General features: G+C 34.2%; 6 protein-coding genes and 1 pseudogene across 12 annotated transcripts in view; 2 read left to right on the forward strand and 5 right to left on the reverse strand.

Annotated features, from left to right (window-relative positions):
• Nucleotides 1–6,604: 6,604 nt before the first annotated feature.
• LOC132616947 (uncharacterized) lies at nucleotides 6,605–15,022 on the reverse strand. Its single transcript, XM_060331736.1, has 5 exons — nucleotides 14,688–15,022; nucleotides 10,489–11,791; nucleotides 9,315–9,584; nucleotides 8,059–8,214; nucleotides 6,605–7,253 (listed from the first exon to the last, which is right to left on the reverse strand). The coding sequence occupies exons 1-5, from the start codon at nucleotides 14,759–14,761 to the stop codon at nucleotides 7,134–7,136; spliced, it is 1,923 nt and encodes a 640-aa protein (XP_060187719.1). The 5' UTR covers nucleotides 14,762–15,022; the 3' UTR covers nucleotides 6,605–7,133.
• A 16,306-nt stretch (nucleotides 15,023–31,328) lies between these two features.
• Nucleotides 31,329–36,688, reverse strand: LOC132618809 (sugar carrier protein C-like). The gene is made up of 4 exons (XM_060333816.1): nucleotides 36,448–36,688; nucleotides 35,399–35,721; nucleotides 32,831–33,454; nucleotides 31,329–32,083 (listed from the first exon to the last, which is right to left on the reverse strand). The coding sequence occupies exons 1-4, from the start codon at nucleotides 36,587–36,589 to the stop codon at nucleotides 31,595–31,597; spliced, it is 1,578 nt and encodes a 525-aa protein (XP_060189799.1). The 5' UTR covers nucleotides 36,590–36,688; the 3' UTR covers nucleotides 31,329–31,594.
• Nucleotides 36,689–60,021: 23,333 nt separating this feature from the next.
• On the reverse strand, nucleotides 60,022–63,681 carry LOC132617988 (F-box protein SKIP27-like). Its single transcript, XM_060333056.1, has 4 exons — nucleotides 63,525–63,681; nucleotides 62,038–62,267; nucleotides 61,657–61,731; nucleotides 60,022–61,553 (listed from the first exon to the last, which is right to left on the reverse strand). The coding sequence occupies exons 2-4, from the start codon at nucleotides 62,233–62,235 to the stop codon at nucleotides 61,344–61,346; spliced, it is 483 nt and encodes a 160-aa protein (XP_060189039.1). The 5' UTR covers nucleotides 62,236–62,267; nucleotides 63,525–63,681; the 3' UTR covers nucleotides 60,022–61,343.
• Nucleotides 63,682–79,413: 15,732 nt separating this feature from the next.
• Nucleotides 79,414–80,010, reverse strand: LOC132620198 (nascent polypeptide-associated complex subunit alpha-like protein 3). Its single transcript, XM_060334891.1, has 3 exons — nucleotides 79,896–80,010; nucleotides 79,708–79,818; nucleotides 79,414–79,556 (listed from the first exon to the last, which is right to left on the reverse strand). Exons 1-3 carry the CDS (start codon nucleotides 80,008–80,010, stop codon nucleotides 79,414–79,416), a joined length of 369 nt encoding a protein of 122 aa, XP_060190874.1.
• Nucleotides 80,011–98,355: 18,345 nt separating this feature from the next.
• On the forward strand, nucleotides 98,356–106,277 carry LOC132620370 (ADP-ribosylation factor GTPase-activating protein AGD5-like; annotated as a pseudogene).
• Nucleotides 106,278–131,596: 25,319 nt separating this feature from the next.
• Nucleotides 131,597–135,858, forward strand: LOC132618720 (uncharacterized). Of its 2 annotated transcripts, none has more exons than XM_060333719.1 (3): nucleotides 131,597–131,968; nucleotides 132,598–132,805; nucleotides 135,287–135,858. In XM_060333719.1, exons 1-3 carry the CDS (start codon nucleotides 131,693–131,695, stop codon nucleotides 135,592–135,594), a joined length of 792 nt encoding a protein of 263 aa, XP_060189702.1. In that variant the 5' UTR covers nucleotides 131,597–131,692; the 3' UTR covers nucleotides 135,595–135,858. The 2 variants fall into 2 exon arrangements, with proteins under 2 accessions (XP_060189702.1, XP_060189703.1); XM_060333720.1 differs by having other exon boundaries at nucleotides 132,601–132,805.
• Nucleotides 135,859–138,826: 2,968 nt separating this feature from the next.
• Nucleotides 138,827–144,179, reverse strand: part of LOC132618506 (sphingosine kinase 2-like) — an 8,949-nt gene continuing 3,596 nt past the window's right edge. For 2 of the 6 annotated variants that reach the window (XM_060333542.1, XM_060333540.1), the window contains 8 exons: nucleotides 143,869–143,969; nucleotides 143,010–143,082; nucleotides 141,448–141,534; nucleotides 141,256–141,333; nucleotides 141,024–141,094; nucleotides 140,610–140,879; nucleotides 139,990–140,112; nucleotides 138,827–139,184 (listed from right to left, as the gene is read on the reverse strand). In XM_060333542.1, coding sequence (XP_060189525.1) covers nucleotides 138,987–139,184; nucleotides 139,990–140,112; nucleotides 140,610–140,879; nucleotides 141,024–141,094; nucleotides 141,256–141,333; nucleotides 141,448–141,534; nucleotides 143,010–143,082; nucleotides 143,869–143,969 — 1,001 coding nt within the window. In that variant the 3' untranslated portion in view covers nucleotides 138,827–138,986. Of the gene's footprint in view, nucleotides 139,185–139,989; nucleotides 140,113–140,609; nucleotides 140,880–141,023; nucleotides 141,095–141,255; nucleotides 141,334–141,447; nucleotides 141,535–143,009; nucleotides 143,086–143,176; nucleotides 143,240–143,868; nucleotides 144,006–144,104 lie in introns of all 6 variants that reach the window. The other 4 variants (XM_060333545.1, XM_060333541.1, XM_060333543.1 and 1 more) reach the window with 4 other exon arrangements.

Raw genomic sequence — 144,179 nt, forward strand, 5'->3', positions numbered from 1 at the left:
GCGTATTTCGGGGGATGATCTTTAATTTTAATCCCTCAAATTGCTGGTCTTTATTTTTTTCCTTCCGCACTTTAATTAATAAAAAAGTGATTGAAAATATCTTTAACGTTTTGGGTTCAAACTTCAGTAGAGTAAAATAATAATAATTTTACAAGATAAGATTTTCATAGAAACTATGTTTATTCGGATAAAGTTATGTCATAAGGCATAGTTCTGTAGTATGCATTTTTCGGCATAGTTTTATAGTGTAATTTAATTTCTACAAAACTATGTCTTGTCCGGCATAGTTCTGCAAAAATTAAGTTACATAAAAACTATACCTTGTCCGGCATAATTCTGTAGGATACTACAGAATTATGCCTTAAGGCATAACTTTGCCCCCAATAGGTATAGAGCCAGTTTGGATTGGCTTATAAGTTGCTTATAAGCTGTTTTCAGTTTTTTTGAGTGTTTGGCTGGCCAGCTTAAAGTCATTTTGTGCTTAAAATAAGCTCAAAAAAATAATTGGGTCCATTTGACTTAGCTTATCTAAAGCAGCTTATAAGCTGAAAACAACTTATAAGCCAAAAAAAAATAAGTTAGACTACCCCAACTTATTTTTTTTTAGCTTATAAGTTGTCTGTAGCTTATAGGCATAAGCCCATCCAAACAGGCTCATAGTTTCTATAAAAATGTTGCCTAGCGAAATTGTTGTTTTTTTTATTCTACTGGGTTAGACCCAGAATCTCTAGTTTCATAGACCACGAATAGGGTACTTTGGCCCACAAATTTTCATTAAATGAGAAGTAGGGACAAAAATTAAAGACCAATGACTTGAGGGAAAAAAATAAAGATCAGTCCATGTGAAGTACAATCCGTACAATTTTTTGAAGGGCATTTGAAGAAAAAGTATAAATGTTTGGGAAAACATCACTAATTGCCCCTAAAATACAAAATATTTACCCGCCCCATGCACCCTCCCATACTATTATCGCTTCTACCCCCACCGGCTGAAAGTATTTACCCGGCATACCTCTCGGCCAAACCCCTTCCTCTCCGTGATACCATCGCAGTATATTTATATATCACGATGATATCATGGAAGACTAAGAGAAGGACTGAAAACAGTCCTCCATAATACCATCTCAGTATATATATATATACCATGATGGTATCATGATCCTAAGGAGTGTCTCATTGAAAGATTGAAGTAGTCCTTCATGATACCATCACAGTATATGTATATAAGACGATGGTATCATATAGGTTTTTTTTCCGAAAAAAGTGTGTCATTTTTAATAATTGAACATGATCATTAAAAATGTCGTCTCGGTATATTTATATATCATGATGGTACCATGGAGGACTAAGAGAAGGACTGAAGCATCTTTCATGATACCAACTCAGTATATTTATATACTATACTAGCATCATAACTGGGGGGCATCTCGGGTAAATATTTTAAATTTTTTCTAGAGGCATGAAAATAATGGGGGTATGGGCGGGTAATTTTTTTTATGGGACAATGACCTAATAATACCTATTTAAGACTCTATATTACAAAACATAAGGATATTTTTTCTTATTTACAAAACATACCAACAAAATTACCAAGTATATCAAATTTGGGCTTAATGGGATACCCACGATTTTAGGCTTTTTTTAAGGAAGAAAATCTGATTTTAAATGTGGACTTAATTCTAGGATAGTTACCATTTAACTTCTTCTTCTTTTTAAAAATCTCTCTCTCTCTCTCTCTCTCTCTCTCTCTCTCTCTCTCTCTCTCTCTCTCCCTCCCTCCCTCTATGATAGACACCATTTTCATACCTAAAATCCATCTTCTCTCCTAGTAATAAATTTTCAAACTAATATTACAAAGTATTTTTGATTACTAACTAGTGTATTAATTGTATATAAAAATTGATTTGTATCGTTTTGAGATATATATGATCATTGTGTGTTTTGAAAATCTGTATAAATTATATAAACTGTAGTTTTAAAAAATGTTGAAAGCTAATATATGTATGAAATGTGTGTGGAGTCTGCTATATGTCATTTTTTTAGATATATGCAGCACAATGTGTATGAAATGCGAACAAATTCGATATCAATTAGTCTTTAAAATGTTGAAAACTGATATGAGTATGAAATGTGGATGAAATTTGGTTTGTATCAATCAGAAAACTTATTATACATATATGCTTTCTCATAATCTATACATACTTTGATCAGATTTTATACAATTTATATGTACTTTATCATAATCATAATATACATACAACTTTTATTACATATTTCATACGTAGAAATTATAACGAATTTATAGATTTATACATATTGCATACAAAAATTAATATATATTTATTTTCTGGTGTATGGAATCTTGTTTGTATTAATTACAAGTTTATTATACATATTCTCAAAATTTATACATACTTTGATTAGATTTTATATGTACTTTATAATAATCAAAATACACATACAATTTTTATACATATTTCATATATAAAAATTATAAGAATCTATACAGTTATACATATTGCATATGAAAATTATACATATATGTTTTTTGGTGTATGAACTTTGTACATAAAAATTACAGATTATAATGGACTTTTTTGAGTAAAAGTTGGAGAAAATTAGGTAACAATATCTCTTAATTTTGAATGGGGAGAGAAAAGTGGATGAAATAAGGAAGCAAAATTTGGAGAAAATCAGGGAACGATATATCTAAATTTTGAATGGAGAGAGAAAAGTGGATAAAATAAGTAAAACGATTTACTTACCTTATTTAATATGTTTTATTTACTTCTTTTTAATTTACCTAATTCGTATAGATTTTGTAACAAGTCTATTGATATATTTTGTAAACTGAAAAATATCGTCATGTTCTGTAAATATAACCTCTTACCATTTACATATTTATTTTTTGCCCTTTTTTTATTTGAAGGGCATCCCTGATCTTTCCCCTAAATGTTTTTGTGCTCTTTTGTGAAATATGATAGGCCACATAATCGAGCACAGGGCCTTGCGTTATCCAAAGGCCTAGAAAGTAACCAATTATATAGTGGGCTATGCAATGATCTATAAAGCCCAATCCTGTACAAGTTTGTCATAAGGCACTTTTGCTCCGATTTTGTGCTGGTCTTTAATTTTTGTCCCTCAAAACAAACAACTTTTGCGAGCCTGCTACTGGGGACCCACCATGCCAAAAGCGAAGGAATCTTCTTCTCTCTGTTCTTTTTTCGCCTACGTGCTTGTTGAAGAATGTGGCTTGTTAAGGGAACCAACCACCGGAAGCGTAGTAAAACGAGTCTTCATAAGGTAATTTATCAGTGCTTATGAACCCAAACCTAGGTGATCTATCTATGACTTTGCTCCTAAACTAGAATCTTCTATTTTGTTAAGGAAATTCAACAATCTATATATAACAAAAAAAATATTTTTATCTTATTTACAAATACAATATTTTAGTGAAAGATATTTAACTGAATCCTCTTGCTAGAAGCTAGCTCCACCAATGATGACGATGCCCCCTTAAACGTAAATTCCGAAATAAATCTAGGCTTTTCAAAATATCATCCTTGAAACTATTACTAATAGTTAAATGGATAATGTGTAAAATCTCCTAGTTTTAAGGGTTAATGTAGGTGATAGATATGTAGCCACCATAAACACAAAAAATGAATATTCTTGATGCCTTTTTAAGAATCATCAACTGTTTTTGACAGTTAGAAGTAAATGGTAACTAGTACGTTTGAAACAAGTCCACTCAATGATGACTGATCTTCAAATAATCAAATTGCATATTATGGCCTTTATAGCATATTCATGCAAACTCATTCAAGAAAAGCTCATTCTTTGCCTTGCCTTCGTGAATGAAAAATGCATAATCTACCTTCGTTTGCACTCAAAATCCTCAATGCATAAAATACATATTTATATCTTCATTATTGTTTAAGATGTTCTCATTTCTCATCCTTAAAATGTCTTGATATGTTGCATTCTCAAGTACTTTGTTTCAATAGCTTTGATAAACCAACTCTCATACTCGAGTTTCTGACGGTTCATTCATCTGACCGTAAGCTAAGGCTACGATTCTGCAATATTTTCTTCATTAGTCATATAGGGGTCCTTATGACATGAGCTTTTGCTCGTGAAACTATATCTTTCATTAGAAATTAATAACTTCGATTTTTTACATTTTCATTTCTTCCCAAAGATCTTTACTCAAAAAGGTATGCAATATTAGAAAAGCTTTTGATTCATTATGACTGAACCTTAATTTTGCACATGGAGCTATTTTTTTCATCCGATATTTTTTTTTTCAGTTTCATTTTTTACATTTTCAGTTCTTCCTAATGATTACTTATACAAGTAGACAGTAATTAAAACAAAAAAAAATCTTAGAAGGAAAGATGTATATTTCAAGAATATTAGGATATCAAAGGGTGATGCAAAAGCCATTTCAACTACTTCTAAGGAATTGGCACAAGGAAAGTTTAAATTTAATTCCAGTAGCATGGGAAAAACCAAGAATAGGATGGACAAAATTAAATTTTGATGGATCATGCAAATGCAAAACAGGAAAATCAAGCGTTGGAGGTATTTTCAGGAACCACGAGGCCGAATTTTTACTAGGGTACGCTGAATCCATCGGTAAAACCAATAGCACTATTGCTGAATTGGCAGCTTTAACTAGAGGTCTCGAGTTAATACTTGAAAATGGTTGGAACGAAGTGTGGCTCGAAGGAGATTCTAAGTCTTTGGTTGAAGTTATTGCACAAAAAAGAGTTGTTAGATGTGTAGAAGTGCAAAAAGAAATTAATCGCATAAATTTGCTTATTCCTAAAATTAAAAGTTGTATCGTAACGCATGTTTTTAGGGAAGGAAATCGAGCTGCAGATAAATTTGCACAAATGGGACATCATTTGAAAAAGCCTCAAATTTGGAGAAATGCTCCTCCTAAACAAGTTCTTCGTATTGTAAATGATGATGCTGAGGGTAAGACATATTTTCGCAGAAGATAGGTATTTTGTAAATAAAGAAAAGACAGTTCAGTGCACAAAGCATTCAGTGTTCATGCAGAGGCCCTGAAGGATAGCACCCAGGGAGTGTGATGTTGCCATTTCTGTCCTAACACAAGTATCCATGAGTGATTTCATGGCTCGAACCCGTAACCTATAAGTCAGTCACACAGAGATAACTACAGCGTACGCTACTCCAAGATTCCCTTCAAGATATATAGGTAGTTTGTACAAAAAGTAATTGGTTTTAGTTTGGGTAAGAATTTCACCTAGCTAATTGCATAAGATGCCGTACTGATGAATAAATCAGATTGCTAACAAGGATATAGAAAGGAAAATCTTTTTAATTTTGTTGTCAGATTTCCACATATATTTTGAGTAGGATTAAATAGGCACCAGCCAATTAATTGTTTATATTGTATCATTATTCATAATTGTTGTAATCATAAGTGTCTTTTATGAATGATTCTGATGGGAAAATAGGGGAAAAAGAATGTGATAGTACAATTACAAATCCAAGTTCTTTTTCCAACGATCAATTATTTGTCTATTTATTCTCATATGATAAATTTGTATACAGTCCAAGAGTCGGCATTTAAAAAAAAAAAAAAAAAAAAAAAAAAGTCGAATGCAGAACTTAGCCACACGCAATTTTACATCAAATTATATTAATTAACAATGATTAAGTTATAAATTAAAGTGAGAATATATACTAACTAGTTGTAACTTAGTGATAAGAATATATGTTAAAACATGTGTCATATATATATTTATTGGGTCGATATAAACACCAAATGCTGATAAGCTCATACCATTAGACCACTTTCTGGTGTTTATATACAAAGTTTAACATTGCGTATTTAGCTGCTTATTAGAAACTTTGATAAATTGACCCCAAAAAAATAAATAAAGAAAGAGATAAAGGCATTCAAAATCATAATGTCATTGGGAAAAGAAAACTATAATCTGAACAGAAAATGTTGAGGTATGTTTAGTCACAACAGAAAATGAGAGCAAACTAAGCAGAGGATTAGTAGAGTGCAGTCAACCCACATCTTTGCTAATTAACAAGTGCATCCACTAACACTTGCCAATGAGGACATGGGAGTTCCCCAGTTCAAAGACAAAATACAACTGAATGATGATTCTATTCAAATACCTTCTTTATTTATGACCAAGAAATCAGTCTAGCCTTGTGTCAAGACCTAGAGTTGAGGGACAATCTTAAGTAGATAGTTCTTTTGGGGCGTAGGCCTTCCAAAAGATAACGAAGGCATACGAAGATCAGGTAGATAATTTCTTTGGGCATAGGCCTTCCAAAAGGTAACCAAGGGCATGCCAAGATTTTTCCAAGGGGCACAGAGATTTGCCCACCCATTGAGAAAGGACAGAAGTCGGCCTTAGTGATCCGACAGTACCGAGTGGAAGGGTCGTCAATGCATAAAAGTTACTCTAAGGATAACCAAGTTAATGAAGTATAACAAACAACCCCAAGTGTCATAGCGAATGCAAAATGTTTTAGATCAAATCAAAACCCAATAAAGCATTGTAACAGTTTTGCAGTAAGATTTTGTAATAAAGGATAACAAACATGCTGCTTGTATAAACAAAAAAGACACAACTCATATATACGTTTTGTTCTTTCAATACCTTAACAATAGCAACCAACATTAACAGCTTCACACAAAATTGGCTTTTTCTGTCTAGTATGGAAAAATAAGCACAACAGAAACTAGAAGAATTACATACATTTAGGGGAAAACTGCAGCGATCCGAACAAAATCTAACATCTTCTCTTTTCTCCCTAAAGAAAAAACTATATAAGAAAGAAAAAAAAAATGGAAACGAAAAAAGTAATGAATTAACTTAGGAAGATAGCACTTCCTTTCGCCATTGTTGCCGCAAGTGTTAAGCTCCAGAGGTCAGTATTATGCCTGATCAATATATATAGAGAAGTTTTTCCCTAACAAAATCTTGTGAGACAGATGTGTGGCTAGCTAAATGGTTAAAAAGTAAACTAGACATGATTTTGGTCTCTTGGGGCTAAAATATACATTTGTGTGTTGTATATCACGAGTCGTGAGGCGTTTCTTTTGCAGTAACATAAGTGATCGCTGAGGGGAACTTTCAAGGAGCCATGACCTGTTCAATTGTGTAGGTAAGATCCTTTGCCCAGTCAGCTTTGAGAAGCAGCGCCTGTAGCGTGTGCATTATATTATAATCAGGGTCAAGTTTCCGTTGCCAACCCTACAACAGCATAAACAGAGTTATACAAAATATGGAAGCAATAGATTCATTAGGTTTATATGCCCTTTGTCGTCCACATGCAGAGGTGACGGGGGCGTAGGGGCAATGTCAGTTGTATCTGTTGTCAAGTAATCACTGGTATTGCAAAACAATAAGTTACAAGAAAATGACAAAAATGGCCTCTTATGCTTGATGATAGGTTCAAAATAGTCCCTAAAGTATGTAATGAACAGTTTTGTTCCTTTATGTTTGCCAAAAATTAACACTTTGTCTCTGTCAAATAATTGCCGAACTTTATTTGTTAGATTTGACAGGAACTATTAAAAAAGAATTTAGAGGGAACTCACATTTAGAGGTAAAACAATTTGTAGTTTCTGCTATTTTTGATTTATTTCTAGAGTCTAGTCCAGCTTTTTGACGTGTAATTTCTGCTATTTTTTATATCTTTCTAGCATCAAATGTAGTTTTTTGTGTTGTATATTTTAGGATTTGAGGCGACTTTCTTGGTGTTCATGGTTAAATCTTTTTTTTCCATTGTTTTCATCAAATCTAACGAACATAAATTGTTAAATATTTAACGGATACTAAAAGTGCTAACTTTTAGCAAACTTTAATGACCAAAATAGTTCAATACATACTTAAGGGACTATTTTGAACCTACTGTCAAACATAAGGGACCATTTTTATCATTTTCTCTAGCTTTTATCTTTACCAGTTCATGCTGAACTACGGAAAAGCAGAAATCTTATGTTCAATTAATAATTTATAATCTATAAAAGTTCAACTGATAGAAGGACGAAACTACCTCGAGGACTAATGTTGTAACCATCGCGGTGCAGACGTTGCCATCGATGTTCACTCTGTGATGCCTAACTTGTTCGAGTAGTTGTGTCATGCAGTCGGCAGGATGGACTAAATCTCCTTCCGGAGTCCCCCAAAAATCAAAGGACTCTTTCACTTCCTGTTTAATAAGAAGATAAAGACAAAATATTGTAAGGAACAAAAGAGAAAGAAAGGAATTGTTCATATACAAATGTCTTGAGATAAAAAAAAAAAAAAAAAAAAAATCAGATGCTAAGTTTCACCATGACAACCTATTTCATTTATGTATCAACTTCTCTTTCTACAATTTCTTGACAACATAGAAAGTTTTCGAAAAAATAATAATTTTTTAAGTAGCCTGTCGGCAGTCCAAGGATCAAAAACCATGTTTTCACCATTCATTATAACCAGACCGTTCCAAGAGATGAACAGCATGCAAATTGATTTCACAATTATCTACACCGGTAGGAGAACGGATAAAGTCGGACACTATCTGTCTATCTCTGTGCATATGATTTTCCAGACACCATGAACTCAAAGAGTATAATTGGATTATGGAGGAAAGGACTAAATAATTGCAAGTCGTAATCCTGAGTAGATGAGGCTACCATGATGGCGAGATAATACTCCATTCGTCCCAATTTATGTGAATGTGTTTGACTAGGCACGGAGTTTAAGAAAGAAACGGAAGACTTCTAAAACTTGTGGTCCAAAATAAGCCATAGATATTAGTGTGGCTGTAAATCATCTTATTAAGGGAAAAATGGAAAATATTGAAGTTAAATTGTTACTAAATATAGAAAGGTGTCATTCTTTTGGATTGACTAAAAAGGAAAGAGTGTCACATAAACTGGGACAAGAGGAGTATCAAAGTGGTGGCACATAGCCTCTTGGTTTCCTTATCCCTTTAGTTTCATCTTTTAATTATTTTAGCATGCTCTTACTTTATCAAAAAAACAAAAAAGTGTTTAGCTTGCTCTTCTATCAAAGGGTAAACATTCAGGCCAATTCCCCCTAATGCCGACACCCAAAAGGCACATTGATGAACTTCCTAAAAGAGAAGAAGCCATATAGAAAACAACGAATTTTTAGGATAGCTAACTAGTCAAAGTACTCTGGTTAAACCAGTCCTAAAACAAAAGTCACTCTGTAAATAGAAACAAGCATATCCAAGTTTAAATCGAGTCTTGGAGAATCGCCTTGAAATAGAAAGAATTTTTGGTTGAATAAATAATTTACCTTAATGAAGGCATCTGGATTAGGGCAATTCTGCTTCTTTGATAGATTTAAAGTGCACTTAGCTGCAGTGGTACCATCTCGACGAGCAACAGCCTTAAAGAATTCAAGCAAATTCAACTTATCGTTCTGAGGAAGTTCAGCAGTCATGCCTACATCAAGGAAAATCACGTGGGGCTTTGACTTGAAGATACGTTTCCGAGAGGATTTGTGCTGTTGTACACGGACAAGAATATTTCCTGGATGCATGTCTGCATGCATAAAGTTGTCAACCTGAAAGAAAGAAGTGTACTTTAGGTCCAGTAGAATATCCCTCGCGCGCACACACACACATCTCCAGATTTCCATCAATTATGTCGGGTTAACATCTAAGTTTTCACATGATATAGCAAAATAGCATGAAAAAAACATGCTATTTGGTGCTCTGCCCACTCTCAACAATAAGTAGGTTGCCACTTGCGCCAGTACCCAAGCTACAGCAAGGGGTGGAAAAATCAGCCCAAAAACACATGATCCGCAACCCACTCAAGTTTTGGCTTAGCACATTTTAGCCCAACCCATTCTAAAAATTGGGCTGATAGGTAGCCCAAATTGACCTATGAGAAACTAATTACTCTATGATGAACCCGTATCTTTGGTAGTGGGTTCAAAATAGACTCTTAACCCTTATTTTTTGCCAAAAGTAAGCACTTTTGGTCTCCGCCAGATAATTGCCGAACTCTGATTGCTAAATTTAACCGGCACTGTGAAAAAAAAAATTAACTAGAAGCACCAGAAATTCCCGTCAAAATTCTAGAAACCGAACATAAAAAACTACACCAAACACAAAAAGTAGACCCAAAATAACAGAAGTTGCACCTCAAAAATTGCACTAGACTCTTGACATAGACTAGAAATAATATAAACTACAAAATCTGTACTTATACATGTGAGTTCCCGTAAACTAATTTCTACTTTACAGTCCAATAAAATTTTAATATTAGAGTTTTGTAAATATCTGGCGGAGACCAAAGTGCTCACTTTTGGCAAACTTAAAGGACCAAAACTGCTCAAGTAATACTTAAGGGACTATTTTGAACCTACTACCAAAGATAAGGGACCATTTTTGTCATTTTCTCCAAACAAATCCATGATATTCAAGCAATTCGAACAAAAGTCCGTCAAAATAAAACCTTACCAGAAGCATCTTGAGAAGCGCATGAGTTCCGATATGAGCAAGAGCACTCTTAAGTCGCTCGTGGCCCTGAAGTTCATCAACATAGTGGGCCACACTTTCCCCTTCCTCGAAAGTTTCCACCAGCACGGCCGGATGTACTAATGGATAAACAGGTTTAGGGAAAGAGACATCTTTCCACCTCCGAAAATTATAAATAAAACGACTTAGATGAGCAGCTTCTCTGGCTAGGTCAACTTGTGACATCATAAAGACAGCAAATTGCTGGACACTTTCGTCCAATCTAAGCCACTTAAGCGATGGAATAAACCCCGATAATTTTGCAACTATATTGATAATCTCGAAATCTCTTCTAATTGATTCACCAACTCCAGGGTGTCTAACTTTTACCGCCACTTTCACGGGCTTCTTAAGCTCTCGATCACGGTATCTAGATTTCAAGGAAGCACTATGTACTTGAGCTATACTTCCGGAAGCTACCGGGGTCTGCTCGAACGACTCAAAAATCTCGGAAAGCGTGCGACCGAAAGCTTTCTCGACCACTTTTTTCGTGTAGGCAAAGCTATGTTCGGGGGCTTTCATGTGAAGCTTTGACAGCTCAGCACACAGGTCTCTCGGGAATAGATCAGGACGCGTAGCCGCCCATTGGCCCCATTTTATAAATGCGGGACCCGCTCTTTCGAGAGTCCGGTGAACAACCTGAAGCCATATTTTCCTGTATGTGGGTCCCAGAACATCTGCGAACGGAGCCATCGCAATGCTCGGGGAAAACAGGATCGCCAAATAAAAAGCTCTCACCAAAAGAACAACACCTTCAAATGCTGAAAGGATTAGTCGAGTAAATAAAGCATGACTATCTTGTGCACGTAGATAAAAATCATTCCTTGAAAGGTCCATATCTGGCAGGGCCTCTGCTGCTGCTAAATTTTTTCCATACCCTAAAGCAAATATACCAGGAACAATAACCGCAGAGCGGCACAAAGCCAAACTAACTGCTTGAGCAATTCTACTTAGTGGCATAAAAGTTCTTCCTTTGTACAAAGAAATCGTTAAGAACCTCCTCCAAGCAAGTCGGGCATGATGTGCTGACTGTATCTTGTGAAAGTTGTACATACTGTTTTGTACTTTGTACCCCGTAAATGAAGCGTATCCTCTAGCAGAAGATGTGTATTGCCCATAAAATCTGTACTTTGAAGAACATATCCCAACCCTAAGAAGCGATCCGTGCTTTTCTCCTGAATAGGAACTTCTCTGACTTTTTTCAAGGGATTGTGCAATTCTTTTAATACTACCAATTCTAAAGAATCTGCATTAACAGTCAAAAGTAGAATCACAAGTTACAAAATGCATTCTGAGACAACAAAAGACCAAGGCATTCAAAAGCTACCTAAGTACTATCAAAGTATAAAATCCTAAAATGAAGAAGATTCTGCTGATTCATTTCTAGATCTAATTGATACCTTATTGATTTAGTATCGTCTACTTGAATTAGATATCCCCTAGAGTAGTAAATTATATCTTTATTTTTTTTATTTTTTTTTTGATAAAGAAGTAAATTATATCTTTAGTTCATTTCATATATAACTGCACTAATCAATATCTAAATGTTTCGGCTTATATTCCTGATAATGTAGTTTCCACTACTGATGGACAAATCTTCTTATCCACCGACCTAATCAATTCTGGAATCAGACCTGCTGTTAATATGGGTATCTTCGTTTGCAGAGTGGGGTCCGCAACTCAACCCAATAAACGAAAACAACATCCATTAGGAATTCATGAGTGGAATCACAAATAACTCAAGAACAGCTATGCTCCCTCCACATTCTAACTTCTCTCAAATATGCTCTCTCCGAAAGGAAAAGGTCCAAATTTACACTATGTTCTACAAAATATCTTAATTTTTTACCCTATGTTGCCGAGCTACAACACGAACTAAGTGGAATTGTCGTAACACTTCAGGGAAAAGGATCTAACTTTATGCACCCAAGAGTGCGGCCTAGTGGTCAATGAAGTGGGTTCAGAATTATGAGGCCTCACGTTCAAATCTCAGCGGAGGTAAAAAAACACTAGGTGATTTCATTCATCTGTCTAAGCCTTGGTGGTTAGAGTTACTCGCAAGCTGGCCCAGACATCATGATTATTTTAAAAAAGCCTCCTATCCAGGTCAAACACACATTTGTGGTCTATTAGGCTCTACTCTCATAACATGTTAATGCTACGCATGCAAAATGTGGATTGTTGAGCAAACAATGACCAATAAGTTTTACCTAAGGATTCAATTTTATTGCTGTTGATAAGTACTATCAAGGGTCAACTAATCAATTGCTAAAAGCTTTCTGCAACATGCCGAGTACTAGTTTGACAAAGTTTGACAAACTTATCTTGTTTATGCTTCTGTTATTTAAGGGTCTGGACTGTTATCTAGGTTACAAAAAAAGAAAGGAGATGTTCCAGAACAAGAGATCAATATGCTGAATTTTATTTTGCCCTTACATTTCCTACCTTTTCGTTTCTACGCTACTATATTTTCATGCAGTGTGGTGGAGATTTAGTATTAAAGTAAATTCTCGTCTTTCACTTATTTGTACGCAGTTACCTTCATTTTTGATACCTACTTCTGTTCAGTAAAAGCTAAAAAGGATTACAAAGCCTAGATCTAAAGAAGGAAGCTTCTTCTGAAGCCAAAGCCCACAGGAATCTGGAAAGAAAAATTAACTTTCCAAATCACTACCTCAGCTAGTAACTAGTCGAGTCTCCATAGAGCATAGCTACAAAAACATCCAAATAACCAAATGATTAATGTTCTAATCTGATAAATATCCTTTTCTTCACCTCACTCACTCATTGCAATAGATTGACGAACAACGTAAAACAAGTCAAATTATGATCAATTCTGCAGAAGGGAAAGAACCAAATTTACTCCCCTGTTATACAAAATACCTTAATTTTCCACCCTATGTTATCGAGCTCTAGCATGGACTTCGTGGAATAGTCAAAATACTTGGGGTAAAGGGTCCAAGTTTACCTATCTAAACTAGTTGGGTCACCAATACCAGCATAGACACGAACACATCTAAATAACCGAACGACTAATGTTCTTATCTGAAGAAAATCCTTTCTTTACCTCACTCACTGCAATACATTGACGAACAACATAAAAACAGCACAATTATGATCAACCCACCGAAGGGAAAAGATCCAACTTAACCACAATCCCCCGCCCCCCTTCCCAGGTTATACAAAATATCTTAATTTTACCGTATGTTACGAAGCTCCAGCACGGTGTACGTGGAATTATCTAAATACATAGGGTAAAAGGCTCTAACTTTACGCACGGGCCTAGTTGTCAATGAAGTGGGTTTCTATTGGAGGCAAAAACACTTAGAGATCGTTTGGTAGAAGCTATTAGAGAAAATAATACTACTATTAGCTTTGGTATTATGTAGTCTCTTGTTTGGTAGTGTCTATGTATAACTAATATCATTGTAAACCATGGCATAACAATACCAGTACTATTCCTATTCTAATACACTCTATTCAGTACTGTTTAGAAATTATGCAATGTGTTCAATATAACAAACCAAACTGCCGATAAAAAATGATCCCAGCATAACTAATCTCATCATTACTAATCACAGCATTACTGATACGCACTATTCTTATACACCCTACCATACGACCCCTAAGTGATTTCTTCCCATCTGTCCAAGCCTTGCTGGACAAAGTTACCCGGTATCTGTGCTCAGGGGCTGATCCAAGTGTATAGAAGGGGGTTCGGCAAAAAATTACACTATATATATGAGGTCAAAAAATTTTTTATGTAAATATAGTACATATTGAATCCCCTCGACTTCTTCGTGTGCTTACTTTTTTATATTCCGAACCCTCTTAGTGAAAATTCTGACTTCGCCGCTGTGTGTGCTGGCAGGAGGTAGTAGGTACACGTACAATTAGTCAAGGTGCACGTAAGCGGACCCAAACTCCATAGTTATGGAATAAAAGGTTCCAACTTGACCCATCTACTTTTGACTATGGTTTAATATTATCCCAACTAATTTAGAATCCAAGTCTAATACTCATTAGCCCAAAACTAAGACAAATAACAATATTGAAACAAACAGCACAACAATATCAAGAATCAACAAAACAAAAAAATCAAGAAAATAAAACCCCATTAAATAGAAATCACTCAAACTGACCTTGACATGGTGATGCAAAAAAAAGGGAATATTGAAGATTTATTTCTTCTTTCTGTTGAAGCTAACGTGCACATGAGGTTGAGAATAACAAATATTTAAGGTAAATAATTATTATTAATGATGATGATGAAGAGCAAGAAAAAGAAACCATTGTCACATAGGATTTTTGGTTCTTTCTTGCTACGTATAATGTTTTTTGTTTTTGTTTGTTAAAACCTAGACGGCGTAGGAGAAGAAGAATGAAGAAGAAGAAGAAAATATCTTAGGAATTAGAAAAGAAAAAAAGAAAAAGAAAAATATGGTTTAGATCTTGGGGTGGAGGGCAATTCCCACTTGGGGATCAAGATTCAATTTTGAATATATTTATTTGGGGCTTAATGCATATGCAGCTCCTAAAATTATACCTTTTTTTAATTTTGGCATCTGGACTAAATGTTATTTTTATTGAACCTTTGAACTCATCTTTAAATGTGTCTATTAAACACAATTTAGCTTACATAGTATTCTATCTTCAATGTAGCAACATGTTAATATATATTGTAATTTAATTATGTCATTTTTTAGCTAAGATTAGCAGCAATTGAGAGGGAAAAAAATAGTAAGCTCTTAATTAAGCTGGCAGTGGAAGAATAGAAACCAACACATCCATGACCTAAAGAATAGCTTACCACACGACTAAAATATTACTTCACCTTCATTACTACAATTTAATTTTTGCTTCTAATAAAAATCAAATTTAGAGGGTTTGATAGATACACTTGAGGACGAGTTCAGGAGTTCAATAGGAACAACACTTAGTTGAGGTGCCAAAATGAAAAGAAAAGAAAAAAAGGACAAGTTTAAGGGAATGCATATGCATTAAGCCTTTATTTGGCATTATACAATACAAGTCAAATCTCTCTGCAACAATATCGTTGGGTTCGAAATTTTTTTATTGTTATAGAGAATGATTGTTATAGATATATAACAGCAGCATTGACATTTAAGTAATATTTCGTTGTTATAAGCAAAAAAAATGCATAAAATCTATATTTTTTATTTTTAATTGTCAAATTCGAAGCTTAATCACTCTTTGTATAACAAAAGAAAATATTTTAAAGATGAAAATATATATATATTCATATGATATTCTTTGTCATAAATAGTGTATTAAAAGATTAAATATTTTATCACAATCTCTACACTTATTATTGGTAATCATAGATATTCTATTTCTGTAAAGATGATTAATTATTATATTATCAAAAAAAATAGATGGTATATGGGGGTAATTTTACAAAGACCGTACTGTTATAAAGTTGTTTGTTGCTGTTATAGAGAAGTAAAATATAATGTAAAAATCGGTTCCGAAAGAACTTGGTTGTTATAGAAACGTGTTGTTATATGCGGATGTTGTTATAGAGAGGTCTGACTGTAGTACTTTTCAGTTTTTATTTTTTTATAATTGTAGTGTTTGATCAATTTTATCCTATGTTTCTGCATTGGTTACATTTCTTTAAGCCGAGGGTCTATCGAAATTGTCTCTCTATCTCATAAAAGTAGAGGTAAGTCTGCGTGCATCTTACCCTCCCTAGACCCCACCTGTGAATTACACTAGTATGTTGTTGTTTTTGTTGTTTAGTGTTTGATCAATTTTATGTGGGATATATTCGTTTTGCAACGCATTATAATTTTACTTCTAGTTTTACGTCCTTTTTATAAGACTCGAAAAAAATTAAAATTAATACACAAAAACTCTGGGGGGAAATTACGTTTTATGGTTGAAAATTACGTTTTATGTTTACTGAGAGAAAAATATTTACATCACATAACCCATATTTTGAGTTTGTTACCCAATTTAGTCCATATTTGTGTTTAAATACCTTTTATACATTATTATACACTTTTATACAAGGTTGATATATTATGTATAATATATAATATTGGAGTATGTGGCGTAATATTTTATAGGCTAAAGTCATTAACAGCCCCCTAAACTTTTCCACATATTCCTCATGGCCACCTAAACTGACTGTTGTTCCGATTAACACCTAAACCCCTCCGAATTTGTACCATTTAGATACCTTTTTTACAATCAGCAAAAAATATAAAATGTGTGTATTACACTCGCGGTGAAGTGGCAAAATGACCAATTAAAAAATGACACGTGGCACAGGGATTAAAAAAATATTAAAAAAAGAACTTAAGTTAAAAACAATTTTGTAAACTTGAACATTAGCTAGCCGCCACCACCTCTGTCCGGTCACCTCCATCTGACTGCCGGCCAACCACCGAAAAATAACACCCATTACTTTACTCCAACCGTCATTGCCCATTCTTTCTCCATCACCGGTCTTCTTCCTCATCTCTATCTTTATCTTCTTCCTCTTTTCACAAAAATAAAATCATCATTTTTTCCGGTGAGCAAGATGATGATGGTGCTTTTCAGATTTAGAAAAGATAAAGAAAATAGTGATCAAAAGAAACATCTAATTAACAAATTATTTTTAGTTAAAGAATCAAAGAAAACAAAAACAAAAGAAAAAAAAACTGAAGAAGACAGAAGTGGAGAAGACGAAGAGGTTGGGGGGGTCGGGGGAGGGGCAGGTGACTGACGCAAGTTAAATGTAGGGGCCAATGTTTTTTTTAAAAAAAAAAATTTAATTAAAGTCATAATTTTTAAAAGAGGTAAGTTTTAACAAACAAAAAAAAATTAATATTTAAGAGTGTCATCCCTCAAGGAAAGTGTGCTTCATTTTTTTTGTCACATCAGCAAAAAATATTTATGTGATACAAATTCGGAAGAATTTAGGTATTCAATCGGAATAAAAGTCAGTTTAGGTGGCCACAAAAAATATGTGAAAAAGCTTAGGGGCTGTCTATGACTTTGGCCTATTTTATATGTTGGGCTGAATATTCTTAAAACTTCCTAGAATAAGGTAACTCTGTCCAGAAAGAAATTATCTAAGTTTCTTTATATTTAATTTAATGATATTTGAATTTGAACTCCTACTTATTCTTATGCACTTTATTGACACTAATTCACGACCGTGCAAATTCATTTAACAATATTTGTTTCTAACTTAAAAAGATTTCGTCATCTTCACCATTTTCTTGGTCTAAAAGCCACAATGAAAAACAAAAGGAGATGTATGTGATGCATGACCATTTATAATATAGTAGGAGCTGTCAATTTTTCATGGTCGAGGTTATTATGAAGTAAAATTTTCACAAATAACTACCTTTTAGCTGCTTCTAATAAACTATAACTATAAATTCATTATTTACCATTCATAGCTGGTTTCTCCTATATTTAGGTCCTGGACGCGTCGCATAAATATAGCCAAAATACATACTAAATACACGGAACTGTTGAGCAAATAATGCCTCTATTTAAGGGGAAAAAAATCTTTTTCAAACTAAACAGAAATCTGTTTTTAATGTTCCATAAATCACGCAAATTTCATTCTCTTCCATATCTAATCACATATCTCATTCAACATCTAATCATTCACATAAAATTTGAATTCAAAAACTCTCTTCATATTTTTTCCCACAATATAACTAAAAAAAAATCTCTTTTTAATGTTCCATAAATCACGCAAAGCTTGATTTGTTCATCAACTGAATTGCATATTGACAAGTTGAGATTGTCTCCTGATGCTATGGCCATCGGTTTTGTGTTCGTTATTAAAAATATTCGATGAAATTACATTATTAAAAATGAAAATGTTCGTTACAAAAAATATTAGTTATTGAGTGCAATAAGATGATATTGAATATTATTTAGTAACTTTAATAAGATGGGAAAACTTGACTCCATAAAAAAACTTTAATCCCTAAGGGTGGCTTTTGATTCACTGTATTTTATCTGTATTAGTATTTTTGAGTGTATTCTAATTGATCCGTAAGATTTGAATTGTAATGAATATATTTACAATATATTTCACTTGTATTTTGTATGTATTTTAGAAGTATTAAAATTGTTCTTTAATTTTTGAAGTATATTGTACAGAAAAATGGATTTTATGGTTCAATAATGGATTCAAGTGTACCATGAATATATAGAGAAAATGCATAGAACTCTTCCTGGTTCATCAATAAAAGATAGTGAAAACATGTAGGAAATACAAACTTGATATTGAAATGCACTTTGTAATTTTTTAGCAGTGACTATACAAGAAAAATATAAATGTAATAAAAACAGAATTCAAATCTACGATTAGACTATACAACAAACGGGATCATTACCAAAATACATAAAACTTCTTCTAAAATCTTCATAAAAATAATGTCGCAACAGTGATGTTATACATCAAAAAAAAGTTGGAGAAAAAAATAACAACTTAATACATAAACTGTTCTGTCTACAAATCTACTCCTGAACATCTACTAAAATCACTGCATCATAATCAACGGTAGCCTTGACAGATATTGGTGGTTGCTCATTATCAATAAATGCATTCAGGGTTGCCTTGTCGATTTGCGTCGTATCTCATACAGATTGCATCAATTTCAGCTGGAATGCGTTAAGATATACTAAAACTTTACATTAACAAAACATGAAAAAATAACAAAATAACAAATTAACCACAATAAATAACAACACATTCAAGATATACTAAAAATATACTATAAATATAATGCAAATATATCAATGTCAAATGCACTGTGGTTGTCACTACAACAGTGTGTGACTGTGCTGTAAAAATACACTTCAAATACACTGAATATATACTACAAATATACTTTGATAAAAATTAAACAAAAATTCAAAATCGCATAAATTTACAAGTAACAAATTAGGTAGAAAAAATATATACCACACAATTAAAAACACAAACTAATTGAAATAATAAAAAATACGATAAAAATATACTTAAAATGTACGCAAAATACAGATCTGGTGAATTGAAAAAACACGAATTAACTGAAGTTCAAAACACAAACTAATTGAAATAATAAAAAAATATACTTAAAATGTATGCAAAATATAGATCTGGTGAATTGAAAAAACGGGAATTAACTGAAGTTCATCGAAAAATACGATAAAAATATACTTAAAATGCAAGTAAAATACATATCTGGTGAAGTGAAAATAGGGTCATTAATAAGAAAAAATACCTCTTGGAGAACATGAACATTTTTACTCTTGTCCAATAACAAAAACTTCACATCTGTATTCAAAAATTCCGGTGGCCGGCGGCGGAGGGCATCTAGGAACAGTCATGGCGGTTAAATGATTTGGTCTTTAATATTTTCTGTTCAAATAGGCTGATCTTTTTAATTGCTACAGATCTGACCGTGTCAAATAGGCTGGTCTTTGTAATTGCTATAGATCTGACCATGCAATTGCTACAGATCTGACCGGAAAAGAGAAGATGACTGACGCCGGAGAAGACGCCGAAGAAGACGGTGGTGTAAAACGACATGAGGATGAATGATACATGGGTCCCTCAAAACAAAAACAAAAAAAAAAAAAAAAAAAAAAAACTTCACTGAATACAGGGAAGATGAAATTTGTGGCTTAGTAAGCCCAAAAAGAAACAAAGATGATGAGGGAGAACACAAAAATAACAGAGAATCTTACATATTTTAGGAAATAGAGTTGAATTGTGGCAGTAAAAGGTTGAAATTAATGAGCAGTTAATACAGAGTAAAAAAAGGAAGTGAAGGAAATCAGAAACTGATTTGAAAAGCACGAAATTAGGGGAGATGAGAGTTAGAAATGTATATTTAGGAAAAGGGGAGAGAGAGAAAATGTGCAGCTAAAAAATAGGGGTGTGGGGAGTAGTAAGTTAATTGGTAGAAAAGTGGGTAGCTATATGTTGTGAAAATATAATATTATAGCTATTAAACTTAATTATTAAAAAGTATAGTTATGTTCCATAAATATGTAATGCCAAGTAAAATTTACTATTATGAATTATCAACATTTATCTTAATCTTTGGTGTAATTTTTTTTTCTATAGATGAAAAAAAGAAAGAGATAAAAATGAATAAAGATTAATAAATACACGTTTAGTGTTCATTTACCCTTTGTGAATTTTAATATTTTTTCAACTTATGGGATGGTATATAAACGAACGTCCCTAAATCTTCATTCATATATATGTTGTAGACTTAATTGTATGTTATCAACAAAACTTAATCTTTCTTCTATTTTGTATAAACAAAACTTAATTTTTCATTTGTATGTTATAGACAAGATTGGGGTCAACCCTACCTTCTTCTCCAAGCAAATCAAGAAAATATCTTCCTTCAAGCAAAAAATATCTTCAAAAAACAATAAATAAGGGCCCAGCCTTTGTGTAAAGAGAAAAGGAAATGGAAAATTAAACACCCCTTCCTCCTCTTAAATTATTTTCTTTTTCTTCAAAACCGTCACCTGTCATGAAGAGGCAAGTCAAATGACAAGTCGACAACTACTATTGACAGAATCGGATATAGTGTATGTAAGTTACAGATTCATCGGAATTCAATATTCTGTCTTGTACGAATTCTATGTATACGTATTAAAATTTATTAAATAACATAACTAACATATTTCAAACATAATAAATCTAATGAGTTACGGTGGAATTTCAACCTCTAGCCAATAAAATTAAAATTCAGAATTCGTTTTTGAGTGGTCAACTATCATTGACCACCCCATGGTCCCCATCGGATATCATGGCTCATGATTTTTTTTTTTTTTTTTTTTTTAGCAATGGCTCATGATTCATGGTGTAGGAGAAGAGATTTTTTTTTTTTTTTTCCCTTTGAAATATTCAACTTTAATTTAAAGGGTAAAAACAATTTTATAAATGGACATGTTGTGCTGCCACAAAAGCAGCATGTATCACAATGGACAACAAGCTGGAATGTCAAAACCCTGGAGAGTACTCAACAAACGGCTATTCTAACTACGCATCGTAATTTCAATAGGCAACAATTACAATCTTCTGAACTAAATAATTTTTTTTCATAAAACCACCTCAAATCACTTGAAGCGTATTAAATTAAAGAGTTTAGTTTTACGTATTCACGATATAAAAAAAAAGTTATACAATCAGATCACTTATAAAGTACGTAATATGCAAGTAAATCAAAGTCTCATTAAAATATGAGATTCATAATCTTGCAAGATAGCACAGTTACCTACTAGTACTTTGATATATCACGTTTTCAATTATATATATAGTCTAGTCCTGTACTCTTAGAGATTGATCCCAAATGATTTTGTCCCTTGGTATATAGTAGTAGACTATGGTATATCATGCAACAACATAGGAAAAGGCTATGTGACATTCACCCCAAATTGGCCTCGTTGTTGCGAGGCCAATTTGTATTTCTCAATAATCGAGATTGGGAAATGGTTATGCCAGGAAGATATAGCTATGGCATAATGAGGATATATATGATTTCTTTATAGAAAATACTGTATGCGAGTTACAAGACCGAAGAAATATGTCTTTTACTTCTTCAGATGCATAAAAAGGAGATACGGATTTGCATAACGTAGGTTAGTCCCTGAATATTTTTCTAGACTTACAAGAACATTATTGTAGCTGTTGAGTAGAAGATGCTGACCAAGCAATATTCTTTCAAAATGATCTGTACAACAACAACAACATACCCAGTGAAATACACAAACACGGGAGGTAGAGTGTACGCAGACCATATCCCTATACTTTGGGAGGTAGAGAAGTTGTTTCCGGTAGAAAGGGAGGGATGCAACACGGGGACTTCCTATGGGGTCACTCATCCTAGTACTACCCACCCAAACGCGCTTAACTTCGTGTTGGGTTTTTGGGTTTTCCCTTCCCATGTTGAATTGGATTAATAAAACTCAATCCAATTTGGATCAGACCACTTTTGCCCTAAAATCTTCTATATATAGGGTGAACTTAGGTCTTATTTTTATAACACAAGAGTGAATTCATAGCAGCCATATAGAGAGAAAAATTGAGAGAAAAGAGGTGATTTTCGGACCAGTGAAAATCAGCCACAATAGTCCACTTAAAATTGCGTTTCCCGATTCGTTAACCGTTGGATCGTGCTGAAATTTGAACTGGGGGTTCTCAACATCTGGTTCTTAGATTTCAACGGTGAAGATCGGATTTTGTGGTATGTATCTCCAGTTTTCGAGTACAAACAATAGCCCAAAGGTGGCATGTTATTCAAAACAAAAGAATCTATACAAAATCAAAAAGAAAGGAAAAAATAAAAATATCAAAACATGCAGAAATAACAACCACCAAACCAAGCTAATCAACTAGAAAAATATAATGTTGTTGACGGGAATTGAACTTAGGACGCTAGAGACAATTTTGAACACCCTGGACTACTTGAGCTAACCTTTTACAAAAACTATGTTGTCCCTGGGGATCGAACCTAGGGCGCTAGAGACAATTTTGAACACCCTAAACCGCTTGAGCTAACCTTTTGATGTCCCGTGAATGTTTCCTCTTCACCTTGAAGGGGTTTTACCACATAAATTTGGTGTCTCTTGCATTGATTTATTTTTGTTTGCTTTGTTATTTTGTTGTTGATATAGTTGTTGTCCAGATTTCCATTTGTGCTAGTGTTTATTGTCTTCTCTTGGTTCAAATAGTGTGGGAAGTTTTGACTTAGGTATTTCTTCCGCTGTTACTTCATCATGCAATTTGGTTGTTGCTTGTTTCTTCCCAACAAAGTGGTATTAGAGCTTGTGGTTGTATTTGATTGTGTTGATCGTCTATTTGAATGATGGAGGCAAATATGTGCAAGATGGTTTGCTTAAATGGCAGTAATTACCATATTTGGAAAAGCAAGATGAAAGATCTTCTATTTGTCAAGAAATATCATTTACTTGTGTTTACTTCTAAGAAACTCGAGTCTATTGAAGATGAGGATTAAGAATTTGAGCACGTACAGGTTTGTGGGTATATTAGGCAATGGGTTGAAGATAATGTTCGAAATCATATTGTGAATGAGACAAATGCTAAAAGCTTGTGGGAAAAGCTCGAGACACTTATACTTCGAAGACTGGCAATAACAAGTTGTTCCTGCTGAAACAATTAATGAATATTAGATGCAAAGAGAGTAGTCCTATTTCTGATCATATCAACGATTTTCAGGTTGTCCTTGATCAGCTGTCTGGAATGGGTGTCAAGTTTGATGAAGAAATATAGGGACTTTGGCTTCTTAATACTCTGCCAGACTCTTGGGAAACTTTTCGAGTTTCTTTGACTAATTCTGCTCCCAGTGATGGTGTAACTATGGAATATACTAAAAGTGGTGTTTTGAATGAAGAGATGAGAATACTCAAGCTTCGTCTTCTTCAACTTCACACTTTGATGTTTTGGTTACTGAAGACAGGGGGAGAAGTAACTTCAGAGGTCAGAATGACAGACGCAAAAGTAGAAGCAAGTCAAGATCCTCCAGGTACAAGAATCTTACATGTGACTATTGTTACTTGAAAGGGCACATCAAGAAACATTGCTACAAGTTTAAGAGAGACCAAAAAAAGCAAAAGAAAGAAGGCGATAATGAAAATCGTGTTGATGTTGTTGCTGAAAATGATCTTCTTGGTGCTTGTGGTAAAAATGATATCAATCTTGTTTGTGATGAGTCTACCTGGTTTGTGGATTCAGGTGTCACTTCTCAAGTCACGCCAAAGAAGGAATTATTTTCTTCTTGTACTTGTTGACACCCAATTTCGTCCCTCCTTTATTCCTATTTTTTAATTTCTGCGGGCTTCTAAATTTATTGACGAGCTAAACACTTTATTTTCACTATTATTTTTATTTCTACTGCTATTAGTATCTTTACTTTCATTTTCATTATTTTTAATATCAACATCACGAGCATTACTATATCACAATTTTTAATGGATCGTCACCATTTTATTAATCACTAATATTGCACTGTTATTAAATTAAAAGCCCACACTTTAACTAATTCAGCCAACAACAGACCAGCCCACTCCATTATCCTCTACCCGATCCAGCCCATTATCTTTTATACCCGACCCGGCCCACTATTTTATTCATCTAAACAAAAACCTAATGGTAGCCGCACTCTCTCCTTCTCACTTCTTCATCTCTCTCTCTTTCCCCTTTCAACCAAGAATCAATTTCCTTTAGCCATGGCAGAACCCGCGCCCCATTTTCGTGCAATACGCACAGCTCACCTCTTTCCCCTTTTGAACTTGCGTTTGGAGCCAAAATCTCAAGTCAAAAAATCGAAACCCTAGACTTTAGTTTTGACACCTATAAATGCATCGCTAAGCCTTAGCCGAAGGGGGGGGGGGGGGAACACACGGATTGGGGGATGCGAGTATTTTTTGTCACAAGAATCTTGAGTTTCTTTTTTTTCAAAATCTGGTCCGAACCCTACTTATATTCGAAATTCTTGAGACAAACAGAATTTCCTTTTTTAAAACGAGAGTGTACTGTTTCTGTCGATATCGAGACTTTCGATTTGAAAGGTTTGTCGAATTTGAGTTCGTCGTGTTCGAATAGATTCGAGACCTCGACGCCTCAGTCCACTGCACCCACAAGAGGTAAAATCTTAGCTTCTTCTTATTTATTTGGTGTCGACTTGTGTTTTGGTGTTTAGAAATCATGTTCTTAACGTCTAAACTTATATTCTGGAAAACATGGCTGTATTGAATGATTTTGTCTAGTCCGAAAAAGGAACGTTGGCCCTTGCGATAAGTGGTTACACTTTGTTAAATACTTGAGGAGTGTATTTGTCTTCGCTGCCTATTAGAGTTGTTTAGATCTCAAGAACATAGGATACATTTTCAATCTGAGTTCAAATACCATATTCGTAGGAGTCATCACCTTAAACGGACTGTCTAAAGATAGCGTGGTTAATTCCGATCAGTTAGCATATTTTGATCTCGGATGAAAGAAAACGTATATCATGAAAATATTCATTTAGAAACTTATATTTAAAGCCTTTCATGTGATGTCTGCGGGCCTGGCTCTATTGGAGTTTTTAAGAAAGAGTTTGAGCAGGATGCTAAGGTATATGTTGCCAATAGAGTACCTTTTAGTGCGAGCTTGTTGTGTTGCAATTTTTGTAGAATAATTTGACTTTGGTTTGAGTACTCGGAAACTGATCCTTAATCTCCTACTTTAGTTCAGCACCTGGTTATGTAGCTCTGCTATGCACAAATCAAAATTTCTTTTTTGGTTATCTGGTGAAATGGGGGAAATATGCAAATCAGTAGGTAAAATTATGTAAACCATGCCTTTGCGATATTTGTAGTTAGTTTCAGGTACATTTGGATTCCTGTGTAAGGGAAAATAATCTTAGATAGACCTTAATAACCTTTGAAAAGCCATTAACAGATTTAAGTATGATATGAACCGGCCATTTTGTATAAACTAGTTTGTAGCCGCGGCTAAATCCTTTCAAACTAACGATAGTTTTAAAGGTCCCAAGAAACTTTCTTTTCTTATTTCTCATCTTTGTTTCAATATAGTTTGTTCAGTTTCTAGTTTTGTGGCTGCTTGATTTATGGTTAAGTCACTCTCGTCCTCTTTAGATTCTACTTTTATTTTCTACTTTCATTAGCTTTCATTTCGTACGATAATGTGAGGTTCATTTTTGCTCCTTGCTTTAATTTAGATTTGTCGTGTGAAGTATAATCCTATTTTCAGTTCTAGGCATTTTCCACTTTGTGTAGATTAGTTAAATTTTGTTAAGTTGGAGAATTGGTCTGTCCTTTTCTATCTAGGAGGAAACGAGTTTTGTTATTAATATGCTGTATCCTTTTCCTCAGTTTATCGCCAAGGCTAGCATTGTTTCAGATTTTTCTGTCACTGTTTTGTTATGCTGTTTAAAATTTAAAAAGAACATGTTCTGCTAACATTAAGGATGGTTGCTTGACTCATCTTTCCTTTTTATTCATTTGAAATCAAGATATTGTTCAAATTCTCTTATTCCCCCTTTTTCTTTTGCATGACCACACCGGAGCCGAAGAGTCCCACTTTGGGACTCGACGTCGCCGCAAGGATTGAAACATACATCTACATCTTCTCGGGTCCCGTCGCTCACCCAAATACATCCGGGCAGAATTTACGAGGGGCTAGAAATGGCGAACGTTCTATCACGATATTCCTTTACTCACCGGCTATGAATATTATGTTCTGCCTCGGTTGCTTTGCAGTTTGTTTTTTTTCTAGTTAACGCCTACTTTGATAACTTGTCGTATGTCTTGACCCCTTTTTTATCATTCTCTGTTTCAGTATTTAGCGAGACATGTAATTAGTATAATCCTAGTTGCCGACATTTCGCTTAATTCAGAAGATAACCTCTCGCCTGAATATTTAAGACAATTAAGATACATGGTCCGGGTACAAAGATAAAAGAATTAGTAGCTTAGTCAAATGTTGTAATATATCTTAATCATTCTGGGACATCTAATTGACTTCAAATTGAAAGTTTCTGGTTAGTTAACTATTGAATTTAACTTTTTCAAAGTCACTTTTTTTTATCAGGATAGGTGATTCATATTACTTCAAACTTCCAAAACTCTTTCATCGACTGTTAAAACTTTAATTACAAGGTTTATTTACTTCACTGAGTGTTTTACTATAAAACTAGAATTGAGCACTTCTCTATGAAAGCTACCCTTTAAACACTTTGGCATAAAGTAGTTTAACCTTAATTTTAACCATAGCCTTAATTAATTGTAAGTTCGGTCGGATTAACCATTATTAATGGAATTTAGAGGATGCCTAATACCTTCCCTCTAGGTTAGTTGAACATGTACCTAGAATCTTTTTGGTTTCGTAGACTTTACAATAATATCAACTTTAGATAACTACTTTAATAAACTTTAGGTGCCCTAATTCACCGTAAATAATTAGGTGGCGACTCTTTAACTTTAATTAACTCCGGAATTACCGGGATGTTGTAAACTATTTTGACCTCGGTTAAAATAGGGTATAACAGTACTCCAGGTAATATTGGAATGTTACGAATGGGCACTGATAGTAAGGTTGGGGTATTTGGCATTGGCACAGTTTACTTGAAAAGTAAGAACTGTTCGAGGTTGGTTCTTAACAATGTCAAGCATGCTCCAGATGTTCGCCTGAATTTGATTTCTGTAGGAAAGCTTAATATTGAGGGTTATGATCAAACCGTTGGTGGTGGCTAGTGGATGCTTCTTAGAGGTTCAATGACTGTGGCTCGAGGTAACAAGATATCTGACTTGTACTTATTTCAGGGCTCCATTTGTGGTGACTCAGTAAATTTGGTAGAGAATGATACTTCATCAGAGTTATGGCATAGAAGGCTGAGTCATATGAGCGAGAAGAGGATTGATAACTTGGCTAAGAAGAATTTGCTTTTTGGAGTGAAACAAGTAAAGTTAAAGATATGTGTTTATTGCTTAGCCGGGAAATAGAAAAGAGTTTCCTTTCAGAGTCATTCGCCTTCAAGAAAGCTTGATTTGCTGGGAGTTGGTACATTCTGATTTGTGTGGTTCTTTTAAAGTAAGCTCTCGTGGTGGCGCACTTTACTTTGTGACTTTTATTAATGATCATTCTCACAAACTCTGGGTATTTCCTTTGAAGTCCAAGGATTAAGTACTTGATGTGTTCAAGACTTTTCAGGCTTTGGTTGAGAGACAGATAGGGAAGAAACTAAAATGCATCCGCTCAAACAATGGTGGTGAATACATTGGTCCTTTTGATAATAATTGTAGACAGCAGGACATTTGGCATCAGAAAACTCCTCCAAAGACTCCTCAGTTAAATGGTTTAGCAGAGAGGATGAACAAAATTCTAGTTGAGAGGGTCAAATGTTTGCTTTCAGATGCTAAGTTGTCGGATTCATTTTGGGCAGAAGCACTTAATACTGCGGCTTATGTTATCAATATATCTCCTACTGTTGCTTTGGATGGTGATGTCCCTGACAAAGATTGGTTTGGTAAGGATGTCTCTTATGCTCATCTGATAGTCTTCGGGTGCAAGGCCTTTGTGCATGTTCCTAAGGATGAGAGGTCAAAGCTGGAAGTTAAGACTAGGCAGTGTATCTTCATTGGTTATGGTCAAGACGAATTTGGCTATCGTTTATATGATCCAGTTGAGAAGAAACTTGTTAGAAGCCGTGATGTTGTGTTCTTTGAAGACCAGACAATTGAAGATTTTGACAAAGCTGAGAAGATTGATTCTCAGAGTAGTGAGAGCTTAATTGATGTTGATCCAGTTCCTGTGCCTATAGCACCTGAAGAAAATCTTCAAAATGATGAAGCTCAAGTTGATAATGAAGATAATGATCATGTTCAGAATGACCAGCATGATGTTGTTGATGCTCCAGTGGAAGATGATGTGGTTGGCCAGCAACCAGTTGCTATTGAAGCTCCAGAGAGTTCTCTCAGAAGTTCTATTGGAGAGAAAGTACCTCCATCTCGTTATTCTCCCAATGAGTTTGTACTTTTGACTGACGGGGGAGAACCTGAAAGTTTTGATGAAGCCATAGATAGTGAAGAAAAAGAAAGGTGGTTTGATGTTATGCAAGATGAGATTAAATCATTGCATGATAATCATACATTTGATCTGGTTAAGCTTCCTAGAGACAGAAAAGGTTTCAAAAACAGGTGGGTTTTCAGGGTGAAACATGAAGATGGTAACCAGTTCCCCGGTACAAGGCTAGATTGGTTGTCAAGGGCTTTAATCGGAAGAAGGGAGTTGATTTTGATGAAATATTTTCTCCAGTTGTGAAGATGTCATCCATTCAGGTTGTTCTGGGCTTGGCTGCAAGTCTAGATTTAGAGTGTTGCTTGATCGCCGGGATGGCGGTTTCCTCCACATAGTCGGGAGGGGGAGAATTGTTGAGTTTTTGGATTTTTCCCTTCTTATGTTGAATTGGATTAATAAAACTCAATTCAATTTGGATCAAACCACTTTTGCCCCAAAATCTTTTATATATAGGATCAACTTAGGTCTTATTTTTATAACACAAGAGTGAATTCATAGCAGCCATATAGAGAGAAAAATTGAGAGAAAAGAGTTGATTTTCGGACCAGTGAAAATCAGCCACAACAGTCCACTTAAAATTGCGTTTCCCGATTCGTTAACTGTTGGATCGTGCTGAAATTTGAACTTGGGGTTCTCAACATCTGGTTCTTCTAGTTCAACCGTGGAGATCGTATTTTGTGGTATGTAGCTCCATTTTTCGAGTACGAATAGTAGCTCAGTTTTTGGGGTGATTTCTCTCCTTTCTTCAGTAGTTTTGGTGCTATCATTTATGTATTGTTGCTCCGTGTTTGGTTTTGATGTTGTAGCCATTTGGAGAACATTGTTTTAACTCTTGTTGATTTTAGTGGAGCTTTTATGGGCCGGAGGTCCCGTAGATGTTTTCTCTTCACCTTGAAAGGATTTTACCACATAAATTTGGTGTCTCTTGCATTGATTTATTTTTGCTTGCTTTGCTATTTTGTTTTTGGTATAGTTGCCGTCCAGATTTCCATTTGTGCTAGTGTTTATTGTCTTCTCTTGGTTCAAATAGTATGGGAAGTTTTGACTTGAGTATTCCTTCCGCTGTTATCTCGGCGTGTAATTTGGTTGTTGCTTGTTTCTTCCCAACACTTCGGAGATCTGATGGAATTCAGTTCGTTAGTGTTGGTATGATCTCTCAAAATACTACAGCTTCTATAAAAGCAGAACTAATGTGTAGTTATTTTCTGAGTAACTGCTATTAACGCCCTCTCATTTGCCAAATTCTTATTTGATTCACCAATCATATATCTAAGAAAGCATATTTTGCTAAAATATGGAGCCCTGCAAAATTCTTTAGTTTTTCCAAGCAGCATTCAGATGGGATCTCTTGAAAGTTTCAATATTTGTTGTTTGAAATTACAATTTTTTCCAGAAATTGAGGGGAATTTATGGATTCTTTATCCGACCTCCATTTAGCACACGCTATAATACAGGAACTGACCTCATCAGTTACTCGTCATGATTCAATAGGTTAGGTCCACTTAATTTTTTCTTTTGTTGATTATTAACCTTTCGAATGGATTTGGTATGAACCGTTATTATTCCATTCCAAATCCTAACGTTAAATGCCATGCTGCTATCAATTTGAAGTTAATTGCTCGATAGAAACGGTTTGTGGAAATTGAAAAAAAAAAAAAATAGATCTTAGTGGTTGCAATCTGCTTGACGAGGATATTTATGATCTATTGATCTTAGGTTGTTGCCTTACTTTATCTGGACTAAATTTGAGCAGAGACAAGTTTGTTTATTTGGCGGACATCCATCTTCTTTCTCAACTTCGATATCTTAACATAACATACTGTGGAAAAGCCTAGGATTCTTCGCAGTCTTCCTCGAAGTCTTTTGAATTGTATTCAGATGATTTTCTAGACGAAGATTGTACCCTTTTTCTGCTAAGTTGCAAAGAGTTGCATTTGATCTCATTTACAAATTCTTAGTTATGACCAACTTTACTCATACAAGGACTGTGATAGCTCACTGATGGTTGGTATTTTAGTTATGAACAATTTTTAAAAAGTTTTTAGTCCTTTCTTAATTTTTTGTCCAGTCAAATATCACATAAATTAAGACGAAGAGAGTATTATTATCACTTCCCTCAAAATAATTGAATAACAAGAATCTCAAACTATTGCCATATCCTACTGTCCAAATCAAATCTTTTTTGGAGAACATGGATGAGTTCTGAAATAATAAGAGATTCTTCTAACATATTTAACACTGCCAAATGCACAAATAAATTCATCCAAAAATACAGGTCAATTCCACCAATGAGTTCTTAAAAATCCTTTGAAATTGAACCTCATAAATATGTATTTTCCTATGCAAAATAGAGAACGAAAACACTGCAATCTAACAGCATCATCCCAAATAACAAAACATTATATAAAACCCCTTTCATCTCCTTTTTTTCTTTTCCAAATTAATACTAACATAAAAATCTTTATATCATACTAATTTGCAACCATTGTCCCCCTTTGCCATTTCAATAGATGAATTCCCTTTGCTAGGATAATCAACTTCAGTCATAAACCTAGCCCAAAACCAATGCTCTTTCCACACAATAACCATCTCTTCAATGGGCACATTCTTCGTCTCGGGCAAGAAGAAGTAGATGAACACAGTCATCACACACACGAAGAACGCGAAGAAGAGGAACAAACCAAACTTCAAGTGGCACAGGAGCGTCAAGAACACTTGCGCGACGATGAATGTGAAGATCATGTTTACCGATACGTTGATACTTTGTGCTGCAGAGCGAATTTCGAGTGGGAAAATTTCACTAGGGACTAACCATGCCAGAGGACCCCATGACCAAGCAAATGCAGCTACATAAGCACAGATGAACATTACTACTACTATAGCATACCACTTTGGCAAGTCCCCTCCATTACCATCAGCTCCAAACTTCAATCCAATGCAAATTGCCACGGCAATCTACACACGAAACAAAGTTCATGTTAGTAATAAAACCTGTTTTTTTTTCTTGAATTATGAAAATAGAAGACGGGGAGATTAGGGGCAACGACAAGAGTTGTTATCATGTGACCAAAAAATCACGGGAAAATTGGTTGCCTCTTGGCTGCCTTCTTTTCATGAATATATACAAGAAAATGGAATTAACTTACTTAGCAGATGAGCATTTGAAAGATTTGAAAGCAAAACAAATCATGATAGTAAAAAACATATTGTACTTTTTCTTGAACTATAAAACTATATGAAGGAGATTATATGCGCAACAATAAGAGCTGCCGCCATGTGGCCAGAGGGCCACGAGTTCAAGTCGTGGAAACAGACTCTTCGCTTCCCTTTTTTCATTAAAATATACAAGAAAATGGAATTGCTTGGCCTCTTGACTGCCCTTTTTTCATGAAAATGGAATTAACTTACTTGGTAGATGAGCATTTGAAAGCCAAACAAAATTCATGTTAGTAAACAAAGTCGTATGTTTTCTTGAATGTGAAAATATATGTAAGGGATCCTAGACATTAAGGTAAGAGTTTCCGTCATGTGACTATAAGGTCACGGGTTCAAACCGTGAAAACAACCTCTTGCAAATGCAATGCCTCGAACAATAACCAAATGTGGTCCGGCCCTTTTATGGACACCGTGCACAGCAGGAGCCTAGTGCATCGGACTTTTTTTTTCCTTATGAAAATATGCAAGAAAAAGGGATATACTTACTTGACAAAGAAGCATCTGAAGCCCACCTTCAAGGAACAAGAATCTTCTTCCCAACTTATCAACATAGTAAATAGAAACCACAGTAGCAACAACGTTGACTACACCAGTAATAACAGCAGACATCAATGAAGCATCACCAGCAAAACCAATAGTCTTGAACAGCACAGGGGCATAAAACATGATCACATTAATCCCAGTAAGTTGCTGGAAAAATGGAATAGCAATAGCCATAGTCAAATGTGGCCTATACTTCCTTTGCAATAAATTTCTCCAAGGGTGCTCGATTTTCCTTGAGGCTTCACTAGCCATGACTAAATCATTAAATTCTTCGTCTACATCATCGACGCCCCTGATTCTCCTGAGCTTCGTTTTAGCTTCCTCGTTGTTGCCACGTTCGATCATAGAATTGGGAGTCTCAGGGAGGAGGAGGGAACCAACGGAGATGATCAATGCGGGGACCATAGCGCCACCTAGACTCAAACGCCATCCCCAAGGGATTTTTGCGAAGAAATAGTTCAACACATTGGCTACAAGAATTCCAATTGTGATGGAAAATTGAAAGCCAATGTTGAGTGCTCCTCTGTACTTGTATGGAGCCATTTCAGATAAGTACAAGGGAACAGACTGCATAACAAATTTACCAAGAACATGTTAATCATACAAATGGTTTACAAAAAATGAATCAATTCTAACTGAAATTCAAAGGGGAAAAACACCAAAGAAAATGAAATTTGTGTTTAACATATTATTGTCACTTATGTTGCTCGGACTCTTCAAAAATGCCAACAGGTGCGTGTAGAATCTTCCAAAAGTAGTGTAGGTATGAAGATTCCGACACGGGAATGACATTTGAAAAAGTTCGAGCAACATAGATTGTCACGATTAATGAGACAAAAAAGGGTAAAAAGAAACACATTCGAAATGAACTTCAAAGGGGAAAAACACCAAAAAAAAATGAACAAATTAAAAGGGGAATTTTATGTTACTTTCAAGAGGATCACATATTATTGTCAAGACTAATGAGACAAAAAAAGGGTACATTATTCTTGATTATACATTAATTTCTATGATTTGGTCCTCTTAAACCAATTAAGAACTTGCAACCATTACAAGGGAGTTTTATTTATCTCATTACAAATTACAGATTACTACTACACTTTAAACAAAATAGTGAGTGTTACAACTTGCTGAACTATTGCATGTCTGATTTACATACCAAATAAAATACAGGAGTAAATGTTGTAATTGCCAAAAAATTCAGGTAGTGGAAATGCACCATATATCTTCTTTAGGAAAAAGTCATAAGTAATCGTTTTCAAGTAGGGTAAAACTGCAAACTTGTAAAAGTTGTAGGGTTATCATACTGCTCTTCTGAGCAGAGAAATGACGATACAAAAATAGATTAAAAAATAACATTAAATTAATTTGTTTTATACTTTTATAGATAATTTGTTTTATTATGACCTTACTTTTTCTGAGCTGCTCATTAGTACTACTGAAAATTCAGACCTGAACTTGTACTATAAAGTGTTAGTCTGTTGACCAGCAATTTGTATATTTTGAACTTCAAAACTACAGAGTTTCTTTTATTTACATTTGTAAAAGCAGCTTATTCCATGGCAAGAGGAAAACACACATAAAACAACCTTGAAACTGGAAAAAAAAAAAATACTACTAAAAAAATGGAAAACCACCACATTTAATACATCAATAAAATAACATGGACTGCAACAAAAAAAATTGTACAACCAGAAAGTAAATTCTCCATGTTTTTCATCTTATGTCACCTCTCTTATTCTATAAAAATGTGATAATATGTTTAAAACCATAAGTTGTACTCCCTCCTTACATTTTTTACTATTCAAAGAGTTAAACATTTTGTTAATAACAATTTTTAAGTTTTTCAGACTTCTTAAAAATATTTTAGCGATGTCGAGCTTTTTCATATAATTTGTAGTATGTAAATTTTATTTTGAAAAATATGAAGAATCTATACCCGATTTCACATTGAAATAAAGTATTTTGATTTTGGTACACCGAATCCCTTCACATAAATTGAGATAGTGGGAGTGACAGTAATTTCTAAGGGCCCGTTTGGCCATGGATAATTTTCACTTTTTTCCGAAATTCTAGTCGGGAATCATGTTTGGACATAGAATTGTTATAATTTTCTGAATTCTAAAATTCTAAAAAACTCCTAATCCTTGTCTTCACATTCTTCACTCCAAATCATTCACAAAAAAATCAACATTCTTTCAATTGTATTCGTGTCCAAACAACTCCAATTTTCAAATACGATTTTTCAAATTTTTTCCAAATTTAAAATTTTTATGTCCAACAACACCACCATACCCGGTGTAATCCCACAAGTGGGGTTTGCGGATGACAGAGAGTACTCAGACTTTACCCCTATCTTGGTAGATAGAGAGGATGAAGAGGTTGTTTTTGATAGAACTCGGCTCAAATAAAGCAGAAATACAGCAACTATGAAAACATTCGCACATTTTTTTTTATGTTCAAACGTCGCTAAAAATTGTAAAGGTAAAGATGGGAAAAAAGAAATTTGACCTGATTGGCGAATCCAATACCAAAACCAAGCAAAATTCTTCCAACAATGAGCATAGCAACATCCTTAGCAAATCCATTAATCAAAGCCCCAACACAAAACAGGATACCCCCAAACAACATTGAAAGCCTCCTTCCTAGTTTTCTTGTAATAGTAGATGCAACAAGTGAGGAACAAAGTGCAGCAAGATACAATGATGATGTAAACATTGTAAGTGTTTGGCTGTCAAATTTGCAGTACTGGTTTGTTGATTTGTCTGCTTTTTCCTTGTTATAAACAGATGGGAAAAATTTACGCAAGAAATGCTCCATTGATGTCACTCCACCTGTTCCAAAAACATATACACAGACAAACATCATCAGAAAAATCAAGAACCATGTTCATCTTTTTGTTTTAACACAACAAAAGTTATATATGTTGCTCGGATCCTCCAATTATGTCTATCACATGTCTGTCGACTACTTCAGAAGTAATTTTTAGAGGATCTGACACACATGATATGCCCTTTTTGGAGGATCCAAACAACGTAGACAATGCTTCATACACAGAAAAGCAATTTTAAGTCAGCTTCTGTGAGTTCAACTGAACTCGTAGCGAATGTAGCCTATAATTAACATGTTCAACTGAATTTGAGTTTTTCCAGACGCAACATAGATATATTGTGCAATAAATCACTATTAACTTCAAAAAATACAATTTTTTTAATTCACAATTTCAAAAGTATAAGGAGTTCAAATGACAAGAATTTAAAGGTTTAGTCCATCATGTTCTTATTTTGGATCCATCTTTCGAATTCAAAATATAAAGAACTAAACACGTGAAAACGTTCAAAGAATTTGACATCTATTTTATATTCATAAAAAAATGTTTTAATCTCATATACGCAGTGTCATTTTTCAACTAAGTGGATTAAAATGAACCCCTTAAACCCCCCCCCCCCCCCCCCCCCCCAACATATCAACTAGCCTGAACTATGTATTATATAGTCCACTGACTCTAGATCTTGAATTTACGTATGCGCGTACAAATACATATACACACGAAAACGTACCTGAAATTCCAATATCATAACCAAAAATCAGGCCACCCATACCAGCAACAATGCAAGTAACAAGAACATAAACAGTTAGATTTCCAGGATATTCTTTCCCATTATTTGGACCAGAGCTAATTCCACCACCACCACCAGCCATATTAACAAATAAAAACTATAGAAGTAAGAATTATTTTTTAGAGAGATATGAGAAATGAAGGAAAAAAGAGAGTATAGTATGAATAGAGAGTATATGAAGAGACAATAGAGGAGTGAGTATATATAGAAAAAAATGAGATATATTCAGACTATAAACTTAGCTGTCAAAAATTATGTACAAAATCTTAATTACTGAAACGGTAAACCAACTGCCAAAAAGGTAATGATGGACTTTGAAAAAATATATATTGACTTACTATAGTAAATATATAAGTATCAATAAATATGAAATTTATATAGGAAACTACATATGGAAGAAGATAAACTTTATTCACTTCACAAAATAGTTATGCTAATGCTAATGTTTTTTCTATATTATACTTCTAGTTAAAGATTGAAGTTAAATTTTGTACTTTTTTCTTCTCATTATTTTCATTGTATTATGTTTCTCAAAGAATTGCAAGATTACTTACTACTCCTAATTGAAATGTCAAATAGATTTTTTCCTGCAATTTCTTAATTTTTTTTTTTTACTAAGATATTTAAGAATTTTTTTAACTTATAAGTTTCTTATGTAAGTAAGTTTTACAAAATAAGAAATCAACGTGTGATTCACGTATAAATCAAGATGTTCGACTGTCTTGTCATCATATATATCATAATGTAAAGTATTTTTTGCACTATAACAATAATTACCTTATTTTTAAGTAACTCATTTACATTTTATTTAAGAATACTATATGTGATTAAATTTTTAAGTAACTTAATTATGTAAATATTAAGTTATTACCGTTATCCATATAAAAATTAACTTTATCCATATAAAAATTAGTGTACTAATTAATTCTCATTGGGTTTTGTAGTGGGATAAGACGTAAGTCAAACGAAGGATTCACACCGTGGCATGTAAACTCAGCGTTTAGTCATCATAATTTTATCCTTATCCTTTTTATTTAATATTTTGGGAAGTGAAATGGCACCTACGTGCCAATAAATTTCCACCTCAACATTGAGGGGTCGTTTGGTAGCTGATTAGGAGCAACCTATTATGAGGCGGTCGTTTGGTAGTTGATTAGGAGCAACCTAATTTATTCATGTATTAAAATCCTTTATAAGTAATATTGTGTTTGGTGCGTAGCTGGTTAAGAAATAAGTTATTGACTTATAAAGTCAATATGGTGTTTGGTTTGTAATTTAGAAATTCACATAACTAATACATGTATAAGTTATGAATTGATTAAATGACTCTCTCCAAAATAACACAGATCGCCTCTGTGTTATTTCAGAACCGCCCATGTATACAGAGGGTGATATACCTTTATTCATTTTGTAAAGACCCCTTTTAACTAATTTAGTCGTATTTTTGTATTATTTTATGCAGGGCAAAAGGTGGATTTGATTAATACATGAATAACTAAATCTCGCATAACTAATACCTGCATAAAATAATACATAGATTCCATCATTACCAATCCATGTATTACTAACACCTGCATAACTCTAACCAGCTACCAAACGACCCCTCATAGTTTTGCCGTTTCTTTTTCATTATCTTTTCCTTCCAAACGATTTTTGATCCCTTCGCTTTCATCATATCTGGTGTTCAGTACTCGTAACGTTATACTACACATTTGAATTTGTGTCACGCAAGACTCGTAGGGGAAGCGTCCTATGAGAAGTTTCTTTATTTTTAGAGCTTGAATTCATGATTTCTTATTAAGAATAAAGTAAATCTCATGATTCATCCCACAATATCCCTTATGGTTTGTTTGGATGGTTGTTGCATGTATTTCATTACAATTAAAGGGATGAATTTCGTGTTAAATAATAACTTAAACAAACTTTAGACAAAATACAGCAATTAGGATTTGAGGGAGTCAAACGTTGTCATTTTCCACTGTTATTCTTGATTTTAACTCTAATGAGCAAAAAATGAATATGTTTACATTCGCAGTGGGGATATACAGTATTTTCTTTTTCCTAAATAAGTTTGACTTGATTTATCTACTCTAAAAGTATTAGAATGACATTTCATTGTGTGTTGTTGCTTGACGAAACGAACTCAGCATGGAAAATACAGTCCAATCTTTGGAGGAAATGAAAGTTTTTATGGTTTCTATATATGGTTTCAAATTAGTGTCGGGTATTAGTAGTGGGACCCCGATTAATTCGGATTTGCTCCGCTTAAGCCCCGTTAAAAGAAAAAGTGTTATTTATGAGGATTTTTCTCTATTCTCATTTCTCGAAATCGAGACTTATAACTAAGGATGGAGAAATCGTATTCATCCCAACACAACTCTTGATAGTGGGAGAGATAATTTGAAAAAGGAGGAATAACCCCTTTTTTGGGGAAGTACTAATAACTATTCTCTCCGTCCCGTTTTAACGATTGTTTTAGCTCTTTTCACGATTATTAACAAAATAATAAATATAATATTGAGTTTAATCTAAGTAACCCCAATTTAACAAAAGTAGATTGATTTCTTTCTCGAAAATACTGTGCATGCGATTAAGGGTATAATTAATAACAATTGTCAACTTTCGCCTTAAATTCTCAAAGTGACAACTATGTGAGATTTTTTTTTTTGAACTAAAGCGACAGTTTAAATGGGACAGACGGAGAACTTTGTTGAGCAATTCATGATGGCTACAAAAGAAACATATTTAGTTCTTCAATCCGATAATTATATCATGGACGGTTGTGTCATGAGCTGTTCTTGACTTCTATTTGGAGCTATTATTTTGGTCAATCACTCGAATTTTCTTCTTCTATATGGAGGATGTTTGTTTATCCTTTTCTGTACCATTATTATTCATTTACTTGTATCGAGATTAACATGAATTGATGATTAGAGCAAAGCATGAGTGTTAATTAGAAAGGATTAAGTTTAAACTATAATTAAAAGTTGAGGGGTAAATTTAGATGATTTTCTTGAATACTAATTTCACGCTAGAGCGCAGTTATTGATACAGCCAAATAGAATTTGCTAAGCACAGGGATGTGAATGAATTAAAAGTATAACATATGACAATTGAACAATTTCAAATAGCACAACAACAAAATTTGAGCCTTTTAAAACCCAAAAAGAAGGGTAACGTTCTGTTTAACTTGAAGTGAAATAAGATAAATCCAACATTGCAAAATTAAGGGCTGAAATTAAATAAATTAAAAAAGAAAAACTACAACACACAGGTTGAAACTATTTCGAACAGTGAATGGATTATCTCAGAAAATTTCTCATAGTGCAATTTTCCCACCATTTGTTTTTTCAATTCAATCACAGATAAAGTACGTAACTCATAAATGAAAAAAAAAAAAAAAAAAAAAAACTTGTAACTCATTTAATGCTAATAATATTACCACCGTCCACCAGCAAGATATCATAATGATCAACCGTCATATTATCCGATTAGCCATTGAGTTATTCTGTACCTTAAATAGATACTTAAGGGAAAAAATTCAATTACTAAAATTAAACACTTTAAAATTCAGTCAAGCGTTCAAAATGTATAAAATAGAATAACAAAATAAATTATGAGGCCATAATCATAAAAAACGAACGCCAAACGATGGAAACACAGCCTTATGCATAATTTTTTATTGTTTAATATTACACATAAATGTACCTTTTTCATTTATGGTAATACTTACTTCTACAATTAGATGAATCAAAACCTAGTTGTTTTGCGAGACGCCTATCTTTTTTTTATGGGATAAGGCACTATTATTCCCCTGAACTATACCCGAAGTTGCTACGACACACTTTACCTTTCCCTGTGTTCTATTACCCACCTAAACTTATTTAAAACGAAATAATTACCCTCCTAAACGCTGATGCCCACCCTTGGGAGAGTGACATACACTCTCCTTGCCACATGTGTATTTATTTGTTTTCTTCTTTATTTTTAATTTTTTCATCTTATGTGTCAATTTTTTTTTTAAATGAGTTTTATTTTTAAAAAAATGATTTTTAAAACCCGTTTTTAAAAAGACAAAATTGAAAATTTGATTTTTTTAAAAACCAGTTTAAAAAAAAAAAAACTGAAAACGTGGATTAAAAAGAAATTTAAAACTGAATTTTCTTTAAAAAAAAAAGGTTTTTAAAACCCGTTTGATTTAAAAAAATAAAAAACTGAAAACACGGATTTTTTTTAAAATTTAAAAACTGAATTTTGTTTAAAAAGATGATTTTTAAAACCCGTTTTTTTAAAAATATTTAAAAAATCTGAAAATTTGATTTTTGTAACCCCCCCCCCCCCACCCCGCCCCTTTAAAAAAAAAAAACTGAAAACATGAATTTTATTGAAATATGGAAATCTTGATTTTTTTTTTAAAATGTCTTAAAAAATCTTGATTTTCATGATTTCATTTTCTTAGGACACTTTAATTTTTCAAATAAATTCTAAACAAAGTGTTTTCTTGTCAAAATGTGAAAAAACTGTTTTTTTATAAAATTTTGGAAAAATTAATCATTTTTTAAAAATATGGTAAACCCTTCTTTTTAAACTAAATTTGGAAAACTAGATTTATTTTCATATATAGAAAAAAAAATCAGTTTTCCATATTAAAAAAATGTCCAAATTTTTTAATAAGAAGACTCAGTTTTCCAGATTTATTTTCTAAAAAACCAGATTTTTCATATTTTTTAAAAAATAATTCAGTTTTTCATATTTTAAGAAAATACAGATTTTTAAGAAAAAAAATAATTAAGTTTTCCCCTTTTTTATGTTTCTCACTCTCCCAAAGAGAGTGAAACACACTCTCTTTGCCATGTCAGCGTTTAGGGGGTAATAAGACCCAGGGAAAGGTAAGGTATGTCGTAGCAACTTCGGGTATAGTTCCGGGGGGGAGGGGGGGGGTAATAGTGCCTTATCTCTTTTTTTATTAAAGAAATAGATCCGGTCCCAATAAAGACAAAAATAAAAAAAAGGATACATTTAGGGTGTGTTTGGTATGATGGAAAATGTTTTCCTAGAAAATGATTTCTTGAAAAATAAGTGATTTTCCTACTTATTTCTTGTGTTTGGTTGGATGCGGAAAACATTTTCTTGTTTTTTATTTGACGGAAATACCAATCCAAACCCCGAACCCCACCTCCAACCCCCAACTCACTACCTCTCACCTCCTAATCCCCTCCCCACCCCAAACCCCCATTCCAGCCTTCCCTACTACCTCCACCCTGCATTTTGAAAAAGATGCTACTTTCACTTGCAAATATGTGCATACCTTTGCAAGTGGCCTTTTTCTAAGACAAACCATAAAAATGACAACTTTGCACTTTGAAAGACAACCCAAAAAAGTGACAGTGTTTGTAAACTAGCCATTTTTTAAAAGTGACACAAATTTGGCTAGTTTTGTAAATTGATCATTTTTTGAAAAGTGACATAAAAATGGATATTTTTGCAAAAATGTATTTCTTGAAAATCAACCGAAAATGCAAATTTTTCAAAAATAGCAACTTTGTCATTTTTTTAAAAATGGCCACTTTGACTTTTAAAAAATGGCTACTTTACAAAAGTGGCCACTATCTTATAAAGGTGCAAAAATGGTTATTTTAATATTTTCACAAAGAGACTATTTTAAAAAATGGTTACTTTTGCAAAGTAGTTAATTTTTTAAAGTAACTACTTTCACAAAATGACCATTTATGAAAATTGGCTACTTTAAAAAAGTGGCTATTTTTAAAAAGTATCTACTTTCACAATGTGAATATTTTCTAAAAGCGACTACTTTTGTAAAATGACTATTTTTGAAAAGTAGCTACTTTTCACAAGTAATATTTAAAAAAAGTGGCTACTTTTGTAAATTGATTACTTTTGTAAAGTTGCTATTTTTTAAAGTTACTACTTTCACAAAGTGCTTAGTTTTGCAATGTTAAAGATAGGGGGTGGTAGGCAAGTGAGGGGTTGGAGGTAGGTGGTGATAGGGGTAGGGGCGGGGTAGGTGGTTATAGGGGTGGGGAGGGAGGTAGTGAGGGTAGGGTAGAAGGGGGTGGTTAAGTGGTGGGGTGGGGGTGTAGGGGTGGTTAGGTGGTGGGGGCTGGGGGTAGTTTGGGTGGTGTATGGGATGGGAGTGGGGGTTCGGCAGTGGTGGGGTATGGGAAGGTCGAGGGATAAGGGTTAATGGTATTGGGTGGGTGGGAGGAAACAATTAACTTGCAATGTTATTTGTGAAACTTGTTTTCCCGACTTCCATTAAGGAAGTTATTTTCCTCATTTTCAAGGAACTTGTTTTCCTAGAGAAAATATTTTTCAAGACATTTTGATCAACCAAACATGAAAAAATTGAAAAATACTTTCCAAAAAATGTTTTCCTCCATACCAAAGACACTCTTAGAAGAGCAACAAAAGTTGTCCCCTTTTTAGTTCAGATTTACTGCTAAATTTTAGATCAATAAATTCGAGAAATTTGTAAATAAGTAGTTGTTTTGGGATCACTAATTAAGTTTTAGCTCGCATTCCAAAATTATTCAATCTTTAGCCATATTTTAATTTAAAAATAAAATTTCGACAAAAATATCCTAGTTAAAACATGAAAAAACTTCAAAAAAGAATTTGTTGGAGTTTGAGCATGTACAGTTTAAAATTCATAAATTGTTTTCGGAGTTTGGAGTAATAAAACTTCGAACTTTAATTTAGTGACCCATTGAGTCTGAAACTCCAACAAATTTTTATTAAATTATTTCATGTTTTAGTTAGAATTCTTTTATCCAAGTGTTATTTTCGTCTCACAAGGAGTTTATTTTTCAATTACATTTCAAATAGCGATTAAATAAATTGTTCAACTGATTCGAGCAAATTTTTATAAAATTCAAACCAGGTTTTACTGGGCTTGACCTTGACTTTGACATAGAGATCATTAGGTTTGAATAGGGCCCATGTTTGAAGGCCCCACATAAAATCTTAGTAAGCTGCAGATTTTTGTGGCCTTTGGATATTGTAGGTCCAACTGTTATCTTTTACTCCTCCTAGCCCCTAGGTGTGAATTTGATACTCATACTAATTTACACATTATTCTTTTTTTTTTCCGGCCCCTCCCGTTTGCTTCCCCACTTTGCTCCTTTGATGACTTGAACCGGCAACCTTGAGGTTGGAGGTGGAAGGTACTTACTGCTTGAGCGAATAACATTCATCTAATCTTTTCACTCGATATTCGCATCCTATCTCACGTACCCTTTTTCCTTATTTTCTTTACACTTGTTGTTCGGTATTCATTTTTTACCCAATTAATAGGAATTCACGTCGAAAAGTTTCACTTTAAGGCTCTTATATGTGTGTTTTCTTTCAGGAATTTTTTGAAAAGTATGTGTCGTTATATTAGATCCATCATCGTTACCACACAAGAGTAATAGATGCAATTTTACTCACCACACTTTTAATAGTCAATTAGTACATTTTAGGTATTGATCAACGACTACTAAAAATATAGGAATTAGCAACGGGCGAATGCTGTAGTTAAAGAGCAAAATTTATTGCTAATTTTATTTAGTGGTAGTTTATCAAGTAATTTAGCTAGCTACGACTCTACGAGCAATTCAGTAACATAATGGCAACGAAGTTCATATCTAATTTCATTTTCTTTTTACAAGAACCCATTATGGCTCTCTTTATCTTCATACAAAAATAGCTAACAACAACCCAGTGAAATCTCACAACGTGGGGTCTGGGAAGGGTAGAGTGTACACAGACCTTACTCCTACCAAGATAGGACGGCTGTTTCCGAAAGACCGTCGGCTCAATAGAAAGCATAAAAAGAGGTCAGATAAGGCCAAAAAATTCAAAGCGATATGGGAATGAAAATAACGAAAGTGACTAAGCCATGATGAAGCAGTTTGCAAAGGGGCAGTAGCTATCACAGATAAAATAAGATAATCAAAGTACAGAAAATAATAGATAATAGCATAAATCAAAGCACAAGAACTTATATCGCGATAATGCGACTACTAATATGACAGGATAAACGATACAATCTACTAGCTTTCTACCCTAATCTGAGTCCTCCAGACTCTCCTATCTAAGGTCATGTCCTCGGTAAGCTGTAACTGCGCCATGTCCTGTCTAATTACCTCTCCCCAATACTTCTTCGGCCTACCCCTACCTCTTCTGAAACCATTCATGGCCAACCTCTCACACCTCCGCACTGGGGCATCTGTGCCTCTCCTCTTCACATGTCCAAACCATCTCAGTCTTGCTTCTCGCATCTTGTCTTCCACCGAGGCCACTCCCACATTGTCCTGGATAACCTCATTCCTAATCCTGTCACTCCTGGTGTGCCCACACATCCATCTCAATATTCTTATCGCGGCAACTTTCATCTTTTGAACGTGAGAGATCTTAACTGGCCAACACTCCGCCCCATACAACATAGTCGGTCTAACCATCACTTTGTAGAACTTGCCCTTAAGTTGTGGTGGCACCTTCTTATCACATAGCACTCCGGAAGCGAGCCTCCATTTCATCCACCTTGCCCTAATACGATGTGTGACATCATCGTCAATCTCCCCACTGCCTTGTATAATGGACCCAAGATACTTGAAACTACTTTTCTTCTGGATTACCTGGGTACCAAGCCTCACTTCCACGCCACCCTACTGAGGTGCTTCACTGAACTTGCACTCCAAGTACTCTGTCTTGGTCCTACTCAGCTTGAACCCTTTAGACTCCAGAGTCTGTCTCCAACCCTCCAGCTTAACGTTAACTCCGCTACGAGTCTCGTCGATCAGGACTATGTCATCCGCGAAAAGCATACACCATGGCACCTCACCTTGAATTTTCCGCGTCAATTCATCCATCACCAAGGCAAATAAAAACAGACTAAGAGCTGATCCTTGATGCAACCTCATCACAACTGGGAAGTACTCTGAGTCTCCTCCCACTATCCTTACCCTGGTCTTGGCTCCCTCATATATGTCCTTGATCACCCTAATGTACGCCACAGGTACACCTTTAGCCTCCAAGCATCTCCATAGGATCTCCCTTGAAACTTTGTCATAAGCCTTTTCTAGGTCGATGAATACCATGTGTAAGTCCCTGTTCCTCTCCCTATACTGCTCCACCAGTCTCCTTACAAGATGGATGACTTCTGTAGTTCAGCGTCCCGGCATGAATCCGAACTGGTTCTCTGAAATAGATATGCCTCTCCTCACCCTCATCTCCACCACCCCTTCCCACACTTTCATAGTATGTCTTAGCAGCTATCTATAGTTGTTGCAACTCTGGATATCGCCCTTGTTCTTGTATAGAGAGATCATTACACTCGACCTCCATTTTTCGGGCATCATTGTCTTCTTAAAGATGACATTAAACAACCTAGTCAGCCACTCCAAACCTGCCGAGCCCGCAATCTTCCAAAATTCCCCAGGAATCTCGTCAGGTTCGGTTGCTCTTCCCTTGTGCATCCTACGAACAACACCCTTAACCTCATCAACCTTAATACTCCTACAATACCCAAAATCCCGACGCCTCCCTGTAAGTTCTAAATCTCCCAACACAATGTCCCTGTCCCCTTCTTCATTCAAGAGTTTGTGGAAGTATGACTGCCATCTTCGTCTAATGTGAGCCTCCTCTACCAATACTTTGCCATGCTCGTCCTTGATTCACTTCACTTGATCCACATCATGTGCCCTCCTCTCCCTCGCGTTGGCTAGTCTGAATAATTTTTTATCCCCTCATTTTTCCTCTAGTTCAGCATAAAGACGTTCAAAAGCTGTCATTTTTTCCATTGAAACCGCCAACTTTGCCTCCTTTCTCGCCATCTTATAAAGTTCCCTATTCGTCCACTTCTCCACCTCATCCTTGATTTCTATCAACTTTGCATATGCCACCTTCTTTGCTTCCACCTTCCTTTGCACTTCTCCATTCCACCACCAATCCCCTCAATGCCCACCACAACTACCTGTCGAGACCCCCAGCACTTCCCTAGCTACTACCCTAATGCAACTAGCCGTTCTATCCCACATACTGGTCGCATCCCCACTACTATCCCAGGCCCCCACAGCCTGTAATTTCTCTCCCATCTCCAGGGCACTAGTCATGGTCAAACTCCCCCATCTGATCCTAGGCCGATCACCCACGACCCTCTTCTTTCTCGTCATCTTGATCCCTAAATCCATCACCAAGAGCTTATGTCGGGTTGTAAGGTTGTCACTCGGGATGACCTTACCGTCTTTGCACAGACCTTTATCATCCTTCCTAAGGAGTAAAAAGTCTATCTGAGTCTTAGCCACCGAACTACGAAAGGTTACCAAGTGCTCCTCCTTCTTTGGGAAACTCGAATTGGCTATCACCAACCCAAAAGCTCTTGCGAAATCCAAAAGTGCGACTCCTCCTCCATTCCTGTCCCCAAAGACAAAACCTCCATGCACATCATCATAACCCCTCGAAATAGGCCCGATGTGCCCATTGAAATCACCTCCGACGAATAGCTTCTCAGTAGGCGGTATGCCTCCCACTAACTCGTCCAAATCCTCCCAAAAGCGCCTCTTCTCCTCCTCGCCTAAGCCCGCTTGCGGCGCATACGCACTAATAATGTTCAAAGTGAGCCCTTCAACGACCACCTTAATCGACATCATCCTATCAGTGACCCTCCTAACCTTTACCACCTGATCCCTCAATTCACTATCTACTAAAATGCCTACCCCATTCCTATAGTTCAACCTACCAGAGAACCAAAGCTTATACCCGTCTACCTCCTTAGCTTTAGGACCTACCCATTTGGTCTCTTGGACACAAGGTATATTAATCTTCCTCTTCTTACAAAATTAAGATAAAATTAATTAAATCTTTCTCATCTTACCCTTAGTATTAAATGTTCTTGAAAATAATCAATATTGATTAGAATATATTTATTGGAGAGAGATAGGGGTAAGGTAGTAAAATACATCTTTTTATTTATGATTTTTTAAGGGGCGTGCAAAAGGAAAAATAGTCAAGTAATATGAGACAGAGGGAGTAATTTTTTTAACGATTGACCATTCAATTTCTTGGTTGGAAATATGGTTTATTGTCAACGGATATATCGCATATTATTAGTATATCCATACGACATGTAACCTGCCAAAACATGCTGAGTTTAAATAGTTTTTCTTGCAAAACAAGTTTTATCCAAGGAAAAATTCTATCAATTCAAGTTAAAAGATTCTCATGTTCCCGCATTATTTTAAGGTGTGAGTAAGGTATCTTCTTTAGAATTAATAGCACTTGTATAATTTCATTTGTCTTTTGTAGAAAGCTTTACAAGATTGGCAAAGAAAAACAGCTAAAATCCAATGGGTCGGTTGAAATTATATAATTTAGTAGTAATAAAAGTTTTGGATAGAGTTATACGTTTATAAAATGAAGTTAATGACCTTTTACTCCAAAAAGAAGAAAAGTTGGCCATTGATGAGTGGACGGTGGGGTTTATCCATGATTATTAAGGAAAAAATAGACAAGAAAACTCCGTGATATTCTAGCTAGGAGGTGCATTTATATACAAACAAGGTTGTTGAAATTGCAATATTTTCCAAGGATGATAGCTGTGAATCTTCCTAAATATAGTAGTGTACGTCTGGTTAGAAGTATGAGCAAATTAAAACAATAAAAAAAGGCAGACTAATACTGCACAAAACATCCCGCGTTAGCAAGGTCCGAGGAAGGGTCACACCTCAAGGGGTGTGACGGCCTACCCTAACGCAAGCATTAGTTACCCCTTCTATGGCTTAAATAATTAGTATTATTTATACGGTATTTGGCATGTAGTATAAAATCCTCCATATAACTAATACTACAATAGAATTTATGCGGAATTTAATAGTGGAAGCAAACATCATATAACTAGTACAAATATAAATTATATGAGAATCTTAATATTACACCTTATATGCAACTTCCTTTTCTTTTCAATCTACAATTTGACTTGTTTGCAAATTTAATAATCTGCGGCTTCACCCTTCACCAAGCCCCCTCCCCAAACCAAAGTTTCAAGTGACCCATAATTTCCTTATTTGGAGATTAATTGTGTCACTCACATAGACTGAGTATTTATGGCCATTAAAGCCCATAAGCTAGTTTCTTCTTGTATATGTGTATCCAAGCTACTTTGGCGTCATCAAGATAGTAAACCAAGCTCATCGCTATCGCTATCATATCCATACTTGTCTTGCCGAACCATAATAGTTAAATATCAATCGCATGCAACTAGCGTAAAGGAATTCTTAACAATATGTTACTGTCAATTTTAGGTCAAGCCCAGTAGCCCACACGATTTCACCCAACATACCACATTTGACGATCTCCTCAAAATGGAAAGGAAACTAAATGTGGACTTGATAATGATTCCTCAACAATCAAAAGAAACTAGTCCATTTTTCCAATATTGTAAATTTTGTATATATATACATCTAACGGTTGCCATCCTAAAATGCCTATGCATTTATCATACGCGTTTTAAGTGCACTACTAGTTTACGTTTATATGAATCTCCACACATGTTCACATAAAAGAGAAAAGAACTTCATTTGTCCATTTTAATATCATATGCCATGCACGTATTTGGTCTCCTACAAATAGGCAGGAAAAAGGGCCTTACCTATTGTTAGATCATATATGAAAATGTATGGAATCCTTATCATAAAGTGTTAAGGTAACCTACCTAAATGTTCTTATCCACTTAGAATTCCAACGGTAAGACAGTATATTCTTCCGAACTTTAAATGTGTTCACATTATTCTCAAACAAATATGAGTTGATAATCTTTAAGAAAGGGAACAAAGTTTATAAAATGTCATATTTACACTGATGGCATGAGAAATTATTTACACTGGTATTTTATATAACTTAGATATATATTAGAATATGGACTTACGTTAATGGGTTATAGCCTAAAAAAAGATAGATAAAATAAAGGCCTACTATTAAATTATTGTGTGTGCAGATAAACAATACCTATTAACTAGTATTGACTTGTAATGTGTAGTCAACTCTCTTTTTCTAACCATCAGAAAGAACTCAAGTATAGTTTGTCCATGAATACATGGTAACGACTGATAGCTAGAAGTGGCGGAGCCACATGCACACATCCCTTCGCCGAAAAATTACACTGTGTAAAAACGTAAAAAGAACTTTTTTATATATATATAATATGTGTTGAACACCCTTAGTTTCGTCGTATATTTACTATTTTATACTTTGACACCCCTTAGTAAAAATTCTAATTCTGCCACTGTAGCTAGTGGTTTGTGATAGTTGGTCTCATGCTTATCTGAAGATTGCTAGCCTTGCTGATGGAGTTGAATGGTTTTCTTCTTTGACCTCAACTCAAGATTATAATTTTATATCTATATAATTATATCGTAATTTCTGCTACGGTTATCGATTTAATATCTTACATTAAGTCCACGTCACATATATGTGTGGGGAATAACACCATAAAAACAGAAATGTGAATAAAGTTTGGATAAGAAATGGTTTAAAGCTTGTGAAGAGAAGTCCGGTGTAAGTTAACGAAACAAATTGACAGCCAATATATGTGCTTGCCAACCCTAAACATAGTTAATGTTGTTATCCACCAAATGAAAACTATTCCAACTGTAAGTCGGTTATGGATTCAGATTTTGATTTTTAATTGTTATCACATCATTCTTTAAGCTTTTGCATAGGATTTGGATAAGACTGAAGAAATTAAAAGTGGATCAACAGGTTCAAGAAGAAGATCCTTGTACAAGTTGAAAAACGGCATAATACATAGATAGACACATTAACTTGACCGCAACTGGCAACTGTCAACTGGCAACTAAACATTCCAACTTTGAGAATGCACATTTAGACACCTCGATTCGTCTCCACTATATAGTTAAACACTCAAACTTACAAAATGATCATCTAGGTACCTCTAAAATTTATGTGCTACGTCAGGGTCGGGTGTTCACGAGATACAGTGAGGCGAGTTGAGGTATCTAGATGTGCATTCAAAAAGTTGGAGTGTTTACTTGCTAGTTGAGGCCAAGTTAAGGTGTCTATTCTATGTATTATGCCTTGAAAAACTTGTGTACTCATGCACAGTGACGGAAACAAAATTTTCACTAAGGGGTTCAAAATATGAAGAAGTAAACACACGAAAAAGCCAAAGGAGATTCAATATCTACTATATATACATAAAAAATAACTTTAAGCATGTATAAATATAGTAATTTCCGTCGGAGGGGGTTCGGACCCCCTTGGCCCTACCTGTCTCCCCTGCTAATGCACCTTTTCTGAAAAATAAACTGAGCAAGAATTTATTTCTCCTAAATGGGCCAAAACAAACTGTCTGGGCAAATTATATCAACAATACATCCCTTGAAATATTTTGGGCAATTTGCAGGATTTTTCTTCGCTGGGGGTGGTCTTTAATTGTTGTCCCTCAAAATGGTGGTCTTTAACTTTTGCCCTTCAGGTAGAATTTCGCAAGGCAAAATTTACAAATTTCTGCCTTAAGGAATTTTGCCTTAAGGCCCAAATTCTGCCTTGCATAGATAGATTTGTAAAATTCTACCTTGTGATTTTTTTTTTTACTGAGCTGGAGTTCGAACCCACAACCTCGAAGTATTAGGCGAAGGGCAAAACATAAAGACCACCAATTTGAAGGACAAAAATTAAAGACCACCCCCAAATGAAGAACAATCCGCGGAAAAAAAAATTGGCTATTACACGGGCCGGGGTTACAAGCTAATTAGGTTTCTTAGGTCTTTCTTTTGAACAAAATCCATTCTCTTCAAATATTATACAGCTCAAAATAAACAAACATTGTTAGTTGTATTTTTAAGTACAGGTGCCACAGCCACCACATTAAAATAGAATACTAATTGGTACTGGAACTCACAGGCCCGACTAGTCCAAACTCGTACAACAAGAATATAGGGCCCACCGTAGGAGCAAGTGCTCCATGCGAAGAGTTTATTTTCAGAGCTCGAACACTAAGTAGGCGTTTGGCCATAGAAACTAAAAAAAAAAAATCACTTTATTTTGAATTTTTGAAGTTCGAGTTGAGGTTGGAGTTGTGTTTGGTTATAGTTTTTGCATATAATATTTGGTAGTTTATGTACTTTTCTAAAAAACATGAAATATAATTTATATCCCCAAATTCTAAAAACTAGCAAAATCGCCAAAAACTATTCATAGACATAACCAGCTGGTTGAATCAGGACAGGCGATTACACAGTTACATCAAAACAACTGATACATTAGTGAAAGCAATTTTCAGCAGAATGAAACTTCAAATTCACAAACCACAATCCCTCCCCTGACCATCCAACCCTCACCCCTCAATAAAAAAATAAAAAAAAATAAAAAGGAACCAAAGCTCATTTGAGGAAGAGGGAATGGTAAAAACTTATCCACACCGGTTGTTTACACCCATCTCAATTAAGTTAACCATAGATAATAAACTAAGGTCTAGAATTCTTTTTTTTTTTAATAAAGAAAAAATTAAAAAAGAAAGAAAAGTTAATAGCGGAACATAACAATGGTCTTTGTTATTACAAATTTCTAGTTACCAAAATCTTATTTGCTATTGCAAATATCTGGACCAATGTCCTGTTTTTCATTACCAAAACCCAACAAGAACTAAAACAAATAGTTGTAAACACTATCAATACTAGAACAAAAGGGGTTAAATTTATAAAAATAAAAAATTTAGGGTAAAATTTGAAAAAGGAAAAACAAAATCAAGGGTCAAAAACAGAAAGTGAGAATAGTGAAAATAAGATTTTGGTTGTTTTTCAAATTTCATTTGGAATTTTCATGGCTAAACACTAATTTTCCAAAAAAGTGAAAAATAATTTCGGAAAAAGTGAAATTCTCATGGCCAAACGGGTTCTAAATTTATGGTTAAGATTTGAGGTATTTTATTCCTTTTACCGCAGCCGTCGACAATTGTAATGATAGAAACACATTTCATAGTTAGTAGGCGTTTGGACATGCGATTTGTAACCATGAGATGAAATCAATGTTTGGACATGTATTTCATCTCATGGTTTCAAATTTTTTAAATATAAAACTTGACCATAAGCTTATGTTTTGTAAAAAAAAGACTCATAAGTTGGTAGATATTTTTAACAATTACTCATACCAACTATTTACCAACTTTTATTTATGTCTACCACGTGGGAGGATTATATTAAAGAGTAGTTACATTACTATCCATGTTAAATTTTCTTTTTTATTGAACTAAAGTTTGATCAATTGATGTTGTATTTTTTAGAAAGGCCTTCTAGTAGCGTATTAATTTTGTTATGAACTATAACTTGCTCATTTGGTAAGATTGTATAAGAATTGAGAATATTCTGATAGTTTTCACAACTTGTGGGGTTTTCATGTCTATAAGAACAAATACAACTTAAGAAATTCAAATTGCATGTCCAAACATGATTTCAAACCATAGTTTCAAAGCATGTCCAAACGACTCCTTATTCAAAATGTACTCTCCTCCCATTTTTACAAGGACATGGGCTTGCCATAACTATGGTCACAACTCACAGCCCACATTACCAATATTGGAGGCCCAATAAAGTAGTCCTCTGTCATGTAAAGCTAAACCTGCCTAGTTTTACATTTCTCTTTCACCTCATTTTTATTATTATTACTTCTCTTTCTCATAACATAGCAACCCCCTCACCCGAAAATCTACCTCTTGATTCTCCATTGGCTATTCTAATGAACGGTAAAATTAGCCCATGAAAACATGATCAACTAGTTTTTCACCCATTTATTGCTCAGCCATTTTTACCCCCTCAGTTCAGTTCTAAAATTAGGTTGATATGTAGTCCAAATTGATCCATAAAAAACTATCACATTTTTTTTCAAAACTACTTATGTTTATTTGATAAAGGCTATATATAACTATAATAAAGAATTTTTTTTATTAGATACTTAAAATTGTGTAAAAGAACAAATAAAAAAAATGAAAACTTAATAAAAAGCGGACGGGTTGAATTATGAATCGTTTTTTTAGCTTATTTTAGCCCAACTTATTCATAAGCTAATAATCCTATTTTGATCAAGTACATTATCTCACTATAAGCCAATTACAATGTACTTGCTAATTAGTCCTGATAATTAATTTAAAACCCACTATAAGCCAATTACACCGTACTTCGAGGAAAATTAAAATATAAGTCCTAGTGACAACAAAATGTTTTTCTAATTTTCACGGATCTCTATAATATAAATAATTTATTAAACCGTGAAGTGTTTAATATTGTATTCCTCTCAAATGATATTATTTGTTCTTTCCACAATAATACGTTAATTTTGTACCAGAAGATTGTCGGTCTTAGGATCCGGTAGTGGGATTAATATTATATTGCCATGATTAGAGAATACAATGAATGACATTCTTCAATTTAATCCTTTCATATTTTTACAACTTTCATGTATTTTTAAATTTGTACTTTTATATTATTTTATACTTATAACTAGGGGAGAAATTACAAGGGTAATGCCCTATATCTGGGGCTTATGTCCCACAATGTAGAAGGTAAAACACTTTGGAGCCGTTTGGTCAGATGGATTAGGTGTTATCTCATTATGAAATTTGAAATTAAATTTGTTCAGTATTTAGTTGAAGGTAATAGTTAAAATCAGGATAAAATTTATATCAAAATTGTGAGATTATCTATCACATATAAAAGATGAAATTATTTATCTTGATTATAATTAATCTTAGAATTATAATTCTGAATAACCTTATTTTAACTCAAACGATCCTAAAGCACATTTTAAAGGACTTGGTCAAAATTATGGCATTTGCTTACAACAGTTCACTACAACAACTTATGGCCGTAATTTGTCTTACTGATTATCTTGATTAATTTTACTCCTATATATCTTGTCACGCATTATACTAGTTATAATTTTTAAGATCCAAAATTTAGTATCTACATCTTTACCTTCATTATATATAAGACTATATATCGTAATTTGTTTTCAGAATATTTGTCTAAAATTACTTAACATTGATTCTTTTTTAGCAAATCCAACTAAAAAACTTACATTGAACTTGAGGATGATTAGGCTCGAACTGATGACTTTCACTATGTCAAGATAGCATTCCAGTGCTGAGTTATATCCCTTCCATTGTTTGATTACGGAAAGTGGAAGCAACTTGGTATAGACAAGGTAACAAATTCTAGAAAGTAATTAAACAACTTGAATCACAATAATGAACCAAACACTACTTTGTTAAACTATGCTTTCAAACAATTTCAAACTTTTATAATTATAAAAATATTAATGTATAATCTTTTATATAACTTTTCAATTTGTAGATCTTATTCAAAAATTTAGAAAATGATCTCAGAATTTGGACCCAGAAATGAGATGTTTCACAGAAGCTAGACTTTGAATCTCATCATTTTCTTTGGATCAGAAAAGCTACATTTAAATAGATTAAAACACTTTTTTACTCACCCACACGTTTGATAAATATTTATATAAGTCAAACTCAATCAAAACTCATAAATTAATAGTTTTTTTTTCTTCAATTTGTAAGCACTTTGTTTCAATCAAAATCAATATAGAGCTCACTAGGCTCGTAACGTTGAGGTCACTGGTCCATATCTTGTCTTCGCAAATTATTTTAGGATTGACTTTGTTAATTGATACCTCATCATCTGAGGTAGAGTCAAATTCAATTGAATTTTGTTATATTCAGAGGCGAATTCAGGGTTTCAAGAGGATGAGTTTATCATTACTTTTACGGAAAAGGCTCAAATGTGTCATCGAACTATCGGAAATGACTCATTTATGCCACTAATCAATAGTTTGGCTCATTTATGCCATCGAACTATCGGAAATGACTCATTTATGCCACTCATCAATAGTTTGTCTCATTTATGCCATCGTTGTAACCAAAATGACTCATCCATGACATTTTCATTAATGCCGGTTTTATAATACCAGATATGACACGTGGTTTAATTAAATCAGCCCAATTTTAAATCCCAAATTAATAAAAATTCGACCCATACACCCGACCCACCCACAACCATCTAGTTAGAGGTCACGTATCATATCTGGTATTGTAAAACCGGCGTTAATAAAAAATGACATGGATGAGTCATTTCGGTAACGGCGATGGCATAAATGAGTCAAACTATTGACGAGTGACATAAATGAGTCATTTCCAATAGGTCGATGGCATATTTGAGCTTTTTCCGTTACTTTTAAGATATAAAAACAAATGCCAAAGTGCAACCAATAGGGTTCAATCCCTCGACCTTGAAGAATTAAACTCATCGCCTAACCAGTGCTCCACTTGGTCTGGTTTGACTATGTGTTCCTTCAGTTAATATTAGATACATTTTAAAAATTATACATATAGTATACCGAATTTATTCGGGTGACCATGAGTTCACGTGATCCAATATTTCAACATAAATTCGCCTTTGGTTATACTCCTAGAGCTCTAGTATAATTGAGACATATCTTCACTTTAAATTTAATAAAATCAAATTTAGATTTACTAGTCCCTCCGTCCCAAGTTTTGTGATATACTAGTTTGATTAGATACGAAATTTAAGAAAGAAATGAAGACTTTTGAAACATACAATTTAAAACAAATCATAGATATTTGTACGGCTTTTCAGTTAAATTATTTCTAAATATAGAAATGTATCATTCTTTTTTGGACAGACAAAAAATGACAGTTTATCGCATAAATTGGGACGAGGGAGTATAAATTTATTTGGTTTATTGGGTTGAAGCAATTACTACCTCCGTTCACTTTTACTTGTCCACTTTAGCATATCAGGAGAAAGATAAACTTTTTTCTTGTATTATCCTTAACATTAAATATTCATTTTTCAAATCTATTGAGACTATACATCAATTAATATGAGTATAATGGTAAAATAAATACTTTATTTATTACTCCCTCCGTCAATTTTTACTTATCCTCTATATGAAAGAAAAATTAGATGTCCACTTTTACTTATCCAGTATAGAAAAGGGAGAAAATCATTTTCACCTCTCAACTTTGCTTTAAAAATCAAACTCCCACCTCAACTTTGAACAATAGACATTCTCCCCCCTTTATCTTAATTGAGTTCTTTAAATTCCTATTGTACCCTTACATTATCGACTTGTCTTCTTTTCTTTTACTTCTTTAAAATTATGATTTTTTTATCTCTTTAATCTATGTAACAAATTTTCTATAAAAAATAAATATTAGTTTCGAGACAGAAAAAAGAAGAAGAAATACTAGTTGAATATATAAATTAATGTCATTCTATAATTGAACAAATGAGAAGAATAAGAATATTTTTATTAATAATAATCAAAACTTTGATAGCTATTTATACAAGTAAAAATAACAGTTAATAATAACTTTATAACTATATTTCAATGCAGGTGATTCAAAATAATTATTAAAAAATGAAGGTTTATTCTATAACAAATTCCTAAAAGATTATCTATTTATATTATAAATGAATTTTAAATTATAATTTTAAATAATCCATTAATGACAACAAAAAATCGTCTATATATTGACAATAGAGAATAAGAGAGAAGTGAAACTTAAATATACTTATATATGTAAAATTAACAGGTAATATGTGAGAGTGTGTGTGTGTGTGTGTGTGAGAGAGAGAGAGAGAGAGTATGTATATACATACACACACATGCACGTACATACATATTATATAGTTGATGAATGCATGTAATATTAAAACATCAATCATAAAAAGTAACATTAGATTTTTGTGATAAATTCATAAAAGGATTATTCTACTTATAATATGAATTTAAAAATCTATAAATACCTAGGTTAAAAAAAAGTATTACATAGATGGAGGATTGAAAATGTTAAGGGTAAAATAGATATTGCATAGGATATGGGGGGATAATGTCTATTGTTCATAGTTGAAGGAGGAGTTTGATTTTTAAAGTAAAATTGGGGATGATTTTCACCCGCTTAGAAAACCAAGACCGAATGTAACACTTAGTTCCTAATTTACCCTTATTATTTACTATAATCACTTCTCAATGCATTTCTCAAAACATTGCAGTCACTATATTCAAAGGGTGATAAAGTAAATTGTCGTTCTATTTTTGACTTCCTAATAGAGGTGCCAAGTCAATACATGACAAGTAAAAGTAGACGGATTGAGTAATTCTTAAGAGGCCTGCAAAATTAAAAATCGATAAATAAAAATGAACGAGTGAGTATTTATTTTATGATGTGCAAATTGCAAAGTAGCTCGTTTGGTACGAGGGATAAGGATAAATAATTTCAGAATTATATTTGAGATGAGTTTATCTCACGTTTAGTTGGGATAAAATCGCGGTATAATTAATCTCGAAATTATAGTGTTATTTTATTCATATGAGAGAGTGGAATAACTAATCTCGGGATAACTTGTTTCCGACTAAACGAAAAAGCTCTAGTCTGAACTTTACATCCGCCGGTGCGGTCATGACTTTCCAGCAAAACCAGTCGTGTCAGCCGAAAGTGTTTATAAACAGAGAGAAATGGGAGGTCCACAAGCTGGCAAATCAATCCCTAAATATACTGCTACTAGTACTGATTAAAGGCAATCAAGGCTTTAACAATGGCATGAAGGCCGCAAATTCTCTTTAAACCATTTATTATTATGTCACTTACAACCTGTGGCCCCGTACATAGATTAAAATACAATAATACAACTTTTTCACCAAATTAAAGTGATAGGAATGATTGATTCAATGTGGATTGAGGAAACAAAACAAAAAAAAAAAGGTTTATAATGGACTAAATAAAGTGTCAAATTAGTTTTTCTTGAATGTATTCATACAAATTTCGGCAGATTGGTTATAAAATAAAAAGATGACTATACTGAATATTTCCTCATTCACTTTTATTTGTATGCAATGGACTTTTGTACTTCCTTATAGGGAAAAGTTTTACTACTCAACTTTGTAATTTATAACAAATATAACTCTCGTTAAAAAAAAATACATATATACCCTTAATTTTAGCATTTCAAAATAACACCAATTATTATGTCACTTACAACCTGTGCCCACACGTACAAAGATTTAAATACAATAATACAACTTTTTCATCAAATTTAAGTGAGAGGAATGATTGATTCCATGTGGATTGAGGAAATAACAATTTAAATACACTAATACAACCTTTTTCGCCAAATGTAAGTGATAAGAGTGATTGATTCCATGTGGATTGAGGAAAAAAAAATAATCTATATGGCTGTTAATTTCCAATAATTTAGTGACTTTTTATGTAACGGACTCCATAAACCAGCAAACACAATTAAGAGCCCGTTTGGATGAGCTGAAAAAAGTGACTTTTTAAGCATAAGTGTTGAAAGTTATTTTATAAATAAGCAGTTACGTAATTGGAGAAGAGCGCTAAAGTTGAAAATAAGTTGTTGAAAGGAAAAGATGATAGTTTAGGCTTTTTAGTAGTGAGAGTAATATTGAAATTAGAAGGAAGTATAAGGGATAAAAGAGTAAAATAGTTGGTCAAATTAAAATGACTTTTAAGCCAAAGAAAAAAGTTGGGATTCCCCAACTTCATGTTTTTGTCTTATTTTAAATATTTAAAACTAATTTTAAGCACTTTTCTATTTTGCCAAACAACTAAAAAAAAAAAATGGCTTATAAGCTGATTTGACCAGCTTATAAGCCAATCCAAACGGGCTCTAAGTTGGTGATGTGAAAGATTCAAGTTTGCCTTTGTACGTTGATATTTTGTCCTTGGTTAATATTTTGGTACAATTATCTCATATTTGTCTTTATAATTAACAGAATTCTACGTGAAATAGGTAAACTCCACGTATTAAATTCTTAGAAAAAAATATTTATATTTACACCTTAAGGGATCGTTTGGTACACGGTAATAGTTACGATATCCCAACACTAACTGTGGGATTAATTTTGTATCATGTTTGGTAGAAGGTATAAATTTATCCTGAGATAAATTTATACCTTGTACCAAACAAAGTATAAAGTGCATCCGAAACTTAAAGATGAGATATCCCATCTTATCCCATTAATCTTGGGATTATGTTATCCCATCTCCTAGATAGGATAAATTAGTCCCAAGAGATGGGATAAATTAATCCCAGGATTATAATCCTGGGATAGTTTTGTCTACGTACCAAACAACCGCTAAGTTCTTACAATGGTTTAAGATTATTTAGGTTGAAGTTGCTGCTATTCTATCTATTTGTGCATCAAATTCGAAGAAGATTTCAATTTATAGCGAAGAGTTTCATAAGAGTTAAGTGCAAAAATGAGACTTTTTCTTAATAGCGAGCGTAGAATCAAATGTTGTAATTTTACAAAAAAATAAAATTGCCCTAAGTTTTAATAGGGACATGAGCATAATTGAACTTCCTCCCTAGGTAAATTATTTGTACCACCAACACTTATGCTACACAAGACACTGACACTGAGTTTGTCTTCTACCACGTCTTATTTCAACCTAGGATTCCCTATTTTGTCTTTTATTTCCCGTGATAGAGTCAAGATTCACCAAAATCACATGCTTGGTAAGAAATAAGGATTTCTTTCTTATTCATGTTGTAAGTAAAAAAATATTATAAAACGTTCATATAAAATTTAGGCAAACACTAGGAGGTGAGCGATGTGGGATAAGGTGTGGGGTAGTAGGTATGGGGGTATATGGGAGTAGATATAAGCTTGGTTTTGTTGGAAAGCGGAAAGGAGACAATTAATATAAATGTCACTTGTTTTTCCTAATTTCAATAAGGAAGTTATTTTCTTCATTTTCAAGAAATTTAATTTCCTAAGATAAAATGTTCTCATCAAACATAGAAAAAAATTATTCCTCCATGCCAAACACATCCCAAGTCAAAAAAGCCCATAATTTTAGACTCTCATGCTTTAGACTATAGAAGAAATTATGATCTAAATAGAAATAAATCAATGAAAAAAGTCAATTTTTTTGGGTGATGAAAGTGGAAAAGAAATTACTTTCATTCCATTAACATCAATTTTTAATACTAATATCAGAAGAAAAAGTGGACTTTAGTATTTACAACAGGAAATTTCTTATCTCCAATGAAAGGGTTGAAGAACAATGGCTCGTGTAAAGACTCTTCTGATGTGCCTCCTTTTCAACTGTTATTGTATGCGTGTAGCCTAGTCTACACGTTTGAACGGACTTCCACTGGGTGCTAGGCGCGAACCACATTAGGAAAAAGGACGTTGCTTTTCACACGAAACGATAAAAGAGAGAGCTTCGTCTATCGATGAACATCGAATCGACGGATGGTCAAATTCGGTGACAAATCTCCACTTGTGTCCTTCCAGAGTTGGGCAAGTGTTCTTCAAAGGCATCTGATATGCTCTTCCCAATAAGGCATTAGGTCAATCACCTTCAGTTTGACTAAGGTCTATGTTGTTCGGATTCTACAAAAATGCAGAAGGGTGCGTGTCGGGTCGTAGGCCCAACAAAAGTGTTGCATTTTTGGAGGACCCGACACAAGTGCAGGAGCATTTTCGGAGAGTCCGAGCAACATAGACTAAGATATCCATATAGAGTTCCGACTACATTCTCCACTCATGTCCTTCCATAACTGGCAAGTGATCTTCAAGGGCGTCGATCCCCCAATCTGTTCTTCCACCCAATAAAGCTATCACATCAAGCCCCTCGTTCGACTACGATATCCTTTTTGAGTTCCTACTATACAACACCTATACCTAATCAGTTTCGAGCTCCATACCGCCATTTCCATTTGTATCAATTACTCTCTTCGCGGCCAATTTTCTTAATCGTCCAAGGCAAACAAGGCTACCGAGATGTCAGCCAGCTTCTTCCTGCTCAATCGAGACCTTGCAATCTTCGATTGCATCGGAGCATTTGGCGCTTCTTCTACCTCATCGGTATCTCCTAACTCCTCCACCTCAAGAGCATTCCGAAATGGAAGCGTCTTTCGGGGTGTACTAAAATCAAAATGCCATCCTTTTGCAATCAGGGACTGAACGCCATCAGAAAAAACAATATCTCATCAATGTTTACACTAATTAACACTTCATTAATTACTAATGTTTGATAATACTTCAGTGATAATTAAAGCTTACCACTTCTCTAAATGCCCTTGATACATGGAATAGTTTCTTTAAATCATCATGATCAACTCCACACACTATTCTTATCTGCATAATAATGAGTAAAGTTAACACATCCTGTTTCAGCAAAACTAAGCTCAAATCTCCCAAGCTATACAGGGAACAAAAAAGGGCAAGTTACACATTCGGCCGCTCAGCCAAAAATAATTACATTCACTAGCCAAATATATATTAGTATGTATCAAAAATGTATTATGTTTGGCTACAACCTTGAAACAACAACATGCCGGGTATGTCGTTATAGCATGAAGCCATGAACATCAAGAATCAGCACAAATATAGAAGAGATACACAAAAACAACGTAGATTAAGGGAAACAGATTCTGAACTAACCAAGATATCTTTAGGCAGGGCTTCAAGAGGAGATTTCTCATTCGCAGAAAACGAGTTCTGGCTGCAAATTTTCTTCGTAGGTGTTGTTGAAATGAAATCGACATCTACTGTATTCGATAAAGTGACTCTTTTTCGTCCAAACGAGGTACTCCTCACAATGCCTAACCCCAAATTTTCACAATTGTTCACTAATGCCATTTTCTCCTTCTTCTTCTTCACAAAAAAAGCAACTGCAAGATCCAATTTTTGAATAATCAATCAGTCAGTATTATCCCAATAATCAACTCCAGAACTCAGCAAAATGAATGAAGTACCAAATAACCAAGAAACCAAAGTCCAATCAAACTTTGAGCATAATCTAACACTAAAAATGAAATCTTTGGAAATGAACCAAACTAGAAATACCCAAAAACCCAACTGCAAGATCATATTTTTCCACCAAACAGACACCAAAATGAATAACCAATCAGTATTATCCTAATAATCAACCCCCAAAACTCATCAAAACTGAACAAAGTATCCAACAACCAAGAAACCAAAATCCAATTAAACTCTAACCATAATCTACAATTAAAAATGAAACTTTGGAAATGCACCAAACTAAAAAGACCCAAAAAACCAAAACCAAAACCAAATCTTTGGAAATGGACATAATCAACCCCCAAACTCAGCAAAAATGAACAAAGTATCCAACAACCAAAATAACCAGAATCCAACTAAGCTCTAAGCCTAATCTAACACTAAAAATATTAAATCTTTGGAAATGGACATAACTATAATGAATAAGCAACTAGTATTAAAAAAAAAAAAAAATACCCCAACCATCAAAATGAACAAAGTATCTAACAACCAAAAAACCAAAATCCAACACTAAAAATATTAAAACTTTGGAAATGGACATAACTATAATGAATAACCAATTAGTATTTAATTTAAAAAAAAAAAAACAAACAAACAAACAAACTCAGCCAAATGAACAAAGTATCCAACAACCAAAAAACCAAAAATCCAATCAAACTCTAAGCATAATCCAACACTTAAAAAAAGAAGAAACCTTTGTAAATATGTACCAAAACCAAATGAAATCAAGAATCTAGAAACCAAAATCCAAAATAACTCTAAGCATAATCTAACACTATAAAAATGGAATCTTTGGAAATGGACATAACTATAATGAATAACCAATTAGATTAAACAAAAATATACCCCAAACTTAGCAAAAATGAACAACAAAGTATCCAACAACCAAGAAACCAAAATCCAATCAAACTCTAAGCATAATCCAACACTTTAAAATAATGAAATCTTTGTAAATATGTACCAAAACTTAAACCAAAAACCAAATCAAATTTAATCTATCAAATCAATCAATACCTAAAAGATATTATGAATAGCTTGAGCCAACTGTATAAACAGCATATGTTATTATTATTTTTTTCTTTCAAAAAACAGCAGAATATATGTGTATATATATAGGATATACAAACCTTATAAAAGAACCCTTAATTGAAGGCAAAAAATTAAATTGTTAATTGAAGTAACGGTTGTTTATGTAGAAGGAAACAAGAACCACTTCTCAACTGCAACTACTCATAGTTTACTGTAATGACTGGATTTTTTTTTACTTATATATATAGAGAGGGGTTTTTTAAAAGGATTAATAGCATATTTGGACCCTCGGTTATTGATAAATTCTAATTTAAGTTCTTATAATATTTTTATTGAGCATATTTAATCTTTCATTATTCAAAATGTGGGTCATGCTTTATTTAGTTTTTTTTTTTTTTTAAGACTTCATTACGGCTGTTATTTTTTTTTATCGGACTGACGTGGTTGCTTTTTTTTTTTCTTTTTTTAGCCTAGGGTCTTTCAAGAACAACTTATTTACCTCTATGTGTAGGAATAAGGTCTGCATACACATTACACCGAATATGTTATTGATGTTGTTGCAATTACTTGAAATATGCACTTTCGATTTCCTTTACTTATGAATATTAACAAAATTTTCAGAAATATTGATCGTTCCGTCATTTAATTACACATGTATTATGTTAAACGTGTATTATTACCTTGTATTTAAGGGTAATATATTTTTAAAAATAGTCCAAATATGATTATTTTCTTATGAAAAGGGACCAAAAATACATGTTTTATTAATTGAATGTTAAATGTGTTAGATAATCTTATCACATGAACCAAAATAAGAATTTACAAATAATTGAGGGACCAAAAGCACGTTTTTTTTTTTTTTTTGCTTGATCCTACAGTGTATGCTTTGCTTCTAAGAAATTATATCAGAAGTATTTTTAAAATGGTATGGAAAGATTGTGAAAAGATTCTCTTAATCTAGAAAAGGGAATAGAATTTTCTTGTGAAAAAAGATTTTTGGAATGTGATTAAATAATATACCCAAAAAAAATTTAGATGATGCGGCGATATGTACTGTCCACGTTGGTATGTCGGTAGCCTTTTTTTTTTAGGCCTTTAAAAGGTTGTATAAAAGTATACTATAAATTAAAAAAATATATTATAAATATATATAATGTTCAATGATTGTGCAAAATGCTTAGACATTACATGTGATGGTTTAACTTTCGATGGTGTACTTCTTATCTTAATTAGTAATTTCGAGCTTCGATATTAAAGTATTCCAAATTTTCTTATTAAAAGTAATTTTTATTGGCATATATTATATTTACATCAAATTAAATAATTTAATTTTATTATGTTATAAGCAAAGTGAAAATATGTGTCCTTTAACACAAAGGTAAGTGAAAAAAAACACGACCTAGACTCCTACAGGAGGTAGCTATGAGAAATATTGTGCAATGGGTGAAACTTGACGGAGCAATGACGCATGGAGGTAGGAGACTTTTTGGATAATTAACTTCCACGAATAGAATCATGTTCAACGCCTCCTTGACTAGCTCAAAAGGAAGCAACTGGAGTGTGTAGATAGGCTTTAAATAAGAGTTATATGCATATACACGATATATATGTTACATTCATTCTTTTAAGTGTAAAGTAAATACAAGACAATAATGAGTTAACTATAGTATTTGGATCAACTTGTGCACATCTCGGTTAATTCGACGAGGTTTTTGTTACTTACAACAATATAGGTATCGAATAATTTTGTTCATCAATGCTTAGACAGAAGGGAAAAATCACCTACTAATATTTTTGCTGTTGAAAATTGAACGTGAGACTTTAAAATTCTCAATCCCCTTCATTGATCATTAATTCACACCCGTAAAAACTAATGTTAAACCTCTTTAGGGTAAATTTAGATTAATTGAATCAATATATTTTAGAACCGAATCATTTTGAAAAAACATTTCTTTTAACAAATTTTTATTACCTAATTGCAATTATTAAATATTTATTTTCATTCTTATCCAAAGATTTTTTATTATTAAATAATTTGATTCCAAGTACCCATATGATTGGTTCTCTCTAGTGGAGTAGGTGAGGGGGACAATAGTTATCTTGTAAATTGGAATCCCCAAATGTAAAAAATAATTCTAAATATATACCAGAAAAAGGGTAAAATAACACTATGAGCCTGTTTGGATTGACTTATAAGCTGTTTTCAGTTTTTTTAAGTGTTTGGTTAGTCAGCTTAAAGTCATTTTGTGCTTAAAATAAACTTAAAAAATAATTGAGCCCGTTTGACTTAGCTTATCTAAAGCAGTTTATAAGCTGTTTGCAGCTCAAACAGCTTATAAGCTGTTTAAAATAAGCCCAGCCAAACAGGCTCTATATCTCAATTATGACAAAATATTTACCCGATTTAGCTCATTTTTATTTTATTATCTGCTATAGCCACTTTTTCACTCTTCTATTCTTGCTTCCTCCGTCATCCCTGACGAGCTCCATTGAATCCGACTAGCTCCTCCACCACGAGCCATCACTATACAGCCTATAAACACCCCTTATAAATTATATATAAATTCGTTTCATGTATAAACATCTCTCGTATAAATTTATATAATATTATATATTAGTTTTATATATTATTATACAAAATTTATATATTATCTATAATAGATATATAAAATTATATATTATTGTATACCATCAAAAAATGACTATGCGAATATAATTTAAAAAATATGATTATATAAATATAATTTTGTATGTAGATTGTACGTTACCGAATTTTTTCTCAAAAAATTCTAATTTTGCGGCTGACGATTGACGGCACAAACAGTGACGGCTGTGATACTACTAGTTTTTTCACGCAGTGGGAACTGGGAAATTGGGTGACCCACCGCCCATCCATTTGCAGGCGGGGGTTGGTGGGGTCAATATCTATTTTAAGGCAGGCCACCAATTATGATTGAAGTTTTTGGTGGGGGCTATAAGAAGTTTTCTTCATTCTTTTATAGAGAAAAGGATATAAATGGCCCCTTAATTATAAGAGTAGGTTCAAAATAATTCTTTAGCTATGTACTTAACAGTTTTGATCCTTTAAGTTTGTTAAAAGTTAACAGTTTTAGTTTTCGATAAAATATTCATCGAACTCTGTTTGTTAAATTTGACGAGAACTATGAAAAAAAAGGAAAAAAATTAGAGAGAACTCACATTTAGAGGTACACACTACTAAAGAAAAAGCCAAATACCTTAGGACAAAACCAACGTAAGTAAATTAGAAATAGCAGAAATTATAAAAATTGTCACTACTAAAAACAAGTGAAAAAACGATGGACGAAAACCGATGGATAAAATTGAGGGACACTATTTTTTTAAATTGTTATTTACGAAAACCAATGGACGTCCATCGGTTATTTTAGAGGAAAAATGCGAGGAAAATATATATATTTTTTTAAAAAAAGAATCACTACGATGGAAGTATTTATTTTTATATCGGGTTTTCAGTAAAAATGAGTCTAGTGTATTTTACTTAGCCGATGGACTCCCTCGATTTTAATCGACAGAGTCCATTCTTTGTGGTTCGAGACACTATTTTCTGACATTATTAAGTTTGTAGATTTTTTCTCGATTTTCCCTATAACCGACTGACATCCGTCGATTTTGTCCCAAGATATTTGGTCTTTTTTTTTTAGTAATGTGTACCTCTAAATGTGAGTTCTCGCAATTTTTTTTTTTTTCATAGTTCTCGTCAAATCTAACAAACAAAGTTCGATGAATATTTTATCGGAGACTAAAAGTGTTAACTTTTGGCGAAATTAAAGGACCAAAACTATTAAGTGCATACTTAAGGGACTATTTTTAACTAACCCTCATAGTTAAGAGATCATTTTTGTTAACTTGTGGCAAACTTAAAGAACCAAAACAGTTAAATGCATAGTTAAGGGACTATTTTGAACCTACTCTTATAGTTAATGGACTATTTATGTCCTTTTCTCTTCTTTTATACATCCACTTTATATTTCATTACTTTTTCTTTCTTTTTATGCGCCACTTATCTCATCTTATATAACTTTACTTTTTGTAGTACTTGAGTTTTTTTTCTTTTTTTAATTTTATCGGCTGTTTTATTCTTAGGGCTATTTATCATTAGCTTTAGCAAGTCGCCTCGTATTTGTCCTTATCACAATAGAACTTCAGCGTAAAATTATTTCCACATATTCGAATTCTTCAAGGAATTAAGTATAATTTTTATTTAATAATTGTGATATGCGCATAACTCGACTAATTTTATAAGATTCCTGTCAACTCCCATCAGCAACAGATATCAAGTAACTTTATCCATCAAAATTAAAATAAATAGAAATAAATTACTTAATAATTTTTATTTTTATAAAAATTTAAATTTAAAACCTCATAATTCTCAACTCATTTCATTCGCTAATAGATAATCCGCCGTCCATCCATTTTGGTGGGGTCGAAATCTGTTTTCACGCAGCTACCAGTTATGATTGATGTGTTTGTTGGGGGCAATAAAAAGTTTAGCCACACGGTAATGACCAGCCAAATTTGATTGTTCATTCTTTTGTCTTTATATATTTTATGACAAGTTTTTCGGTAATATAGAATTAAATAATTATAAATTGATTAATATGAAGGTACGAAAGGTTAGCAATAACAGGAGTTAGGAGACGTGATGAGATAGATTGAGGAAGAAGTGAGAGAGGGAATTAGACAGGACATAGCATACTTTAGCTTATGACCTTAGATCAGCAGATACGAAGGTCGATGACTAGAATAGAATGTTACTAGATAGTTGAGTGTTGTCGCACTTTATGTGGAAGAAGTAGGGGAAAAGCTAGCTTCTCCTTATTAATAGTATTATTTAATAATTGTGTAGTTTCTTATTCTTTAATGTGTATTACTATTTGTTACTTCATTTGCTTTATATTTTGATATTTTATTGTCATATTTTTCTCGCAGCTCTGCTTTGCGAACTTTCTTTTGAGCCGAGAGTCTACTAGAATTAGTCTGTCGACCCAACAAAGGTGGTGAGATATTTATACGTTCTACCCTTCTCAAACCTCATTTGTGGGATTACATTGGGTATGTTGTTATTGTGATTGCTTAATATAAATCATCATAGTGACTTGTTTGTCAACATCGAGGTGTTCTATTGATCAGAAGCATCCAACAACACTACGCCGGTTTAGAATTCGATTCTAAGGGCCCCCGGCCCTTCCCACCTGGCCGTGTGTGGGCCACGCTTCTAAGTGGGAGAATCCACTTAGAAAACCTCCTAGTTGCGTATAGCGCGAATCAGCCTAAGATAGGTTTGGCTGTGATGAGTGCCCTCTCTTTCGACTTTCCATTCTTCCAGTGTAGTTCCCTCTTGAGCCTTTTCTTTTTTATTTCTATCGAAGCAAGCATCTCAAGTGCTGACCTTTCTTCCCACCTTTGAGCGAAGCGAATATGCAAAGATGAATAATTAAAATTTGATTTGATACATGTAATTTTTTACTTATACTTTTTATACACATTATTCTGATGCATGTTTCTTTCGTCTATTTTATTTAATTATGAGTGAAATCCTTATTAATTATCGATATTGATATCCCTCTTGAGGGTCAAAATCTGTTTATAGTGACCACCTGTTGTGATTAAAGTCCAGCCACACGGTAATGACCGGCTGAGTTTGGTTGTTCATTCTTTGTCCTTTAATACATTAACTTGTTTATTTGTTAACTTGTTTATTTGTTTCCTCCTTTTATAGTCCATTTGGCTCATTTTATACAACTTCACTTTTGTTTATTCAATTTTTGTTTTTAAATTTTTTCTTCCATTGCATTTCTGGTTTAGTCAATTTGTAGTCATCTTTGTTATGGATAAGTCATAATTATCGAATAATGAAATGACATGTTATCCGCATATAGAGATACGGAAGTAAGAACATTCCTATGCCGGCAGCCTCAACTAGCTTGAAATTGAGTTACAAATATTAAATTGTTATAGCATTTTGGAATGAAATTGATCTAGATGAACGGGGGTAACATAAATGATTCATTAAGCACACTCCAATTGTTCTGAAATTGAGATATAATCAATCAATTGAATGGTTAAGAAGTTAATTTAGTAGAAAAACATCGATTGTATGAAATTAGACTTGAATAAGTTTGAGTTCCTTAAAGTTGTATAAAGATATTGCCGTGTCGATAAAATAATGTCAAATATTTTAGAATATTTCAAAAGAAAGAGAAATAATTTCATGGGAAGAGAGTAGTTAGAACTTAGAATCAACGAAAGCATAAAAAATCCTAGTTCCTATATTTGCTATCACATTAAATTATGACAATTTAGGTCATAATAGCTACCAAATTTGAAAGATATGGCCTAGAAAAGAAGAAGTATTGTAATATAGTTAAAATTGGATTGAGATTTAGTTCAACTAAAACATGATGTTATATCAGTTGGAGTTGGCCAACTACCCTAGTTCTCAAATTAATACATACTATACTTTTGCAGAGAGCTCATTCCGGATAAAAAGGAGAAAAAAAATTCTAGTGGATTTTTTGCACTTTTTTATTTGTTTAATTATTTAGTATCTGAAATTTATCAACCCAACTAATTCAAATTCACATCATATAATATGAAAGATTTTTAAAGATAGACTTCATTCTTCAATGGTAAAATCAAAATTTGAAGTTTATAAGTTCCTATAGCGACCTCAAATTACTTCTATAATAACAATTAATTATCGTTATACATATTTTAAGTAATTTCTTACTATATATACACACATAAATAATTTGAACAAAAGCTACTGAATGGGAAGGTTTGGTTCAATAGGCAGCCTGGCCAGATATTCAAAAAGGTATTGGCTGAATGCTCCTATGCTTTGTGGACTGGGAGAAATCAGAGACTGTTTGAAACCAAGAGTAAGACTGTGTTGACCAAGGTTTGAGACTAATTCATAATTTTCAGTTTTGATTTACTCAATTGTCGTGTCTGTAATAGTATTTAGTGATTTATTTTTGAAACCTTAGCAAGTTGTGGTAGCCGTGCTAACTTTGTAATGAATGTTGTTGGAGATTTATAATCTGTTAGTTACCGAAAAAAAAAAAAACTAGATGAAAATGGTAAAAACTTTAGTAGGTATATTCAAAAGTCAATCCTACTTTACCCCCTAACATTTAAAGTTTGGGAAACGATACCCCTCCACATATTGAATGAGAACGATAACCCTCTTATGCTATTTTCCGGTAAGAATCTTTTTTTTTTTCTCAATAAAAATCTTTTTTCCTTTACTATTTAGAATTAAAATACAAAAAATATATAATTATTATCATTATCCCATTTACCTATTCCATTGAAGATAATGTACTTCTTTTAGGATATAAATTTAGAAAACAAAGAACACACATGCATAAATTAATACGTTACATATAACTGTATACGGTAAAAACCGGATGCGAGGCAAACCGGTGGAGCGAGGGGACCGACTGATCTGCCTTCTTCGTCATTGGAACGACCAAGCCCGGTGACCCGAGCATTCGTGGCCGTTGGTCCGTATAGCCGTTGGTCCGTACGGCTGTTGGTCCGAGTAGCCGTTGGTCCGCACGGCCGTTAGCCCGAGTGACCGTTTGTCCGTGTGGCCGTTTGTCCGTGTGGCCGTTGCAGACGGGTCACGCGCCAGTAACGTCCAGTCACGGTCAACTACCTACCATGCGTGTGTCAGACGGCGCCGTCAGTCTAATCCCACCAAATCCGTGCAGAGCAGTCCTTTTTATTATTATTTTATTAACTCATATTGTATGAGAACCATGGGAGTGCCACTATAAATAGGGCATGTCCCCTTCCTTTAAGGGGGTTGGCTTCTTTATTTTCGAAGAACACTTGCAATAGAAAAATATATATGCAATCTCTCTCTCTTAATGCCTGATCCGGCCAAGGCCGTTTATTTATATTCATGTTGTGTTCATTCCATCAATTATCCCACATTGTTTATGAGCGTTTGTATTCATAGCGAATCGCCATCATTAGCCATTTTATTGAGGAACTCCCACCTATACATTTTCCCTATCTAACATACATCAAGATTCAAGCACATATCCTATACCCACATACAAATTCAATTGATTATCCGATTCCGGGGTAAACAGTTTGGCGCCCACCGTGGGACTAGGATAATAGTGGTCTTTGATCTTGATCTCTATCTTACCCATCAAAATCAGAAACATCTACTGTCTGTCTCTGAAAAAACGGACCAAATGGCTAACAGTGGGCAATCTGGTCACATTAACAACAATGAGATCGTGGCCGAAAATGAAGGCAGCGGGCCACGAGGATCGCCAAACCCCACTGACCCTTTAAATACTAACAATTCAATTACTTTGTCCGGGACACAAGTCCGGAAAGAACCGGATACCCCGAATGATAATATTGACTTGCGTTTAATTTTTGAAATGTTACAGGAACAGAGAGCGGCGATTGCCGAACAGGGAATCGCAATAGCCCAGCTGCAAAACGAAAGAGGTAAAACGACCCCGGAAAAGGCGAAGAGTGTTGCTGAACCCAGAAGAGATGAGGCACGGATGGTTGAAAGCAATGGCTCCGGAGCTGGTCCATCCACCGAGGTTCTGAGAATGCTCGAAACGTTGGCGAAGCGGGTGGACTCGACCGAAAAAAGGGTGGAGACATACAACTCTCGGGTGGATCAAATCCCGGGGGCTCCGCCTATTTTGAAAGGGCCGGATTCAAAGAGGTACATCCAAAGGCCTTTTCCTCCGAGTGCCGCTCCGAAATTGATCCCGAAGAGGTTCAAAATGCCGGATATCCAAAAATATGACGGCACAACGGACCCTCACGAACACGTGACCTCATACTCCTGTGCTATAAAAGGCAATGATATGGAAGATGATGAAATCGAATCCGTGTTGCTGAAAAAGTTTGGGGAAACTCTGTTAAAAGGAGCATTGACTTGGTACGATCATCTGCTCGAGCATTCAATCACTTCTTTCGAAATGCTCGCCGATGCCTTCATAAAAGCACACACCGGAGCCAAAAAGGTGCAGGCTCGAAAGACGGATATTTTCCGTATAGTCCAAAGAGACAAGGAGCTATTGCGCGAATTTGTCAACCGGTTCCAAAGGGAACGAATGGAGCTCCCCCCGGTTCCGGAGGAATGGGCCGCACAAGCTTTCACAAAGGGGCTCAATGTTCAGAGCTCGACGGCTTCGTTCAAATTAAAGGAAAGCTTGCTGGAATACGAGGCTGTGACCTGGGCGGATGTCCATAACCGATACGAGTCAAAAATTCGGATAGAGGATGACCAACTCGATCTTCCCCCAGGGCCCGTAAAAATGGACAAAAGCTCGGAGAGATCACGAAAGAATTACGAACCGGAGGTCGGACCATCGAGGGAAAGGTATCGGCCATACTCTCGAAAACCAAGCTTCAGGTCGGAAAAATCAAGGGATGGCCCGAGTCATTTCTCCGGGCGGGGGTGATAAACGGGCCGAGTCCCCGGTTCAGGTATACCACCGAGGAGTCAAACGAGGAGGCCACGGCTGTGAAACTAGATCTCACAGATGAACTTCGCGAAAACGCGTTGGTCCGTATTGCAACCCGGAAGCAGAGAATGGGAAGGTACTACAATCGAAGAACCAATTTTTGACATTTCTAAGTTGGGGACTTGGTGCTTCGGACTTGGTCCGTGTGGCCGTTGGCCCGAGTGACCGTTTGTCCGTGTGGCCGTTGCAGACGGGTCACGCGCCAGTAACGTCCAGTCACGGTCAACTACCTACCATGCGTTTGTCAGACGGCGCCGTCAGTCTAATCCCATCAAATCCGTGCAGAGCAGTCATTTTTATTATTATTTTATTAACTCATATTGTATGAGAACCATGGGAGTGCCACTATAAATAGGGCATGTCCCCTTCCTTTAAGGGGGTTGACTTCTTTATTTTCCAAGAACACTTGCAATAGAAAAATATATATGCAATCTCTCTCTCTTAATATTTGATCCGGCCAAGGCCGTTTATTTATATTCATGTTGTGTTTATTCCATCAATTATCCCACATTGTTTATGAGCGTTTGTATTCATAGCGAATCGCCATCATTAGCCATTTTATTGAGGAACTCCCACCTATACATTTTCCCTATCTAACATACATCAAGATTCAAACACATATCCTATACCCACGTACAAATTCAATTGATTATCCGATTCCGGGGTAAACAATAACAACAACTCCTTCATCTTACTATCAAAAAAAATTCCTTCGTCTAAATATATTTCATAAGAATGTCTAAAATTTCACATCAGATTGCTAGCATATATCATACATTCTCGCTTATTAAAATTATGGATCTGTCACTATTTCTTATGTTCCTTGAACTTAACATGGCATTTTATTTAAAGGAGAAGTATAATATGTTCATCCAAAACAATAATTTGCTTTCGTCTTTCTTACATTCTGCAAAAAAATTAAGATTTTTTTTTTAATTTTGAAATCTTTGCTAAAATTTCTGCAATAGAGAAAAAGTTATTATATACAAAATTAGTCAATTATCTTATGTGAAATTTTAGAAATTCTTATGAAATATATTTAAATGAAGGATTTTTTTTTTTTTTGCTAGTAAGATGATGGAATTGTTGTTATATAAAGTATTAATTTATTTATGTGTTTTTTTTTTTTTTGTGTGTGTTCTAAAATTGTATCCTAAAAGGAGTACATTATCTTTAATGTAATAGGTGAACGGGGGTAATAATAAGAGTTATATATTTTTGTATTTTAATTCTAAAAACTAAAAATAAAACATTTATTCAAAAAAAGAAAATTCTCAACGGAAAATATTGCATAAGGGGGTTATCGTTCCCATTCAATATGTGGAGGGAGTATTGTTTCCCAACCCCTAAATGTTAGGGGGATAAAGTGGGATTGACTCTATATTGACCATAACTTCAAAAGTTTTATCACCATGTAATTATTATGGCATGTTTGAGACTAAATTTATTTTATTTTATTTTTAAAATAGCTTATTTCTTAAACTTTATACTGGTTCAAACTATATCACATGAATTAAAATGGAGGAAGTACAACAGATCAGTGGCGGAGCCAGGATTTCCATCGAGGGGGTTCAAAATATAAAAAAATAAACATACGAAGAAGCCTAAGGGGGTTCAACAGCTACTATATATATATAAAAAATAATTTTAACCTTGTAAAAACAGTGTTTTTTTCCGCCGAGGGGGTTCGGATGAACACCCTCGGCATAGTGTGGCTCCGCCACTGCAACATATTGCACCAATTAAACTAGATGAACATGGTGAAAACTTTAGTAGGAAATTTATTACAACAGTTATTTCGAACTAATAGTTCACGTTTTTAAATTTGTGGTAGCCACTACGTCTTAATCACATTCCTGCGGCGTTTTTTTTCCTTTTTACCGGTGTCTTGTTATTAATTTTTTTCTTTTTTTCTTTTCGGAACCTTTTCTTCCATGTTTACCTTTTTTTTTTCTTGTGTCAGAGACATCTTTATACCAAATAATTTAGTAAATCAAAAGGCAAATGTTTAAATAACATGCTCTCCACCTAAGAATGACTCGTTCTAATCACGAATTTTAATTACAATTCAGTCTTTGTTTCGGATAAAAAAAACTTAAGAATGAAGAAACCCGAATAATAATTACTTATAATTAAAAGAGAGATACTCAAAGGTAGTCTTTGTTTAAGGTAATAAAAACCAACCTAAGAATGAAGGAACTCAAATAATTAACTAAAATAAAAATAAAAGATATCTAGAGGGAGATAAAAAGATAGTCTTTTCTTTTAAGGTAATAAGCAATTTAATTAAATATGAAGGAAGTAATCAATAATTATGATTAAGACATTATCAATAAGTGTGGTGAGATTAAAAAAAAAAAAAAAGGCTGGCTACACCTGTGGCAATAATTATGATTAGGAATGCTTCACATGAGATGCTTAGAATTGTCATATGTTGATGCACCTACACCTTGTGGCAAGGGAGGAATCAAAGAGTGTTTCAAGTAAAAATTAAAAATCAGGATGTTGTGACCAAACTGATCTTACAGAGTGTTGTTTATAGAGCTAGTTTAAAGGACAGCCGGTGCACTAAGCTACCGCTAGGGGTGGGCATTCGGGTCATCGGATTGGATATTTGATTTTCTGGTTGAAGAAATTACAATCCAAATCCAATCCAAAAAAGTTCAGATTGGATTGGATATTTTAAGTTCGGTTTCGAATTATTCGGTTTGGATATTTCGGATTTTCTGATTTGACTCTTGAGACTTAAGACAAACTTATTAGAAACGAAATTGATGTATTAGTTCCACGGAGGTAAATCTAAATCTTAATTGCTCAGTAAAAAAAGTCTTCCAGTTCAAATTAGGATTAACAAATCCAAGTCATGTCCAACATAGTAAATCCATACCAAATAAAAGCATTCTGAAAAAGTGGAAATGAACAAAATAAAATTTAAGTAGTCATCTGAAAAAATAACAAAGAACTCTGCTGTGGGTGACACTAACGTGAGACTTTTAAGACTTGAGAAGTAAGAAAACCCTATATTAAATTTGATTTAGTGGAGAATTATATATTGAACTTAATATTTTAATGGGTAGGACCTTAGGTACTAATCTATTGGACCTTTAGAAACTAGACTTATTAGTACTGGACACATATGATATAGATAGGGCTAGATATAAGGTATAAAATTTTTGGATTTTTGGATATCCAAAAATCTATAGTACTAAATTTATATCCAATCCGAAATTCATAAATTTTAAAAATAAAATCCGAGGTCCAATCCATAATCCAAATATCCAAACCAAATATTTAAAAAGTTTGGATTTCGGGTTGGCCTAAAGTGTGCCCACCCCTAGCTACCGCTATGTGCGAGGTTCGGGAAAGGGCCGTACTACATGGGTCTATTATATGTAGCCTTATCCTACATTCTGCAAGAGGCTGTTTTCACGGCTCGAACTCATGACCTCTCAGTTGGCAGCAACTTTATAGGTTACGCCAAGGCTCCCTTTGTTAATTGAGCTAGTTTGAAGCCATAATTAGCTAGGAGGGTAAAGGAGCTGGATTTCGAGATGTTAGTTGGGAGAGAAATGAGACAGAGAAAGAAGAAATTTGTACTTCATGAAATGAGATTGAATGTGTATTACAACAAGTACTTATACATGAATGAATCAATCCACTAAGTTGACTGGACCCTAACAACTTCCTAACTAACTTCCAGAATATATGCTAACTACTTTTGGGACTTGTAACTAACTAATCAATTCTGTGACCACTTGTGCACTGTGATCCAGTTCGATGGTCTGATCCTTGCATCAATTAGCTATGGATTTTGCTGTTTAAATTGACTATTTTATTTGGAGATTTTTCACTTGCTTGTGTGCAGAACATTTAATCTTTATAGCTATTTGACTTTCCTTGACGAGTTGGTGATTAGTATTTGGACTTATTCGTTGATAGACTGCCAAATACATGTCTACCTGTATTTCAATGGATATTGATTAATAGAGGTCTTATTTATTTGACATGTCTGAGGTTGGTTAAGCATGATAGACTAAATTCTCTGTCCCAAAACATAGAGTAATAAATAAACTATATAGAATTTTGGGTTCTTTTTCCTTTTTTGGATTTAGCAATTGAAAGAACTAAAAAGAATAAGTATGTAAATAAGCTATATTGCTCGGACTCTTAAAAAATGTACTATTCTTGAAGACACGCGTTGATATTTTTGAAGAGTCCGAGCTACATAGTAAATAAGCCTGTGTTTCGTGTATATCATTCTTGGTGATTAGTGAATCGATAAATTCTGAGTGTATGATGTTAAGCCCTGCTTCTGCTTATGAGTTATGATTCATGATGAATTTTGTGCTATCACCAGAATTCTTGTGTCAAAATTAGTAGTATGTTGTGGCTGTACACAGCTGTATGCCTGTATATGTTGAGAAGGTCATTGAGGATTTTCTATACTTGTTTAACAATAGCAGTGTTAGGTGCAAATTGTTCAATCATTTTCAATTTTTCGTCTCTCTTCTCCTCTCCTTTTTTTAGTGCTTCGCTCTCAGTCCTATGTGTAAAGTTGTCTCCGTGTAACCTATAAGTCACGGGTTCGAGCCGTGGAATCAGTGCCACTGATGCTTGCATTGGGGTGCGGCCCTTCCCCTGATCCTGCGTAAACGCGGGATGCTTTGTGCGCCGGGCTGTTCTTGCAGCTCTTAGTCCTACGTGAGCTATGAGATTTGTTTATTGAGGCTTTAACAAAAGCAGGCAAGGGGAAAAAGAGAAGAAAGTTAAATTCACTGTAAACAAGAAAAGTTGATCTTCGTAGGATTACTATGTAAACTTTTTATTTGAATTATCAGTAAGTAATTGGTCTAATTCAATTAAAATTGAATATTCAAATTCAATACATGAATAGAAGTCGCTGGAAAACAGTGCAGTTGCATTGTTACTTGGGTTGAATTCAAAAACATGGCAAATGAGGTTATGTGGCTATGATTTAAAACTCTAAATAGTGGAGAATTTCCTCTGGAGTAACTTGAGATTTTGCAGGGTTTTCTTAAGGAGAATTTAGAATGTCCTTTCCTACTCCTCTGTTGCAGGGTTAAACCAAAATATATATGTTTTTTTAAGAATAGAGGGCCGGCCCTATGGAGAATGTGGTTAGAAATCTATAATAGAATCCAACCACAATAACCTAATTGGATATATTGATGCATAAGAATGTGGTGTTCTAACAGCGGCAGATCAACAAGAAGTTGATGAGCAAAATCCACTGTAAAAAACAAAAAGGAGAGAACTTCTTAAATTCCGATTCCTAACGTCCCCTGATAACCTAACCTAGATAGGCCTGATGTTGTATCTCGGAAATCGTACTGAGGGTTAGAACCCCTCTCTTTCCTTTGATGACTTAATAATTTTATAAAAATTTCGAAATCCATTGTTCTTATTCGTAGTTTTTTTTAACTGTAATATAAAAGTTACTAGTGTAATGCATGAATGGGAAAACAGAACTTTTTTCAAGTTGCAAACAAAAAGCAAAGAGGCAATTGTAAGTCAAACTCATTTAACATTTAGATCATTACAATTTGCTGAATCCTATATGTATGTATCTCATTTACTTTTCTAGAATAAATCTTTTTGGAGGTATATCACTGCATTGGGAGAAGTTCTAAAAAGATATATAAGAGGGACGAACTCCTCCGAGCCACGTGAAAATGTTAGTAAACGGAAGTTCCATTATGGAACAATCACATCCCTTGACAATCAAATTTAGTGCAAGACTGATAACAGGAGGATTAACTTTACAAATCTCCTGATTAAATTCCTAATAACAAAACTGAGCTGAAAATTGAGAAATGTAGCCATCAACATAACTAAGAAGCATTAATAGATATTGCATAATATTAGTAAGTAACAACATAACCTGTTCACCTTGGCCAAAGATCAGAAACAAAACAGAAAAGATATTGGAGTGCCAAGAAACCAGAAAATGGTTGTCCAGGTGAGTTAAAGGCGAATTGAGTTCTAAAAATGTAAAATAACTACGTAGTTAAACACAATTCAACAAACAATCAATAATCAATTTACAATAGCAATAACACTGCAACAACTCAGGAAGCAGGGGAAGGATAGAAAAGCAAAAACTCAATGCACTTCATAAATTGCAAGGCTGGTCTCAAAATGACATACTATAGTACCGGTAGATTCGTCATAGAGGGAGAACTGTCAGGAAAATTGCAAAAAACAGAAACCAGTACACACTACTATCCGTAAGAAACATAGTTGGGGGATTTTAGGGAGATTTCAACCCTAAAGTCCCCCCTCAGGGAAAACATATAAAACAGGTCAGTTACTACTCTGAAAATTGAGACCAAAGTAGTCTCAGCGCTTGCTGCCTCCAACAACTTTGTTGAAACGCATAAATTGCTTCTTACCTTGAAAGTAAACGCAGTGTTTAGCATCTGGAATGATCTTGGCATCTTTCAGCTCTCCTCTCATCTACATCCTCAGCTTGAGACTGCAATTGAGAGCTCAAGTACTCAACCTTTCCCTCACCAAATATAACATATGTGTCTGATGCAGGGCTCTTGAAAACATCTGGTTCCGAGATGACATATAGAAAACCAGAGAAGACAACATAAGGAGAAAACTAAGCACTAGAACAAAAGAAAAAACATTGGAAAAGAAAAAGCAACAAAGCAGTAACATAAATAAGAAATCAGTAACAAAAGTAACTTAAGATTCTCACTCTTTTTGAGCGTGACAAGGCTGACACCCGGGAATGGCTTCATTCCAAGCCTGATCATAGCTTTTCGGCTCTTCTTCTCGCTCCTGCTCAGCTTTGAGCTACCACTAGCCCCTGCAATTTGTTATTTGGCAATTCAGGTGATTAGGTGCATTGTGGACCGTAGAAAAAGTTATTGAAGTTTCATATACCTTGACTATATTTCAACGCTTGCACATCTTTGAGCAAAACATCAGCAAGACTTTCAAAAATAGTAGCTTGATCCTTTAATGCTCCAAGTATTTGGACTTTCGCTTCAAATTTCATTAATTCTCCAAATACATTCTTCGCGTGAGCTTTAGCCTCATCCCTTTTCTTTCACACAAACTTATGTCATCCCGCAAAGACTCTTCAGACTCAACAACAGAACCAGTTATGTCCATCTTCTTTGTCATCCTCCTCAAACGGAGGAGTTCCGCGGCTTCTTTCCTTTCCCTTATTGTTGTGAAGTGGCTGAGACTTATATTAAGATTCTCAATGCGATATATGAGATATTCAATCATCATATATATGAATTTGATTTCGTATAAGAAGTCTTTTCCACTATTACCATACAGATCCTGTTCCCTACGCCTAGCATAAAAAATGTTCAACTCATTGTTATAGAAATGGAGCAAGGTACAGACCTCAAGTTTAGTTGATACAAGGTCGTCATCATCATTGTTTTAAAAGGCAGTTTCAGGAATCATCCCGGGGCTCGCCTCAGGGTAAGACACTGGCTAAACACCCCAGGGCTACGTCGTGGCTTAGTCCCTGTGAGGCTTACGCCCTAAGCGCCCGACTGTACGCCCTAAACACGCCCAATGCTCGTGGCTCGCCTAAAAGTTCTTATACAAATTATATGTTAAATTCCTTAATTAAAATCGTTGACCCTTCTTTAACAAATGAATGATACTTAATAGTTTTTCATCTATATAAATAAGAAGATTGTGTGTAACTCAAATAATTGTTATTATCTGTATTGCAAAAACGTTGAAACAGTAACAAATAATTTCTGAAAACAGAAAAATAGAAACTGGACAGATTCTGGAAAAACCAGTAGAAAACGAAAACAGAAACTGGAAAATATGTAAGAATAAAAATCGAGGCCACTGAATGCACAGTGTGTCCTTAAGGAAATTATTCCCCTCAAGTACCCGAGGTTAATGGAATATATCCTCCCAGAACAGTCACTTTAAAAATGGTGAAAAATTTAAATAAAAACGGGAAAGAACCGGGTCGCGGGTCCGGGTTACTAACGGGTAGGATCGGATAAGTTAATTAATTAATTAAATAAATAATTATTAATTAAGTAATTAAAAATAAATAAAATTTGGTCCAAAAAGATTATTAATCAATCAGATCATTTGACCAAATCCAAATCCAAATCCAAATCCAAATCCAACGAAGCCGAGCCGAGCGACGACGACGGCGCGAGGGGAGACCCTCTTCTTCACCCTTTAGCAACAAGAAGGAGTACTTATACTTTTAGGTAGGAGAACTTTTCTTTCCACTACCTATGAGGGACAAATGCTCATTTCATAAAGTAAGAGGGACAACTCATTTTCCCTCCACTTCTTTTCCCTCCATTTCCCATTCAATCTATCATTTAAACCCAACAATCCCCCACATGAATGGGGAATGACTATAAGATAAAGGAATGCACGGACAAGTGTGTAATTTACAAGCAAGGATTAATTGCATCTGGATAAGTAGGTTTCCCTTTGAACTTTCCGTAGTGAACATATGTCGGATATACTCGGTCAATCGGTAGATTTGATATCTTTGAACCGTAGAGCTTTGGCGTATACCTAGACAACCACATGTCACACAATCAATCCTTTACCGTCTATGGTTCTTACGGTTGTGTTCGTTTCAGCCATGAACACCTCCTGGTTTCATGAGTGTATAGAGAATGGGCTTTTTATAATCATCCTCTTTGAAGCGGCTTACACTTCACACTCACATAGGTGATTCCTAAACGTGTTATCGCGTAGATACACTATTTGGTCAAACCTGCCAAACCTAGAAACCATTAAAAAAACTTAAGCTTTATTAACTCGTTAAAAAGCCTTAATGTTTTATCTTTGTTCCTGAACATTGTCTTCATCACGAGAATGGATTGAGTTATTTGACAATGCCGAACCGTCAGTCACAACTTTGTTTGATCTCCTTGAACCTAGCTCTTGGGATCTCCAGTCTGCTAGGTAGAGTTACCGCCATGATGACTTGTCCTAAGCCTTAAACCCATTCCCTTAGATGATCTTTCAACCGCCTTTCTAGTTAGGCCTTTTGTAAGTGGATCCGACACGTTATCTCTAGACTTTACATAGTCAATAGTGATAATTCCACTAGAGAGTAGTTGTCTCACGGTATTATGTCTCTGTCGTATATGACGAGATTTTCCGTTGTACATAACGCTCCCTGCCCTACCTATTGCTGCTTGACTATCACAATGTATGCATATAGGTCCAGAGGTTTGGGCCAGAATGGAATATCTTCTAAGAAATTCCGGAGCCATTCAGCTTCTTCACCGGCTTTATCTAAAGCTATAAATTCAGATTCCATTGTGGAACGGGCGATACACGACTGTTTGGATAATTTCCAAGAAACTGCTCCTCCACCAACGATGAAAACATATCCACTTGTGGATTTAACTTCAGATGATCCGGTGATCCGGTTTGCATCACTATATCCCTTAATTACTGCGGGATATTTATTATAATGCAAAGCATAGTTTTGGGTGTGTTTCAAATACCCCAAGACTCGTTTCATTTCCATCCAATGAGTTTGATTGGGATTACTCATGAATCGACTCAGCTTGCTAATAGCACATGCTATATCTGGTCGTGTACAATTCATAATATACATTAAACTTCCCAAAACTCGTGCATAGTCCAATTGAGAGTCACTTTCACCTTCATTCTTTTGAAGTGCAAAACTTACATCAATTGGAGTCTTTGCAACATTGAAGTTTAAATACTTGAACTTGTCAAGTACCTTTTCAATATAATGTGACTGTGATAATGCTAGACCTTGTGGAGTTTTATGAATCCTAATTCCTAAGATCAAATCAGCAACCCCTAAGTCTTTCATGTCAAATTTGCTAGCGAGCATACGCTTCGTAGCATTTACATCGGCAATATCTCTACTCATTATCAACATGTCATCAACATATAAACAAACAATGACTTCATGATTTGGAGTATTTTTAATGTAAACACAATTGTCACACTCATTAATCTTAAATCCATTTGCCAACATTGTTTGGTCAAATTTCGCATGCCATTGTTTGGGTGCTTGTTTAAGTCCATAAAGTGACTTAACAAGTTTGCACACTTTCCTTTCTTTACCAGGAACCACAAAACCCTCAGGTTGTTCCATGTAAATTTCTTCCTCCAATTCTCCATTTAAGAAAGCTGTCTTGACATCCATTTGATGGATTTCAAGACCATATACGGCCGCCAGTGCCACTAACACCCGAATAGATGTTATTCTTGTTACCGGCGAGTATGTGTCAAAGTAATCAAGGCCTTCTCTTTGTCTATAACCTTTGACCACAAGTCTTGCCTTATATTTATCAATAGTGCCATCAGCTTTCATTTTTCTTTTGAAAATCCATTTTGATCCTAAAGGTTTTTTTTTTGCAGGAGGAAGATCAACCAATTCCCATGTATAATTGTTCAAAATTGATTCAATCTCACTGTTGACTGCCTCTTTCCAAAATGCTGAATCAGAAGATGACATCGCTGCTTTAAATGTTTGAGGCTCATTTTCAAGCAAGAATGTCACAAAATCTGGTCCAAAGGAAGTAGATGTCCTTTGACGTTTGCTACGCCTTGGACCTTGGATCCTCTTCACTTGGTATACTTTCCTTTGGTTCTTCCCGCGATCGTTTAGATCTTTCACTTGACGACTCACATTCAGTTTTATACGGATAAATGTTTTCAAAGAATTCAGCATTATCTGATTCAATTACCGTATTAGCATGAATTTCGGGATTGTCCGATCTGTGAACCAAAAACCGACAAGCTTTGCTGTTTGTAGCATAGCCAATAAAAACACAATCCACAGTTTTTTGGTCCGATTTTTACCCTTTTGGGCAAAGGAACTTGGACCTTTGCTAAACACCCCCACACTTTGAAATATTTCAAGTTGGGTTTTCTTCCTTTCCATAGTTCATATGGAATAGATTGTGTTTTGCTGTGGGGAACCCTGTTAAGTATTCGGTTAGCTGTAAGGATAGCTTCCCCCCACAAGCTCTGCGGTAAACCGGAACTTATTAGTAAAGCATTCATCATTTCCTTTAATGTTCGGTTTTTTCTTTCCGCAATTCCATTTGATTGTGGTGTGTAGGAGGCAGTAGTTTGATGAATAATCCCATATTCTAAACATATCTCTGCAAAAGGAGATTCGTATTCTCCACCCCTATCACTTCTAATCATTTTTATCTTTTTATTCAATTGGTTTTCCACTTCGTTTTTGTATTGCTTAAATGCATCAATTGCTTCATCCTTACTATTAAGCAAATACACATAACAATATCGAGTACAATCGTCAATAAAAGTTATAAAATACTTTTTCCCACCGCGAGATGGTATTGACTTCATATCACATATATCTGTGTGGATTAAGTCTAAAGGATTTGAACTCCTATAAATAGACTTATATGGATGTTTAACAAACTTAGATTCAACACATATTTCACATTTTGATTTATTACACTCGAATTTAGGCAATACTTCTAAATTAATTAATTTTCGCAAGGTTTTGTAATTGACATGTCCTAAACGAACATGCCATAAATCATTTGACTCCAATAAGTAAGACGAAGCTGAATTCTTATTAATACTGTCAACAACCATTACATTGAGTTTGAAAAGGCCCTCGATGAGGTAGCCCTTTCCTATGAACATATCATTCTTACTTATTACAATTTTCTCACTAACCAGCACGCACTTAAACCCGTTTTTGACGAGTAGTCCGGCTGAAACTAAATTCTTCCTAATTGTTGGAACGTGCAGAACATTGTTGAGAGTCAGCACCTTCCCGGAAGTCATCTTCAGAAGTATCTTCCCATATCCTTCAACCTTGGCTGTTGCAGTATTTCCCATAAACAGTTCCTCTTCGGGTCCAGCGGGAGCATAGGTTGCCAATGCTTCTTTTACAGCGCAAACATGTCGAGTGGCACCAGAATCAAGCCACCACTCCTTTGGATTTCCAACCAAATTGCACTCCGATAGCATTGCACACATATCATCCATGTCATCATTCTTCTCCACCATATTGGCTTGTCCCTTTCCCTTGTCCTTTTTCGGGAGACGACAATCGGGGGCTTTGTGGCCATCTTTCCCACAATTGTAGCAATTTCCCTTGAATTTTTTCTTGTTCTGCTCCTTAATCTTTCCAAAAGGTTTCTTCCTTTTCTTATTCTTTGGAGCAGCTTCTTCAACGATGTTCACTCCCATAATCGTTGAATTTCCACGCGACTTCTTTTCAGCTGTTTTGTTATCTTCCTCAATCTTGAGACGAATCATAAGATCTTCCAACTTCATTTCCTTGCGCTTGTGCTTTAGATAATTTTTGAAATCTCTCCACGAAGGAGGCAACTTTTCAATCATTGCAGCCACTTGAAATGCTTCGTTAACTACCATTCCTTCAGCGATAAGGTCATGAAAAATAAGTTGAAGCTCTTGAACTTGGGTTCCAACGGTTCTGCTGTCTATCATTTTATAGTCTAGAAACTTGGCAACCACAAATTTTTTCAAGCACGCGTCTTCAGCCTTATACTTCTTCTCAAGTGCATCCCACAATTCTTTAGAAGTTTTCATAGCACTGTAGACATTGTACAAATCATCCTCCAAAGCACTTAGGATGTAGCCCTTACATAGAAAATCTGCCTGTTTCCATGCCTCAGCAATCATAAATTTTTCATTGGCTGGCATATCAGCAGCAGGCACAGGAGGGTCTTCGTTGGTGAACTTCTGCATACCAAGAGTGGTAAGCCAAAAGAACACCCTTTGCTGCCATCCTTTGAAATTGGCTCCAGAAAATTTCCACGGTTTTTCTACCGGTGGCACAGCAGTTCGGTTTGTTGCCGCAACAGTCGCAGAAGTAGTAGCGCTTTTAGTTGCCATTTCTTTTCACTGTCAAGATAGACAAACTGTGTTAATATTCAGAATAACAAACTTTTTACAACAGCAACGATGAAGTTTTTATGTTCTTCAAATCGTTGTACAAGTATGAACTTTAATATTCCAACGAAGTTTTTATGTCTTCAAGTCAGAATACGAAATTTCATACGGAGTAGAAAACCACACAGGTTTTAGTCTCCAAAACAGAATACAGATTAATATATAAAAAAACAAAATAATTTCCTTAAGATTGTTATTATCTGTATTGCAAAAACGTTGAAACATTAACAAATAATTTCTGAAAACAGGAAAACAGAAACTGGACAGATTCTGGAAAAACCAGTAGAAAACGAAAACAGAAACTGGAAAATATGTAAGAATAAAAATCGAGCCCACTGAATGCACAGTGTGTCCTTAAGGAAATTATTCCCCTCAAGTACCCGAGGTTAATGGAATATATCCTCCCAGGATAGAACGATCTTATTCACCGGTGTATCGGTACCTAAAACAACGGTGTCAGCGAACCACTCAACAGCAGTAAAGTACACTGGAATTTGTTTGTGCAGAAGGAGAAGAAGTGTTGTAGTTCAGAAAAATTAGTAAGGAAAATTCTGAGGAATCAAACGAGTTTATAGCCATGGAAGTACTGTTTCTGAAGGTTTGCAACCCTTCAGAACAGTCACTTTAAAAACGGTGGGAAATTTAATAAAATTTGGTCCAAAAAGATTATCAATCAATCAGATCAAAGCCGAAGCCGAGCGACGACGACGGCGCGAGGGGAGACCCTCTTCTTCACCCTTTAGCAACAAGAAGGAGTACTTCTACTTTTAAGTAGGAGAACTTTTCTTTCCACTACCTATGAGGGATAAATGCTCATTTCATAAAGCAAGAGGGACAACTCATTTTCCCTCCATTTCCCATTCAATCTATCATTTAAACCCAACAATAATAAGTCGTAGTATTGCATATTTACTATTTGAGAACATCGTGAGGGTGATTATCACTTAATATTTCTTTTAAAAATACATAGCCGATTCGTACATTTTCGCGTGTCATTGGTCTTTTGTCCTATGTATCAAAATTATCATATTTTATTATTTCGTTATTTGAAAGTAATTTAATTTTATTCATGAAGGAGTTAAGTTTTAATTATAATACTAATAAAGTTTATTGCTATAAAATGAACAATATGATAGTAATATCATTTTAAGAAATTTTGATTTTTTTCATCATTTGAAAGTTAAGATGTTAGAGTTGATTTGTATTGCACAATAGCTTTTATTTCATTGTATTGTTTATACTTGTAAAATTATGTTATATATAATTACAAGTTGTAAGCAGGGGTGACTCAAGGGTGAGGCTAGTAAAGCTTTTGGTTTAGGCCCAAAAAATTTTACCGATGAATTTTATCATATTAAAGATTGTAAAAAGAAGTACAAAATATATATATAACAAAAGAAAGAAAAAACACTATCTATATTTTAAGAGCAATATTTTAAAACTTTGAAGTAAACTACTCCAGTCATCATACTATTAAATAAAGTTTTTACAATAACATCCTAGGTAATGTCTTTAAAACACATGGCTGATATCTTTTTGACTTGAATTGATCCTCACTGATATAAATAATAATGTTACTATATGAAGTAAAAGACAACAAGTATGAAAAATAAAAAGGCAACACTAATTTTTTTTGTATATGTGTTTATACTTAAGGCCTCATATTTAAATTTAGCTTTAGGCCACTAAGTTTTATGAAATACTAAAAATTAAATACCTATGGGGCTTATGCCTCGCCGAGACAAATGTAAAACGCCCCGCCTTACGCCCTCGCCTTTTAAAACACAGGTCTATCATCTCTTAATTCTGGAATAAGGTCTGCCAATTGGAAATAATTTCCTTCCCTGGCTAGACTCACAACCCAAGAGAGAAGGATCACTATAATTTCTACCAAGTTTTAGAAATTCTTCCCTCTTCCGATGACTAAAGGATTGCTATTTGTAAATAAGTTGTTCAACGGTAGTAACTGAGACTTTTCTTCTGGATCCATGTTCTTGATATATTACTGACGAAATAATCAATTACGTGATAAAAACAAAAAGAGCACAATTACGTAATATACTCTAATCAATTATGTGATATACGCGAATCAATTGTGTTTTGATGATTTGACAAACACTAGAGGGACTAGTTACTCGATTAGGTCCCCTGAGTGCAGTACAGTCAACGCGCCACAGCTGTAAAGGTACAGTACTTTTACTGTGCCGACTGGCAGAACCGCAGCAACACAGCTGCAGCGTGCTGAAGGTCAAACCTGTAGCTAAAGGCCAATTGTAAAAGATGAAAGGTCCTATCCGTGGTCACGTACTACTCACATGCTCCCCAATGTATATACAACATGTTATTAGGTTAAATGTATCACTTGCAAAATCAGAAAATACATTCTCTCTCAAGTTTAGCCGCCACTGCTCTCTTGGTGCTTTCAAGAACAAAGCTTCATCAAACTCAAGGACCGGATCCCAACAACTGAAGATGTCTTAAGTCCTAAAGTTTGTTAAGTCTTTGTTACTTTGTTCTTACTTGTAATCCTACACTAGTTTCAAGAAGTGTCATTGTAGGAAGTTTCTCAACCTTATTTATTTTGTTGTCTTGGCTAGAGTTAGTCAAGGTCAGTAGTTTGTTGGCTAGAGTTAGTCAATAGGAGTTGGTTGCTTGGCTAGAGTTAGTTAGGGGTTGTAGCTTACAATAGAGTTATTGTAAGGGGTGAGGGATTAAGAGTTTAATTCACAGGTTACTAAGGTTGTAATCTAAAAGTTGCTCAGTTATTGAAGTTGAAATCTTACTCCAATAGGCCGTGGTTTATAATCCCCTGAGCAGGGAGTTTTCCACGTAAATATTGTGTCTCATTTACTTCCTGTTCTGTTTACTTGAGGGAATAGATAGAGAACCTGGTTCTCTATACTGTTTGGTGGACTCTTAGTTTCTATCAGTTAGTATCAGAGAATCAGCTTCAACAACCAATGGATGTATATTAAATTGATGTACCACATTTAACCCCTGAAGAAGGGCCAGAGTTGAAGAACAACAATTGATGTTGTGGATACTCTTGTTGCAAAGCCTATGATTCGATGAACATCACCATCACGTATGACACCACCTATACCACAATATTCCCTGTCAGTTGAGGCAGCACCATTGACGTTAAGCTTATAGTAACCTGCTTGCGAAGGGTTCAACTTTAGGTAAAGTAGTAGAATATCATAATACGGTTAATCAACTGAGAAATATTTTTGGGGACCTTGGGTTTCTATTAGGTGTTTTTTTGAGCGTTGTCCAAATGTGCCATAAGTAGAAAGAGATAAAGACTTCAGGAGAGCCACTGATAGTGCTAGATGTTGGTGCTGAATGCATAATTTTTATACAGCTGGAGTTGTGGAGGAGGAGAAATGCGGATATTGTTAACAAAGCTTGTTAAGTCTATAGATTGCTAAAGTTGAATGGCGTTCGGGCAGTCAAATAAAATATTTGCAGCTGTTTCAGTTGCATTCATATTGCATAGCTTGCAATTTGGGTTATTAGTAATCTTAGCATGATGAAGATTGGCTGTTGTAGACAGTCTATTGTCACAACCTAGCCATAGGAAGTGCTTGAGTTTTGGCAACATGAGGAGTGAAGTTGTTTGAAATAGCATGATAAATAGATTTAATTGTAAACTGGCCTGTGGAGGTGAGGGACCAAGTGATCTTGTCATGTGAGACTATGTTTGGGGAAATAATAGACTCATTTTTATGCACAATTTCCATGGGTAGAACAACTGATCGATAGAAGATTTAAATCCCAGCTATTGTTAGTTCTATAGTCAGCTGAAGATGAGTGCATATGATGAACTAAATACTTAGCTGTCTCATACTATGGGCTATAAGTTGTCTCATGCTAAGTTGTGCATCTAGCCAATTGTCTGTCCAGAACTTAATAAAATGACAAATAGACCTGCTCAATGTACCTAGGAGAGCTCCTAGGCAACGAGGGGATATTGCCTTATTCCTACTCAATTTAGGTCACTCACTGCTCTTTTAGTAGGATTAAACTAAGTCCTAGCGCTAACAGAGTTCTTTTTTTTTTTCCTTTTTAGGGATGACACTCCCTAGCCATATGTTTGCAGCTTGTAAAGCCTTTTAATGAAGAAAAAAGATCAGGAAAAGAGCTGCAGGAAAACCAAAACTAAAGAAAAGTATTAAAAAAAAGGAATCCACTAATTTCGGTCATCCCAAACACCAGATGTCCATGCCCGCCCATTTTGTCTCGCTTCTAAATGGAATGACTGTCTTAGTTACGCTGCGCTCCCAAGTTATACGGACTTTCGAAAAAAAAATGCCACGCGGAGCGTGTCAGCTCAACGAATGGCTTGTACAAGAATCCGAGGAGCCTATGGTTCCATATACAACTATATTATTTAGCTCGTTCGCTTTCTGTTACCTGCTCGAACTATTACTATTAGCTAAATAACCCTTTCTTTGTGTTTAAGCGCGGTTAGACACAACCAAAGCAAAGGGAGAAAAGAGCTATAGGAAAGACTTATTCGCTGAACTGCAAAGATTTCTATTGTTGAGCTGGGTGAGCTAGGCTGCACTCGCCTTTTTTTTCTAACTGGCTATGCCGAAAGAGAGATCATTTAGTTCTACATTCTGATTACAGATCCCTCCATCTTACGTTGAGTTAACTGGAACTTAGATAAAGCGATAGACTGAAGAGACTCTATCCCTGATTGGGTCTTTGATTTTAGGCCCTTTCTAGGAGGGTATCTTTTTTTTGTTAATATCAGCCTGGCTCGCTTGGACTTCCGGTTTTTCTTTTTTCCCACCACAAACAGATTTGCCGCATGAATTGGATAGAGTCCCCCTGATTTCGGCATTCAAGCACCAATCCCTTGAACCACGGGCGTGGGTTCGGCCGAACCCAATAGCTTTGGTCCGGTCGAACCCAGTAGCTTTGGTCCGAGCCATATATTTGTAATAATTTGTTTGTCAAATATGTACAAATTATTAATTTAAAATCCAATAATATTAAAGAATTAGAATCATGAACCCACAAGCTTCAAATTCTGGCTCCGCCTAACACTCAGGCGGCAGATAACAGCATAGTCAAAGCACTCTGCTACGGAAGCATCCGGTACAAGCATCGATTTAATCCCTTTTTGACACATCTGCCAACCAAGCATCAAAGTTTTCCAAACACGAGAAGACTGAGAAGAATGGTTATATATTTAGAAATATATGAGTAGAAGCCCAAGATGCAGCTGGGTTGTGAAACATTCTCCTGGCAGTACCTGCCAGGAGGGCATAAGTTAGAAAAATATTCAATCCTACATGTAATATACACAGAAAATATATGGTATATACATCAAAGTTTATTTGTTTTTTTCAATTCCATTGGGACATCTAGTTTGTCTAAATCAGCCCAACAATCAACTTCTTACCCCAATTAACCTCTAGGTCATCTAGTTCATTGTTCTTTTATTACCACATTGCCTATTTTGTTGACAAAGCTTTGATCCCCTACTGTCGTTTTTACTCTTTCTCACATGTCCCTTTTATTTTCCAGTCCCTTTTTAAACCTTTTTCAAAATAGTACTCCACGTAACTGCTCTTAAGCAAATTGCAAAGAGGGGTTGAATGTCTTAGGCCCTATTGCATGCTACGACACACACAAAGAAATTTGCTTGGCTGAAATAAAATCTCCAGAATAAGCTTCAAAAGCATAGTGTTTTGCCTCTCACGATTAGTACACATGTAATAAGTTCATGAATTAATTTGTTTTTTACTTCTTCCACTTTTGGGACATTTCAGAAAATATTCATAAGTCCTCTGGGGAGTGTACATACTGTATCAAAATATATAAAAGGTGTATATATACATTTTATACAAATGCATCTCTTATACATTGCTTATACAATACTTATACATACAATGAACACATAAGGTCGTGTAAAAACACGGTATAACAATGTATACGAGGTATATATACCTGTATACACTATTATACATTATATATACATATATACACACACATATGATATTTGTACATTATTTATAAGTTGAGTAACTTCCCCTGCATCCCGAAGATCATCTTGAAAAGTGAAATAGTTGTCATCTCCATTGTAGAAAATCATATTGGATCCATCAAATTGGAATTTTTCTTTACTGGAAGTTGTATTTGTTCTAGTTATGTTCTGGGTTTGAAGATAAGTATCAGTTGGATTCAAGAAACTATTCCAGTTCCCATAAACTTAGTTTCCATCTTCTTATAGGAAAAGAACAACTGAGGTAGTGTTTCCATCTTCCCATGATGTGTGTTAAGAATAACACAAAGGTGATCATCAACTATAGGGACAATGAGACACCACTTGTTGGTCGTGTGTGGGATCATCACTTCAATATGGTACTTGAAATGTTAAGAGAATTTTGGACAACAAAACCTGTTATTAACAAAATAGGTTTATGTTGGAAAAAAAGAAAGAAAGAAAGATACGTTTATAAGCAAAATATTCCTTCGGGAAGATTCTGTCATCATTATACGGCCTTTAAAGGACATCATATTAAGAACGACTTCAATATTGATTAATTAGTGGGAAAATGACTTGATAATACAACTTTAAACTCTATATTACAAAATATAAGGATACTTTTCCTTCTTTACAAAACATACCAATAAAATTACAAAATATACTAAATTTGGGATTAATGTAATACCCACGATTTTGGACTTTTTTTTTTAGGAAGAAAATTTAATTTTTAAATGTGGGCTTGATTTTAGGATAATTACCAATTAAATTTATTCTTATTCTCAAAAAGATTTCCCTTTCTATAGTTGTTGATAGACACCATTCTTGCTTGATAACCCCTTTCTTTTAATGTCTCGTTACCATCTTCTTCTTCTTGCCTGATTACCATGGATTTTGATATTTATATATTGTCCTATATGTCTTTGTTTTCTTCTTTTGTGACATGATGATTTTCTGTTGTGGATATATGATACATTATTTTTGTGTACTCCAATTCGATTTTCTTCTTCATCGGTTCAACCCCAATTTCATCTCTGCAATTTTGTTTCAAACAAGACAAAACACAAAGCATTATACTCTCTCCACTCTCAAATATTAGTATAGTTGTTTTAGCAAATTGAATTTATTTCAAAATAAATAAAGTTTTATATGAAGATGTTCCTTCAAGCCATACATATGACTTTTATCGAACACAACTTTCTGCAAAGTCCTATTTGTATCTATGAGATCGAATATGGGATTCTTAAGAACAAATCATTTATCCCCCGCATTTAACATGAACCTTTATACAAATTTTATACAGTTGTATACATATTTCATTCCGTTTTTACACAGTTTTCATACACGAAAAATGTGAGAATTCTAAACTTTGAGCGAGATATACATATTTCATATAGTTTTCATACACAAAATTTGAGCAAAATTTTTAAGCCTTGGATGAGATATACATATTTCATACCGTTGTCATACACAAATATTGAGCGAAATTTTTTACCCTTGAGCGATATATACACATTTAATACATTTTTCATACACAAAAATTTGATCGAATTTTCCAAGACTTGAGCGAAAATTTTCATATATATTTTGTAAGAAATCTATTGATATGTTTTGTAAACTGAAAAGTATAGTTATAGTTTGTAATGTACCCTATTCTTATGTATATATACGTAATACTCCTTTAATTAGTACCTTTATCTTTCTCTTCAGTTTTGATTTTTCCTGCATATATTTATCTTTTTTATGTTTCAACTGATTTAACTTTTCAATCTGAATACAATTTTTTGGAATTAGCTATTCCTCTTGCCTTGTTTGATGGATCAAGAAGTAAGTCCTTTTGGCTCATTAGTGTATGGATTTTATGAAATAAGCTGAAGGCATATTATTATGACTTGACATTAGGCCTACTAATTCCACATATGTAAGCTTGCTCATATTGTCGGTCCCAAAATTTAGATAAAGAGGAGAGTTGCAGTAGGTTTACATCCAAAATAAAACTTGTCAATTCACAATGAACGATGACAACTTAGCTAATCCCAATTTCTTTGGGATTGAGTTATAGTTATTATTATTGAATTTAGGCCCTGTAAGCGCCCTGGGTCTAAATCCAAGTTGATGTAGGAAGTTGAGGTTGAACTTGGTGTTGTTGGTGCCAAAATTAGATTTTTTCAATTGATTAGTGCCAACGTTAGATTTTTCAATTGAATAACAATCCTAAGCACCATAATAAAATAAATGGAAACGGTCAAATATATCCTCTCCATTATGCTTTCGGTCCAATCTTTATATACCAAACCCCCGTGCCTCACCATGGTCACGTCGCGTGGGCCAACGCAACCAACTTGGTCACTATGTTCTTCGCGTCACGAGGTCCCTTTCCGGCCCGGACAATTCGTCGTAAGACGCTCATAACTATTTACTCCGACGTTGTATTGACAAATGGTTTGCTCCGTTGAAAACTAGACTCATAGAGCTTTAATGTGATAGGTAGATCACCCCGAGATTAAAAACACAGGTCGCAACACTCACTTGAAGTTGACCCTTGTTCAAATCCATTTTGAAAACTTAACTTACGGGGGACTTCCACCTCGACTTTTGATGTCAACTTTTCTAATAACAAAATTCTCATAAATACACTTAACTACATCCAAAATTCTTTAGGGCTCGAGTATCATAACATCCATTTTATATACACTCATAGCATATACGCAGTATGCACATGCATACAAGAATTTTGCCAACAATTTAGGGATTCGTGTATCAATGTATGTCTGCTATAAAATGTAAAATATAGTTATATTTTGTAATTATTTTAAAGTATTGCCATAAAGTGTAATTTTGGAACATAATCCGTTACATTAAGTAATTTTTCCTATAATTAAGGGATTGTTGACTGAAAATTGTCAAGAAGGCTTGTTTATGGGCGGCCCATCCCAAAAATAGGCCCACGTGACGGCATTGTCGTTGGGCTTTGGCCTTTATTTTACCAGGCCATACAAGAACCAGATTTATTGTGAGACGAAATGTCACAATCATTATCAAAGTTTTCGTTGTTTAGCTTTTGATTTTTCCCATCTTTAATAATTTCATACTAATCGATTTTCATTCGATTGATTGATTGGTCAAGATAGTTAGCTTAACTGAATAAATTCCATTAATTTACCTATTACAAGTCACTTATGGTATGTATGGTCAAGGGTACCATTCCTAATCTCAAAAATCATGATTAGGTATGTTTTATATTTTTCTCTCTGTCCTATTCTTAATAATCGGTGAACACTTTCTGATCATTTGGAATTCAAATATTATTGTTGCGTCATCATGCATTTGTTGACACTCCTAATTATGGACCCTAACTAAGAAATCAACCTAATCACTTTGCTAGAATCTTTTTTGGTAATGTCACAGTTTCATGACACATATTGTTCATCGCACAAATTTAACTTTCGAGCAACACCACATCAAACAACAAAAGCACATGTACCATATGCACTTGAACGATACCTTCTAAAACTTTTCATTTTTCTGTGTTATTTCAATGTGAAATTCGTCTAAAGTGTCATGCAGCTTATCTTCAGAAGCTTGTCAATTTAAAACCCTATCAATCCTGTTTGCCCCGTCCTCATCAGCCCGCCCTCTGTTAAGGGCATTACGGCATTACAAGACATTTTGTTTTCCTTTTAATTGCTTCCCATGATAGTCATAATAGATGAGCTGTATTATAATTCCATAAATATTTTTTTCCAGATGTTTTAAGCACATTTGGAGATAAAAAATAAAAAAATATATTTGATACACTTATCCTAGTCCTAGATCATGAGAAGATTTCCCATCACATCCAATAATCTTTTCTCCACTTCATCATGGTGTGAACTGTGAATCATTATTTTCCCCGTTAGTGATTCATGTATGCAGTTTTTAGCACAAATGATAGAATTTTGAACTCGAATTCATAATATTCAAATCAACATCAGCATCTGCTTTTGGTTCTTCCAAAACTCTTTGTCTTCATCTTTTCTGTACATATAAAAAGGAGGGGCTACAAGAAACTCGATACCTTTTCATAATCTTGAAAATTTTCTTTTGCAAAGTTCAACTTTCAGTTTTTTTTTTTTTTTTTTAAGTTCAATGTCTCAAATAATTCTTATTTAAATATATTGATTAGAAACGAAAATGCATCATTCCTTCTACTATATATATATTGCGCAACAAGTCTTTACAGATTTAATTATGGGAAACCTACGCATATGTACTTTCGGCCAAATTTAATTACCGGTAGTAGCTCAAATATACAAAATTTATACACTTATATGTATATTGAATGTATAGTATATGTATATTTAAGTATAAATTTACAAAACCTATATATTTGCTGGTTATTTTATAAACTAGATCACCCAAAGGTTATGGCTGTAATTTTCCCTTTAACTATTCTATCTACATTTTTCTCATTGTTAATTTCAATAGATCTTGACGTAACTCAACCTCAAAAGCTAGTTCATGAGGGGAAGATTGTCCAAAACCATACAAGGAGACCAAGTGTCAATTATCCACCGATGTAGGACTCCAACATAATCAAGGAGGTAATAAGTTGTTCTTAACTTCTTATACAAACTTTCACTAATCTAGCTAGTTTTCTTTTATATATTAAAAATGGAGCCTGGATGATACCAATCGTGTAAAGAAACTTAACGATAAAGGTCTTGGAGAAAAAGTTAAATTACTACACAATGTCATTACTACGAACACGGTTAAATGTGCACACTATTAAAAATAAAGGTTTTTTTCCACCGACATTCAATGGGAAATTTATGTTGTAAAACATGATTTTTTCACCTCATTCCTACCGAACCAGCTCACTGGGAAAATGCGATGAGAAACAAATTCTCATTGATACGCTGAGAAACTTTCTAAATTTTCCGTATGAAAACACTACTATTTAGATTTTTCCCATTTGCTTGTACTTTTTCCTTTGAGTTTCGCTTTTATTATATAAATAAAAAAGACTAGCCCTAGGCACCTCGCCTAGTGAATTTTTTTTTTTTTTTTTTTTAAATAACCACTAAACATTTTTGAGTGAAAAATTTAATTTGAGAGATTTTGCAATAATGGCAGGTACTATCTATCTTTTTAAGATTTTCGCACTCTTCAAAAATTTAGTCGTATGACATAAAAAGCCTCGCAATAGTCTTTGCTTTATTAAAAGCGTTGCCTTAAGGAAAAGTTACCCCGTTTAGGTCACTCTCGGAAAAATATTGCCCTTTTTGATAATTTACGCCACTCTTATGCTTAAAGGCCTAATTTGTTAGTGTATAAAATTGTCCGACAACGTAAATGATTAAAATATTTATCTAAATTAATATTTATTTCCCCCCTTAAACGTTTTACTTAATTAGTATTTCATCTATTGCAGTAAGGGTAGATTTAGAAAGGAAATTATAAATCGTTTCTTATCTTTTTTAAACGTCAAATTTTGAAAGAAATTCAATTGATCAAAAACTACTAATATTTGAAATCGGATGAATAACATATATTATGTAGAATATGTTGTATGGATATGTTTGAAAATTATTTTAGAAAAGTATTAAATTCATTTACTTAAGTATAAAAATAGGTAGATGATGAAAAAACCTCATTGTGTTGGTCCCACCTCCAATAATATGAGGGGGGGGGGGGGGGGGGGGAACTGAAACAATAAGGTCTTTTTGCTACACTATTTTGGTCACAATGGCCTAAATGGGGTAAATTCATATGACAATTTAGGTGAAATTTAATAATTGAAAGTTGCTTAATGTCATTTTTATCTTTTATTCTCGAAGTTTATCTTAATTTAAAATTGTACAATAGAAATTATGATGGTTTTTACATAAGTGTGGTCAAATTTGAGTCAAATTGGTACGGCGATTTAACAACTCTCAAAAGGAAAATAATAATTAAATTGCTAGTATCTCCTCCTTACATGTTTTACTTAATTAGGTACTCCATTTATTGAGAAATAAGGGTAGATTTAAGAAAAAGTAATAAATCACTTTGTATCTTTTTAAAACACCACATTTTGAAACAAATTCAATTTATCAAAAATGATTAATATTTGAAATCAAAGGAATTAACATATATGTCTATATATATATATATAGTTTGGGTTATTGGGTATGGTTGACCTTTACTTTAGAAAAGTATTTATTTCATTAAATACTTTTTTTGTCTTAAAGTAAAAGATAAATATATAATGAAAAGACCTCATTGTGTTGGTCCGACCACCAATAATATGAGAAAAAAAAAAGGAAAATATTAAATAAATGTGATTGCTTATGCATGGAAATTTCAACTAAGAATAACTACCAAAGACGTCCTCTTCCACGCGGGGATACACGCAAGATTCCAATATAAAGCCGCTAAATATGATTTTCTTATTCATAATTAAATACAAAAAAAAAAAAAGAAAAAAAAAGTGTGTTTATATTATATATTTGAGAGTCCACTTTCAAATTTTCTTCTTCTTCTTCTTGTCGACTTCCTCCAATATTATAAATAGAAAGAGCAACAAAAAGAAAAGGAGTTTTAATTTATAGTGTTTGTGGTTCCACCATGAATGAGAAATCAAGAGTTTCAAAGGAGCTTAATGCTAAACATATAAAGGTACTTTCTTAGTTTCTTTATTATCTTTCTTTGAATTTGGTCTTCTTGGTTTTTTTTTTTTTTTTTTTTTTTCATATGTTATAATATTACTTACTGTAGTATTTTTCTTCCAACTAGAACTAGCTAGGAACTTCATTGTTATTACCTCGTAGCTAATAATTCTTTTTGATAATCTGTCGTTAGTCTGTCTCTAAATAGGATTAGCAAGGAATTTTATTGTTTAGCTATAGAATTTAGCCGTAGCTAATTCATGTTTTTTTAGAAACCCAAGTTTGCTTTTCAAATTCACAAATTTGACAGAATTAATATATATATATATATATATATATATATATATATATATATATATATATATGCTTGTGACTCATCATGTTCTTGGTGTTTTCTTTTTCTGGGGTAAATTGAATCTTGGATTATGTACCAAAAAGAACTTTTTCATGTTTAAATTTTGATGGGGTTTCAGTTAAACAGCTTTTGTTTAATTTCTACAACAAAAAAAAAAAGTGACTTTTTTTTTTTTTCTGGTATTGAATGTTTGTTCATAGTTATTCATATTTGACTGTTTTATTTGTAGAATTTTTCACTTTCTTGTGTGCAAAAAATTAAATGTTTATTGCTATTTGACTTTCCTTGACAATTAGGTGGTTGGTATTTGGAGAAATTCCTAATTGGCAGTGCCAACTATATGTCTACCTGTATTTCAATGGATATTGATTAATACAGGTCTTATTTATTTGACATGTCTGAGGTTGGTTAAGCATGATAGACTTAACTTCTCTATCCGAAAAAGAAAATATATATATATAGAATTTCGGGCTCTTTTTCCCTTTTTTTCTTTTTCTTTTTTCGCTTTAGCAATTGAAAGAACTAAAACGGTAGGGATCTAGTAGCTCAGTTGGTTGGCTATCTGAACTTTCACCTTGTTGGTGAGAGTTTGAATCCCCACATTGTAATCCCCTCCCCATTTCCCCTTCCCATACCCCCCTATGTAATAAAAATAATTAAAAAAAAAAAAGAACTAAGACGAACCAATATGTAAATAAGCTATATCGCTTGGACTCTCCAAAAATGCACTATTTTTGGAGGATCTGACACACACCCGTTGACATGTTTTAAGGGTCTGAGTAACATGGTAAATAAGTCTGTGTTCCGTGTATATCATTCCTGGAGATTAGTGAGCTGATAACTTCTGATTGTTCCAGCAACATAGTAAATATGTCCTGATTCTGAGTTGTGATTCATTTTGAAGTTGGTGCTATCACTAGAAAGTTGTGTTAAATAGTATGTTGTGGCTGTACACAGCTGTATATGTTGAGAAGGTCATTGAGGATTTTCTATACTTGTTTGACAATAATAGTGTTAGGTGCAAATGGAAGTTCAATAATTTTACTTGAATTATCAATAAGTAGTAGAGAAGGGGAGCCTTGAAGCAACAATAAAGTTATTTCATGTGGTCATGGATTCGAGCCGTGGAATCAACCACTTATGCTTGCATTGAGTTAGGTTGCCTGCATTACACCCCCTTGGGTACAACCCTTCCTCGAATCCTATGTGAACGCGGAATTCTTCGCGCACCGGGCTGCCATTTTTTATTAAGTCTAGTTTACTTAAAACTGAATATTCACCATATGAATAGAAGTCATTGGAAACAAGAAAATTTTCATTGTTATTTGGGTTGAATATGTGGTCATGAATAAAAACTCTAATGGTGGGAATTTCCTCTGTGCTAACTTGAGATTTTAGTGGTTTTCTTGAAGGAAAAAATCGATTTGGAAGGTCCTTTCCTATTCCTTCTACGTTGCAGGGTTAAATTAAAAAATACTCCTATAAGGGTTAAATTAAAAAATATACTCCTGTTGTTTTGACAATAGAGGGTCCCGTGGAGAAAGTGGTCAGAAATCTATAATAGAGTCGACCACAACGATCTAATTGGATATCTTTATGCATAAGAATACTAGAATCAGATGTATGGCATAGATATCAATGTTAACTGATCTTTTTTAACCAACAGCCAAATGACTATGTGTCTGTGTCTGAAAGTATTTCCGTTGTTAGTTCTCCTATAAGAGTATTCTAGTTAGCATAAAGCAACATCATGATAAGAAGAAATAAGAAAGGAGGAAAATTTTCCATTGAGATGTCATTTATATGGCATCTCTCGGGAATTAGAACAAGATCTAGCTTATTCAGGAATTGAACCATTGACTAAGAGAGTGCAGATTTGTAGAATCTAGTGTTTTAACTACCAAGTGTTCTTTCGGGCTGCTGTTGCTCTGGGAAAAGGTAGCCTTTAGTAGCCACTAAACTAGGCTAGTTCTTTGTAGACAGCATGTAGAAAAAACTTGAGGCTGAATATTGACCTAGTCATTAAGCCGATTTTAATAGTAGTCAGACATTTTTTTTGTGATTTACAATGTGGTTGCATATGAAAATATCTCAGTTCCCCTAATAGCATTCCATACATCTAAGTAACAACATCGAAGAAATTGCTGATGTTGACAAGAATAGAATGGTCAAACTTTTCTCTATCTCCAAAACAGACAACTTTGAAGGTATTTTTTCCATAAGGTATTGCAGAGGAAACATAATCAAAGTCGTCTCCAGTTAATTTCGTACCGAGTCATAGTAGTTGTTGTATATCAGAGAAAACATGTACTTAACATATATTCTTTCTTCTTTCAGAAGCTAGCAGTTTCTAAATATATTTTTTCCATAAACTTAAAGAACTAATACTGTTTCTCTAAAGTTCTAGTACTTCTTCAAGTAAATGATCTTTTCTTGTATCTTTCTCATAGATACTTGAGGGACTACTCAAATTGCCAGAGAATCGAGAATGTGCCGACTGCAAAACCAGGTATGTCTATGAGCATCACTATCTGTAACCAGGATTTGACATCAAGTTAATACTACAATAATTACTAGTTCATAGTCAAATATTTATAAATATTTAGTGAATTTCTTAATATGTATACCGAATTTGGGCAAAAGCTACTGGATTCACATGAACCTATAACCGAACTAGTAGCTCCGCCCCTGTCTATAATGTGGACTAGAAATGAAACAGAAAGATATATGCTTCCTATTTTCATTAAAAATAGAAAGAGAAAGACGTAAAGGCACACTTAAATGCCATTTAGGTTGCTTTCTTTCCATGACTATTTATTTTACACAGAGGTCCAAGATGGGCTAGTGTGAACTTGGGAATCTTCATATGCTTGCATTGTTCGGGTGTTCACAGGAGTCTTGGCGTACATATATCAAAGGTCCGGTTTCACAATTCTACTTCATTTTTGCTTTCTTTAGTTTTTACATATTGTTTGCTCCATCATGCTTTCATCCAGGAGTGGATCTGAATCCCTTTGGTGAAAATCTTGTCTTCACAGCTGCTTTTATTTTGTCATTTCTACGTGTTAGAATTGTGTTATCCCATTACGACTGATCACAACTTTTATGAACACTTATATTTACTTTTTCCCCATTCGTTCATTTGTACACTGAAGTCCAACTTAATTTTTTTTTTTTTTGATACTCAAAATCCTAGAAGTTGTCTCATAACCTGCTAATGGAACTTGTCATATTATCCGCATGCAGGTAAGATCTGCCACATTGGACACATGGCTTCCGGATCAAGTTGCGTTTATTCAAAGTGAGCCAACCGTGTTTTCCTCCTGTTCTTATTATTTTCTTCTCGTTGCATAACTTGACTTCTTCTTGCTTTTAGCAATGGGAAATCAGAAATCAAATAGCTATTGGGAAGCCGAGCTTCCTGCCAAATCCGACAGAGTTGGTATTGAAAATTTTATCCGAGCGAAGTATGACTTCAGTAGATTTTTCTGCAATTATCTTACTGTTACTGTATATTACCCTCCGTCCCAATTGATGTGAAGGTGTTTGATTGAACACAGAGTGTAAGAAAAAAGGACTTTTTAACTCGTGGTCTAAAAGAAGCCATGGGAATTTTTGTGGCTATTAGTCATTTCATTAAGGGTAAAATGGGACGTTTTAAGTTAAATTATTACTTAATATGTAAACATGTCATTCTTTTTTGGACTGACTAAAAAGGAAAGAATTTCACATAAATTGAGATGGAGGGAGTAAGCAAGTTTCTTCACCTGAAGTTGTAAGTGCTTCACTTCAAGATCAACTTTACTAGCTATCTCGATTCTGCTAGATATGTGGAGAAAAAATGGATACCACGAAACGGGAGCGTGAAATCATCTCCAGGTGCGAGAGGAGAACGTAGTTCAGCCAGTATACCTCAGATTAACAAGGATGTAGAGTTTATCAAGCGGAGCATGCCATTATCTCAAGAAAAGAAATCTTTTCAGTTACCAGATGCAGATAAATTAACACTTGCTTTGAGGAACAAAGTCAACAAAGTCCATCATGCACCTTCTGAATTACCTAAGCAGGTAAATACAACTTTTAGGATGTGTTTGGTGTAGATCCAATTTTCTTATGTTTGGTCAAAACATTTTTTCGAGGAAAATAAGTTCCTTAAAAATGAGAAAAATTACTTCCTTAATGGAAGTTGGAAGAACAAGTTCCATAAGTGACATTCCAAGTTCATTGTCTCCTCCCCACCCACCTAACGTCCCCAATCCCCACTCCTTTACCATTCCCACCTCCCTCCACCCTCGAACCCTCACTCCCGACCCCATCCCACCCCCATAATGTTTTGCTAGATTACGTATGAATGCGCCTGGGATAATATTTTCTTGCTAACATACGAAGCACTCGAAAATAAGTAAGAAATGCACTTGTTTTCTCTGAAAACATTTTCCATGAAAAACATCCTTTTTCAGACCAAACACACCCTTAGAATCTTTTTGGATTCCTATATATCTTGTATGAATTGATAAGATTTGGTGTCCAATATTCCGAGGAGGCTGCCCCTGATCCCAAGCCAGAAGTTGTTCAGAATGCAAAACCGGTAGCCTCTGTGGAAGAAGCAAAGCGAAAAGCTAATGTATTCCATCGTTGTCTGAATAACTAAAGTTCTTGACTTTCTCTTCATAATTTAAGATTGATAAAGGAATTTCATGTTTAGACATATGTTTAACAGGTTTCTCCTGATTCTCAGCAGAACGTTCTTCAAAAAGTTGAACCCTCAATCCCTTCAGTCGCAAAAGCAAAGCCAGAAGCAAATTTCTCCTCAACTGTATCAACCGCTAACATCAACCATGCTGCTAACGTTTCTAAAATTTATGTGGAGACCATGAAAGAAAATGGATCTGTGTCCAATACGCATTCCGTTGAAGGCCCCCAGCGTATGTTCCTCTATCTACAACATTTGTGTTAAGTAAAGTGGAAGTAATTATGATCTACTGCATATTCCTCGGAACTTAATATCTACTCCCTTTGTCCCAAATCATGTGAAGGTGTTCAGAGTACGAGGGTCTAACACTTAATTTTGACCATGAATTTTGGTATAGGTTCTTCAAATATTTTAATATAAAACTTACATATGTGAAAACTACACAACATATCTAATGATTCAAAATGTTTTTAAGAAGTTTGAGAAAATTATAATCAAAGGAAAAATTGTTTGACTCCCCAAACAGTAACACCTTATCATAAATTGGAACGAAGGGAGTATTAAATAACTTGACTAGAGTTGTTGATGTAAGATGCTTGAATCTATCACCACTAACTTTTTCTTCAAAATTTTCAGCAGCTGAACCAAAAGCAGTAATCCAGCAAAATGCCAGTCCTGCCACTATAGAGAACAAGAGCAAATTTGATGCTGGAATTGAGGAACTGATAAAAGATTTTCAATGGAATACGCAGCCGGTCCCAGAAAACCCCTTGAACAATGTGAAGAATGAGGTAATGGATCTCTTTAATGAGGTGCTTCCTTCATCATTTTTAGCCATATTTGCAAAATCCATCGGTATCCCGTATCCCTACTGGAAATCCCACCCATTGTAGGCAAGTTTAAAGGTTGAAAAACAACCATACAAGTTACAACTCGCTCTAGTAAATTCGAAGAGAAGCAGTAGACATTGAATCTCTAGTTAGTAGTTAGATAATAAAATAGTGCCACTCAGTGTTAAAATGTACAAATGCTATGGTCAAATGTGCTTTAGCGGTACTTCCCGATATCAGTGGCAGAGTCAGGATTTTCTCTAAGGGGAATCAAAATATAAAGAAGTAAACATAGGAAGCAGGCAAAGGGATTCATATCTATTATATATACATAAAAAATAATTTTGACCTTGTATATACAGTGTAATTTTTTGAAGAAGGGTGCGGTACCCCAGCTACTCCCATGCCCGAATACTGTATTTGTTAGAATTTGGAGCAGTTGTTAGAATTTCTTATGATATGCAACTGAGAGAGATTCTTGCTAATGACAAGAAAGGGGGGTTGGAGGTGGGGGTTGTTCTTATATTACCGGAGCGGTTGATTCATTTCTTGATCTAATTGATACCTTATTCATCTAGTCTCACGTGGAGTGTCCTACTTTTGTCCATCAGCAGCAACAAAAGTCGCCAGCTCCACAGCAGCCTCGTTTCACCCCCGCTACTGTGAAGCATTTTGGCAGTTCACAAACGGCCTATCAATATTCAAACGGTAATCAGTTTTTTTTCTCAGAACTGGGGAGGCATTGGCAGTCAGGTCCACGGGGCTAAGCAGGTCGGTCTATTGAATGTAACGAGGTTTTTTCCTCAAATACTCTAAATCATGCATTCTCTCCTACTTATCCTCGACTTTTCGTCCAGATGGGAAGCACTCAATATTTACATGCGTCTATGCCAGCGGCCTATGCTCTGAATCCCAGGTACTCGAAGCATTATATATCTATGTTCGCAAATTTTTCATACCGCGTTCACCTCCTTGTTGAGGCGATGTGTATTTTCCCTTCTTTAGCCTAATAGTTTGTTTGCTCAAGCTTCTAAGAAGCCAAATGTGCTTATTGTTTTTTAAAAAAAAAATGCTTATTTTAGAGAGTGGGGTGTTTGGCCAAGCTTTTAGGAACAAAATAAGTGCTTTGAAGTAGCAGCAGAAACTGATTTTTAGAAGTTGTGAAAATTAGTTTTTCCCCAAAAGCACATTTGAAACTTTGACCAAGCACAAATTGTTGTTCTAATGTTGGCAAATGTGTTATTCAAGTTGACTAGCCAAACACAAACTGTTATTCACCAAAAATACTTTTTCAAAACAAGGAGGTGCTGGAAGCTTGGCCAAACAAGCTATAAATCTTTGGTAACAGACGAAAGAAACATTGCACTTGTTAGAGAATGTTATGCTATACTCTAGCTCCGCCCTTATCCAGAAGTTGTATAAAACGTGAATATGGACCGTTAATACCTTCACTAACTATACGATTAGGTAATAATCTTTTGTTTTTCCGAATTTGCAGCATGCTTTCTGCAATGCCAGTAGCTCCAATGAATGGAATAACACCAACAGGAGCTATTAGGCCTTTGTCAAGTTTTCCAGGAGTTCCAGTTGTTCCAATGCAATCAGGACACCAATATGATCTCTCATCGTTAACGCATGAAATATTCTCAAGACGATAAATATTACTACAGAGATTAATTGTGATTCTTTTTTTCTCCATTTATTTAGAATCTGCAAATATTGTAAATGTAAAGAGCAGTTCCACAGAGACTTCTCCCTTTTTTTCTTGGAGGTGTTAAAAGCATAACAGGGAACTATACTATGTACAATGAATTATTGTTTGGTCCATGTTATGGAAAGCTGTTCTTTTATTAGGCATGGTTGAATTTTAATATTCATGTGTGAGTCTCTGCATTTCTGAAGGGTGAAAAGAACTTATCCACGCTTGGTGTTAACATCAAACCACTTAGGTGCAGAATGAAGATTCAACGAGTAGACAACAACTTAAATTCTGATTTTGGATCCTTGTGATATATGACTTGATATATTTAACCTTCAACTAATTAAAGTGTGTTTTTGGTTTTTCTATGTAGGAAATATATTATATTTGGATTACATTTATAAGTATATTATCCTCAAATATGGAATAACAGTATAAGCTTGACTTAACACACGGACAATTAAATTGTGGAACAGTTAATAATTCTAGAAATTTGTAAATATTGACAAGTAAAGGGATCAAAAGTATATATTTAAAGTAATTGAAGGTTAAATGTGCATAATTAAATATTACAGGGGTTAAAATTAGAATTTACCAAAATTGAGGACCAAAAATCCTTTTGCAATCATAAGCATTCTTCTGCTTATTGGAATTCTAATGAATCTTAAACTTGCAGAGGGAAGGAAATATTGGAAAACCAAATCTCTAATTATTTAGATTGTCTTGGTGTAGTAAGTACTCTTTCATGTTTAATTAGACGTTTCGATTAGAGTTATGAAAATTAGTCACTTTTAATTAGAGGTTTCAAACTAATCAACCAAAACAAATATCAAACGCGGGATAAGGAAAAAACAAAAACCAAAAAAAATAAAAAATCATGTATTGATGTGTTGGCCTAATTTACTAACAATAAGTTAAGTCCTCAGTTCCCTACGTTTGTCGAGTCAATTTTGGACTAAGATGTTCCCATCATAATTAAGTTATACCTAACATTAAACTAATGAGTAACAGCCGACCTATATGTATTCTTGCTTGACCTTATCACTTGTCTTTCATCTTTACTTCATTAAAAAAGCCTATCCAATAGCATCTCATATCTAGCTTCTTCTTTTTTCTTTTTTTCCTTTCACTCCAGCACTCGAATATCAAAATCAATTCAAGTTTAACAGAAATAAAATAATTAGTTAATTAACCAAAATTAAGGTATAGAACATCCTCATAAACAAGCAATATCAATAGAGTATTACTGGCTTAACTAGTTGATCGACATGAAAAAATATTAGATGTAGTTGATAAGAGCATGTAGAAACGTGTGCAAGCTAAAAAAACAAAAAGATAAGGATCAAGGAAATGAAATCACCAGTCTATTCAGAAGTGGGTCCGTCCAGTGATAGAGTCAGAAATTTATATATCAAATTTAAAATAGCAATTTTCAACTCGGGCCCTTGTCATTTCATTAGAATTTTCACTTATATCAAGAGGATTCAACAACTTATATATAATTAAAATAAAATTTGTTTGGTTTGTAATTCCAGTGAGAGATAAAACGCTTCCGATTAAAGGCGATTTTATTTTCAGGACTCAATCGAAACCTATAATGAAGAATGGGGTAATAATTTAGAGTCCGGAGCCTAAAGGGTATAAAAATACACGGTATAAACCAAAAGGGGATAGCTAAAAATTTACAGACCAAAACGGGCATAACGTGGATTGATCCACGTTATACCCCAATTTTTTTTTCCATTGTCAGACATTCACGGAAAAATTAAAAAAAAATTAAAAGGTATAACGTGGACGGATCCATGTTATACAAATAATTTTGTATAACGTGGATCAGTTCACGTTTTACAATATATATTTGTGAAACGTGGTATTGTCCACGACTCACATTCACATTGTTGCCCTAAATTTTCAGCTCTTTCTCCTCCGCCTCTTCCTCCATTTTTGAAGTTACAGAACCTCTCCATCTCCTTCTCCTTTTCCTTCTCCTCCATTTATTTTCTTTTTAAACCTTGCATTACAGTCTAATTTTTGGAGTAACTTCTTCATTTTTATCTTTTGTTGCTATTTAAATTAAGATATTTTTTCTAACTCATATAATATTGTATATTTATAGTAGATGTAGATATCTGTTTGTCTTATATATCTTAATTGTTATTTTTTATTTGCGTTATTTTAATACGTATAAGATATATGTTTGTGTTATTTGTGTTATTTTAATTTGAAATTAAGATATGATTGTTAGAAGCATTATTATATAAAAGGTCCGATTTATTTAGTAGCACTTTCGAAGAAATTTGTTGTTATGTTACTATTATTTTTATGGATTGTTATATAAAAGATCTGAATAACTAATTGTTTTTCATTGTACCTTTAATGTGATATTTATATAGCCAGAAAAGTGAAACTTAATTAATGCCTCAGTAGCCAAAAAAAAAAAAGATACTTAAAATGTCATGATAATGCTTTATTATATGGGACCTAAGTCTAAGTGGGTGGACAATTATTTTGTCTATACCTTATAGGTATTAATATGGTCCACTATCAGTGGTTTCAAATAAGGCGTATGGAAGTTGGCTTTATCTAGCCAGTGCATATTTGTTCTGCTAAAATTGGAATAATATATTTTTTTAATAGTAAGTTACTCCAAATAGCTTGATCTGGACTTCATTTTTTTTTTGTATATAAGGTATGGAGTTTCCACTGGTATGTGTACATCCGGGGCCAGAAGTGTACGATGTGTTAACACTCCAGGAGAAGCATCGATCACAGGCTGTGTGGGATGGTGCCTTGAGAGGACCGACCAGATGCCTGTTTCCTCGCCGCGCGGATACGAATTTTAGAAGCACGTGAGGCGTCATCCTCGCATCCTTGACTACTTTGGCCTGTGTGGATTTGGGGGAGTAGTAGAGGTAGGATGTGTATCATATGATTGGGCAATCATCACTGCACTTATAGAGAGATGGCGTCCTGAGACGCACACCTTTCATCTGCGTACAGGTGAGGCGACCATCACATTACAAGATATTGAGCTCATGCTTGGCTTGGTTGTTGATGGTAATCCCTTGAATGATCTTAATGCTAGAAATATAAGTATTGTTGGGTGGCAATAATTGATCCATGAGCTTACTGGTTGGGCACCCGGTCTGGATTGTTTTAATGGTGTTAATAGGTTAGAAGAAAATAAATTAATTGAATATATTAGAGGCTTATATGACATTACAGACCAGACCCCAGAAATTGATGTGCCACAGCGGGTTAGGTTGTACTTGCTATGGCTTTGTGGCGGCACGATATTTCCGAATAAGTCCGGTGACTTACTTAATTTAGACTATTTGCTTGACATGCGTGACCTTAGAGCAATGAGTAGACAAGCTTGGGGAGCGGCTGCATTGTCATATTTGTATACTTGTTTATGCCGCGCTTCGTTGAGGAAAGGCAAGGATGTGTGTGGATTCATTTCCTTATTGCAGGTACGTGACCTTTAAAATTATATAATTTTATTTGGTTGTCCTATTTGATAGTTATAAGGTTTTTATGTATTTATTTTAAATTTTTAATATAGGTTTGGGCTTGGGAGAAAATTATACCGATGCAGCCATCACCCAGGGCCCTTCAGCCACACACGGCTCTTGCACGAAAGTGGACTCATCGTAAAGCTCGCGAAAATGAGGCACGTGTTGTGCTACCCATATGTAGGGATGTATTGGACAACCTAACAGATGGTCAGGTATTTTATCATAATTATGATTGTTAATGGTGTTTTGATATAATTATTATCATGTAATTTTATGTTCTTTCTATCGTAGTTTGTGTGGCAGCCTTATTCAGAGGCCATCATTAATGGACTCCCTGAGTGGTGTCGGCGTGGCCGAGTTATTTGGATGGCGCAGGTTCCCCTTATTTGTGGGATCTATCGAGAGTGGCACATGGTAGACCGCGTTCTCAGACAGTTCGGTAGGAAGCAACATATTCCGGGACCATGTGCTGAGATTGATCCTTTTCATTACAACCGTGACAAGCGGTATGCTATAACAATGGAGGATCAACAAAAGTTTACACAAACGGACTTTTTGTGGGAAAATTGTCGACAAAGGGTAATTCTGGCCGAGTATGAAACTCAAGACCCAGAGTCATTATCAGAGTATTTTTGTTGGTATCGACGTCACTCGCGCACTTTCATAGGAAATTCTGCGCATAAAGTGGATAGAGGATACCAACACATGGCAGGCAGGCATGAGGCACTGGTACGTACATTACATTTCATTAAATGTTTGATGTCTTTATATGTGTCTTAGACCACTATCAAATCTTGTATTTGTTTTTTAGGCTTTAGGACATCAAGAATCGTACAGGTTGGCTCAGCAGACTATCCAAGATCCAACCAAGTCTAATGAAGTGAAGGAAATACCAGAGATGTTTAGCCACATTAATACAGAGTCCATGGCTGCTGCCTCTCTGGGGACGATGTTGAGTTTCGCTCCCAATTATATACCACCGACAGAGTATGTTGAGTCGCCTACTGTGCAAGTTGTTATACTTCATTTTAACCGGGTTGAAACGAGTACAACATATTGGAGATTCCTATTTTTTGCTTTGTTTTAAGGAGTCGCCACCTAATTGATTTTAAGGTGAATTAGGGCACCTAATTATTAACTAAGGTAAAGCTAAACTAAACCTCCGTTAATAGTCTGCTTAATCAGTGTGATTCTAGGTAAGGGTTCTATATTATCCTAAAGGGAAGGGGTTAGGCATCTTTTAGAATCCGTTAACTACGGTTATCCAGCCAAACTTAGGTTAATTAATTAATGCTAAATAAGATACCTGAAATTTTAAGAAAAGAGCTAAGAAATGTTGCTAAGATTTTTTTAAGAAAGAATATAAGAATGTTGCTTAAGATAGGAGTTAGAGAAAATATAATAATTTGCATAAAAGTAGATTTTAAATGCCATTTAAAATCAAACTTTTAAAAGTTGCTCAGAAAAAAAAATGCTATTTAGAATAAGATATGTAGAAAATATAATAATTTGCATAAAAGAAAAACTTCAAAAAGCCATTAAAATAAACTTATAAATGTTGCAAAGACTTTAAATAATGATACTGTTTAAAATAAGATTTGCATGAAATATATAAGTAGAAGAAAACGCGAGTTTTTGCAGTGTTTAAATAAATATTTGAAACAACTCAAATGGTGAGATATTAATTGATTTTGCGATTTAAGAGCCTAAACAAAATATAAAAACAGCTAATGTGAGCTTTCTTTATCCTTTTATTAACTATGCTTAAAGATATGTGTAATTGACTCAAAACTTAAAGAGTTATTTATAAAATATATTTGCATGTTAGTGAAATTCTGAAATTCCTAAGATAGTAAGAATAAAAATGATTTCTTTAACCCAAAATATGTAGGCATGCTATTTGCAAATCAATTATTCCAATAAAAATAAATACTATATATGCTGTAAATATAAAAGAAACTTAGGGGGCTAATGATGAATTTCTCTCTTAAATTAACTACCCGTTATGCTAAAGCTAACCCACTAATTTTGCTAAGGTTCATTTTATCTAAGGAAACAAATAAACAAAGTAAAGTATTAATTGTGCAATACAAAATTTACGGCATAAAAAATAAAATAGAGGGGCAAATGCTGTTAAATGGGCTCAGCCCATTTTCGGACCGTTAGCCATACTGCTGTTGGAATGGGTTCAGCCCATTTCCTAAAATGGCTGTTGCGGATCTGTTTTGCTGCTGTTGGGCGACTTAAAGGCTATTATGTTGGGTTTTAGCCCAACTCCGAATGCGGAAGAAGACGAGTCCCTTGGACTCGTACGCGATAGTCATGCGTAAAAAAAACAAAAGGAAAGGATTAGTATGTAATTAATAAATAAGGCTGAACATATATAATGTATTAGCACAATATGAAAAAAAGCTATCCTGAAATGGGTACAAATTAATTCCTATGGTTAACCTTTTTCTTTCTTTAAGAATGTGATAAATGTTACCGCTGAACAACAAGTCATCATGCTCACTTTGAAAGAGAAACGAAAGTAATTCTCAAAGACATACTAAGGGGTCATAGATCATTCAAAACAGAAAAGAGTGGGACCTTAAATACTTAATATAATTCATCAAGCTAGAAATAAAGGAAACTTAACTATTCCTATTGCGTATAATCAGGTAGAAGAACCATACGAATAAAGTGCCGAAGTAAATGTGGCAACAACAACTAAAAATAACAAGAAAAAAAAAGGAGCAGCAATGACAAGATTTTAGTACATCAATGGTATACAGATCCTTAGATCAGACAAGAAAAATATATAAGAGGGGAATCTTCCAATAACTAAATTCATTGACTTTGTCAGAGACCATCATGTTATATACATGAACACACAGCAGTTCCGTCAACTTGATTCATAACCAGATTTTATTGCTGAAAAACATTATCATATTGTAAAGAAAACATTTTCCATCAAAGGGATCCCTAGGACACTACCACTAGTGTCAACAACAACGGACAAAGAGGCGACGAAAAAAATGACAACTGAAAGTGTACACTAAAGGGATCAGGAATCATCATCAAGGAAGACATACTTTGTCTTTAAACACATAGACAGGCACCAGTTTAGATGACATTACAGATTTGAAGCTGAATCTTTAAGAGAAATATGTCATCCGCTCTCTATTCTGATTTTTTTATCTTGTTAAAGAATGGCCAAAGAAAAAAAAAACCTATTCAAGTCGTCTTTTACTAACGAAACAATGAGCACATATTATTCTCTGAACTTTCCATCCTTTGATCAGTAACTAATTCATTTAAAATCCAAACTTCATGAAGAAGTTCAGATGGTATAACTGGATTTTAATACACCTTCTTTGACCAGATTTTGAACTAAAAGAAACAAAGATTTGGCTCAACAAACAACCAGCTATTTAGTACATCATGTCCATCCATTCCAAGAATTCAAACATGCGATCTTGGGGTCATTGAAAGCATGCTATAACTCTAACTATAATGGTGATAGACCCAGCAATTCCAGTTTCATGTTTTATAAGCCTTAAATAACCTTCACTGAGGACAACATCCTTTCAGTATCATACAATGCATTTAGGACCATCATCTAGGTGTTTCAGAGAAAAGAGAGACATGTATAGGCATAGGGACAGGACAATACTGGAGAAAATATGCATTAGGCAGGTTCATGTGATGCTTTTAAAGGGTAACGACTATATGCAAGAATGGAGAATAGACTCAGATTTAGCAAAAGGGCAACATAAGAGCATGCGACTAAGCATATTGTCACTTAGGCAGTCCAAAATAGACCATAGGCAGTTTCAAACATTTAAATTAAGTTTGCAAAGGGCATAGGATCTCTGATAACACTTAGTGGGACAATAGTGATTAAAACAGGTAAAACAGGGTATGTCGGGGCAGTTCGAGGCAAGTAGAGCAGGAAAACCATTTTTTCTTTCAAAGTTACAGATAGTTGTAAAAGACTCAGGATCACATTACCTAAACAAAGTTAGTTTTCATGACTTAAGATTTCAACAAGAAATTCAACACTAGTCCATGTTCCAGTCAAGGGAGGGTCAATAATCCATTTTTTATGCAAGCCCAAAAATTGTAATCTATCCTCTTTGTACTGATTTAATCCCTTTACATGTTCGCAAAGTTAAACACAACAAACATCATTGGCACAACCTACTTGGTTTCTTCAATCCATCAGTCTCTAGATTATTAACCTCTTAGCATATACAAGAAATTATGTAAGCCACAGACGACCATGCAAACCTCTTGAACAAGTTCTTAACTTAAACATAGGACATAAAAAAAAACATCATATCTCGCTTCCAAACAATCAGTAATCTTCATGCTATTCTCAAATTACTCGACTGCAAACCCAATACACCCGGTCATATTCGACCTAACAGACTATGACACGTAAGACATACAATGCTAAAACTGACCTATCATACTAAAACAGGTCTAACTACTAAGCAAAATCAGGGCATAGGCCTTTCATCCAGTCACCACAGCATACAACATGCTTCACAGATTCCAAACTGAACTAACGTAATAATATGCTAAATCATGCGAACCATAAACTAATGCTAACACATAACAATTAAGAAGCTAAAAATGCGAAAGATGAAAATAAATAGAAGGGAATTAACGCACCTTCTTCGGGCGCAGCGAAGTGAGGCGAAGGTTTCGATCTAGTCTCGAACACTTCAAATTTCTTTCGAAACACTAAGAGCTCCAAATTTGTATCCACTTCGAATCCAAACAGATACCAAAGGAGTAAGACAAAAAAAAAACAACGATATAGACTTTGATACCGAAAACTGCAACAACTACTGAGCGTTTAAAACTTTTTTGGGAATTTTTAGCGACTGAAAAAAAAAAAAAAAAAAAGACCTAGTTCTTAGGGAATTTCATCGATTCAAAAAGAACCGAACAGATTCTTGGGGTTTCAAGAACCCGTTTTAGTGAGGCGATTTTGGGGTTCTCTTCCTTCAAAAGGGTCTCAATGCTTGGGGAATTAAAAAAAAATGCAACAGATTTTCGATCCCCAAAAAAAAACTCTCTCGCTTCAACTAATCAAAACCCTCTTTTATAGGGTTTTCGTTGAGAAAAAGAAGTGATGAAGGGCACAGAGGAGCGGGGAAGACAAGGCTAGGTGGGGAACAGGGCATGGTGGGGGAAGCGGAGAACAGGGGGTAGTGGAGGAAGCGGAGAAGAAGGAGGAAAGGGGGGAGGGGTGTGCGCGGCGGAGGAGAAGGAGACGAAGGAAAAAAAATAAAGGGGAAACCCTAAAAGGGTTTCCCTTATCTTGAAATAGATTGGGCCGGACCCGGTCTTGTTTTGGACTGGGTATTAAAGAATGGGCTAATAAATTAAAACATGAACTGGTCTAAAAATTTGGGTCGAAAATATAGGCTGACCAAAAATATTTATGGGTTGATTGGACTTCGATTTGGAATCCGATAAATCAAAACTACGGACTGAGTGCAAGAAATGGTTCAGCTTCTAAAATTTGAAATAAAGACCCATATTAATTAGTAATATACTGAGTATGACAAAATATTATCTAATACAAAATGTGTAATTACTAGGACTCGGGTAATAAAATTATATGATGCTATAATAACCGTGCAATAACATTTTAACAATAAATAAACGCTGTCATTTAATTGCGCGAAATAAACGCAATACGTATGCAGAAATTGGTAAAAAAAATGCTGAAACGTATAAAGATAATGACGGGATAATGAAATGTCGGTATAAATAAAGGCTAATAATTATAGTAAAACATAAACATATATTTTAATTTTTTTTTTTTTTCAAAATATTAGAAGCGTAAATAGGTATTTCGGCGGAGAGACGGGACAAAATTGGGTGTCAACACAAGTGCCTCGTCATCAACGTCCTAATGTACCAAGACCTGCGGCGCGTGGTAGAGGACGCCAATCAGGTAACAGACGGGGTCGAGGTCCCGTGGATCACCAGTTGGTTGATGAGGAAGAGGTTCGTTTTGATCAAGATATACCCAGCTCAAACTGCAACTGATGATGCATCATATTACCCAATAATAGATTTTATGTCCAGCTCATCGACGTCTGCTCCCAAGGTTCAATCACCAGCGGTAATCAGAAGTGAGGGGCCTTTTCAGGCATTCGCATCTTCTGAGCCTATTAGCCTCGCAGTTATGGCCCAACAGTTTGGTGTTCAGACAAGCAGCTCTTATGGGATGACTGAGGGGCCTTTACCTGCATTCACTGGACAGAGCTCTTCAATTGGGAGGAGACTGAGTTTTACCGACGTGAGTATTCTAATAACTCAAATAGCTTGTATCTTCTTTAATTTCATTAATGTAATGGCTACCTTATGTGTCTATATTATTTATTTTGCATAGTCTCCCATGGCATTTGATGTTGGATCCTCACACATTCCTGTGCCGTTTGTACAGACTTTAGAGCCACAGGTTAGCTTTTAATTCAAAGTTTTTGGAGACTTGTGGTTGTTATGTGGTGTTTTGTCTTGGTTGCTTTGGTTGTTTGTGTTGGTATATGGTATTGGAGGAAGTCCTTGTTACAGGGAAGATGCTGCCCGATTTTACGTAGACAATCAAAGTAATTGTTAAGAAAATTTATCATACAAAAATAACTTCTATTTTTTATGGCATTTACAGGATGCGGGTGTGATACAAGAGGAGGTTCACCAACGTAGATCAAAACGAGAGCGCCGGCAAACTCGGTGTGGCACGGGGGGAAAAAGGGACACTGTAAAAATTAAATTTTTATTAATTATTGAATTTATCTCAAATCTCAATAGTTATGTAATCTTTCAAGAATAAATAAAGGTTAGATTTGAATGCTTGACAATGTTTTACAACAAAAACAATTGCATTCTTGATGTTACGACTACATGGTAGATTTAACGACTGCATGGATTCTCAACAAAAATGTGCATAAAAAAAAAGTTTCATGCATCAATTACTGCAAAACTGCCAACATTTTACAACAAAATATTTTGGAGCAAAAAACGTTGGCAGCCAACGTTTTTGCAACAAAAAAATTTGTTGCAAAACGTTGGCCTGCCAACGTTTTACAACAATTCATATTTTGTTGCAAAAACGTTGGTTGCCAACGTTATTACCAATCAACAAAATGTTTTGTTGATTGGTAATTGGTTCTTGCAATAATTGATTCTTGAGTTTTTTTTGTTATGCCAGAGAATTGTTGCAGTCGTCAAATCACGCATGCAGCTGTAAAAGAAAAATAGTAAAATAATTTGTAAAATTTTTGTTGTTAAAGCGCAGAATGCATGCAGTCGTCAAATCTGCCATGCAATCATCAAATCAAGCGTGCATTCGTAAAATCAAACAGTAAATATATATTTTTAACATCAGCATTATGACATTCAAAGGTCCGTGAATCATTTGTTTTATATACCAGTTAAGATTTGTTTTCTGCATATCTCCCTGAATTCTCCACTTTTCTGTTGTAGACTTCATTTTTCACGAATTCTCAACTTCTCTCTTGCATTCTCCATTAATTTTTACTTTTGTATTCTGTTGAAAATAATATGGCAGAAATTTATGTAAGAGTTAATTTATATTGGGGTGGTGAAGTTGTGTACGAAGAAGGTTCAATGAGATATAACCGTCGTCCGGGAGCCATACAAAGGTTTTCAATTTCCCTCAAATATGATCGTCTACAACGTGTTTTCATAAGCAAAATGGTCATATCTGATCCTAACCTTTCAGTGGTTATCACTGGACTATATCTAACATCAATTACGACTAGGGGATTTCCCATTTACGAGGAAACTCTTATTTCGGACGATGACTCCTTATCGTTATTTCTTCGAAGTCCTGATATATTTAGCAATCATATCAGTATAGCGACACTTGACATGTATGCAACTGTTGAACGCTCTACTAATGTTGAAGCACCGACTGACGATGAGTTTGATATTCGGGGTACTACGTATCTTCCCGCTATGAATATTGGGCTTCAAAGAGGTACACTTCAACAAGAAACAATGGTAGGAGTTGGTAGCCAGTCACATAACTTTGGTTGGACTATGCAGAGCTGTGATATTCCTGGACCGAGTAGTGCTCCAGATACAAGTGAATTAGGTGGCGGGAGTATAGTTCGATATCGCCCTACTCAAGTGGAGTCATTTACAGAAAGGTAAATATAACGATGTTTTTTTCGCTTAAACTAGGAGACTTCTAACTAATTGTTTCTGAGATTTGAACCCCTTGAATTTTCCTATGTTTGTAGGTGTAACGATTTTGAAGAAAACCCCGTATTAACTCAGCTCACACAAATTGTAAGCAATAATGATGTAGCTAATGATCACTCCGATGAGTCAGATAGTGATATCCCATTAGATCACACAGAAACAGACGATGATCACTCATCTGATGATGATGGTCATTCTTATGAAGACATTACTACTCGAAGTGATGGTAACGTTAGCTACCATTCTAATGCGATTCCATATTTGGATAACACAGAAGAAGGCCCGGATGATTTTTCCTTCATGAGAGATGACGGTCCAGTTCGATCTGCACTTTGGGATTGTAAAAAACCTGAATTTATCAGATCAGGTTAGTACGGTGGAAATGAATATTCTTTTTATTTGTTGGCCCATTTTTAAGGGGTTGATAATTTCCCTTGTATTATGCAATTAGGTATGTTATTTCAGAACAAGCAAGAAATGAAAGGTGCAGTGAGACAATATTGTCTCAAAGAAAAGAAAGAGTTCATTTGTGATCAGTCCAAAGGTAAATTTTGGAGGGTTATTTGCAAGCGTCATATGTTGGAGTATGAGTGGATGATCCGTTTTAGAGAAATTTCAAGTGGTATGTGGAAGGCAGGCAAAGCGGTTCTCCACCACAGTTGTCTCACGGATGATTACAGAAAGGATCATTCCAATTTGAACAGTCACCTAATTGCTACTACGTTGATACCATATATTATGGTCGATCCATACATCAGTATTAAGTCAGTTCAGCAAAATATAAAAGGATTGCATACGTTTACTCCTAGTTATAGAAAAGCACAAAAGGGGCATAAGAAAGCTATTGAAATGGTATTTGGTGATTTTGAAACCTCTTTCAAGACATTGCCCCGATACATGGTTGCCTTAAAATATTTCAATCCGGGGACCGTTGTTGAATGGGAGCACCAATCAACTACAATGCAAGGTGAACACATCTTCAAGTTTCTGTTCTGGGCTTATAAACCAAGCATCGATGGATTCAAAAGTTGCAGGCCGGTCATCTCAATAAACGGTACTCATCTGTACGGTAAGTATGAGATGAAACTGCTAATTGCTGTTGGAATTGATGCGAACAATAACATTTTTCCACTTGCATATGCAATTGTTGCACGCGAGAGCTTTGAGTCCTGGACGTGGTTCCTTGCGTTGTTGTGGAGACATATTGTTCATGAGAGACAAGGAATTGGACTTATTTCTGATCGTCATCAGGGCATCTTGCAATGTGTCCAAACACATGATTGGTTACAACCACCATCCACACACCATATGTTTTGCGTTCGGCATTTGAAAAGCAACTTCAATAAAAAGTTCCTCAGCAGTGACCTTGAGAAGCTAATGTGGTTGGCGGCTACAGAGCACCAGAAGAAGAAGTATAAAATGAGGATGGAACAAATCAAAACAATGTCACTTCCAGTGCATCTGTGGTTAAAAGCTCTTCTGGAGGAGAAATGGACATTGCATAAGGACAACGGTCATAGGTGGGGGGCTATGACAACGAATGTCTCCGAGTCTTACAACGGTTTATTAAAGAAAGCTCGTGGATTGCCCATTACTGCCATGGTGTGTTATACATTTAAAAATCTTGTTGATTGGTTTGTTGAGAGAAACACCCTTGCTGATTTGTTGATTGCGGATAAAAAGTTTTGGCCGCGTGCTGTTGAAAGGAAGTTTGATGAATACTGGGAGAGGTCCCTAAAACATACTGACATGCAGCAATACAATGCAACTGAAGGGGTCTTTGAGATACTGACATTTGCACACGAAGGTAAGGGCGAAAATATCCATAAAGTCTCTGCCGAAGGGAAAAAGTGTTCGTGTGGGAAGTGGAGAAACTACCATATGCCATGTTCACATGCAATTAAATTTTGTGATATCCGCGGAATTCAACCAAAGACCTATGTTAGCAAGTACTACAGTTGCAGGTTTTACAAGCAAACGTACAGTGGAAATTTTTCACCGTTGGGTGATGAGGCATATTGGCCACCTTCTCCCTTCAGTTTAATTGCAAACACTGAATACGAGCGAACTTTAGGAGCGCGGACTACAACTAGAAGGAGGAATGAAATGGATATAGCTCCTGCTAGCATGGCTAGACAGTGTAGTATGTGCAAGCAAACAGGTCATAACAAGAATTGCTGCCCCGACAGAAATCAGTAGTTGTTGTTGCTTGTTGGTTTTTATGTTTTTTCTTAAGTTGTACGATTGTTGTTTCCTTATGTAATCTTCCAAGAATATATAACATGTCTTGTGCCGTTTAATAGTTAGTATGTAATTTAACATTTACTACTCAGTTAATGTGTGACGTTTATTTAACTTATATTTTAATTTTTTATTTCTGTTCGCATATATAACACATATTTAATTATTGCATGTGTTAAAATATTTATTTGAGTTAATCGCTGAAATTAACTATATGCTTTAAAAATTAAAAAAATCAATAATTTTTTTTTTATTAAAAACACAGCCGAATATGATTTAAATAGAGGCAACGTCTTATAAAGTATTTGTAAAACGCCGGGGGAAAAAATTAATGAAAGGTATAACGTGGACTGGTCCACGTTATACAAATAATATTGTATAACGTGGATCAGTCCACGTTTTACAATATATATTTGTAAAACGTGGACTGATCCACGTTATACAAAATTATTTGTATAACGTGGATCCGTCCACGTTATACCTTTTAATTTTTTTTTAATTTTTCCGTGATTGTTCTGACAATGGAAATTTTTTTGGGGGTATAACGTGGATCAGTCCACGTTATACCCGTTTTGTTATGTAAATTTTTGGCTATCCCCTTTTGGTTTATACCGTGTATTTTTATACCCTTTAGGCTCCGGACTCTAATAATTTACCACTCGTCACAATCTTTGAAGGTAGGAAAAGGGAATCTTCAACAATTAACATGCCTAAATAATTTAAGTTTTTTTTTTACGTCTGTCTAAGTTCTTAATAAGTTTTTTTTAAGAGTGTAATATAAACTCTATGATGATCATAAAATATCTAGTTCTCTCTAGTTCTTATTTTCTTCATGCTTGTTAATTAGTAGAGTTTTGTTAGCTCATTAGAATTGGGAAGGTAAGCCCTAGCCCTCCTTGCTTGTACTTATCATTGTTGAGAATTTTTTATTATTATTATTAATAAAAGGCCACTAGACATACTGTGTAGTGGTATAAATTTGCCCCAAAAAAAGTTTTTCTTTATCATTCCAAGTGATACTTTAGTTGCTCGGTTAATACTAGTTTTTTTAAAGAAAAAAAGGCAGCTCCCGTGCATAAACTATTCCTCGTTAGCTGGGTTCGGAAAAAGATTGCACCTCGAGGGATGTGATGTAGACAGTCTACCTTGATGCAAGCATTAGTGATTACTTTCACAAACGTTAATACTAGTTCATCACAAATAATTTAAATTAGTTAAATTAGCGCTTTTACTCAACTTCCGTCGATTTAGGAATAGAAAGCTAGTACAGTTCCTTTTTCTAAAAGAAAAAATATTTTATCGAACGGATTAACAATTTGGTGACGTAAATGGATAATATGGTTCAGTTGAAGTCTTTAGAAAGAGTTTATTTCAGAATTGGGATGTGGAAAACGAAAGAAAAGAAATGGACAGGATAAAAGTCGGTGGTCGTTATATTTGTTATCGCAAAATATTATGTATAACAACCACACAATTTAATCTTAATTAAGATGATAATACTGTGAAAACATAGTTATTCTTTCACTCTTAATCAGATGTTTGAGATTCGAGTCTTATAAATGAAAAAACATTGATATAGATTTGTTTTTTAATACTCTTATAAGACGTAAATCTGAATTAATTGAAATTTCAAAATAAATACGGGACACCAACTAAAAAAAATATAGCATATGTGAAGTCCATTATGATTTGCCTCCCAGCTATATACATAGGCTACTCATTTTGTCCCTTCTGCCTTTCATCACCATTCGCATTCATATTTTTGTTCCACATTTTAACTACTTTTGAGCGGCATTTGCTGTTGTTGTTTTGTGTTTGTTCAATATATTTTAAAATATTTTTTATCTTGTACTCTTTCAATAGTAATTTATGTGATATTTTTTATTTTTTGAGATTCAAAGTTCATGAAGTTTGACCAATATTTTAAGATATATTTTTTTACCAAATTGCTATGAAAAAATTGCAACTTATAGTACTTTTCATGTATTCCCTCCATTTCATAATAAGTGGTGTTTTTAGCTTATGCACACCCTTTAAGAAATTACTTTGCTCCTAGAAAACTATGAGTGTTTTTACTAACTTATCCCTAATTAATGCCTAGAAAAAGAAAAGCTATTTAATTATTCTTGATTATAAATAAGAGTAAGTTTGAAAGAATAAGATTAATTTTTTTTTTAAAATCCTAAAACTCCACTTATTTTGAAACAAAATCAAAAGCCTAGAACACCACTTATTATGGAATGGAGAGAGTAGTTTTTGGTATATGAATTATAATCTTAAAACATTGAGTTAGTGTAATTCAATACAACTTTAAAGTTTAGTCAAATTAACTCTCGAAAAGTAAAAAATATCTCATAAATTAGAACGGAATGGAGCAATATTTATCACATATATTAACAGACTTTGTACGTCAGCGTGTAAACGTAAGTATACATGTGATGAGATGGCAGTCACCCATAAAGTGGACGGTGTAAAACTGCAAATGATTTGCTTCCACAGTTTGAGTAATAAAAAATATGGGCATTATCTTGGTCTTGACTTTGATTCACAGGAAAATGCCATTTTCATTCCTCTGAAATTTCTCTTTTTTAATACCACTGAATTATCTGCCAGATCTACTCGTCATTTGACTCGAACTGCAAGAACAATATTACACACGTTAAAAAAATTTCTTTTTATTTTTGTCAGGATTGGGCCCGACTAATTGAGATTTGTATCGAGAAGTTTCACTTTTGAAGTAAAACATTCCTTGTTAAAGACGATTTCATTCTCAGAACTCGAACCTGATACTTCTGATTAAAGGTTAGTACAACCATTCCATCACAATCTTTGATGGTTATACACGTTAATAGTTACAATATTCAAATTTGTGTAAATTTCGAATAATGCTGAATGCTATACATGCAATGTTTTAGTTTGAGACCATTTTTCAATATTTATTTATTAAGGATAAAAATACAAGCATGTGAAATGTGGAGTGCGAAGGAAGCGTGCCGAAAATAAATTTGACAATTAAAAGTTGACAGTGTAAAGAAAAGTCTTCTTCTTCCTCTATGGTTGTTTTTCCTTGAAAAATCATTTTCAAACAATTCAAGACAAAAAAGGATTTTTCAAGGAAACATCTCCTGTCCTTCCATGCGGATTAGTTATATTAATTAATATATACTTTATTTCCAATATTATATAATCAATCTTTTAACAAAAAAAAGGTAAAGCGATACCTAACTAGTGATATTCTAGTAAGTTTATGTGCCTTAATATTCTATGAAATTAATCAAAGATGTGGAGAAAGTTTGTTTCAATTTTGGAATGCTATAAAGTCGCTTTCTTCTCTCTATGTTAATAAAAATAAAGTATGATATGTTGAAACACTTGAAGGGATAGAGTGGTCTTAAATTTATTATTTCAACATGGAAAGAAATCCAACCATGAAAACAAAAACTAAATAAATATAAGCAAATCAAAGGTTTTGATGGAGTAATAAGTACGTATTCTTTCATCCTTAATCAGAGGTTTCAAGTTCGAGTCCTGATATGAAATCGTCTTTGATAAAAATCGTTGTACCTCCAAAGTGGGATTTTAGTATGTGAATTCAAATTAGTCAGACTTCAAAGCGATACCAAACTCCGATGGGAAACAAAAAAAAAAACAACTACCTCCTTCCAACTTAAGCATCTTGCTTTTTTTTTTTTTTTTTGGTCTATTCCAAAAAGAGTGCTTCTTTATACCTAAGAGATTCAAAGAACATTATATACATATTGAATTTAGGACTGCACAGTTCAAAAGTCTCTCTTTATTTTTTCAAATTCGTACCTAGTCAAATTATGACACTTAAATTGAGACGGGATCTAGTAAAAGAAAATAGAAATGACTAGTGGTCCAATAGAATATATATATATATATATATATATATATATATATATATATATAAGATTTAGAATAGAAGCTATTCCATTAATTAAAGTCTTCATACTTGTTGGACCAAAGAGAGTCACTTTCAATGCGATTCTACGTTTCTCTCTTTTAGTTATCCTTTTCTTCCCCTTTCAATTTCAAACAGCCCTTTTTTCTTTTTACCTTTTTTGCTTAAATTCTTTCTTTCAACTCATATCTTCTTTTCTACTTTTTCTGTTATATATATTCTACGTATTAAGCAAAGATCCCACGTACCAACTACGAGTAATTTGTTTTTGCATTTAATGGAACCACAACAAGTCAAGTTAATCACAAAAATGTGTATATTAACGAATTTTCTGAATACAAGAGGTGTCAATCTTTGTAAGGATTGTTTATGTACTTTACCGTGTTCCAACATTGTATTCATAAAAATAAAAAATAAAAGGCAAATGCTCCAAATGTAATAGGTTTGACTCTCTTAAGTAAGAATCAAGTCTACTTGATTTGGTTTGCTTTGTATAAACATTAAATCGATACAATGAATTTGATATTCTTACGATAAAAACTAAACTAGATCGAATCATGGACATCGACAGTGGGGCGGAGCTATAAGTTTGTCTATGGGTTGAATAAAACTCAATAGTTTTAGCCTAATCTTGTATTTCAAATTTCACTTATTATATATATATATATATATAACTCAAAATCTTAGATCCGTCTCTGAAAATGTTTCATCGATCTAGTCTAGAAACTTCATGTAAGGGCGTACTTTATGGAGTGGGTGTAGTTTTTCCACATAATACAAAAGCAAATTATTTGAAACAAGGATGTTTTTAATATTTTCCATGTTTATCATATGACTCAAGGATTTTTTTTTAGGCGGTTGTTGTTGTTGTTTTTTTTTTTTTTTTTTTTTTTTTGTGAAAGGTTGTTGTTAAAAAAGCTATATTTATAATAATAAAGAAAATTATTTAAATTCATAAATTAAAATGAAATTATCAACTATACTTGACTAGAAAGACCACTCAATTTAATCTTTCTTTCTTTTAATGTCCCCTTTGTAACTCGATGAATTATAAGAAGAAGAAAAAGAAATCGTTACGTAGAAAGTCGTGTTTACTGTCTCCAAACTTTATATTCAGCCAAATTATTATGTTAAAACTTTGTGACAAAGGTGTAATATATATATATACACACTAGTACTCCAATTTTGTTTGACCTATGCACGTAAAGGAAAATTGTCGGCAAGTTGGTCCACATAACATTGGCGCAGCCATAGGTAAACCTGTTAACCGGTTTGAAACGGACCGGACCGGTAACCGGTTAATAAACCGGCTGGTTTCCGGTTTACCAGTTAAAAACTCGAAACCGGAACCGGTTCGGTTCAAACACGTCCAAAACCTTTTTTTGTTTTGTTTTTTGTATAGTATATATATATATATATATATATTATAGTATATTATAGGTATATTTACATATGTTATATAAGTTTATAAGTAACGTTTATATATTTACTGACTAACAGGCTAACATCAAGTCAGCAATACAGCATATACGTGTATATATATATATATGTTTAAGTTATATGTATACTATATATTATAAGTATATTCTTAGTATATTTTAGTTATTTTTCAAGTATATAACTTTCTAATTTTTAATTTAAGTAGATGTATATTATAAGTATATTCTTAGTATATTTTAGGTATATTCCTAACTTAATATAAGTAAAAATATGAACACAAGTAAATAGAAGAAAGTTCAATGAGACATATATTTTATTCATTCTTGGATAACATTTATTTGCAAGTTGTAGTTTTTTTTAACTTGCAAATAATACATGAGTTGCAAAGAAATAGTAGAATAATAAAATCACCAATTCTCAATCATTTGGTTAATTTCCCCCATATCATATTCCGCCATGGAGATATCTTCAAAGTCTTCCATTTGGTCCGGTCCACTTGCTATCAAATCTTCAATCTCTTCCTCTTCGCCTTCCTCCGCTTCTAAGTTTTGGTTGCGTCGCTTTGATCTAATCCAATCGCGAATGCACACTAGTACTTGCAAGCTAAAGCCGGATAATGAGTGTCTATGGTCTCCAATTTGTTGTCTTCCTTGGCTAAATGCACTCTACGAAGCCACGGTTGATACTTGAACTGTAAGGATATCTCGAGCCATTCTTGAGAGTATCGGATGACTTGTCTTGTATTTCTTCCACCATGCTAAGACGTCCAACTCATCTAGTTCCTTGATATCCACATTTGGCTGCATCAAATAAAAGTTATATTCATCAAAGTTTGCATACAAGAAGGAGTTGGCTGTGAATGTAAAACTTTTAAATGCGACAAACCCGACAAGCCCTTTTTGCTACTTTGAGAAGTAGTAGGGCGTAGAGCAACGGGTGTAGCATGTTCTTCCAAATTAGGATAATGAGTAAAAACTTTTCTAAACTCGGCATCAATAGCGAGTTCGGCTTCAGCTAAAGATAGTTGAACTCCCTCAATTTCTAAAAATGTATAAATTTGACCAACCAATGCTCAAGTATAAGACACTTTTAAACAAGGATTTAAAAGAGAACCCAATATAAATAAAGTTGGGATGGGAAAAAATACTTCTTAAATTTTGTTGTCATATCAAAAATAGTCGCTTGATAACCGGGTTTATATTTATACTCTTGTAAAACTCTAGCTATTTTCGCTAAGTAGGCTAAAATTCCGGTTACCGTGGGATAGAATTGTTTAGAAAAAGCAAGAGTTGCATTATAAAAAAATTCTAAGAGTTCAACACATTCCTTAACATCTTCCCAATGCGTAAAATTTAACCAATCATCATTATTAATATTATATTTGTTGTGAACTTGTTGTATGCGAATCCTATACTCATATGTTTGTTGTAGTATAATGTAAGTGTAGTTCCACCTAGTCTCAATTTCTACTTGATTTTTTCTAGTTCTAAAGTTATTTTCCACACAACAATTCTTTAAATCTCTAAGTCTTCCCCTATTAGCATTACAGAAAAGAAACGCAACCGCATCTCTAACTTTTTGAATAGAATCGTCAAAACACACAAGACCATCTTTAACAATTAAGTTTAAAATGTGACAACTACATCTCACATGAAAAATATGTTTTAGCGGAGGGTTTAATTCTCTTTTTAAAAGACCAATCGCCTTTGTATTATTAGAAGCATTATCTAAAGCAATACAAAGTGTTTTTTCTATAAATGTTAAAAAATCTCATAATAGTAGACATTGAATCCGTTAAAAAATTTCCATCGTGACGACCTTTTCCTTCATCATATAAAAAAGCTATAATTCTTTTTTGCATAACCCAATTGTCATCAACCCAATGACATGTAATAGCAAAAAATCTAACTTGTTAAGACTAAGACCCAAATCAACGGTAAGAGAAACATTACAATTTAAAGAATTAAATACATGGCGCAAATAAAATCTATATTTTTTATACAAATCTATAACATCCGCTCTACAAGTACTTCTAGGAATACCCTCAAATAACGGATTATAACAACGTTGAATGTAAGTAATAAACCCCAAACCCGAAGGAAAGGAAAATGGTAAACAATCATAAGCTACCATTTTAGCTATTTCTACACACTCTTTTTTCTTGTCATACTTAAAAATTTTACCGGTTCGTGGGTCTATCTTCATTTGAATACCCCTCACATTTGAACCCGTTTGCTCTCCCCAAACATTCATATGTTTCTTTCTCATATGACCATTTAGTGTACCCGTTCCACCATCCTTACTAGTTTCTTGCCTAGAAGCAAATACTTGTTCACATAGGGTACATTTAACTGTTTGGCTTTCCCTATCTTTAGTCATAAATTTTCAAATTTTAGCGGTTGGCTTACGAGTTCTAGGCGATTTGTCTTGTGTATGTGATTATGCAGGACACCTATCTCCTATGGGATATTCGAGGGCTTGTGTTTCATCATCATCATCATCATCATCATCATCATCATCATCATCATCAATTTCATTAAAAGTGTCGGTATAATGTTGTTGCATTGCCTCATGACCTAAAAGTGGATTATTTCCACCAATATCAATACCTAAATTAGGTGTTTCTTCCACAAATGTTTCCTCATTAAGCCCACCCCTAACAATACCACTACTACCGGCACCACATCTAAATCTCTTCGGCATTATTAGATAGAATTAATTTAAATCACAAGAAAATAAATTGCAACAAATTAAATTGATAGAATTAAATTGTGTAAATTAAATTGCGAAAAATAAAGATAGAGTTGGAACGAAGGTACCAAATTGCCGAACTAATTTCCAACAAAGTGAAGGCGACTAGAATTACAAATCCACCAAAGCTACTTTGGATTGTAGCAAAATCACCAACTCCACCAACAATATTATAATTGCAAAATTAACAATTGAAACTATAATAAGACTTTATAATATTTATTTGAGAGAAATTTAAAGTGGCTAATTGTTGCAAAGTAACTATAATTGAGAGATTGAGATTTGAGAGAAAGAGAAGAGTAAGTTGGTGTGGATTAAAATGGAAATGGAGAGCGGTTTATATAGGGGTGGGGGATGGGTTAAAGTGTTAAAAAAAGTTTGGGGGGGGGGGGGGGGGAATGGGTTTGGGACTGTTTGGCAACGACCATTTTTGCAAATGGACCGTTGCCCAACGGTCCAAATTAGCAGCCCAACGGCTACAATTAAAAAAAATAAATTAATTCGACCGGTTTCGGTTCCAAAAAAATAGAAACCGAAACCGATTGACGGGTTTAGCCATAGGGACGGGTTACCATACAATGGTACAAAGCTTCCCACCCACTCACGTCCATTTTAAATTTGAGTCACTCAATGCTAAATTAATAATAATATACAATATAAATTCTTATGACAAATATAAAACTTAGGTTAAAAATATTCTCCCGAAATTGTTAATTGTATATTTACTCCTGGTCATGGGGTGCACGCATCTGATTTGAATATTTCAAAAGTTTCTAACATGTGGAAAATAGTACTTCCTTTGTTTCAGTTTAAAGTATATTTGTCCTTCGTTTTCTGTTATTATCGGCCTTTTTGTATTTTAATTTTCGTATTATTATGCTGGAGCTACTGTTCATTTTTTTTTTTAGATTGCTTTGACATGCTTTTTTTTTTTCGTTGTCGTAACTCCCTTTTGAACTGCTTCCATTTGTTTTTATTTTAGCCAAGGGTCTACCGGAAACAACATCTCCACCTCCTAAGGTAGGGGTAAGGTATGGGTACACTCTGCCCTCCCCAAGCCCACTTGTGAGATTACACTGGATATGTTGTTGTTAACAGAAACTTTTCATTTTACCCAGTTTTCCTAGCTAAGTAGCCATTGTGACATATTTTAATGTTAAAAAAAAAATAGACATTAAGTTTAATTTAACCCCAAAAGATAGCTCAAGACGTGAGGTTTGCACAAGATCATATAAAGAGATCTTCCCTTTCCTTAATAATCGATGTGGGAAACTCAACACCTCTCGCATGTTCAAGCCTGCCAACTAGAACAGGGATGAATAATATGGGGCCCAACCTCGATGAATCAAGAATTGGTGTGGAGCTCGCTCTGATACCATGTTAAAGAATTGAACCTTTGGACCTTTGGGTCTAACTTAACTGCAAGAGTTAGCTCAAGATGTGAGTATTGCCCAAGACCATATAAAGAGACCTCCACTTTTTCTTGAAACTCAACAATTTATAAAGAAATGGAACTTACACTTAACCTAAAAAGTTAGCTCATGAGGTGAGGATTGTACAAAATCATATAAAGAGACCATCCACCCTTAACCATCGATGTGGGACTCAACACCTCTCCACATGCCCAGAACTGGATAGTTGGACCGGGGGCAATATAAGATGAGGGCCACATTAGTCGAACAATGAATTAGGATAGTTCGAATTAGGATGGTTCTGACTTTGATATCATGATTAAAAAAGCGATTTTGGACCTCTAATAAGAGGCAGATCTAGAATTTCTAGAATGTGAACAAGAAAAGAGAGAAAAAAAAGTATTAAGTGGGAATCGATCCGTAGATGGTCACTCAATTTTTACTTTATTACACTAAAATTACTAAGCTATTTAAAAAAAAAAAAAACAGTAATTCAACTTTACATAAAGATTACAAAAGTCATCAAAACTTTTGTGTAACAAAAATCAATTAAACTTGCGTAGGAAAATCTCTTTATCAAGAGACTTTATGCAAAAGAGAAATTTGTCGTAACCTCTCTGCCTCTCTCATTGATCATCTCAAAAAATATATATTCATGGTGTCTGACGTAATGTAAAAAGTGGAGGAATTGCCATTGCTTACTTAGGAAGTTAGGATTCAATAATTTTTTCAACCCAAAGAATGATTGGTTAAAACCTCGTAGGTAATTTTTCGCTCTTCTTCTTCTTCTTCTTTCTTTTTTTTTTTCTTTAATAAACTATACATGCAAATACTTTCACAGGCTTTATGTAAATTTATCGGGATGAAATAACTAAAATTAACACGAGAAAAAAAGACATTGTCGTCTATTTCGTAATTTTAACCTCGTTAAATTACGAAATAGATGACAATGTCTTTTTTTTCTCATAGGTGGTCAAATCTTATTCATGGTTGTTAATCGCAATTAACATTACGAAATTGACAACCATGTCTTTTTGTCTCATAGGTGGTCAAATCTTATTTGAGAGAGAAATATATCACAACATCATTTTCACTATAACTTAAATTTCAACATCTCCCATTTCTTATCTTCATAAAATTTGATTATCCCACATAAAGGAATCTTCTCGAGTTATATGCATGTTGTCATCACTATCTCATATACTACTTTTTAATGCTAAATTTACTTTTCTAAATTTACTTTTCTTTTTCATATTTAAAACCAACCAAAAATATATGTCAATTTATTGTAAAGTAGAAATAATTAAAAATAGAATAAGATAATCGTGCAGTTTCTCAAGTGACACATATATGTATGTAGATTAACTTTTATAATATTGATAATGTGCATACTCCTTATAATATGGAGTATCTTCTAAAAAAAATATATCATTAATGATTATGGTGGAATGATAATTAGTTGTTCCACACCCCTCCCACTCCTCTACCCCTTCAAATTTTAAACTTTCCGGCGTGAAATTTAATTAGTCAGACCCAAAATAAATATTGAATTATGTGTGAAAATAAAAAGATTTTGCAGTATCTTTAAAAAACAGTCACAGTTATTGAGTTATCAAATTCTAACAGATGAAAGTATTCTAGGATTACTATGTCCTCATGTTTCACCTGTGAAACTCAAAACTCTAGAACAATGATTATTTTTACTTACATGAACTCAAAAATGGATTCCGTGATATTTATTTACACTAAAAAACCATGCATGAAGACATCCAAGTGGTACTTATCGTTAAACAATAACCATAATTACTAACCAGAAAAATACAAGAAAAAAAAGCCTACCTTTGCCTACTTATCTTTTACCTAATCCAACGGCCCAGATTTCGTCATATATCACAAACACGTGTCCTCAACCGTTCATCTTTATTTATAGTAACCTTATTTATACTCTCCTTCTTCACTTCTACAATTCCCATCTTCACTCTAAATTCTCACATAAACAACCATTTTCAGCTTTACAAAACTAACCACAAATCCAAGAATTTGCAAAAAAATGGAACCATCAACTAGCAATTTGATGTTATCAATGAAAATTCTACTAATTTCCATTGGAGCAGTTTCTTCAGCATTAGCAATTAAATCATTTGTTCCATTGGTTTTATATGAATTCCCTACTATTTGGACAGGTTTAATTTCATGGCTAAAGCCTCCTTATCTCTACGTTTTACTTAACGGTATAATCATCCTCATCGCTGCTACTTCACTATCACACCGTCAAGAACAGCATTCCAGCGATCAATCACAGCCGTTAATTTCTCCTCAGCCACAGGTCTGTATTTTATACATAAATCTCTGAATGTTCTCTACAATCATGACTCTATCAAAACAGCTAGCAGCATCCGTATTTATAATACTGATTTATCTGATACATTTCGTCCTTCAAACGTAAAACTGCATGAATCTTGATCAATGTTTTAAAATGTATATTTTTTCATCAAACTGACATAGGAAAAGCTGCAAACTTATAGTGTTTTTTTTATGTAGTTTTCAAATATATAAATTTTAATCATGACCTATGATATGATCAATGGCTTAATCCATCCACTGGACCACCTTCTCCTTTCGAGTGAATTGAATTACTTCAGCTCGGATGCCTTTGATCAAATGGAAGAATGGATGGGAAAACTTTTGTTTAACATTTCCGGAAAGCATCACATCATCTTCAACCAACCTCCACCCGAGTCTTTACGTAGACACGAAGGGGAGGCCCCACAGATAGGATCAAGCACTAAGCACTCTTGATTTTCTTTTTCAATTGATTTCTAACATGATTAAAATATTGAATTAATTGAGTGAAATTTACTTTCAAAAAATAAAAAAGTATCACATAAATTAGAACAATAGTACGAAACCTAGAGAAAAACCTATTCCTATATGAATTTGACTTATTTTTTTCAGCAGACAGAGATTTCGAGATCGAATATGTCTGAGTACATGCCTGAACCGGAGCAGGTAGTTGAAAATGATGAGTTTGTGATTTCGAATTCAGCTATTAAGCCGTTGCCTGAAGTGGAAACGGAGCTACTTCAACGGCTAGCCACTGACAAACCGTTGGTTTCTTCGAGGTTTGGTCATCGGAAACCCCTGACCAGGAGCAGTCCTGAAGGTATGAAAATTTAACTATTTTTTTATTCAATATTTTAGTTAGTTTTCTCTATATAAGAGCCTGTTTGGATTGACTTATAAGTTGCTTATAAACTGTTTTCAGCTTTTTTGAGTGTTTGGCTAGCCAACTTAAAATTATTTTGTGCTTAAAATAAGCTCAAAAAAATAATTGGGCCCATTTGACTTAACTTATTTAAAGTAGCTTATAAGCCAAAAATGATAAATTAGACTACCCAACTTATTTTTTTTAATTTATAAGTTGTTTGTCGCTTATATGCATAAGCCCATCCAAACAGGCTCTAAACTATTACCTTAAAAAAAGGTCAAACCCATCGATAGCCACCTATGATCGTCCATATTTTTTACTTGGACATCTCAACTAACTCTTGTTTCATTTAGACACCTGAACTTGAGTTAAAATATGTTATTGAACACTTTTTGTTGATGCGGTACTGTGCGAGTATTTCACCCTGGAGTGTGAAACAGAACATTTTTTCTATTTTTTCTTTCTCCTTCATCTTCTTCCTCCCTCCTACCACTTTCTTCACCCTTTCTCTTCATCTACTCTTTAGCTGCTACCACCGGATCCATCACTTCTCCGTCATTTCCCTCTTCACCCACCACAAGAACCACCAAATCTCCACCCTTCTAAACCATATATGACAACAAATATATAAAATAAATTTAGGTCTAAAATAATTTTCGATGGAACTTCATTTTTTTCGATTGAGCATGATTTAAAGAAGCAAAACGAAAACAAAGGGTGTGGCAGAGAAAAGCATAGCGTTTTTTGCATACAAAAGACCCAATTGGGTTAAGGATTCAAAATATTGAAAAACACCCATCAATATATTCAAGAAAATATAAAGAAATCTAGTTAAAAAAACATGTAATTTCACCTTTTTAGAAATTAAAATCATCTTAAGGAACCATCAAAGTCACTGTTTCGTCACTTTGGATTAACAAATTGTGATGAAAATCTGAAGACTCCAACTTCAACATCACTATTTTTGACCACCCATTTGCACGAAATGGATTCTTTAATCAAATTGGGCAAAACCCAGTTGGAAAAATGCAATCTTTGATCAAATTGAGAGAGATCTAGTTGGAAAAATGGAAGCTTTGATCAAATGGCCTGCGTTAATGGTGGCCTGCTAGTCAAAGAGTCGGTGAGGATGGGGTTTAGAAAATAGGATTTTTTTTTTTAATTTTTAATTAACTAAATAGTTTAAAAATAATTGTTTTACTCATGTTTTATTTTTTAATAATTATTTTGGATATATACGCCACATGTACTACTTTAATTTGTCAATTTGCCACATCATTAGCGAGTAGGTTACACACATATCACATATTTGGCTGAATGGGTAAAAAGTGTCTAAATGAAACAATTGCGGTCCACCTCAGGTGTCTAATTGGAACAAAGCGTATTTGAGGTGTCTAAGTGAAAAAACTTAACGACCACGAGTGGCCACCGATGGGTTTGGCCTTAAAAAAAAGATATACAGTATAAACTATCTCAATATTTTTTGAGATCTTAATAGCTCAATTGATTGATTACCTGAATTTTTATCTTATTGGTGAGGGTTCAAATATCAGGTAGTAATCTCCTTCCCTATTTCTCTTTTCTCTACCTGTATGTAATAAAAAAAAAATTCACATAAAATATGTCATCCTCTTTTAAGTATGAGTCTGAGATTTTGTGGCTTATTGAGGCATGCACATAACTAAAAAGGTGAAATATTTTAAATTTTTAACTTATATAAGTAATTGACGCTTGAGAATGGAGAAAGAGGTTTTTTTAAAATTTAAATCAAAAGTCTCTAATATGTTTTTAGATGCTTAATTGACTAAATTATTTTCAGTTGAGAAGTTTAAAGGGATATCGATGCATTAAGCTTTAAAGGGATATCAGTTGGGAAGTTTTGTGTGGATGATGGCTAAACTAGAAAAGTCATATGTTTTAAACTAAGTGATTTTTGACATGTATTTTGTAATATAGTTTGACTAAACATGGAGTTAAAAAAGAAAGTAACATGTTTGAAAATTTTGATCAATCTATACATTAAAAATGAGTCACGTGAACACATAGTCATCCGATTAAATTCGGAATATTATGTATATAGGTCTTAAAATATATTTAATATTAACTGAAAAAATACATGATCAAACTAGATTGAATAGAGCATTGGTTAAGTGTTGGGTTTAATCCCTTAAAGTTGTGAGATTAAACGCTATTAAATGCACTTTTGTGTCTTTTTAAAAAATAAAAATAAAGTGAACTCATACTCTTGAAATTCTGAATTCGCTTCCGAGCATGCATTTTTGACGTCGTTTGATCTAACCCTAATAGGAACCTCATAAAAATCACGTCGATGTCACGTAATTACCTCATAATTTTCGATGGTTACATACTTACATATACATATTTTCTCTTTTGTCTTCTGCTTAGTGTTAATTCTGTAAATAACTGGATTTTCAGGGGTACAATCACTAAGGGTAGCAAGAGTAAAGAGGCATGAGACATTAGAGAGCACATGGAAAAAGATAACAGAGGGTCGTCACGTGCCACTCACGAGGCACATAAACAAGTTAGACACGTGGCAGAATCAGAACCGTGGAAATGAATCGCCGGTTCAACACATAAAAAGAAGACTTGAACCGTCACCGAGTAAAGACGAGCTGAACCGGCGAGTTGAATCGTTCATTAAAAAGTTCAATGAAGAAATGAGATTACAAAGAGAACAATCATTACAACAGTACAAGGAGATGATTAATCGTGGGCTTTAAGTTAATTTAGCAATTTTAATAGTATTTTTTGTCAGTTAAAAAAGTGTTTTTTTTTTTTTTTGGTCACACAGGAAATATTTAGTGTTTTATTGCTTTTGAGTGAATAGATGGGGCTTGAATAGTTGTATAGGAAGAATATATTTTTACTGTAAATAGGAGCTAAAGTTATGTATAGAAGTGTAAGATGTTCTTTTATTGTTTAAACTTGGGAGAATTGAAAAATCAAATAGTAATAATATACTAGCTAGTTATAATAGTAGAGAATGGTGCACGTATGTAATTAATAATGCAATTATGTCTTTATGAATGTACTTTACTTGTTCGTTCATAAAAAAATTCAATGAAGAAATGAGATTACAAAGAGAGCAATCATTACAACAGTACAAGGAGATGATTAATCGTGGGGTTTAAGTTAATTTAGCAATTTTAATACTATTTTTTGTCAGTTAAAAAAGTTTTTTTTTTCACACTGGAAATATTTAGTGTTTTATTGCTTTTGAGTGAACACATGGGGCTTGTATAGAGGTATAGGAAGAATATATTTTTTCTTACTGTAAATAGGAGCTAAAGTTGTGTATAGAAGTGTAAAATGTTCTTTTATTGTTTAAACTTGGGAGAATTGAAAAATCAAATAGTAATACTATACTAGTTAAAATAGTAGAGAATGGTGCACATATGCAAATAATAATGCAATTATGTCTTTATGAATAATTTATATATGCATGTGACTCCATAATTTTAACTATATTACCTTGTTAGTTCATAGAAAAATTCAATGACGAAATGAGATTACAGATAGAACAGTCATTACAACAGTACATGGAAATGATTAATCGTGGTGTTTAAGTTAATTTAGTAATTTTAATACTATTTTTTGTCAGTTAAAAAAGTTTTTTTTTCCACACAAGAAATATTTAGTTTTTTATTTCTTTTGAGTGAACAGATGGGGCTTGAATAGAGGTATACGAAGTTTTTTTTTTTTTTTTTTTTTACTGTAAATAGGAGCTAAAGTTGTGTAAAATGTTCTTTTATTGTTTAATCAACTTGGGATAAATGAAAAATGAAATAATACTATACTAGTTAAAATAGTATAGAATGGTGTATGCAATTTATGAATAATTCGTGTATGTATGTGACTCCATAATTTCTCAGCTAAAATTTCGTATAGTAAGTAGCTTACCAGATCGAAATTAGCAGATTCATTTTTAAAAAATGGCCAAACATGCTCTACACTAAAAACATAAATGATATATTCACTGAAACCTATGTACAAGGGTGAAGTTATAATATCACTACTTTGCTTAAATTTCGTATTTATAGTGAAAAATGTATTAGATATATTTAAATATTTATTTGTGACATAGTTGCTAAAATAAGCTGTGAGTTTGGGGGTAAGTTTATAACTTATAAACATCAAATTCTGGCTCCACCTCTGTGATCCAGGGCGGAGCCAAGTGGAAGATGAATTCCCTTCGGCGAAAAATTACACGTATATACAATATTAAAATTATTTTTTATGTATGTATAGTAAATATTGAATCTCTTTTGACTTTTTTATTTGCTTATTCTTCAAATTCTGAACCTTTATTTTTAATGAAAATTCTGGTTCTTTCACTGCCCGCAAGCGTTATATTTCTATGTAGACGAGAAGAAGGGTAGATGGCAGTGGCAGGCGAAAAACAAAAGATTTTAAAGCAGAAGATGGCTATATGTGCTACTTTTGAAATCTTTTTATAAGATGATTTGACCAAATAATAAGACACAGTGCATGGCGGCAGTTGAAAATATTGCTAATAAGTTTGGGTCCCTTAATTCGTTTATCTAACTCAAACTTTATTTAATATATCACCTCTCTGTCTAAAAATTGACTAGCCAACAATCAACAAAGCCTCAAGTCTTGACCACCGGCCATAAAAAGTTACAATCCAACAAATAAGCTCAATGAACCTTCGTTAGTAAGCAACTTCACAGGCAAAAGTAAAGTTTTAAAAGGGGAATGCCCTTATTTTGGGGTGGTTTTTAATTTTTATCCCTCAAATTGGTGATCTTTAACTTTTGTCCTTCACTTAATGTCATGAGGTTTGGGGTTTGAACTTCAGCTCAGTAAAAAAAAAAAGAAATCGCAAGGCAGATTTTTGTAGCAAAGTTAGGCATATTCGGGCCAAAGTTAAACCTGTTGGCAGAATTTTGCATGCTTCAGACAGAGTTACTAGAGTTTAAAACTCTACCTTTGGATAAAACTCTGAGGTAAAATTCTGCCTTAAAATTCTTAATGAATTTTTAAGGTAATATCTATCAAGAAAATGATAAATGCTGAATGAATTCAATTCTGCAGTCACTAAGCTAACCAAGAGATGCTAACAATGAGATGATGCATTATCATTTAGTTGCATGAATGTTCGTATTTGTAGCTTCATGACGAGATATCAAGCACTGCATCTTATGAATTTCAGAGGTCTGAAACTCAGACCTCAAGTAACGACTGGCCACATAAATAGGAACAGAGGGCTGGACTCGCGAGGCAGAATTTTACCTTCAGGCAGAATTTTACTTTCAGGCAAAATTATGCCTTAAGACAGAGTTTTCAAGGTAAAATTCTGCCTTGCGAATCCAAACTTCTGCTTTGCGAAATTTTTTTCTTTTTACTGAGCTGGAGTTCGAACCCAGAACCTAGGGGTATTAGGCGAAGGACAAAAATTAAAGACCACCCCAAAAGAAGTACAATCCGGCAAAAAATGGTTTCAAACTCTAGAGCCTTCAACTTTCAAGAAAATTGGAAGGTTCGTTGTATTATAACAAGAAACGAATAACTTCTCAAAATTTTTGATCACTTGTCGAAGTGAAGATCGATTCGGAAAATAAAAATTAATCCTTTTTTTATTTGTTCCTTTTTTCAAATTGCTCAATCATGCTTTTATAATTGCAATGACTTATTCTCTTCCATTATTTCTTTTTCGTATTGTTTTGCATTGCTTGTCCTTGAGCCGAGGGTCTGCCGGTAACAGCCTCTCTACCTCCCAGGGTAGGAGTAAGGTCTGGATACACTCTACCCTCCCCAGAACCCACTTTGTGCGATTTCATTGGGTACGTTGTTGTTGCTCAAATTAGTTTATTCAAACGACACTTATTTTGGACTAGAGAAAATATTGTTATCGATAATAAAGTTTAGATTCATCACAAGGACCTAGGCTAACCATGTAACAATGCCAATATTTCAGCTTCACTCTGTTGGTTTGGTGCCCCAGGAAATTTATTATATTCATACATAGAAGATTGCACAAACTTGAGAAAAGTTCTTTTCATACTTCTTTATTCTTTCTTTTATTTACCTTTTTTTTCATCATCGCATATACATGACTTTTTATCACAAGAACCAAATAAAAATTTCTCCTTCAAATGGAACTAGGAGAAAATACAGTAGCCAAGCCTTGATCTACTTTTATATGGATCTTGTCATATGTCATCAATGGCTTGTGATGTGACTTGTAAGTTCCTTTACCTCTTGCAAGAACCTCACCATCTACATCTATAATCCCTTCTTTGGCTGGATCATCTAACTGTGTACCAGGCTCCAGAACAAAAGCTTTAACCTGTAATTGTTTTACATTCGCAATCAAGGCAGGTCGAATAGAAATCTTAGGGGGGAGATCATCGGATGGAAAGATCAGTGCAAGCAAATTATCTGTTGTTTCAACACATAAAAATGTGAACATGCATAGCGTCCTAAGAACAAAGTCGGATCCAGAATTTAAATAAGATAAGTTGCAATTTTTGAATTTCTTTTGTTGATAACAATGGTGTGTGGGCCCGCTTGCGATTACCTCGACTAATTCCACGGGTACCTGCTATCTCCCACCAACACAAGTATCTGGTAACTCGGTCCACCTTTGGTTTGGACAAATGAGAAGAAATCACCTAGTGTTTTGCCTCAACTGGTATTTAAAGCTGAGACCTCCACACCTTTGGGTAATCTTTAAATTCTTAACACTAAACTCATTGTAGCTTCAAAATTATGGATTTAGTCTAACATTGTTAAAGGTTTTAATAGTTTTTCACATATGTATCTATGTTTTGGGTTGAAAATACTGGATTTAGGTGAACCCGTAGCACAAAGGCTCTATCCGCCTATGTCTAGGGGAGAATGCTTTTCCAGACACAAGGGGATACTTTGATTAAGACGCATTATTATGCTAAGCACAAAGAGAGTTTTGTTTGCATTGCTAAAGAGGAAACAACACAAATAATTTAACACAGGAATTTTCAGAAATGATGAACAAAATAATGTTGATATCTTTTACTAATAACAAGAAAAAAGTAGCACTTATAAAAAAAGTATGAATAGAGAAATGAGGGCTTGCATGATGGAGCCAACTGAAAGGGAAAAGAAAACTCCACCTTGAAGTACAAGACATGTGGTGATCTAACATGACCGCCTTTGTTTATCTTGGTCATCAACGATAGCAACGTCAACTTTGGGCAGTCCTTTATCACGACCAAGTCCAAGTAACCATCTGAAAGCTGAAAATGAGCAAAAGAGAAGGATATAAGAAATTTCTTCCTCCAAATTTAAGAAACTCCAAAATGCTAAAGGTATAAAGCACATATTGAGAGTTGATATATTTGCAGCCTAGTGCTTTTGAAGAAATTACAATGAGAATGTATTAGCGCTGCGAAATCCATCCTTCACAGTGCAAGGGATTAGATTTCTTTTTATGACAAGGGAACCCGCAGCCGCTACCCTTCGGGTGCTCACAGGGTAAACCCCACTCTTGTGCAAGGGATTAGATTTCTAAGAATTTGAATAACCCCTACATGATGAAATGAGTACATTGAAACGAAAGATCTCTCCGAATTCAAGTCTAAAGAGGCCATTCTATCCAGTATGCTTCTAAACATACTTCTAAACCAGCAGAGATGGAAATAGTAAATTCAAAAGAGGTAATTATTAAGTGTTTTTGAAAGCAAAATATCTTATAGGTAACAATTAAGTTATGTTCAAACAAACAAAAACCAACCTTGGCGTCAGGTGCTGCCAGAGCATCTTCGCCTCCCCAAGGTACATTATGAAGCCAGACTGATAAAAAAGGCCCCTCAATCTTACGGTTGAAATCCTTTATGTGCAAAGCAGGACCAGAATATCCCTTGTGCTGAACGAAATTCGATTTAACTTCACCATTAGTTTCACCTTCCAAGTTGGCTGGTTCTCCAAAAGTCTCATAACCTGGTGCAGCCACAAATTTTATACAACCATTGTACCTCCTAAGGCGGAATATTCGTTGTAATGCCTGTAAAAATAGCATTGGACTAGAGATTAAGGAGCATAATGCTGATGCTTTAAAGTTTATAACTCGACTTGCTTATATTGTTTCGAAATTAGAATCACTCATCTTTCTGTGAACTCAAAGTTACCAGATCATCATAAAACATACGTAATAATCTATTCGAGCACTACCCATCCATCTATACTTCTCAGACTCGATATCAATATCAGCTATAAGACCTGGAAAATAAGAAATCTTCAGATTCAATATCAAGTATCAGCTATAAGACCAGGAAAAAAAAGACGTATCAGATATCTGCTAATTTGTTAAGTACTTAATTATAGGATAAAACACAAATCAAAGTCAGTGAAACCACGGGAATAAATGGAAGGTGTAATACCCCAGGCGAGCATCAACACACTGAAAAATCTGTTCTGCCCCTGTGAAACAGTAGCTACATCTAGTGATTGCTTGTGCCCTGCAACAAACCAAGAGTACAAGAAAACTTCTCAGCCTTATTGAGACAAGAAAGGAAATTGGAATTTCACCATGCAGAAACCACAGCGTTTTTCAAACTCGTAGTATTATTCACCTCTAATAATAGCAAGTGTTGCATTGGATGCAGTACAAGATTGGCCAACAGCATCTAGAAGAGACTTCGCCATGCCATTTCCAGTGCCTGTATATGACATATAATTATAAAGATGGTGAAAGGGTTTCTACGTACCAAGCTTTTCCTAAAAGTTACTAACCCACGACCATGCACATCACACTGTAAAGAATCAGCCAACAGCCAATGCTGTCAAAGGCTACCCATAAACCAAAATCTTTGGACCTCGAAGAGGCCCTGGGTTCGCACAAGTTAGAAGCCAAATATCTTCCAACAATTAAAGTTAGTTCACCAAGATTGAACAAACTGTGTTGCCTAACTAAGACAGGTTACATTGGTTTTTGGTCTCAGCACATACTTTGCTTAAACAGCTTTTGTTCTAGATATTGGTGGCCACACATTCAGGGCATCTAAGTATATCTGTGAGCATAGAAAATACAATTAATTATAATATGAAACTTTATTCGACTGTGCATACGTTAGGAAACCATCTCTTAGTACATTAAAGAACTATAGATATCAATCACAGTATCTTTTGGAATGTAGTTTTCGAGGCATTAGCAACTTATGACAAACATAAACCAGGCTGATGCCAAAGTCAAAAATGTCAAATTCCAGTGACAACAGTGACTAAAAAAGGGTGCCCCATAGTGACCCATAAAGCATATAATTTCTAGGCAAATGTTAACTCCTTATTCCATTGATAAGAATGCCAGTGTATGTGCAAATTAAGGAGGGAAGCAGTTATGCAATATTATGGGAAAAACTGCTTTAATCCAGCTAAACTCTACCAATAAATAGCATTCATGTCGTGATTAAAATAAGAGCTTGTTTTCTCAACAGTTTTCACATAAACTAAAAATGTGAAACAAAGAATAAAACTAAAAAATTGATCCACTCTCAGCCTTTATGTATACAATTGTTCAGTTCGCACTACCATTTTCTTGCTGGAACAAGTTGCATAGCATTTCAGTTACCCTTAAATGTCCTTGAGGTGGACGATTATTTAGTTGACTCTATCAATTTCTTGCTGGAACAACTTTCCTAGTATCTGACTTATCCTTAAATGTCCTTGAGGTGCATGTCATTTCCATTTATGTTTCTGTCATCAGTTTGTTTGTTAGGGCCCCCTTCCTTCCCCAAGGGTTCTCTTACTCAGAGTCAGTCCATAGGTCTCTCGAGTGGTGACAGACAGGACTTATGCTCTTTTATGATCATGTTTGTTTATCACAATTCACAAGTGCATCTTATAGATATATACTTAGCAGAAAAAGAGCCAAAAATATAAGAATTTATATATTCGCTGATATGTCACGTGTTACTGAATCTCTATCCTACATGTACAGGTAACAGATTGTACCCTTTACCTCTAGTCTGAAAATTATATTTTGAGTAATAATAGCAATTTGTATTATCAGTATAAACATGTAAGCTAAATGTAAGTAGACAAACCAATTTACGACATATCAAGAAGATAACTACTATATGCAAAACCATCTTAGTAATTATCAAAAGGAAAATATCAATTAAGGGAAGAGACAAACCTGCAGGTACTACTCCAAGAGGCATCTTTATTGCAGAATCCCAATCCTCCCTTTCAAGTAATCCATTAACAACCTACTAAAAATTGAAAAAACAAAGAGAAAGTGTGACCATGAGGAATCACTGGAAGTTTGAGCTTTGTGATTGTTTCTATCATTTGAACCCATACCGTAAATGTCAATTTGGAGAAAACTTGAAGTTGTTCCAAGTCTCAGATATTTCAACTAGTTCACTGAAATGAAGTTTAACCACATCATGTTCATGAACAAGCTACTTTTTCTTTTATGCATCCCCAGTGTTAGTATGGATATAAAGTGAAAAACTACATAGTCATGTACATGTGCTCTAACATTGATCTTTTGATTGCTTTTCCCTAAGTTGAAAATCCTACTGCCCTTCGTTAAAAATAATTTTCATCGATGAGATCCTCTTTTGTTTTGAACTTGTAAGAATCTTGCAAATCAATTTGCTTATATGTCCAGAAATACTCTTCTCTTACATCTTAATCTAGAAGGTTTCGTGTTTTGAGCTCCAATTTTAAAATCACGGTTCATCAATCAATGTCTTAAGAAGAATTGTCGCAACTGGAAGCACAAGTGTTAACTGTACCCATGATACTTTCATCTTTGACATCTTTTACTGGGAATCACATATTTAATAAGAAAAAAAAAAAACTATTCAGCTTCATAACTAGAGAGCATAAGTAGCCAATCTTCAAACAAGTAAAGGCACTCGTTCGTCGAGTATATGATGAAAGAAACTCTTGAGCATAACTGTCCAACTATGGCTGCAAATGCAAAAAACAATAGGCTTGACCAACCAATAAAAGAATAATAAATAAAAATAGGCAACAAAACCTACCTCAACCAAAATTCCATCCCCACTGACACAAACAACTCCATCATATCTCAGAATATCCAATGATTTAGCAACTTCCTTTGCATGTAGCTGATGTTTAGTTTCTAAGGACCAAAATTACGAATAACAATCACGACAAACTGAAAAATCATATAACAAACAATAACTAGAAGCGGATAGCAACATTAAAAACAACAAGAAAAAAAAAACGGATAGCAAGAAAATTCAACCATGCTAACCTTGCACTGTATAGTCAATATTTGCATCATCAAGTAGTGGCTTTACACTGTCAATAAAAATCTTTGATGCAGATT

This window comes from Lycium barbarum, chromosome 11 (genome assembly GCF_019175385.1).
Source record: "Lycium barbarum isolate Lr01 chromosome 11, ASM1917538v2, whole genome shotgun sequence".
Lineage (NCBI taxonomy): Eukaryota > Viridiplantae > Streptophyta > Magnoliopsida > Solanales > Solanaceae > Lycium > Lycium barbarum.

Bases quoted from the DNA above. Each gene is read 5' to 3' on its own strand.
- LOC132618720 (XM_060333719.1), top strand. From the start codon at position 131,693: ATGGAACCATCAACTAGCAATTTGATGTTATCAATGAAAATTCTACTA. The intron at 131,969-132,597 runs GTCTGTATTTTA...TATTTTTTTCAG, and splicing joins TAATTTCTCCTCAGCCACAG to CAGACAGAGATTTCGAGATC. The intron at 132,806-135,286 runs GTATGAAAATTT...CTGGATTTTCAG, and splicing joins GACCAGGAGCAGTCCTGAAG to GGGTACAATCACTAAGGGTA.
- LOC132616947 (XM_060331736.1), bottom strand. From the start codon at position 14,761: ATGTGCACGTTAGCTTCAACAGAAAGAAGAAATAAATCTTCAATATTC. The intron at 11,792-14,687 runs GTCAGTTTGAGT...CTGTTAATGCAG, and splicing joins TTTTGCATCACCATGTCAAG to ATTCTTTAGAATTGGTAGTA. The intron at 9,585-10,488 runs GTAAGGTTTTAT...TCTTTCTTTCAG, and splicing joins CGCTTCTCAAGATGCTTCTG to GTTGACAACTTTATGCATGC.
- LOC132618809 (XM_060333816.1), bottom strand. From the start codon at position 36,589: ATGGCTGGTGGTGGTGGTGGAATTAGCTCTGGTCCAAATAATGGGAAA. The intron at 35,722-36,447 runs GTACGTTTTCGT...TTTTTGGAACAG, and splicing joins TTATGATATTGGAATTTCAG to GTGGAGTGACATCAATGGAG. The intron at 32,084-32,830 runs GTAAGTATATCC...TTTCGTGTGTAG, and splicing joins TTCAGATGCTTCTTTGTCAA to ATTGCCGTGGCAATTTGCAT.
- LOC132617988 (XM_060333056.1), bottom strand. From the start codon at position 62,235: ATGGCATTAGTGAACAATTGTGAAAATTTGGGGTTAGGCATTGTGAGG. The intron at 61,732-62,037 runs GTTAGTTCAGAA...ATTATTATGCAG, and splicing joins CCCTGCCTAAAGATATCTTG to ATAAGAATAGTGTGTGGAGT. The intron at 61,554-61,656 runs GTAAGCTTTAAT...GATGGCGTTCAG, and splicing joins CAAGGGCATTTAGAGAAGTG to TCCCTGATTGCAAAAGGATG.
- LOC132620198 (XM_060334891.1), bottom strand. From the start codon at position 80,010: ATGAAATTTGAAGCGAAAGTCCAAATACTTGGAGCATTAAAGGATCAA. The intron at 79,819-79,895 runs GTATATGAAACT...AACAAATTGCAG, and splicing joins AGCGTTGAAATATAGTCAAG to GGGCTAGTGGTAGCTCAAAG. The intron at 79,557-79,707 runs GTGAGAATCTTA...TCTCGGAACCAG, and splicing joins CCTTGTCACGCTCAAAAAGA to ATGTTTTCAAGAGCCCTGCA.